Source organism: Prionailurus viverrinus, chromosome B1, assembly GCF_022837055.1.
Source record: "Prionailurus viverrinus isolate Anna chromosome B1, UM_Priviv_1.0, whole genome shotgun sequence".
Taxonomy (NCBI): Eukaryota; Metazoa; Chordata; class Mammalia; order Carnivora; family Felidae; genus Prionailurus; species Prionailurus viverrinus.
The window spans coordinates 255149-381650 of record NC_062564.1 but is presented as its reverse complement, the minus strand read 5'-3'; the positions used below and the strand labels follow the sequence as shown (position 1 = coordinate 381650).

Sequence of the window (126502 nt, the reverse complement as noted above, 5' to 3'; positions counted from 1 at the left end):
CCTGCATTCCATTACGATAAAACTTGTGATTCCTGTCTATGTGTTCATCTTTAATCTGTTGACCTTGTATAAGATGTAAAAAGTGTATAAACCTGTAAAAACTGTTCATTCTCTGGAGCCCTTTCTTCCCTGTGAAGAGTGTGTTTCCCGGGTAGCTGTCCTAACTTGGGCTGGAATAAAACTCTTTCTTCTAGAGATTCTAATTGGTGTGTTCACTTTGCATCCACATTTCTTGTAGTCAGCAGGGTACGGCACTTGATTCCAACCCAGGCCTTTTGTGCCGTTCTAACTTCTCTGCACCTCATGGGCTTATCAAGTGAGTTCTCATGATATCCCAACCTCCTCAATTTAGATTGAGGGTCCTGACTCGTATTCCAGTTGTTGAAGGTGGCCGGTTTAGGTAGGAATAACCTAGAGGGATTGGAGTTGATGGGTTGGTTGTTTTACTTTGTCATTATACTAATTGATGATATAAGGCTTAAGGAAGTTTTCTGGCTAGAAATATGAGTGACTGAATCATTCAGCTCAGAAGAGAAGGGACATTTGCTCCTTCTGGTCAAATGACACTTTGAGGAGCCCAGCAAAGAGAGATACCTGGGAGACCTTGACTGCTGAAGAAGCCCCGGACCCCACAGAGGCAGCCAGTCCCCCAAAGGACTGACAGTATCAGATGAAGCCTCAGAAAGCCATTCAGAGTGCCCGCCCGTCACCCTGCAGGCTGTGCAGGTGAACAGGTTAGGCCAGACCTTCATAGGCCTGGAACATCCCTGGCAGCCTGGGGCCAGCTCCCAGGGTACTGACTGTGCAGGGCCGGGTGGGGCAGGTCGGGGAGCCAGGACCCAGAACAGGGTGATGTCCAGCCAGGCTAGGGGACTGGTGGAACTTTTGGGGGGTTCATGTCAGCATCTGCATTTTTCCAAGCCTTACCTGCACATTTGGGCATATTGGTTTCCCTTAGGGCAGACTTAGAGGACTTGGGTTTGTCCTGCCAGGTCTGGGCCTGCCCATAGGACCAGGGAGCCAGCCAAAGGTGGAACCTGGGAGCCTCGAGTGTTGGGGAAGCCTGGGAACCTATCACGTAGCCTGTCTAAAGGGTGAGTGACTGTGGCCAGTTGAAGGTTGCCGCCTCAGAAAGATTTTCAGTGTGTGGGCTCCCTCTACCTGGGGATTGGACAGATAGACGTGGACTGTTAGTGTTGTGGAAGTTTTTCAGTATCGGCCCCCAAATCTCCCGAATTCATATTTCTGTGTTAGAAAAATGCACACATTTCATTCCAGAATGTATTGCTAAAAATGTGTGGACTGCCTTTTCTGTGCAGGACTATGTGGCTGCAAGGTATTCTTCACTATGACACCTGGGAGACTTGATTCTTGGTAAGCCAGTGACCCCATTAGTAGCCACTGAGTTGAAGTACGGACTGCCTCCGAAGAAGCACTCTGGGGTAGGAGGGCTCTCTGCCCTGGTGGCTGTTGGGGTGGTTCCAGAACGAATCATGGCTCCAGTGGCCTGGAGGGTCTTAACTGGCCCCACTGCCCTCAAGCGGTCGAAGAGGGGCTGTACTGTGCATCCACGAGCACAAAACCCAGCAAAGCCAGCAATGTGAGCCAGCTGTTGAAGTTGGCCCATTAGGAGGAGAAAGCTGCCTCATTTTAATCACTCATCAGAACCACTGAGCATATTTTCCCTGAAGGCACAGGTGGAGGAATCTAGGCAGCTCTGTTCAGGTTGGGGGGTGTGGGATGTTCTCAGGGACCCTACAAACAGACCCCTGGGAGCCATGGGTGTTAGAGGATCCTTGGGCCCAATCAGGCATCCAGTCCGAAAGGGCTCTGTGTGGCCAGTTTCAAGCTGCCACCTTTGAAAGCATTTCAGGGAGTAACCAGTCTGGACCATGGTGGTACGTAGGTTTGGGGCACCAAATTGAGCCCAACAGCCCATGAGGTTACCAGCAGACAAAAGCAAGGTGGTAGTGAGGGGCTTGACTGTGCACCCTCAGGCTGAGCCTGATCATTGGGGACCCACGATGAGAGATGTCTGACAGGGCGTGAAAAGGAGGCCCAGGCCTGAGGGACTGTGTGGAGCCGAAAAGACAAATAGGAGGGAGGGAGAGTCTGGGCCCTGGAGCAGGCTGTGGATTGACCCCTCTGACCTCAAGACAGACCCCAGGGAGCACTGGTTGTGTGAGAAGCCTTGGGACCCACGAAGCCCCCAGTTCCAAAAGGGTCTGTCTGTGCCGGCCTGAAGCTGCTGCCTTTGGAAGAATTTCAAGGAGTAACCCCTCTCCACCCTCGGATGGTGCAGTTTGGGACACAGGCCCAAGCCCAACATTCCCGGAGGGGCTCAGCTGAAAGAGTTGGTAGGGCAGGTAAATGAGGAGGGCTGGCTACACATGCAGAGGCCGCTCAGGCCTGAGGGGAAGCCTGGACCTGAGTTGGGAGACCACAGACCCAGCCCCAGAGCAGGCTTCTAGGGGGCCAGTCTGATCCCAACAGCCCAGCATGGCCCTGACCAGCAGGGTGGCCTTGGAGGCCAGTGATGGGGGCTGAGCACACATGGCCGTTACATGGCTGCCACAGGACCCACATGGCCTGAACCTTAAAGAAACAGCCATAAGCAGAGCCTAGGCCTGGGACCAAGCTCTCAGTGGCTCGTGGCATCTGCGGAATCCAAGCCACATCCTAGACAATCGCATGTGTCACCCCTGAAGCAGAGCTGGAGGAATCTGGGCTGACTTGACAGGGAAGAGGCCAGGTCACGGGTGCCCCTGATACCAGTCTCACTGGAAGCCTTAGCTGACATGGACGTACGTATCTCCTCCCCTGGAGGCCAAGCTATAAGCAATTGCACTGCCTTATCATTACACCAGCTGGCTGGGGTATCCTTCCACAGAAGACCCCTGGGGGCCTTGATTGCTGGTGAAGCTGGGGACTCCATTTGGCAGGCAGACAGGCTACATGGGGACTGACTGCCACCTCTGGAAACTTCTGAGGGTTGGCTCAGTATTGTGACCTCAGGGTTGGGATCCTGCTGCCCAGGAGGCTATGTGGGTGCTTTGGGTGTGGGCAGAGCTCCACAGGCAGAGAGAGATCCGGCTTCCTCAAAACAGGTGAAAGGGTGGCTAGTGTGCGTGATGAGACGTGCAGGTGCAGGCAGCCAGGGACCGGCAGAGGCAAGTGTGTGGAGAGATTGGGTGTTGTGGGTAGGCCGTTGGCTGTCCAAGTCCTCTGCCTGATTCCCAGCTTTGTGCTCCATAGATGAGCATACTCTTCCTCCCAAAGGTAAAGCCAGTGGAGCGTGGACTGCCTTGGCCAGACAGGGCTGGTCTGTCTAGGCCTGGGAACCCGGATTCCTGGTAAGCCCAGAGCCCCATCAGGGAGGCAGCCAGCTGCGTGGGTACTGACTGTTGGCTCAAAAACATTTTGTAGGGGAGGGTATCTTCTGCCCTGGAGGGTGTTCAGGTGGTTTGAGAGCCACTTGAGGCCCCAGAGGCCTCAGGCAGGCCTGTCTGGGGTTGTCTGGGGGACCCACCAAACACAGACCCCTGGAAGCCCTGGGGCCAGCCAAGTGTGCAGTGCAAGAGGAGTCTGGCCAGTTTCAAGCTGCCACATCAGAAAGAATTTGGGAGAGGAAGCTCTCTGGACCCTGGGATGTGCAGGTCTAGGCAAACTGACCAAGCCCAACAGGCCAAGGGGAAATTAGCAGACTTCTGGGTGTCCTTCACAGGTGGGCCTACTGGGCCTCACTATCCTGCCCAGGGGGGATTTGAAGAGACCAGGCAGGTAAGGACCTTTTTTAGGGGCAGGTTTGAGGAGGAGAACATGTTTCTTTTCTGAGAAACGATATCTGTTATTTCAGAGTGAAGTAAATTTTGCCCCCAGAGGTCCACCCTAGGACCCCAGGATGTGACCTCATTCAGGAGTAGGACCTTTGCAGATGTAAGTAGGTAATAGGAGTCATTAGAGTGGCCCTAATCCTTTATGACTTATGTCCTTGTAGGAAGAGGAAAAGCCATTTAAAGACAGTGATGGAAGGGACACAGCCAAAGAATACCTGGAGTCCCCAGAAGCTGGAAGAATCCAGAAGGACCCTCTTCTGGAGCCTCAGCACTTTAACAGCTGGGAGTTGTAGGTGGGCCTCAGTGGAGGGCAGCGCTGTGGTCCCTGACAGTTCCATGTCCATGTACAGCGGCCGTGGAGCAGCTCCCACAGCCTGCTGACCAGCCAACTGGTTTCCTGGGAAACTAGGGTGCTGCATATCTACACTTGGCCATCACAGCCTTCCTCCCAGGGCTCCGGTCTGCACAGGCCTTGGGGCCAAGGGGATCTGGGCTTTCAGCCTCCACACAGGGGCCTCCAGGGGCCCAGTAATAGTGCCAAGTGTTTCTGCCAGGATGATGGAAAGTGCACTTCCATCCGTGTGGAATGGGAGCTGGGAGTTCTCCTTACTAAATTGAAAGCAGAGAGGGTGCATAGTATTCAGCTATAAATAGGAGTAGGGTGGACACATGTGCCCAGTGAGAGAAACCAGACCTAAAAGGCCATGAAACGTCCAGGACAGGCAGGTCCACAGATGGAAAGCACCCTAGTGGTCCCTGGGGGCTGGGGAATGAGAGGTGGCCACCTAAGGGTAGGATAATGGGGATTTGGACTGTGGCGATGGTTGTACCACTCTGTGACTCTACAAAACAACACTGAGGTTTACAGTTTATTTTTAATTTTTTATTATTTTTTTAAGATTTTTTTTAAGTAATCTGTACACCCAGCATGGGGCTCGAACTCACAACCTGAGATCAAGGGTTGCACGCCCTACCAACTGAGCCACCCAGGTGCCCCTGAGGTTTATATTTTAAGTGAGTTGGTTGTATGGTATGTGAATTATATCTCAATAAAGTTGTTGTCAGGCAGCAACAGCTAGGGGATTCCAGCTGCACGTCCAGAATCTGTCACAGGAGTTGAGAATGTGGCAGAACCTGCCCAGACCGCTGAGGGTCCTTACAAAATCCCTGCAACATGAAACACGTGGGGCCACAGCATGTTTAGACCTCAGCCAGCAAGGCTGGATTCTGTGGACTTGCTGTCCTCCCTTACAGACAAGGCATCGCCCCCCAGGAGAAGGTGAGGCGGCTTGAACAGCCCTTCTTTCTTGGGTACATTTCTTCTTTCCCTCCCAGGGATGGTGGCAGCCGAACTTAGAGCAGCCAAGGCAAAAGTGTGATGCACAAAACAACCGAGAAGTTTGACCAGGTGTGGTGGGCTCCACGGAGTCCAGGAGCCCAGGGCCTGAGGTCACAGGAGCTTCCTTCTCAGCATCATTGCCCTGTACCCCCAAGTGTGGGGCATTTGCTGACATACTTGAGGGTTGAAGCAGCCAAGGCATTATGATTTCACTGGTAGAAGCCATCCTACTTCTGGCACTTTGTTTAGGAAGACCACCTTTTAAAAAACAAAGAATAACCTTATATGTTAGAAATTATGTTGTATATGTGGGAAATATAATCATAAAATTGTAATTATGGAGCCATCATCCAGATCAAGAAATAGAGCATAGATGGTAAGTGCCCAGAGGTGCACGGCCCTCTTAAGCTCCTCCCTGCCATGGGATAACTATTGCCCTGAACTTGGTGGTGACAGTATTGTGGTGCTTGTGGCACGCTCCACATATGCACCCATAAATAAGAAACCCAGCTCTGCCTGGTTTCACCTGTGTGTGTGGGAGGTACTAGTGCAGTCTGATTTATCCTTGTCATTGGCTCAGTATTGTGTCTGTGACATTCTTCTACGAAGATACAATCTTTAAAATAACTTTTGTGGGGTACCTGGGTGGCTCAGTCGATTGAGCATCTGACTTCGGCTCAGGTCACGATCTCATGGTCTGTGAGTTTGAGCCCCGCGTTGGGCTCTGTGCCGACAGCTCGGATCCTGGAGCCTCTTTCGGATTCTGTGTCTCCCTCTCTCTCTCTGACCCTCCCCCGTTCACGCTCTGTCTCAAAAATAAATAAATAAAATAAAATAAAATAACTTTTATGAATTTTAATGTGAAGTTAAAATTTATTGCTGTGGAATATTCCATCACAGGCATGTGCTTAATTCATGTCTCTGTTCTGCTTCTGGTTTGTTTTTTTTTACAGAGTGAGTGTGCATGAACTGGGAGAGAGACAGAAGGAAAGAGAATCCCAAGCAGGCTGCACACTCAGCACGGAGCCTGACACGGGGCTTGATGCCACCACCCTGGGATCATGACCTGAGCCGAAATTGAGAGTCAGATGCCCAATGGACTGAGCCCCCCCAGGTACCCCTCCATTGTGTTTCTGATGGCATTCAGATTGGTTCCAGATTTTGTCTCTTTGTACTGAGAATGTCCGTGTTTGTGTGTCCTAGTGTGTGTGTTCTTGTGTTTGTGTATAACTGAAGGTCAGAGTATGTGCATGTTTTACTTTACTATGTAATGCCGAATTGTTTTCTTTTTTAAATTTGCGTTTTAGATAACAATATTGGTTTCAGGAGTAGAATTCAGTGATTCATCACTTACATGTGGCACCCAGTGCTCATCACAAGTGTCCTCCTTTTTTTTTTTTAATTTGTTTAACGTTTATTCATCTTTGAGAGACAACAGAGAGACAGGGTGTGAATGGGGGAGGGGCAGAGAGAGAGGGAGACACAGAGGCTGAAGCAGGCTCCATGTTCTGAGCTGTCAGCACAGAGCCTGACTCCAGCCTCGAACTTACGAACATGAGATCATGACCCAAGCTGAAGTCAGCCACCTAACCGACTGAGCCACCCAGGTGCCCCACAAGTGTCTTCCTTAATGCCCATAACCCATCTCGCCCATCTTCCTCCATCAACCTTCAGTTTGTTCTCTGTCGTTAAAGAGTCTCTTGTGGTTTGTTTCCCTCTGTTCTCTCCCCCACATATGTTCATCTGTTTTATTAAATTCCACATATGAGTAAAATCATGTGGTACTTGTCTTTCTCTGATTGACTCACTTCAGTTAGCATCATACACTTTAGTTCCATCCACGTTGTTGCAGATGGCAAGATTTTGTTCTTTTTGATCACCGAGTAACATTCCATTGTATGTATATATATATATATATATATATATATATATATATATATATATATATATATATATATCACATCTTCTTCATCCATTCATCAGTCAATAGACATTTGGGCTCTTTCCATCTCTTGGCCATTGTTAAGAATACTGCTATAAACATCAGGGTGCATGTATCCCTTTGAGTCTGTAATTTTGTATCCTTTGGGTAAAATACCTAATTGTGCAATTGCCTGATCATAGGGTAGTTCTGTTTTTTTTTTTAATGTGGTAAAATAAACATAACAAAGAATGTACCATTTTAGGGGAGCGTCAGTGGCTCAGTTGGTTAAGCGTCCGACTTAACGGCTCAGGTCATGATCTCATGGTTCATGAGTTCGAGCCCTGTGTTGGGCTCTGTGCTGACAGCTCGTACTCTGTTTCTCTCTCACAAATAAATAGACATTAAAATTTTTTTTAAAAGAATGTGTCATTTTTATCATTTTTAAGTGTACTATTCAGTGGCATGAAACACATTCACATTCTTATGCAACTGTCCCCACCATCATCTCCAGAACTTTTTTCCCGTTTTGTAAAACTGAAACTCTGTCCCTATTAAATAGTCCTCTCATCTCCAGCCACTGGCATCCACCATCTTGTCTCTATGGACCTGTCTACTCGAGGGACCTCCTATGAGTGGAATCATACAATATTTGTTCGTTTTGGGGCTGCCTTCTTTCATTCAGCATCATGTCCTCAAGGCTCATCCATGTTGTAGCAGGTGTCAGAATATCCTTCCTTCTCAACACTGAGTATTCTTGCATTGTCTGGATAGACCACAGTTAGCTGATCCACTCATCTATTGATGGGCAGATGTATTATCTACATTAATTTCTCATATCTTAAAATATTTGAATATCTTCAGAAAGTCCTGTGAATCAGGTCTTTTGCCATTAACTTTTGTCTTTAACTTTTTACTTTTTGATTAAAATTTTTTTTTTTTTTTTTTTTTTTTTTGAGAAAGAGGGAGACACAGGATCTAAAGCAGGCTCTAGGCTCTGAGCTATCAACACAGAGCCCAATGTGGGACTCAAACCCACGAACCATTAGATCATGACCTGAGCCGAAGTCAGATGCTTAACTGACTGAGCCACCCAGGTGCCCCTTAACTTTTTATTTTGAAAACCATCAAACAGGAAAAGGTAGAATTCAAAAACTTCACCTGCATTCAGCAATCAATGCTTTGCCGCATTCACTTTATTCTCTGCATGCATGTGCATGTGTGTTTACCGGAACCACTTGCAAGGTGGCTGCAAACTGCAGTGGGCCCTCATGCGTCACTGGGATTGCTCCTGTGTGACCGTGCTACAGTCATTGCTCTCCGGAACTTGAAATGGCTGGAAGACAACACTCCAGTGAAGAATCTGTGTGGATTGCCATGCCTGTCTCAGGAATGCCCTTTACACTTTCTTTTTGTCCCATTCAGAGTCCAACTAAGGGCCATGTTGCATTTAGCTGTCCTGTGCATGGGTTCACTTTAAGCCACAAGCTTGGTGGGTTGGAGAGCCCAGGCTTGTCGTATGGAAGACACCCCTGCTGTGCTTCTGGTCTCCATGTCCCTGAACTTAGTTCCTTCCTTGGGGTCACTCAGCATGACTCTACTCGGACTGGGCCTCTTTCTACAGACAGTCCTCATCACCAGGTTGGGGTCCTGCTCACCCTCTCCCGACTTTAGAATCAGCAATGGGGGTTTTGCCAGCCCCCCAGCCCATCTCCCTCATGGGAGACCCTGTACTTTCAAAGAGCATGAACCTGGACATGTCTGTTTGGAAGTGTCGTGGAGTGCAGGGCCCACAGCAGGCAAGGTGACACGCATGGCCATGGCAGTAGCCTTGCGGTGGTGTGGCAAGTTCAAACATTTCCAGGTTCTCTGCTCAGAGCGGCTTCTGTGTCATGACCTCTTCACGTCCTTGCCTTCAAAGACGACACAGTGCGTGTCCTGAGTGTCAGCCGTGTATACACAGTAGCCAAACGCCACAGAAGTAGTCTATCAGTGCTCTGTCCCAAGGGCACTGATGTGAAGGTGGACGTGGGCCCCTGCCACAGAGGCAGGGTGTGCATGCTTTTGGCTGCCCCAAGCAATCATAGGCCCCGGCCCCCAGGGTGGATGGACACCAGCACCTGGTGCCCCGTGCTGGGCCAGCCTGGGCCGGTCCCTGCTGAGTGCCCGGTACATGCAGCAGGTGGGAACACTTCACATCACAGCCACCTCTCTGTGCAGGAGCCCGGTCTGTGCTACTGCAAGTTTCTGGCATCCCCCTGGATCCTGACCATCAGGTGGCCAGAGACATTGGTAATACTTGCATCACATTTTGAAATGTTTAAAAATGGGATGGTCCTGTGTATTTTCCTGGTGAGGGTGTGTGTGGGTTGAACCTCAGTGTAGTTTATGTCCTCCTTCCCAGCTCACGGTGAGCTCCCTGCTCATCTAAGAGGAACCATGTGCTCCTTGAGAGAGCAGTGCTAGGCTCACTTACCTGACCACATTCTGCAGACATGGTACATGGAGAGCCCACCGTGTCCTGTCTACACTGGGACATTTAGTTCTGACTATGTTCTGTCTTCACAAGACTTGTAGACCTGATTGTGTTCTCTCTATTCAGTATATTTAGACCTGGCCATGCTCTGTCTACACTGAATATATGTAGACCTGCCCAGCGCTGTCTACACTGGGACATTTAGACGTGTGTGTTCTGTCTACAATGTGTCATGTAGGCCAGTGTTCGGTTTACACTGGGCATTTAGTCCTGATTGTGTTCTCTATGTTGTCTATCCTGGTACCTTTACATTTGACCATGTACTCTGTGCATTAGCCTCTAAACGTCGTTTTGATGATCACGGTTGAAATGACCACAAAGGGTTTCTATAGCGTTTTAAATCCTGCGTGGACATGAGTTAGAACAGAGACTGTTCTAGAGCCCTGAGAAGCTGGCTCCAGCACAACAGCTGCACGTGTCACGGAGGTTGGTGACTCTCTAGGTGACCCTCATATCGTTAATTCCCTAACATCTCACAAGTCCAAACCATTTTAACAGTGAAGGTGTACAGAGTTTTTCCTCACAAGTGCACTGAAAGTTTGGAGATTGAGAACAGGCCTTGGAATTGGTTAGACACATGGTTTAACCTCAGTATGGGGAGTTGCACAACCATGGCCTATGTTCAGATTTTAGTGCTTTGAGGTCTGGGGTGCACAACTGAGACTGCCTTGTTTGGGTAACCTTGCTAAGACCCCAAGTGTGGTCATGGGTCCTGGCGAGGGTGTGAGGTGCATGGGGGTCTTGGCACATGGTGGGGGCTGGGAGGACAGTGAGGTGTGGGGGCCTGGTGCATGGGAGATGGATGCAGGGCATAGGGGTCTCTGTGCACAAGGCAGAGGTGTCCCAAATGCAGCACTGCAAAGATGGGAACTTGCAGGGGTACAGAGGGCTGCACATGGGGATAACAGCATGGGGTATTAGCAGAGCACATGGGGCACAATGTCAGGTGGGCACCTGCTCCACAGACATCCCCTGGGCACCCTGGTTCTGCAAGCTGCCCTGGACCCACCTTCTGGGTTAGCACCTCCAGCTTTGAACTCCCTATGGGGTTCACCTTCCTTTGGGGTCTCCTGCAGACTTTGTGACCACAGGTGCAGTGTCTGGGACATTTGGGGGTCTCCCTGTGTCGGTATGGGTGATGGTCCCAGATGCAGGGTGAATGTGGACATGTGATCACCCCAGCTCAGGGTCTGGGGAACTTGGGGCCCCCTCTGTCAATAAGGATGAATGATCCTACGTGCAGGGTCTGCGAGATATGGGGTCACTCTGGTAAGTGTGGATGTGTGACCTCCCCAGCTCAGGGTCAGGGAGATTTGGGGGTCCTCCTGTGTCAGGATGGTTTAGTGACCATAGGTGCAGTGCCTGAGACATTTGTGAGTCCCTGTGTGACACTACGGATGAGTGTCCCCAGTTGTGGTGTCTGGGAGAGGTTGGGTCACCCTAGTAAGTGTGGACCTGTGACCACCTCAGCTCATGATCTGGGAGATTTGGGAGCCCTCCTGTGTCAGTATGGGTGAGTGAAGTCAGGTGCAGCATTAGGGAGATTTGGGGGGTCTCCCTTGTCATTATGGGTGAGTGATCCCAATTGAAGCATCTGGGAAATTGGGGGTCCCTCTGTGTCAGTTTAGATGAGTGACCCCAGGTGCACATTCTGGGACAAGTGGGGCCACCCTGGTGCCTGTGGATGTGTAACCACTCCAGCTCAGGTTTACTGAGATTTGGGGGTCCACTGTTCTAGCATGAATTAGTGACCGCAGGTGAGGCACTTGGTAGAGTAGAGGTCACCATGGTGTAACTGTGACCACCCTACCTAGGGGTCTGGAAGATTTGGGGGTCTCCCTGTGTCAGTATGGATGAGTGACCCTAGGTGCAGCATCTGGTAGAGGTGGGGTCACCCTGGTGAATATGAACGTGTGTCCACCTGAGCTCATGGTGTGCAAATTCGGGAGGCCCACTTTATCAGCATGTTTGAGTGACACCAGGTGCAGAGTCTGGGAGAGGTGGGATCACCCTGGTGAGTGTGAAGGTGTGACCACCCATTCTCAGGGCCTGGCAGTTTTGGGGGTCCCCCTGTGTAAGTACTAATGAGTGACCCCAGGTGGAGTGTCTGGGAGATACACAGGCCCCTCTGTTTCAGTATGGATGAATGACAGCAGTTACAGGGTCTAGGAAAGATGGGGGTCACCCTGGTGACTGTGGACATGTGACATCCCAGATCAGGGTCTGGAAAATTAAGGCTCCCTGTTTGTTATTATGGTTGAGTGACCCTAGATGTAGGTCTGGGAGGTTTGGGGGTCCCCCCATTTCAGTATGGATGTGATCCTTGGTGCAGATTCTGGGAGAGGTGGGGTCACCTTGGTTAAGTGTGGATGTTTTACCACTCTAGCACAGCTTTTGGGAGTTTTGGGGATCCCCTGTGTAAGTATAAATGATTGGTTGCAGTTGCAGTGTCCTGGAGATGTGGGGTCACCCTGGTGAGTTTAGATGTGTGACCACCCCAGCTCAGAGTTGGGAGATTTGGTGGTCCCCCTGTGTCAGTATGAATGAGTTATCCCAGGTGCAAGGTCTGTGAGAGGTGGGGCACTCTGGTGAGTGTCACTGTGTGACCACCCCAACTCAAGTTCTGTGATATTTTGGGGTCTCCTCTTTCAATATGAATGAGTGACCCCAGGTGCAGTGTCTGGGAAAGATGAAGTCACCGTGGTGAGTGTGGATGTGTGAGCACCCCAAATCAGGATCTTGGAGACTGGGGGGGTCCCCCGAGTCAGTACAAATGTGTTACACCAGGTGCAGGATCTGGGAGACGTTGGGTTACCCTGGTGAGTGCGGACATGTGATCACATCTACTACTCAGGGCCTGTGAGATTTGGGGGTCCTTTTGTGTCAGTATGGATAAGTGACTCCAGTTAAAGTGTCTGGGAGATTTGGGGGTCCCATGTGTAAGGTTGAATGATTTACTCCAGGTACAGGGAATGGGAGAGTTTGGGTCACCCTGGTGAGTGCGGATGTGTGACCACCCCAGCTCAGGGTCTGGCAGATTTGGGGGTCCCCCTTTGTCAGAAAGAGTGAGTGACCCCAGGTGCAAGGTCTGTGATACTTGTGGATATCCCTGTGTCGGTATGGATGAATGACCCCCGTGGCAGAATGGTGGGTTCACCCTTGTGTGTAGACATGTGACTACCCCATCTCAGTGTCTGGGAAATTTGGGAGTCCTTCTGTGCTAGGCTGGATGAGTGACCCCAGATGCCGTGTCTGGGATATTTTGTGGGTCCCTTTGTGTCACGATGGATAAGTGACCCAAGGGGCACAGTCTCAGAGATTTGGGGGTCTCCTGTGTCACTTTGGTTCAGTGGTACAGGGTATAGGGTCTGGGAAATTTGGTGGTCCCCCTGTGTAAGTATGAATGAGTTACCCCAAGTGCAGGCTCTGGGAGAGGTGAGTTCACCCTGGTGAGTGTGGATGTGTGAACCACACCAGCTCAGGGTCTTGGAGATTAGGCTGTACTCATATGTAAATACGTATGAGTACCCCAGGTGCAGAGTCTGGGACATTCTGGCGTACCCCTGTGTCAATATGGATGAGTGACCTCAGCTACTGGGTTGGGGAGAGATGAGGTGACACTGGTGCATGTGGATGCGTGACCACCTTGCTCATAGCCTGGGAGATTTGTGGGTCCTTGTCTGTTAGTATGGATGAGTGATCCCACGTGCAGTGTCTGAGAGATTTGGTGTTCTTTCTGTGTCAGTATGGATGAGTGACCCCAGGTGCAGGGTGTGAGAATTTTGGGGGTCCCCCTATCAGTATGGATGAGTGACCCCAGGTGAAAACTCTGGAAGAGGTGGGTCACCCTGGTGATTGTAGGTGTGTGATAACCCCAGCTCAAGTTCTGGGAGTTTGGGGCATACCTCTTTGTTAGTATGGATGAGTAACTCACTTTAATGATCTGGGAGATTTGGGGGGGTCCCTCTGTAGCAGTATGGATGAGTGACCCCAGGTGCAGGGTCTGGGAGATTGGGCATTCCCCCATGTCATTATGGATGAATGACTACAGTTATAGGTCTGGGAGATTTGGAGGTCCCCCTTTGTCATTATGGATGAGTGACCCCAGGTGGAGTGTCTGCGATATGTGGGGTCATCCTGGTGAGAGAAGATGTATGACCACCCCCTATAATTATGTGGGAGATTCGGGGGTCCTCCTGTGTCAACATGGGTGGGTAACACCATTTGCAGTGTTTGGTAGATTTGGGGGAGCCCTATATCAGTATGAATTTTTACCACAGGTTCAGGATCTGGGAGACATGGAATCACCCTGGTGAGTGTGGACATGTGACCACTGCAGCTCTAGGTCTGGAAATTTGGTGGTCCCCCTTTGTCAGTATGGTTGAGTGACCCCAAGTGCAGGGTCTGGGAGAGGTGGGGTCACTCTGGTGAGTGTGAACATGTGACCATCCCAGATCAAGGTCTTAGAGAAATGGGAGTTATTCTCTGTTAGTGACCCTAGGTGCAAGGGCTTGGAGATTACAGGGTCCTTCTGTGTCATTATGGATGAGTGACCCTAGGTGCAGTTTCTCAGATAGGTGGGGTTAACCTGGTGAGTGTGGGCGTGTGACCATCCCAAGTCAAGCTTTGGGATAGTTGGTGATCCTCTTTTGTCAGTATGGATGAGTGATATCAAGGTGCAGGGTCTGGGAAAGGTGGGGTCACCTTGGCGAGTGTTGATGTATGACCACCTCATTTCAGGGTCAGGGAGATTTGGAGGACCCCTCTGCTGGTATGAATGAAGTGACCTCAGTTGTAGGGTCTAGGAGATGTGGGGTCACCCTGGTGAGTGTGGATGTGTGACCTACACAGTTCAGGGCCTGGGATATTTGTCAGTCTTCCTTTGTCAGTATGGATGAGTGATCTCAGGCACAGTGTCTGGGACATTAAGGGTCCTTCTGTGTCAGTATGAATGAGTGATCCAACTTGAAAATCTGGGAGATGTGGTGTGTGTGGACATGTGACCACCCTGCTCAAGGTCTAGGAGATTTGGGGGTCCTGTTGTGTCAGTATGGATGAGGGACTCCAGGTGAAGGCTCTGGGAGAGGTGGGTCACCCTGGTGAGTGTGGATGTGTGACCACCTCAGTTCTATTCTGGGAGACTTGGGTGGCCCCATTTGTCAGTATGGATGAGTGACCCAGGTTAAGGATATGGGATATTTGGGGGTCCCTCTGTGTCAATATGGATGAGGGACTCCAGGTGCAAGTTTTGGGATTTGGGCTCCCCTGTATCAGTATGGATGAGTGACCACACAGGCAGGTGCTCAGAGATTTGGAGTTCCCTGTGTTAGTAGTGTTGTGTGACTTCATACAAGGGTCGGGAAGAGGTTGGGTCACCCTGGTGAGTGTGGACCTGTGAGGACCACAGCTCAGGGACTGGGAGATTTTGGGGTCACCCTTTGTCAGTATAGGTGTTTGACAACCTCCTAGACTCTGGGAGATTTTGCCCCCCCCCCTTGTCATTATAGATGAGTGATGCCAGGTGCAGGTTCTGGGAGGGGTGGGGTCAGCCTGATGAGTGTGAACATGTGACCACCACCTCTCAGGGTCTGGGAGATCTCAGGGTTCCTCTTTGTCAGTATGGACTACTGGCCCTAGGTGCAGGGTCAGTGAGATTTGGAGGTCCCACTGTGTCAGTATGGATGAATGACCCTATCCAGTGTCTGGGAGAGGTGGGGTCACTGTGGCGAGTGTGGATGAGTAACCACCCCATCTCAGTGTCTGAAAGATCTGGGGGTCCCCTGTATCAATATGAAGAGAGACCCTAGTTGCCATGTCTCTGAGATTTGGTGGTTCCCTTGTGTCAGTATGGATGTGTGAACCCAGTTGCAGGGCCTGGGAGATTAGGGGGTCACCCTGTGTCAATATGGATGAGTGACCCCCGGTGCAGAATCTGGGAGAGGTGGGGTCACTCTGGTGAGTTTGGATGTGTGACCACCCCAGCTCAAGCTTAAGGAGGATTGCAGGTCCTATGAGTAAGTATGGCTGGATGACCCCAGGTGCAGGCACTATGAGAGGAGTATTCACCCTGGTGAGTGTGGACATGTGACCACCCAGGCTCAAGTTCTGGGAGATTTCAGGTTCCCCCATGTCAGTGTAGAGGGATGACCCCAGGTGCAAGGTCTAGGAGGTTTGGACTTCCCCACGTGGAATATGGATGAGTGTCCCCAGGTCTGGGAGAGTTGCAGTCACACCGGTGTGGATGTGCGATCACATGTCATCCAGGCCCCGTGTGCCCTCTGAGGTCATTTTCCACCTCATTGATAAGTGCCAGCTGTGGTTTACTGGAGTGATTTCACAGCTGGGAAGGCCCTGGGGCATGCACGATGCTGTCCAGATGCTGAGATGTGTTCTCAGATGTTTGATAATTGATTAGGTGATCTCACTGTGCACAGTTGTGACTTGGAAGTGACGTGACACATGTCAGCTCTTGTAGGCCCTAGCGCCTTAGCCCATTTTCAGCCACTAGTCACCCTATGTCTCCTGCCTTGAATGACCACTCCAAGGGAGATTCCCTGTGAGCACTGGTGTCCAGCCCTGTGGTCACAGCCATGTACTGCTTGTGGCCATGAAGCTGCTGAAAGCGCTGGTGAGTGTGAGCCAGGACACCTGCATAGGTAGGCTCACAGCCCAACAGCTGTAAGAGATCGAGCATCCCAAAACTCTAGGGCAGATGCAAGTACTACCTGGAGCTTCTAGACCTGTGGAGGTACCAGGTGTAAGAAAGGTGGGTGTGCGTGGAAGGACACACAGGGACACTGTTGGAGGGAGTGTCCATGAGAAGAAGAGGGGAATCAGGATGTCACTGTGTGCAGGGAAGGAAGGGAGGGTCCACCTGATGAGGGGAGAGGATGCAGGTATGAAGAATTACAATGTCAGGGGAGGGAGTGTCCACAGTAAGGTGGAGGGTAAGTTAGGGTGGTATAAAGACCTCACTGGGTACTGGGAGGGAGGGTACCAGGAGATGAGGAGAAGGGACGCAGGTATGAGAACATCACTCTATGGAGGGAATGTCCACCTGAGATGAGGGGAGGGGATGAAGGTAAGAGGATATCCATCTATGGACATCTGAAATGAGGGGAAGTGATGAATATATGAGGATATCACTCTATGGTAGAAGGTCCACCTGAGATGAGGGGAGGGGACACAGGTATGAGGACATCACTCTATGGAGGGAAGATCCACCTGTGATGAGGTGAGGAGACGCAAGTGTGAGGGCATCACTCTGGAGGAAAGGTCCACCTGAGATGAGGGCAAGGGATGCAGTTATGAGGACATCACTCTATGGAGGGGGGTCCACCTGAGAAGAAGGTACACAGAGGTATGAGGACATCGCTGTATGAAGGGGTTGTCGACAGAGATTAGCAGTGTTGACCCAGGCATAAGGACATTACTCTATGGAGGGAGGGCCAACTGAAATGGGGGGAGAGGATGCAAGTATGAGGACATCACACTATGGAGGGAGGATTCACCAATGATTAGGGGAACGAAGGCAGGTATGAGCACAGAACACTATAGAGGATGGTACACCTCTATAGAGATGTAGGGGAGATGAGGCAGTTATGAGGAGTCACACTATGAATGGAGCTGAGTGGAGGGGACTTAGGTATGAGGAATTCACTCAATGGAGGGAGGGTCCACCTGCGACGAGGGGAGAGGAGGCAGGTACGAGGACATCACTATATGGATGGAGGGTCCACTTGAGGGGAGAAGATGCAGTTATAAGGACATCAGTGTATGTACACCTGAGATAAAGGGAAGTTATGCAAGTATGAGGACATCACCCTGTGGAGGGAGCATGATCTGAGATAAGGGGAGGGGAGGCCAGTGTGAAAATATCACTTTATGGAGGGAGGGTCTACTGGCAAAGAGGAGAAGGGATGCAGTTATGATGATATCACTTAATGGATGTAGGGTGCACTTGAGGTGAAGGGAGGGGACCCAGGTGTGAGGACATCACTGTATGGACTAAGGGCCCACCTGCATTGAGAGGAGGGGACACAGGTAGGAGGACTCCACTCTAAGGTGGGAGGTCCCACCTGAGATTAGAGGAAGAGATGCAGATAGGAGAACATCACTCTATGGAGGGAGGGTCGACCTGAGGTGAGGGGAAGGGATGTAGGTATGAGGAGTCACTAAATGGAGCAATGGTCCACCTGAGATGTGGTGAAGGGATGCAGGTATAAGGACTCACTGTGTGGTGGAACGGTTCACCTGAGATTAGGGGAGTAGACCCATGTAGAGGACATCACTCTATTTTTTAAAATTAAAAAAAAAAAGTTTAATTTTTGAGAGAGACAGAGTGTAAGCAGGGGAGAGGCAAAGAGAGAGGGAGACAGAATCCAAAGTAGGCTTTAGGCTCTGAGTTGTTAGCACAGAGCCCAATGTAGGGTTTGAACCCATGAACTGCGAGATCATGACCTAAGCCACACACTTAACTGAGCCACCCAGGCATCCCAGGACACCACTCTTGAGAGAAGGTTCACCTGAGATGAGGGGAGAGGACGCAAGTATGAGGACATCACTCTATGGAACAAGGGTCCACCTGAGATGAGGTCAGGGGACACAGGTAGGAGTAGTCACTCTATGGAGGGCAGATCCACCTGAATGGAGTGGAGGGAAAGAAGGTATGAGGATATCCCTCAGTGGAGGTAGGGTCCACCTGAGATGAGGAGAGGGGACAGGTATGGAGAGTCACTGTGTGGAGGGAGCAGAGGGGAGAGAAGGAGACGCAGGTATGAGAATACAGTCTATCAAGTGAGGGTCCACCTGAGATTAGCAGAGGGCATGCTGGTGTGAGGACATCACACTATGGAGGGTGTGTTCACCTGAGACAAGGGGACACAGGAGGACATCACTCAATGGAGGGTGGGTCCATATGAGGTGAAGTTGGGGTCTGTAGGTATGAGGACATCAGTCTGTGGAAAAGGGGTCCACCTGAATTGAGGGGAAGGGAAGCAGTTATGAGGATGTCACTGTTTGGAGGGATGCCACCTGAGATGAAAGGAGTGGATGCAAGTATGAGGACAACACTCTGGAGGTGTCTACCTGAGATAAAGACTGGGGACACAGGAGTCACTGTGTGGAGGGAGCTTTGGGGAGGGGAGGAGAAAAAGGTATGAGGAAGTCACCCTGTGGAGGGAGGTCCACCTGAGATGAGGTGAGGTGACACTTATATGAGGAGTCACTGTGTGCAGGGAGAGGAGGGGAGGGGACACAGGTATGAGGACATCACTAGAGACAGGCCACTGAGATGAGGGGTGTGGAAGCAGGTATGAGGAAATCACTCTATGGAGGGAGGGTCCACTGAGATGAGGGAAGGGGATGCAGGTTTGAGGACATCACACTACAGAGGGAAGATCCACCCTAGAGGAGTGTAAAGGACATAGATAGGTATGAGTACATCTCTCTATGGAGGGAGGTCCACCTGAGATGAGGGGATGTGACAGGTATGAGTCACTGGGTTGAGGGAGTGGAGGGGAAGGGGCACAGTTATGAGGACATCACTCTATGGGTGAAGGGTACACCTGCGATGACCAAAGGGGACGCAGGTATGAGATCACTCTTTGGAGAGTGGGTCCATATGAGATGGGGGGAGGGTACACAGTTATGAGGAAATTCCTCTAAGGAGGGTTAGGGTTTAGGGTTAGGCTTAGTGTTACGGGTTAGGTCCCAGGAGGCAACCGGGGATGAACCCCCAGCCATGCAGTGGTCTCCCCCAAGGGCTGCAGTAGGGCGCATGTTAGGGTACGGGTCAGGCTTAAGTCCTTGGGTTCAAGGCCCAGCCTATGGTGTAGGCTAAGCTTAGGTTGGACCTCAGGATTCCCACCTTGTGCAGCTCCATCCCTGCTTTGCAAATGGCATGGCGATTTTCCAAATTCCATGGTGAATAATCCTGTACCACTTATAGGCTCCAAATCTGTTCTGTTCTCAGACCTAGGAATTGGGCCCCCATAGGGAAAAAGCTGTGGCTAGGGTTAGGGTTGGGTCCCAGGAGGTTTCAGGGGCTGAACCATGATCACCAGTGCAATGATCTCCCTGGAGGACTGAATTGAGGGAAACTGTTAGGATGCGGGACAGGCATAGGGTTTGGATGCAGTGGACAGCTGATAGCGTGTTCCAGGCTGAGGTTTGGGGCCTGGATCCACTTCTGAAGCTCCGCTCATGCCCTCTAAATATTATGGTCAATTCTGGGTTTCTCACTAAATATTTTGGCACCCTGCATGGGCCCCTGGTGGTCTGTTCTTTTCTCAGACCTAGGAGGTGGGTCCCCTTCGAACCAGAGCCATGGGTAGGGGTAGGTTTGGCAACCAGTAAGTGCCAGGGGCAGAACCACCAACAGTGCAGTGATCTCCCTGGAGGGCTGAGTGAAGGGCACATGTTCAAGTGTGGGTCAGGCTTAGGGTTTGGATTCAGGAGCCAAAAGATGGTGTTGGCCAGGGTTAGGCAAGGTCGCAGGATCCCCTCCTGCAGCACCATCCTGGCCATGGAAATGTCATGGTGAAATTCTGGCTTCCATGCTGACATATTCCGTGTTGGTCATTGGTCCCAAATCCATTCTTTCCCAGACCTCAATGGTGGGCCCCCCATAGGGCCAGAATCCAGGCTAGGGTTCGGGTTAGGTCCTGAGAGGCACCAAGGGCTGAACCACTAACAGCACAGTCCTGGAGGACTGAATTGAGGGTGAGTGTTATGGTGTGGGTCAGGCTTGGGCTTTGGCTTATTGGGCCAGCCAATCGTGTGGGCCAGGCTTCCATCCCTGCCTTGGAAATGTTATCATGTCTGGGTTCCTTGCAGATTAATCCTGTGCCAGTCATGGGCCCCAGATGTGTTCTTTCCTCAGACCTAGCAGGTGGGCCATGTGAGGAAAGGCCTGGGCTAGGATTAGGGTTAGGTCCCTGGAGGTGCCAGGGCATGAAGTAACACCAGTTCAGTGATGTCCCTGGAGGCCTGAGTTGAGGACACCTGTTAGGGTGTAGGACACCCTTAGGATGTGTGGGGAGGGGGTGGCTGGTATGTTCCAGGCTTCAATTTTGGTCTTGGATCCCCTTCAGCAGCTCCATTCTTACCCTGGAAGTGTCATGGCCGACTCCTGGGTTCCTTGCTGAATAATTGTGCACCACTCATAGGTCCCAAAGATTTTTCCCCTGTCATAGGATGTGGGCCCCCTTCGAGAAAGAGCCTGAGCTAGGGTTAGGGTTAGATCCCCAGAGGTGTCAGGGGCAGAGTCACTGGCAGTGCAGTGATCTCCCTGGAGGGTTGGGTGGAGGGCGCATGGTAGGCAGCGATTCAGGCTTAGAGTTTGGGTTCAGGAGCCAGAAGACTGTGTGGGAGAGGGTTAGGTTGCAGCTCAGATTCCCCTCATGCACCTCCATCCTGGCCATGGAAGTGTCATGGAGAAATTCGGGCGTCCATGCTGAAAAACACACTGGTTTTTGGCCCCAAATCCATTCTTTCCTCAGACCTCAATGGTGGGCTGCCTTAAGTCCAGAGCCCTGGGTAGGGTTACAGTTAGGTCCCAGGAGGTGCCAGGTGCTGAAATTGCAGCAGCTCAGAGGTCTCAGAGAGCTGAGTTGAGGGTGCATGTTAGGGTGCAGGTCAGGCTTAGTCTTTAGGTTCAAGTGCCAGCCTATGGAGTGGGCCAAGCTTATGTTTGGCCTCATCATCCCCATTGTGCAGCTTCATTCCTCCTTTGGAAATGGTATGACGACTTTCCATGTTCCATGCTGAATAATCCTGCACCAGTTATAGGCTCCTATGGACATTTGGGCTCTTTCCTGCATTGGAGAATGGATAAAGAAGATGTGGTAGATATACACAATGGAATACTGCTCAGCAATCTAAAAGAATAAAATCTTGCCATGTGGAACAATGTGGATGGAGGCAGAATGTATTATGCTAAGGAAAATAAGTCATTCAGAAAAGATAAATATCATAAGATTTCACTCATATGGGGAATTTAAAAACAAAACAGATGAACATAGGGGAAGGGCAGGAAAAATAAGATACAAAGAAAGGCAGGCAAAACATCATAGACTCTAAAACACAGAGGGTTGCTGGAGTGAAGGTGGGTGGAGGGATGACCTAAATGGTTGATGGGCATTAAAGAGGGCACTTCTTGGGATGAGCAGTGGGTGTTATATGTAAGAGATTAGTCACTGGATTATAGTCCTGAAGCCAAGACTACATTGTATGTCAACAAATTTGAATTCAAATTTTTAAATGTTTTTATTTTTGAGAGATAATAGACACAAGGCGAGCAGGAGTGGGGCAGAAAGAGAGAGAGTGACACAAGATCTGAAGCAGGTTCCAGTCTCTGAACTTTGAGCACAGAGCATGAAACAGGGCTGGAACCCAGGAACAGTAAGATCATGACCTGAGCCAAACTTGGATGTTTAAATGACTGTGCCACCCAGGAGCCCCCCTTAACTTACTTAGGCCACGTGAAGGAAATTTATTATACAAGCTGGTTAAACAGAATTTTGACTGTTTATACAAAAATAAAAACTAGGGGCACCTGGCTGGCCGCGTCAGTTATGCTTCCAACTCTTGATTTCAGCTCAGGTCACAACCTCGCCATCGTGGGATGAAGCCTCAGTTCGGGCTCTGCACTGAGCCTGGAACCTGCTTGAGATTCTCTCTCTCCCTCGCTCTCTGCCTGTCCCTTGTGCACGAAAGCGCTCTCTCTCACACAAAAATAAATACAGCTAAAAATATAAAAGCCACTATCCTTAACGCATGCACATTGAAACGGTGTAAAATTAAGTTCCAAAGAATATTTTCACCATAAAGAGCAGGTAACTGTTGACGCCTCACACCTGAGTATGACACAGTCAATGTGGAAGGTGAAAAACCGTCAAGATGTTGGTACCTATCTTCCTTTCCTTCCGTCTCCCCTTCTCCTAGTCTCCCCACTCCGTGACTACACTAACGCCCTTTCCTTCTGTTCTCACTGGACCCACTGCTTCTTGCTCACTTCACCTGTCCCTTGCTATCCAAGTGTGCTGTCAAGACCAGGGGACCAGCATGCTCTGCAAGCTGCCGCCCCTCATTACCCCCACGCCGTCCATCCTCCCTTCCCCGTGCACACCACCGCGTTGACACCGGTGACCCTTCACACCTCTTCGCCCCGGCCCCGGCCCAGACCCCGCGCGCGCCCACACCTATGTGCACAGGGACCTGTCCCCCCTCTTCACCCCTTCTCCCACCGGGTCTCCCCCACCCACCGACACCCGCATTCACAGGGACCCGTCACCCCTCGTCACTCCCGCCCCCGCCGGGTTCCCCGCCCTCAGGTTCACAGGGGCCCATCACCCCTCCTCACCCCCTCCCCCATCCCTCCTCCCTTTCCAGCGCGCGCCACCACACTCACAGGGACGGTCACCCCTCTATACCCCCTCCCCCGCCCGCTCCCCTCAGTCCCGCTCCCACCCCCGCGTTCATAGGGACACAATCAAGACAGTCCCCCGAGGGGAGCGTTCCCGGCCGGAACGTAAACACACCCTAGCAGGCATAAGCAGCGGCAAGGCATCCGGGACCCTCGCCTCTCCCAGCCCAGGACTCAGGCGGGATGGGGCCGCCAAGCGCGGAGCTCAGCCAGAGGCTACAAGCTCACACTCGCGAGCAGGTGCGGTCTTGCCAGAGAGCGCCTCCGTCGCGGGGTCGCGGGGTCGCGGGGTCGCGGGGTCGCGGGGTCGCGGGGTCGCGGGGTCGCGGGGTCGCGGGGTCGCGGGGTCGCGGGGTCGCGGGGTCGCGGGGTCGCGGGGTCGCGGGGTCGCGGGGCTTGGTGAGCTGGGGGGGCGGGGCCAGTGTGTGCGCTCTCGGCACTTGCTTCCGCTCCGGGCGCGGCGTTTCCGGTCCGTCCCGTCCCGTCCCGCGCGGGGAGTCTCGGGGCGTCCACGCAGGTGTGCCGGGCCGCTTCTGTTCTGCAAGTTAAGTACTTCAGCTACTTTCAAGTCAAAGCATGCAGTTGGGAGGACACGTGATACGGGCTGAGATGTTTCTTTCTCAACCGCTTGGAAAGGGCTTATGTCACAAACTGCTTTTTCTAAGTGTTTGCTGCGAGTGGGTTGAGAGCAGCTGGGTTTGGTAGCCGGGGACCCTGGAGGGCGGGGGCGTCGAGCGGATGAGAGAAGGGGGGCTGTGGTGGCGTGGGACCCTGGAGGGCGGGGGCGTCGAGCGGATGAGAGAAGGGGGGCTGTGGGGGCCGGGGACCCGGGTGGCTGGGGACGTGGAGCAGGAGAAGCAGGGGTTCTTGGTGGCTCGGGACCCCGGTGGACAGCGGCATCCAGCAGGAAGAGCGTAAAGGGCTGTCGGTTGTGGCCTGGGCCACGGGGGCACCAGGGGTAGAACAGGGGGACATTGGTGGCTGCAGCCAGTGGGCGAGGGGATGGAGCAGGTAGAGCGGGGGTGGGGGGGGGGGAAGCCAGCTTGTGAGCACACCCGCCCCTCCCCCCCTCCCCCCCCCCCCCCCAACAACCCTCCCGGCAGCCCAGGCTGAGAGACTGTGGAACCAGACTCCATGTGCACGCAGGAGGCAGAGGCACTGCCCGGGGCTCCTACATGGCCTGGAACTCCTTTCTTCTTTACATTTGCTTTATCCTGTTTAGAATTTGTACAGGTGATGGGGTGCTTGGGTGGCTCAGTTGGTTAAGCTTCAGCCTCTTGATTTCAGCTGATAATCATGATCTCTCCGTTTGTGGGTTCGATACCCTCATGGAGCTCTGTGCTGATAGTGCGGAGTCTGGTTGAGATTCTCTCTCTCTCTCTCTCTCTCTCTCTCTCTCTCTCTCCTTCTCTCTCCCCCGCTCTCTCCCTCTCTCCCTCTCCCCATCCTCCTCTCCTTCTCCCTCTCCCCCTGCCCCACTTGTGTGTGCACACACATAGCTAAAAATACACTTAAAAAAAAGAAAAAATGTATTGAAAACGAACTTGTCCAGATGACTTATGAATTCTAAATGAGGAATGATGATGGCATTCCACAATTTGCTTGAACCGTTCTAAAGTATTTTAATCTTTTCACATCTTTGCTCCCATTATTATAATTTGAAATATATGAGATATTTATGATTTTTTTCTCTATTTCTGAATATTGTGTGTCTCGTATGGAGACGTTTAAAGTATGTATTTTTCAGGAAATAAGTCACTCTGTTGTTAACTAAGGAAACATTAGCTTTTCAGTAGTTCCAGGCATAGTTGTTATGGATGTCTATTCTTTTACATGAGCATTTCAAGGTTTTTTTGTTTTTTGTTTTTAAACTTTTTTCAATGTTTATTCATTTCTGAGGCAGAGAGAGACAGAGCATGAGTGGGGGAAGGGCAGAGAGAGAGGGAGACACGGAATCGGAAGCAGGCTCCAGGCTCCGAGCTGTCAGCACAGAGTCCGACACCCGGCTGGAAGTCACAACCGTGAGATCATGACCTGAGCCGAAGCCGGACGCTTAACCGACTGAGCCACCCAGGCGCCCCTTCAAGTTTTTTTTTTTAATGTTTATTTATTTTTGAAAAAGAGAGAGGCAGAGTGTGAGTGGGGGAGGGGCAGAGAGAGAGAGGGAGACGCAGAATCCAAAGCAGGCTCCAGGCTCTGAGCTGTCAGCACAGAGCCGGATGCGGGGCTCGAACCTATGAGTCGTGAGATCATGACCTGAGCTGAAGTCAGACGCTTAACCGACTGAGCCAACCAGACCCTAAAATGCTTTAACTCCAGTGGTCGTTAAAAGATTCCAGAAGGGAGAGGAATTTCCTGTGCTTTTCCAGGCCCTTTCATTATTGCCCGAAATGAAGAGCCATGCTACTTTGCTTTTGCGAAAAGCTGCGAAACAGTAATGAGGCAGGATTTAGACGACGAGAGCACGGTCTGGCACGAAAAATAAACAGCCCGTGACCCAAGCAACGCGGGGACTGGACCATTGCATGGGTTACAGTGGATTTGGGGCTGGTCCAGCCTTGGGTTTCTTTCCTTTGCCCGTGTTTTTCACGGACGTTTTCTTGCTCTACAGGAGGCAGCCTGCACGTGATGGACAAAATTCCCGTCCAAAGACCAAAGCACCTTTGAGGTAAGTGCTAGACAGGGAGGAAGGAGAAGTTACTTGCTCTTCAGAAGGAAATCCTTGTCATCCAGAGCCATACAACTTTTCTTGATGCTCGTTAGGGATTTTCCAAAGTTAGAAAATATAGACAGCATGCGTGTGCTGCAGTATTTTCACCACCAACTCCAGTGGCTCTCACATTTTGCTGCCCGTAACCATCATGTGGAGACTTCAAACCTCAAGGCCCAGGCCTCAAAACAAACCAACAAACAAACCAACAAGAAATGATTGGTATCTTTAGGGCAGTGGCTAGGGAACAAAAAGTTTTAAAACCCAACAGAGAAAAACTGCCAGTCGGTTTGCACACAGTGCTTTTCACAATTTAATATACGTAAGATCCACTTAGGGATATTGTTTATATGCGTATCTTGATGCATTGGGGCTGAATTGTGCCTAAGGTTTAGTGTTTTTAATAAGACACAGGTCCTACCAAGCTCCTTTTTATTCTCAGATAAATAAACTTTGATGAATGAAAATGATTTACAAAATGATCTCCAATGCTTCAAAGTTAAAATACTTGTACAGTGTATCATATTTGTAAGAATTTTATTGATAGTGAAATAACTTTTAAAAGACACAGTTTCAATGGTGGTTAATAATCAAACTGTACCAGACAGTGGAGTATTCCCCACCATGGTTTCCACTGAAACACTTCAGCAGAGTCAAAAACTCTTGTCTCTGGAGAGGACACTGCTGAAAAGACGCACACCATATAGATGGGTCCTTTTCCCAGATTGTATCAAAATTTAATCATTTGCAGACCACATGCAGGTGAATTTCATAGTATTCTCTTTACATTACACTTTAAAACCTACTCACACAACTTGACTCTTTTTTTTTTTTTTTTTTTTAAATTTTTGGGACAGAGAGAGACAGAGCTTGAACGGGGGAGGGGCAGAGAGAGAGGGAGACACAGAATCGGAAACAGGCTCCAGGCTCCGAGCCATCAGCCCAGAGCCCGATGCGGGGCTCGAACCCACGGACCGCGAGATCGTGACCTGGCTGAAGTCGGACGCTTAACCGACTGCGCCACCCAGGCGCCCCTTGACTCATTTTTAATAAAATTCATTAATTTAAAAATAATTTATATGCCAGTTTAATAAGTTCCGTTTACATACATACAATTTAAGTTTACGTGACTAAACATGCAGTGTCTGTGTGTGTGTCCCCCAAGCATTATCTGCAGTATTCCGCCATTTGCACACATACCGCAGCTGAGGAAGCACTGAACAACCAGAAACAGCTGTTCGTATATCTTCCTCCTGTCAACTCGCTCACAGTCCCCTCAAGTCACTCGCTCCCAGTCCTTCTCAGAGAGGAGACCAGAGGTCTTCACAGAGGACCCTCGAGGGGACAGAGGGACAGTGTCTGCAAACAAGAAACTGAGGGCTCCTGCTTCCCAGGAGGATGGAATGAGAGCCGCCATTGAATCTGGAGCTCCATCAACCATTGTCTTAACCAGTGAAGACCATGCTGAGGGACGGCCAAGAACATGGCTGGGTGGTGAATGAGGAGGAGGCACGGTACAGGTATAGACAGCATTCAAGGGGAGGCCTTGTTGCCTGGAGGCCAGAGGTCAGTGGTCAGGACCTGGGCTGGTGTCTTCCTGGTCAAGTGGGGTGTTGCTTTTGGTCCAAGTCCGTTTGTAGTGGACAGAAACTGGAGAGTCTGGACAGCCTCCAGATCAGGTCTCTGAGTGCTCTCCTGGGTGATCTGGCATGGGATGTGTCTTAGTTTATTTGGGGGCTTTAGGCGCGTCTGGACGGGCATCTGGTCAGATCTCTTGCCGGATGCCTCGAGGCTGAGCTTAAGAGTCCTGGCCCCGTATACATGCAGCAGGATGTGAGTTCAGTGTTGAGGGCATATTATGACACTTGATTTGTGTCTGTTGGGTTAGGACTGGCTCAGGCTATGTGGTTTAGAGGCAGCCAGGGGAACGTCACGGGAGCAAACTTGAGGCCTGTTGTGTGTCAGCATGATGATGAGGGCAAGATCCTGGCCAAAGTGCTTGGATGCTGGCAGAAGGGCATCGGTGACAGCCACTTCCTGTCTTATTTTTTTGTCCCTGAAGTGAGGTGAAGCTCAGTTCAGGTTTTTTGATGGGAGACCCTGTAGGGCGCATGGGTCTCATACCAGGTTTCTTTCCCGGCAGCTGACTTGTGAGAATAGGGCCCAGGGTAGATGTCTTCTTGGTTGCGTAGACAAGCACAGGCCTGTTTGGATGCTGTGGGAGAAGACCCCACACGTACACACAAACGTGTATGTACCTATGTATGTGTGTACGTATGTGTGTACACACACACAGTCGACCCTTGAACAACACAGGTTTGAATTGCATGGGACCACTTACCTGTGGCTTTTTTTCAATACAGTAAAACGTTATAAATGTATTTTCCTTATATTTTCTCAATATCAATTTCTTTTCTCTAGCTTACTTCGTTGTAAAAATACAGTGTGTAACACACATACCCTACAGATACGTGATCACTGACCGATTATGTTATCGGGAAGGCTTCCAGGCAACACTAGGCTATTAGTGGCTCAGTTCTGGGGAAGTCAAAAGTTCTACTCGGATTTCCAACTGGTGGTCTATGTGTTAATTAGCTTGACTGTGGGAATCCATCAGAGTATATATGTATGTATATCAAAGAATCATGTTGTAGATAGATTTTAACATGATATGGGGGAACTTGGCCAGGGTGTGCCCTTTCACTGCGCATTTACGTGGGGATCCTGGGCTTGTGGCCTGGGAAGAAGCGGTGCTCCATGAGAGGGACCCTGCAGAGAAGTGGGCTGGTTATGGGCAGAATGTGTCCTGGTCTTGTCCATGTCTGTAGGCTCTGTAGAGAATATCTGGACTACCTCGTATCAGTAGTCTGGTTTACTCTCCATTTCTGTTCCTTAGCACGTTTGCTACCGGTTTATGAGTATTATTATTAACCATACCAACTTCCCCCTTGTTTATTTTTATATTGTCTCTTTCTGTGTCATTATTTTATCCTCTTTATTATTTTCTTCCTTCTGTATTATTCCAGCGTTTGTATTTTTTTTTTTCTTACTTCCTCAGAAGGAAACCAACATGACGGATCTGAGTCTTGCCTGTATTCAGCCGTGTCCATGTCAGTCTCTAAATGGACGCCTGAGCACTGATTTAGTTGAGTCCTATGTCTTCCCTCTTGTCTCCTCAAATCCTGTGCTGTCGGCCGTGTGTGCCCTCCGGGGCCTCCACCCCATGTGCCCGCAGCCCACATCTGTTCTCCAGGATCGCCACGCCATGTCCTCCTCTGTGTATTTACAACCCGTGTGCCGGTGACCCATGTCTGTCGTCGTGTTTTTCTAATCCCTCTGCCAGCAGTTCTTGACAGTCTCAAAAGTCTGCGTTCCCTGTGCCTGCACCCTCTGCCAGCCCACGTGATGCTTCATCCCTTTTCACAGTCCCATCATGGAACTCATTTCACCGTCTCTTCATCCCCACGGCCCAGGACAGTTCATGTGTTTCTCCTGGCAGGAGCTGAGCTGACCTTGGGGAGAGACATCTGAGTTGCCAGGTGTCAGAGTAGCAGACAAAGCATCAAGTCAAAAATGAAAGAGTTAAGCCTATAATGACTTATTGTGGTGGCACAAGCAAGAGCCTTAGCCGCAGAAGTTCTGACTCCCCCACCCCCCACCCCGTTCTATTCCTCATCACCTGGGATGTTGTACAGATCACGGATCGGGTGAACACAAATGTGGGCTTGGTCTCACTGTTGAGGAAACCCCAAACAAAAGGTGGGGCATTTTCACAGACCCTTGGGCTGGAGGGAGAGTGACAAGTGCTAGGGGCAGGAAAGCACTGGGCACTGTGTCAGAGTTGGACAAGCGTTTTCAGGGTTTTCCCGTCTTCTCCCCCGGGGAGGGGATCTCAGCAGAATCAACTGGAGAGGAGCTCATCCCCAGACGCAGGTGAAGAGAAGCATGTGTGTTGTAGGAGATGTTGTCCTTCCCTGAGGTTTCTTATGCTGAGATCCAAGCACTTGCCAAGCACCAGATTCCTGAGTGGCACCATCATTTAGTTATGAATGGAGAAATGGGATCACACAAAGAACTTTCGGAGAATTGGTCCACAGTGACCACCCGCCATCTGCCCCACCTCCTTGGAGGTTCACGTCAGCCTTCCCTCGGATACGGATTTCTGGATTTCCTGAGTCTAATGAAAAAGGAGAGTCATTCACACAGACACGGGACTCCTTCATGTGCCTTCTTCTCCCAGGAGGCGTGAGGGGGAGTCATAACCACCAGGTCAAACAGAGTCCTCACCCTGTGTGACCTCTCCTTCCTGCCTGTCCTGCACACTCTCCCGAGGACCCAACCCCAGGAGGGCACCCTCAGGCAAGGCAAGTGAGGTGGTCTTGATCGACTCATTGGGGAGACTTCCATGAAGCCTGTCACAATGTACTCCGGAAGCAAAGTCACACAAAGTCCTAACCCCGACGGACACCAGAATCGATGCTATGGCAACACCCTCTGTGGCACACAGAGTTGCATGTGGAAAAGGAAGTATGCTTGTCTCTCAAAAATATGAATTTCTGGGGTGCCTGAGTGGCTCGGTCAGTTAAGCGTCCGACTTCGACTCAGGTCATGATCTCGAGGTTTGTGAGTTTGAGCCCCGTGTAGGGCTGTGTGCAGGCAGCTCAGAGCCTGGAGCCTGCTTCGGATTCTGCGTGTCTCTCCTCTGCCCCTCCCCTGTTCGTGCTCTGTCTCTCTCTGTCTCTCAAAAATAAATGGGAAAGAAAATTAAAAACAACATCTGAATTTCCCATTTGACACAAGAGGAAGCCATTTTCAAGTACAAATTTACTTCCAAAAACCTAGGTTCTCCTCTACTCAATTGGAAGCTTCCCAACTGAGGGTCTGAACTGTTTTTACTTAATGTTTTCTTCTCAGGGCCCCACTCTGAACCCACAAGGATCTTAACTTCCAGTAAACAAGCTAATACTTGAGGCTTTCAGTCCCCACAGTGAAACTGAGCTGGATGCTGTCACTGCTCCTTCATGACTCCACACAAATCAGACTCTGGGGTTCCGTTCCCCAGAGCACTCAGCAGCTCAGTGTTCTCTACGTTAGCTCAAAGTCCAGGGTCCAGCATGGCCAAAATTAGGAGTTACGAGGAGGAAATCCTGGGCCCACTGGACCTTCTGTAAATGTTCATGGTACCCTTTATGCCCCAGAGAATGCCCAGGCTGCAGTGCAAGGCATGGAGACTCAGACCTGCCAGGCTGAGCAACTGCCCAATGTCAGGTCCTCCTGGAAGCCTATGTAATGCCTGTGCTGGCCAGTGACGCCCCCTTCTGGTCAGAGAGCACCGTGCAACACTCTGTCTTGTGACCTCCCCTGTGAGTTGCAAAGCCAGGTGTGTGGACTTCCTCGGGTGTGGGTGGAACACATGGCAGAAGGTCAGCCAGGAGGAGCTGGCCATAGTCGTCCTGGGAGCTCAAAGGATGCTTATGGATGCTATCATGAGATCCAGCTCAAAGTGTGTGTGTGTGTGTGTGTGTGTGTGTGTGTGTGTGTGTGTGTGTGTGTGTGTGAGATGCAGATGTCAATCCAGGAAGAGAAGGTTGGATACCAAAATCACAGGTTGACCTAGAGTGGTTATTTTTCTGAGGCTTTTCCCTTTATGGCTGTGGTGCACATACACTACTATTTGCATTTTACCTAAGATTCTGCCTAATTAAGAATCAAATGAAAAGTAAAAATGGATTTCATTGGTTAAAGTCATTCAGGCTCTAACATCTATTTAGCCCAGTTGAACTCTTTTAATTAAAGAGTGAAGTGGCATCACTCATATGTGAAATAAAAAACAAAACAGAAGAACATAGGGGAAAGGAAAGAAAAAGTAAGATAAAATCAGAGAGGGAGGCAAGCCATCGGAGACTCTTTTTGTGTTTTCTTTTTAATTTTTAATGTTTATTTTTGAGAGAGAGAGAGAGAGAGAGAGAGAGCAGAGGAGGGGAGACACAGAATCTGAGCAGGCTCCAGGCTCTGAGCTGCCAGCACAGAGCCCTATGCGGGGCTCGAACTCATGAACCCCAAGATCATGACCTGAGTCAAAGTCAGACGCTTAACTGATTGAGCCACCCAGGCGCCCCTGGAGACTCTTAACTATAGAGAACAAACTGAGGGTTGCTAGAGGGGAAATGGGTGTGGGGATGGGGTAAGTGGATGATGAGCTTTCTGGAGGGCATTTGTGGGGATTAGCACTAGGTGTTACATGTAACCAGTGAATCACTAAATTCTACTCCCGAAACCAGGACTACACTAATTCTTAACTAACTTGGACTTAAAATTTTAAAATATATTATAAAAAAGAAAAAAGGGTATCTTTTTACCTCTGTCAGCTATGATATTTGAGAATCTAGAATTAAATATGATTTCCTGTACAAAGTTCAACTGCTGACATTAGTTTCTAATAAATGTGACATCTCTATGTTTAACACGGACTGAAAAAAGCAAGTGTTTACCTTTCAATGCCCTTGTCAAATGACCAGATTGCTCCTACGTGGTCCCACTCACATAGGAGGAATTTAAGGATCATGCACTAATTTCCCATTCAACAACGTATTTAGTCATTCTCTCTCCCAAGAAATAGAATCATGACTTAGAACATCCATCCATACCCTGACCTTAAATACCACATCGCTGCCTAGGTGTCCATTTGGGACTGTTTTTCTGAGGTGTTCAACTGAGGACCGAGATTGTAATGGAACCGACCGGAAATCCTCGTGCCTCCTCCCATGTGTAGGAGATTGTCAGATGGGGGGTGGTAGCAAACTCAGCAGGACAAGATACAGCTGCTTGGTGGCTGAGCGATTACAGGTGGGAGAAGGTTCCTTTCCACCATCTTCTCTGCAGGCTCATGGGAGGGTGATTGTTAAGGGAGCCTCATTTAATCAACACGAGCCAATAAGGCTTCACCCACTTATCTCCTGAAAAATAAGCATTTATTTGCTGTTTACCATTTCCAAGCAATCAGCCAATGTTCACGTTGACATGTGTAGACTTTACAGAATACATATTATTTATGCAAGTAAAAACTTTGCACAATTAACCAATTGCTGTTTACTTCTGTTCCTCCCCTTTGACACAAAAACTTCCTGAAAAGTCTGTCTGCCTTCAGTTGGAGCTGTAGTTCATCCAGTTTCTTGGTCGTTTGTCATTTCTCTGTGTGGAAGCACTGAGTTTGTTTCAAACTCCTTCTGTTGGTGCATGTTTGGATATTTCCAAACACATCTTTACCTAGCGTCCACACGTGAATATCTTTGGGCAAACGTACTTTAGAAATAAACAGAGAGTAAGGGATGGGATGATAGGACCGTGAGTATCAGGCATTTTCACAGAGACTCCAGGTGCTCAGCCTTGTTTCCACCCTTCATGCCCGACTGGCCACCTCCTCTGGCCCTTTCAGGCTCCGATAGCCCCCCAGTGCTCCTTGGTGCTGACGGAGGAGAGAAATCCTCCAAATATCCAGTAACAAACCTAAAACTCTCCAAGAACATCATCGTACACAGCCAGCCTTATAGCTCAGTATTCTCCAGGTCAAGTTGAATGCCATATGTCATGAACACAGCTAGATAGATGGGCCCTCCACATGTCCAGATCACACATAATGTCCTACAAGGGGCCGTGAGTGAATGTTTGTGGCTGAGTGTGTATGTGTGCAGGTGTGTGCATTAAAGCCTGCACTCAGAACCCTGGACTGCTTCCCAAGACCTCTGTCCCTTCTTGTTCTTCCTCTTGGTAGCTCTGGCTCTGCCTGTGAGACAAGGGACTTTGCCGATGTTTGTTGCCCTCTGAGGTGGGATGTCCCTGGCTAAGTTGTTGAGCCGGTAGATGTTTTGTTCAGGATGATCCTTTTCCATCTCCTCTCTGTATTTGGACTGGTGAATTAGGACTGCATGGGCGGGAAGAACAAATTCTGTTTTCCTGAGGTTGAATTCAGACTTGGGATGGTGCCTTTCTTGGAAGACTCTCCACTGGTCTAACGTGATTGGTTGCACTGGTGTCTCTTCCACGTGGTCCTCCAAGTCTGGAACTTTGATGCTGGGGTCCGTGTGAGCCCCCCCTCACCCCCCCTTGGGCCACAGCCACGTCTGCATGGTCAGCCTGGAGTGATGTGGTCTCCCCACTGGCTGGTTCACTCCCATGGTCTCTTTCCAATTCACTCGTCTGGGTGTCAAAGAAGACATAGGCATGTTGGCTCAGGGCAGAAGTCACATCACTGGTGTCATCCATTTTGTACCACTGGCCATTCCCAGCTTTGATGTAACAGAAGTGATGTCCGCTGTGACATTTCCTCCCCGGATGCACCTGCGCGGCATAGAGCAGGTAAATTATCAATCCCGCCTTCTGCTCAGACACGCACTGTCGCAGGTCAAGGCGCTCAGGATATTGCACTTGCTTAGCCAGTTTGCTGCCTGTGGAACCTGAGAATTATTTCAATACCAGCATTAGGTCCTTGGGGCAAGTGTACAAAGTTAACGTCTTGGAAGCAGATACCTTGTCTAGGCAAGTACTACAATGATAGGCATTTTCACCATCCAACTCTTCAGGCTTCACCAACTGGAGCAAAGCTTGGCTCACACTGTGAGCTGCCCTGCCATCCAGGTCAGGGTCCAAAGTGCTGGAAACACCAGGGCAGTGGAGACACTGGACCAGTGCCCTCCAAAGATTTGCCAGATGAGGGTGAGGTCCTCAGACAGAGAGGCTCTTGAAGTCTTGTCCTCACGCAAACGCGCTTGCTGCGTTGGATCCAGAGTGAATATCAGACACTCATGGGTATCTTCCTACTTGTGTGTGTGTGTGGAAGGCAGCCAGCAGTTCTGGCGGGGTCGGATCACATCTCCAGGGCGGCAGAAGGCCCGGGTCACGTGAGCCTGCAGAGCACACAGCACGCAGAATGGCTGCCTCCCACAGCTTCGGGAGTGCTCCTGGGACAGCATGTAGCTGGCGAGGGGTGGTGTGTACGTCAGACACTGCAGCGCCGCATTCGCATAGCACGTGTTCCCCAGGTTCTGCAGTCCAGCCCCAACCACAGAAGGTCTCCTCCAACTCACAGGTTTCTTTGCGGGGGGGCAGACCTATTGACATGGGAGCCCAACCGTTAGGCAGGTTGCAGAGTGTCTGCGATGATGGTGATGACTTCTGAGGTAGAGTGGGTCCCCTGTGGACTTCAGCACCACCTATATTTGACCAGCAAGATTTGAGTTTGGGAAAGACATTGAACTGAAACTCTTCTTGGCAGTAGGACAAAACAGCCCTCATGTCTCCAGAAAGAGCTTTCATAGGGTCTCCCATGTGGAGCCTCACGTTGCAGAGCGATGCTTGTCTCAGGAGACCTGTCTCAGAATGATAGCTGTGGCCCTCTCCCCAGCCCTTTTATTGCTCGCCCCACCCACACGACTAGGAACACGTCATCCAATCAGCCACAGGCTCGAGGTGGGACTAAGGGTTTTAGGGTGTGGTCCCTCTTCTGCAGAGAGACCACTCAGCCCAGCCTGTCTCCTTCCCCTGCCTCCCTCAATGGATAGACACACATTTCAGCACTTTCTCCACCTCCCTCATTTCCACTGCTCCCTTTCTGGACAGACTGACTTGAGAGTTTCCAACTTCCCCGTGGAAATCCTTTTTGAGTGTCCACTTTGCTTTCAGAGTGAGTCAAGTGAGTCAAGCACTGATGGATATTATTTTTCCTAGGATGTGGACGATCATTTTGCAAATGGAGCTCGGGTGTCATGTAGGAGGACTTCTTCCCCACCAGCCAGAATGCATGTGGCACCAGCAAATTATTTGGGGATGATTACTCTCCATGACTGTGCTTCTAAACTTCCTGAACTCTCTCCATATGGTCCGTATATACAACTATCATGAAGGTTTTTGTAAACATATTTGTCTATCAAGGTGTGGCCTAGAAATGCTAACAAGAGACATCCTGTGGCTGGTTTCATGCTTTGTAAAATCTTTTTTTTTTTTTTTTTTTTTTTTTTTTTTTTTTTTTAGCTCCCTTCCCAATATGAGTACATATCCTATATCCATCGTTTATTTGCCAAATTTTAACTGGTGCTACTGGGACATTACACTGCAAGGTAGTTTTAGGTTCACTTGTTTCAGGACACGTTTGTTGTGGATTTGTGACATTGATACACAGTTGGAGGTTGGAATTTGGAAATGCAGGGAACAGTGCACCCTCATTTAAGATGTGGCTTTAATGTGTCAGTTTCTCTCACTCAACCAGGTATCAGAACGGCAGGGTCCACCGAAATTGTGTTTTTCCCCCTCTATTGTTTGTTTGTTTTTATTTTTGTACTGTTTATTGAGAGAGAGAGAGAGAGAGAGAGAGAGAGAGAGCCCACGTGGGCAAGCCGAGGAGGGGCAGAGAAGAAAGAGAGAGAATCCCAAGCAAGCTCCATGCTGTTAGTGCAGAGCCCAACGTGGGGTTCAAACTGATAAACTGTGAAAACATGACCTAAGCTGAAATCAAAAGAGTTGGATGCTTAATTGACTGAGCCCTCCAGGCTCCCCTTGTTTGTTTGCTTTTTGACTTCAAGTTTTTATTTAAATTCTAGTTACTTAACGTGTAGGGTGAGATTGGTCTCAGGATTAGAATTTAGTGATTCATCACTTACATACAACAACCAGTGCTCATCACAAGCGCCCTCCATAATTTCCATCACCCATCTAGCCCACCGCCCCCCCCCCCCCCCGCTCACCTGCCCTCCATCAGTTAAGTTTGTTCCCTGTAGTTAAGAGCCTCTTAAGGTTTGCTTCTCTGTGTGTGTGTCTCTCTCTCTGTGTCTCTCTGTCTCTGTCTCTCTCTCTCTCATCCTCTCATCCCTTCCCCTGTGTTCTTCTGTTTGGTTTATTAAATTCGATATATTTTTGAGTGGACAAGAGAATTCTTTCACACATGTTACGATGATCAGGTCCTTTTAGAAAATGAGTAATGCTAGTGCACCATGTAATTTGCAATGACCAAAAAAACAAAAAAAAAAATCATATCTGGAAGTCATAACACTTGGGAAGAGGAGCTACAGCTTAAAAAGAGAAGACACCAAAGTCTGTTTCTCCTCTTTGGTAAATAGAGGCCAAGAAATATAGGAGCACTTTGCCTGGCCCTTGTCACTGACTTGGCTTCAGAGGGAATGTGGCCTGAATAGCATCTTGATTGTGACTTCTCATCTCCAGACTGTGAGAGAATAATGTTCTCTCCTTTGAAGCCACCAAGTTTTTGGTAATTGCTTATACAACCTCTGGAGATCAATAAGATGTCTTAACCGGAATACCCTTCATGATATTTCATTTTTGTAATTGAAAGAGTTCAAATTGACTAAATGGATTTTGGATCTTGAAGACTTAATCAAAAGAAATTAGTTTTGCTTTTTATTTTATCTAAATTGAGGAGAATCTTAGGGAAAATGCCCACAGAGCAGTGGACATTAGCCATAAAGGAAATAGCTTCAGAAATATCCACAAATATAAGTCAACCTGTAGAAATATTGGTATCCAACCTTCTCTTCCTGAGTTGACATCGGCATCACACACACACACACACACACACACACACACACACACACTTAAGTGAACTAAACCTCATGTTCCCAGATGGCAGAACAGCATGGAAGTTCTCGGCTTCTCTCATCCCTGAAATGCAGCTAGGTCAGCACCAAACCATTTTGGGCACATAGGTAATTGATCTGAGGATTAACACAATAATCTGCACAACTTGAGCCACACAACTTGGCGGGTACATGGTGTGAGAGGTGAACTGGGGGAGAGAGAAGCCACGGAGGGTCGGGAGCTGTTTTTGTGGAGAGAGGACAGAGAAGGGGCGGGGGATGGGGGGAATGTAGAGGGAAAGCACTCCACCCAAAAGTAGCTAGAGAGAAAGAGTAGAAACACCCACCAGTGACTGAACAAGAAAAGGAGAAAGGAGAGGGTTTTAATACCATTACGACTCTATAAACAGGGGTGTGCAGAGTCTGAGGTTTCAGAGGTCAGTGCCTGGCCATGCTCTGGTGGGGAGGAGGGGCGAATCCCCAGGAACAGGCAGTTGGCTCCAAGGAGTCTGTGGGCCACAAGGGGAGAAGTAGTTCCCCTGCTTGGAGGGCATGTGGTAGAGGCCATATGGCTTCCCCACAGGCAAAGATCCCAGTGAGCCCTGGAGAACAGCCACATTTGCTGGTATTAGAACAAAAATGCCAGAGTTCAGTAAAACCTGGTGCGGGCTGTGTGTTGTGAATTGCCATAATCTCTGAACCTCTGCTGCTGTGCGATTGCATGAACTTTTTCTGGGGCAAGCAGGCACCTGGCCACAGTCTCTGAACCTCTGCTGCAGCGGAATCACACGAATGTTGTCTGTGGCAAGGTGGCACCTGACCATTGCTCAGCAAGACCCTGCCCCAGAGAGCCAGAGTGGGTCCAAGCTGCAGGGGTCTCAGGAGTTAAGGGTTTGGAAACACAGCCTCATCTGAGGTACAACTCAGGAGGGAGGTCCTGCCTGGCAGGCTGACAGCTTGGACACGGGCAGTATAGAAGCAGGGAGAGGACGGAAGCTGGAAACAGAGAAGGGGTGCTTGACTGAGGGTCGGTGAAAACGTAGAGTTCCTGTGCCAGAAACTAGGAGGCTGGGTGAAGCCATTTACACCTCTCCTGTGCATGTGCATACATGCGCACACGCACCACACGGATCCGCAGCAGTAAGCTAAGCAGCGCCTCCTAGTGGAGAACGGAGCAGTTGCACCGAGCCCCGCCAAACTGCACCAACCAAGCCCTGGAGGACCACCAGAAGTCACTCCTGCTGCTTAGTGTAGGGACTATAGAGTGCTTCGTAGTTTGAGTGAGGAAACTAGGGGAAACGTGAGGTAACTTCATTCGGGTTTTATTCTGTTTACTGGTCCGTCTATTTGTGGGATTTTTTTCCTGCTTTTTTTTTTTAAATTTTTTTTTCAACGTTTTTTATTTATTTTTGGGACAGAGAGAGACAGAGCATGAACGGGGGAGGGGCAGAGAGAGAGGGAGACACAGAATCGGAAACAGGCTCCAGGCTCTGAGCTGTCAGCCCAGAGCCCGACGCGGGGCTCGAACTCACGGACCGCGAGATCGTGACCTGGCTGAAGTTGGACGCTCAACCGACTGCGCCACCCAGGCGCCCCTTCCTGCTTTTGTTTACTTGCTATTTTTTTTCTCCCTTTTCTTTTTCTTGGATAAAGCAAGAGAAAAGCTTCTTTTCATTTTTCTTTAAATTTTTCTTGAAATTCTTTTTACTATGCTTTTTCATTTTTTGGTAATTTTTTCTCTTTCTTCATTTCATTTTATTCTATTTTATATCCTTTTTGTTGTTTTTAAACTTTTTCTTACTTTTTTTTTCTTTCCCTTTTATCTCTATTTTGTCAAGCTTCTTTCAGCAACCAGACCAAACACACCTAGGGTCTAGATTCCTTTACTTGATTTTTTGTGTTGTTTTTAATTTTTAACTTTTCCATTTTATTAATTCTTTTTCTTCCTGCAAAATGACAAACGAAGGAATTCACCCCAAAAGAAAGAGGAAGAAATGACAGCCAGAGGCTTAATCAATACAGACATAAGCAAAATGTCTGAACTAGAATATAGAACCACGATAATAAGAATACTAGCTGGGCTGAAAAAAAGCATAGAATCCTTTTCTGCAGGTATAAAAGAAGTAAAAGCTAGTAAGGACGATATTAAAAATGCTATAACCGTGGGGCACCTGGGTTGCTCAGTGGGCAGCTCAGGTCATGATCCCACGGTTCATGAGTTGGAGCCCCGCGTTGGGCTCTGTGCTGACAGCTCACAGCCTGGAGCATGCTTTGGATTCTGTATGTCCCTCTCTCTCTACCCGCCCCCCACCCCCGCTCATGCTCTGTCTCTCTGTGTCTCTCAATAATAAATAAATTGTTAAAAAAATTTTTTTTACAGGAGTAACACCCAAATCATAGGAGTCCCCGATGATGAAGAGAGAGAATAAGGGGTAGTAGGTTTTTGTGAGCAAATTATAGCAGAAAACATTCCTAATCTGGGGAAAGACCTATCAAAATCCAAGAAGCACAGAAACTCCCATTAGATTCAACAAAAACCGACCATGACCAAGGCGTATCATAGTCAAATTCACATAATATACAGACAAGGAAAGAGTGATGAAAGCAGCAAGGGGAAAAAAGTCCTTAACTGTGGGGAATAAGCTTAGGAATTCCCTGAGCTTACACCAGTGGGTTAACAAGGCATAAAGAAATAGAAAGCCACAGGATGAACGCCTCCGAGATTAGGTAAACAAGATTAGGTAAACAGGGCAAAGGCCCCCAGTATAGGACAAAGGTGTAGGAATAGGAAATCTCAAGATGAAAACATCCAAGATTAGGTAAATAAGATTAGGTGTTCAGGGTGGAAGCGCCCCCTGATCTAGTACAATAGCAGAAAGCTGCTTTCACATGAAGGAAGGAAGGAAGGAAGGAGGGAAGGAGGGAAGGAAGGAGGGAAGGAAGGAAGGAGGGAGGGAAGGAGGGAAGGAAAGCAAGGACAAAAAGAGGAAAACAGGACTTTAGACCACAGAAGGGCAAAATTGCCCAGAGCTGAGCTAATTAGCAAAAGAAAGACGCCTTGTTGGCCCTGAGGTAGCATGCTCTGTCTTTCTTATCCCCTAGGCCAGTTTAGGTAAACAGAGGTGGTGCCTCACGTCTGCTGTAAACAACCTTCTGGCCAGTGCCAGGATTTTGTTTTGTATTGACCCAAACCCCTAACAGCACATATCTTCAAAATCCCCTTTCCCTCACACCCATGAGTTAATGTTCACGATTGCATTGTCCCTTTGTGCACATCCATCATGCTCGTAAGCCTCTGATCCTGACAACAATGGAGCAAGGACCCTTACTCGGGGCTCTTGTCTCCTCCCAGACATTAGCCTCTCTCTCATTGTAATCCTGCATCCGCTCTCTTTCTGGACAAGAGAGAACTCCAGACCCAGAGTCTATGACACTTAACCTCTATGGGAAGACAGATCAGGTTCTCAACAGACCTATTCACAGAAACTTGGCAGGCCAGAAAGGGGTGGCAGGACATATTCAACGTGCGGCATCAGAAAAATATGGAGCCAAGAATCCTTTATCCAGCAAGGCTGTCATCCAAAATAGAAGGGAGATAGAATTTCCCAAACAAAAAATAAAAGAGTTCATGACCACTAAACCAGCCCTGCAAGAAATTTTAAGGGGAACTCTCTGAGGGGAGAAAAGATGAAGCAAAACAAAATAGACCAAAAGTAACAAAGACTGGAAAGGACCAGAGAACATCACCAGAAACTCCAAACTCTACAGGCAACACAATGGCAATAGATTCATATCTTTCAGTAGTCACTAAATGTCAATGAACTAAACGCTCCAATCAGAAGAAATGGGGTATCAGAATGGATAAGAAAACAAGATCCATCTATAGGCTGCTTACAAGAGATCCATTTTATTTTTTTTCAATTTTTTAAATGTTTATTTATTTTTGCCAGAGAGAGAGAGAGAGAGAGAGAGAGACAGAGCATGAGCGGGGGAGGGGCAGAGAGAGCGAGGGAGACACAGAATCCGAAGCAGGCTCCAAGCTCTGAGCTGTCAGCACAGAGCCCGACACAGGGCTCAAACTCACAGACCGCGAGATCATGATCTGAGCCGAATTCGGACGCTCACCTGACTGAGCCACCCAGGTGCCACAGAAGAGATCCATTTTAGACCTAAAGCCACCTTCAGATGGAAAGTAAGGGGATCGAGAGCCATCTATCATGCTAATGGTCGCCAAAGGAACCCAGAGTAGCCGTACTTATAGCAGACAAACTAGATTTTAAAATAAAGACTGTAACAAGACATGAAGAAGGGCATTATATCAAGGTGAAGGTGCCTATCCACCAAGAAGATCTCACAATTGTAAACATTTATACCGCCAGTTTGGGAGCACCCAAGTATATAAATCAAATAATCACAAGCACAATGAAACTCACTGATAATAACGCCATAATAGTAGGGGACTTCAACACCCCACTTACAACAACGGACAGATCATCTAAGCAGAAAATCAACAAGGAAACAATATCTTTGAATGACACATGGGACCGGATGTACTTAACAGATATATGCAGAACATTTCATCCTAAAGCAGCAGAATATACGTTCTTCTCCAGTGCACATGGAACATTCTCCAGAAGACATCACATACTGGGACACAAATCAGCCCTCAACAAGTACAAAGAGATCGGGATCATATGGTATGTATTTTCAGATCACAATGATATGAAACTTGAAATCAACCACAAGAAAACATTTGGAGAGGCCACAAATACTCGGAGATTAATGAACATCCTACTGAAGAATGAATGGGTTAACCAAGAAATTAAAGAGGGGATTAAAAAGTACATGGAAGCCAGGGTGTCTGGGTGGCTCAGTCCATTACGTGACCGTCTCAGGTCCGTGAGTTTGAGCCCTGTGTCGGGCTTGGTGCTGATAGCTCAGAGCCTGGACCCTGCTTGGGATTCTGTCTCCCCCTCTGCCTCTGCCCCTCTCCCACTCGCACTCTCTCTCTCTCAAAAATAAGCAAACATTTTTAAAAAGTACATGGAAGCCAATGAAAATTATAACACGACAGCCCAAAACCTCTGGGATGCAGCAAAGGCAGTCATAAGAGGTAAGTATACAGCAATCCAGGCCTTCCTAAAGAAGGAAGAAAGGTCTCAGCTACACAATCTAATCTGCCACCTTAAAGAGCTGGAAAAAGAACAGCAAACAAAGCCCCAAACCAGCAGAAGATGGGAAAGAATACAGATTAGAGCAGAAATCAATGATATCGAGGAAAAAAAAAAAACGAAAACAGATAAAATAAAACCCAGTAGAACGGATCGATGAAACCAGGAGCTGGTTTTTTGAAAGAATTAACAAATTGACAAACCCGTAGCCAGATCGATCAAAAAGAATAAGGACCCAAATAAATAAAATCTCGAGTGAAAGAGGAGAGATCACAACCAACACTGCAGAAATACAAACAAAAGTAAGAGAATATCATGAGCAGTTATATGCCAGTAAATTGGGCAATCCAGAAGAAGTGGACAAATTCCTAGGAATATCTAAGTGACCAACACTGAAACAGAAAGAAATAGAAAGTTTGCACAGACCCATAACCAGTAATGAAATTGAATTAGTAATCAAAAATCTCCCAGAAATCGAGTCCAGGGCCAGATGGCTTTCCAAGGGAATTCTACCAAACATTTAAAGAAGAGTTAACCCTTATTCTTTTGAAGCTGTTCCAACAAATAGAAATGGAAGGAAAACTTCCAATCTCATTCTACAACACCAGCATTACCTTGTTTCCAAAACCAGACAAAGACCCCACTAAAAAGGAGAACTACAGCCCAATATCCATGATGGACATGGATACAAAAGTTCTCAACAAGATACTAGCCAACCGGATCCAACAGGCATGCAAAGAATTATTCACCAGGATCAAGTGGGATTTATACCTGGGATGAAGGGCTGGTTCAATGTCCACAAATCAATCAATGTGATACATCACATTAATAAAAGAAATAATAAGAACCACATGATCCTCTCAATAGATGCAGAGAAAGCATTTGACAAAGTACAGCATCCTTTCTTGACAAAAAAAAAAAAAGAACCCTCAAGAAAGTAGGGATAGAAGGATCATACCTCAAGATCATAAAAGCCATATACGAAAGGCCCACCGCTAATATTGCCCTCATGGGGGAAAAACTGACAGCTTTCCCCCTAAGGTCAGGAAGGCGACAGAAACGCTTTCTCCCTAAGGTCTCACCACTGTTATTCAACATAGAGTTGGAAGTCCTAGCCTCAGCAATCAGACAACACAAAGAAATAAAAGGCATCCAAATCAGCAAGGAGGAAGTCAAATTTTCACTCTTCACCGACAACAGGATACTCTATGTGGAAAACCCAAAAGACTACACCAAAAACCTGCTACAACGGATCCATGAATTCAGCAAAGTCGCAGGATTTAAAATCTTGGGGAAACAGGTTCTATTTACGTAATGGGTTAGAAAAATGCTTAGGGAGGAAAGCCACCACCACGGGGCGAAAACGCCCGAGGTTAGCTAGTGAGATACTGTAATGGGATCATGAAGGAAACTTGTTATATCACCTGAAGGAAATTACTTTCCATCTGGTGCCAATGTACCTTGATCACAAACTCCACATGCCCCTAGACCCTTTGCTTCTTACTCACACAAGTTAATGATTACTATGTGACTGTTTGCTCTATGTTCACGTGTGTAAGATCTTGTTTTCTTCACGTTCATTACACGGGTAATATCTCGTGAGCTCAATAAATATGGAGAGACGAAACCCCTGTTTGGGGCTCTTGTCTCCTCCTGGACATTAGCCTCTCTTGTATTCACTTCTGTGTCCACTCTTCTGCTGCACAAGAGAGAACTCCAGACTCATAGTCTGTGACAAAAATCAATGCACAGAAATGGGTTGCACTTCTAGACACTAATAATGAAGCAGCAGAAAGAGAAACCAAGGAATCAATCCCATTTACAACTGCACCAAAACCCATAAAATACCTAGGAATAAACCTAACCAAACAGGTGAAAAATCTATACACAGAAAACTATAGAAAGCTTATGAAAGAAATAGAAGACACACACACACACACACACACACACACGCACGCACACACACACACACACAGGAAAAACATTCCATGGACATGGATTGGAAGAACAAACATTGTTAAAATGTCGATACTACCCAAGGCAATCTACACATTCAGTGCAATCCCCATCAAAATAACACCAGCATTCTTCACAGAGCTAGAACAAGCAATTTGTATGGAAGCAGAAAAGACCTAATAGTCAAAAACAATCCTGAAAAAGAAAACCAAACCTGGAGGCATCATAATTCCAGACTTGAAGATGTATTGCAAAGCTGTAATCATTAAGAAAATATGGTACTGGCACAAAAATAGACACTCAGATCAATGGAACAGAATAGAGGACCCTGAAATGGACCCGCAAACGTATGGCCAACTAATCTTTGACAAAGCAGGAAAGAACATCCAATGGAATAAAGATAGTCTCTTCAGCAAATGGTGTTGGGAAAACTGGACAGCGACATGCAGAAGAATGAACCTGGGCCACTTTCTTAACACCATACACAAAAATAAACTCAAAGTGGACACAAGATCTAAACGTAAGACAGGAAGTCATCAAAACCCTAGAGGAGAAAACAGTCAACAGCCTCTTTGACCTTGGCCGCACCGACTTCTTACTCAACTTGACTCCGGAGGCAAAGGAACCAAAAGCAAAAATGAGCTATTGGACCCTCATCAAGATCAAAAGCTTCTGCAAGGCAAAGGAAACAATCCGCAAAACTAGAAGACCACTGACGGAATGAGAGAAGATATTTGCAAATGACATTTCAGATAAAGGGTTCGTATCCAAAATCTATAAAGAACTTATCAAACTCAAGACCCAGAAAACAACTAATCCACTGAAGAGATGGGCAGAGGACATGAATAGGCACTTTTCCAAAGAAGACATCCACATGGGTAACAGACACACGAAAAAATGCTCAACGTCACTCATCATCAAGGAAATACAAATCAAAACCACAAGGAGATGCCACCTCACACCTGTCAGAATGGCTGAAATTAACAACTCACGAAACAACAGGTGCAGGTGCAGGTGCTGGCAGAGAGGTGGAGAAACGGGAACCCTTTTGCATCATTGGAAGGAATGCCAACTGTCAGCTACTGTGGAAAACCCTATGGAGGCTCCTCAAAAAAGTTAAAAAATAGAGCCACCCTACAACCCAGCAGTTGCACTACTAGGTATTTAAACACTACAAAAGTGCTGATTCTAAGGGGAACATGCACCCCAATGTTTATAGCCGCACTGTCAAGAATAGCCAAATTATGGAAAGAGCTCAAAGGTCCATCGACTGATGAGTGGAGAAAAGAGAAGTTGGTGTGTACACACACACACACACACACACACACACACGTGCGCGCGCGCGCGCTGGAATACTACTCGGCAATCAAAAGGAATGAAATCTTGCCATTTGGAACAACGTGGATGGAACTAGAGTGTATTCTGCTAAGCGAAATAAGTCATCAGAGAAACACAAACATCATATAATTTCACTCATATGTGGAATTTATGAAACCAAACAGGTATGCCTAGGGACAGGAAATAAAAGATAAAAACAGAGAGGGAAGCAAACCATAAGAGAATCTTTTTAAAGTTTATTTATTTTTGACAGGGAGAGAGAGACGGAGCATGGGTGGGGGGAGGGGCAGAGAGAGGGAGACACAGAATCTGAAGCAGGCTCCAGGCTCTGCTGACAGCACAGAGCCCGATGCGGGGCTCGAACTGACGGACCGTGAGATCATGACCTGAGCCGAAGTCAGACGCTCAACTGACTGAGCCACCCAGGCGCCTCTAGAGAATCTTAAATAAAGAGAACAAACTGAGGATGAATGGAGGGACGTGGGTGGGGGGTTGGGCTAGATGGGTGACAGGCATTCAGGAGGGCACTTGTGTTGAGCACTGGGTGTTGTATGTAAGTGATGAATCACTAAATTCTGTTCCTGAAACCTGTACTGCACTATACGCTAACTAACTTGAATCTAAATAATCATGTAAAAAAATCATCATCTCTTCTAGTGACAGGCTGTATACTGTTTGGCAAAACTCGTAGCACAGAAAGAAGCTATGAAAATCTGATTTTTCTCAACAGCCATGAATCCCCAAATCACTAAATGGGAATGAGTCCCATATTAGTCCCTCCCATAAACACATGTAGAAGTCTGAGATGAGAGAGAGAGAGAGAGAGAGAGAGAGGGCTTCTCCTCTTTCAGGAGGACAAGGCAGTAACTGGCTCCTACTGTTCATTTAGAAATGACTAATATCCCTCTTTCATATGTGGGAACACTGAGAATCTAATTATCCTGTGCTTTTTGAAGGGTATTACAATGCCTTTCTCAGTTCCCCCACTTTATCTCTTGGGGTTTTGTGTGACTATTTCATAGAAACCTCCACGAGTTCACTAATTTGGTTTTCTATTTATGTTTTTTTAACTTTTTAAAAGTTATTTTGAGGGAGAGAGAGAGAGCATAAGCAGAGGAGGGGCAGAGAAAGGCAGAGAGACAGAGAAAGAGACAGACAGACAGAATCCCGAGCAGGTTCTGCGCCATCAGCCCGAACTGTGAGTCATGACCTGAGCCAAAACCGAGTTGGGCACTTAACTGACTGAGCCACCATGCGCCCCACTGATTTGGTTTTCTATGTAAAGTCTGTTAACCTCCTCCATTAATTTCACTTATAGACCAGAGTTTGCTAAAACCAGAGCCATTGCACTTGTCTCTATTCAAATATATTTTTATTACTTTACTCTATTTAACATAATTATTGTAAATTCCTTTCTTCATGACTCCAATCTAAAAATATGCATGGGGTTTTTGGTCTTGTCTATATTTGTCCTTTACCCCCACCCCCCATCACGTTTCCTTACTTTTTTTCTCGTATACCTGAGATTTTCTTCTTCCTCTTCTCCTCCTCCTCCTCCTGCTCCTTTTTCTCCTTCTTTTTGAAGATTTTACTTTTCAGTAATCTTGATTTCCAACATGGGGCTTGAACTCACAACCCCGAGATCAAGAGTTGCATGCTCCACCGAGTGAGCCGGCAGGGCGCTGCTCTGAGATCTTCTAAAAGGGAGACGCTGGCACTGATGTTGTTTTACATAGAGATGGTGACTATCCCCTTCCTTAGGCAGATAGAATTGGGACACATCACATTTTCCCCATTCGGTAATCGGAATGCACTCTGCCTGTGTTGCCACTTTGATTGGAGTGAATCTGACCTTCATGCCTTCACGTTCATTCTTCTAAAATCACTGCAGATGTCTTCCTGCTGTTGGAACTAATCTCCCAAAACCATGCGATTGTATTACACCACCTTTCTTGCCAGTCCCGACCTAATAGCCTGTGAAGAAAAGCAGCCCCGTTTGGGGGGACTCTTGCTGATTTCAAGCTGCCACGACAGTCTATGTGCCTATCAGCTTGTTTTTATTCCCTGGTGATGTCTTTCTCCCTGAGACTGTCAGTGTTCACACTAAGCAATTTCTTCAGGTGTGGAAATGTCTGGTGATCTCACCTCCACTAACGAAGGCTTTTTTTTACCCGGGTGGAATCTCAGTTCAGGTAATCCTTTCTGGTTCCACGTTTTAGACTTTAACAAATACACCTTTTAAGTGAATATTTAATTTCTACTGTCATTCCACCTCTACTCACACCTTATCTGGAAGCAAAAGCCCCACTATTTTGCATGCACAAAATTCAAACTTATTTCTACCAAGCCCAGAAAGGCTCCATCTTTTTTCCTGGAATTTCATTCTCCCACCCCGCTAATTTTCAATTGCCTCAGCAGAAAATCCAGTGTGGATGTGCCAATCATCTCATTGGATTTCCCTAGTCTCATGGATTGTACCTCAAAAACTCCTGTTTAAACAGGTAACATGACAAATCTTCAAAGATCTGTATATTTTAATCAGGTTTTGATGTTGCTTTTTATGGGTAAGACCAATAAAATCTACTCAGTCATGGCAGAAACTGAACTTCTTTTACTCCAAATATTTTTTATTTCTATTTAATTTTTTTTAACGTTTATTCATTTGTGAGAGACAGAGCACAAGCGGGGGTGGGGCAGAGAGAGAGGGAGACACAGAATTCAAAGCAGGCTGCAGGCTTCAGGCTCTGAGTTGTCAGTGGGGCTCGAACTCATGAACCCTGAGATCCTGACCTGAGCCGAAGTCGGACGCTTAACCGACTTAGTCACCCAGGCACGCCAAGTATTTTATTTTTTTTAATTTATTTTTGGGAGAGAGAGCGAGCGAGCGAGCCTGCACAAGCAGGTGCGGGGTAGAGAGAGGGAGACACACAATCCGAAGCAGATTCCAGGCTCCAAACTGCCAGTGCAGAGCCCAATGTGAGGTTCGAACCCACTGTGAGATCATGACCTGAGCCAAAGTTGGACACTTAACCGACTGAGCCATCCAGGTTACCCCTACTTGAAATATTTTAACGCAAAGAATGCTTCAGTATTTATATGTATACAACATTTATATGCAAGTTTTAAGAGCAATATGAATCTTCTGAGGAAAAATCCTCAGCTGACAGTTTGGACTCATACTGAATCCTTCATGCATTCTCACGGGACCTTGGCTAAATTTTCTGCATTTTTTTCTACCCCCAAAAATTTTTTTGGCTGATATGTTTGTATCAAACACTTAGTATGCAGATCCTCAGGCTCCACCTGCCTCTTACACAATATACCAAGAACGAGCACTGCCAGGCTCTGATGGGCATCAGCACACATTCTGTGCCTTGAGCCTCTCCCCTCTAAGCCCTGGGTTGTCATGTTGATGGCAACATGTGAAACGCCTCAACACCAAAACACACATGCACAGCCAGATTCCCTTTATATGATGACTATATGTGTGTCACCAATTCTGTGTGGTCAGAAAGTATATAGTCATATGATCTGCATACAGTTGTGTGTCCCTGCGTTGTCTGACTGTGGGGGTGTTGGCCATTATTGTGTCTGTTGAGAGTGTGGTCAGGGTGGAAGGTCTACATGTGATTGTCAGAACATGTTATCAGATTGCGTGTGTGTGTCGAGGGCGTTTTGTTCACCGTGGGATCAGTGCATGCCGGAGGTGAAAAGCAAGGTCTGCCTGGAAACAGTTCAAACCCTGGAGCACCAGCGAGTCCACTACAGGCCCACAGGCCACTGGGGAGCCTGGGAGAAGGGAAAGTAGCATCGTGGCATCAGGCCTGTGAGACTTGTTAGGGCCGTGGTGAAGGAAAGGCCAGATCCTGACCAGTGTGAAACTGGAATCCAGGGTCTGAATGGTTCAGAGATGGGGAAATCTGTGTGCACCAGTGATGGGGGCTGTGAGTGGCAGAGTTGTTGAGTTCGAACACACCGTTGCGGGGCAGTCATCAAAACATGTAATGGAGGGGCGCCTGGGTGGCTCAGTCGAGTGAGCATCTGACTCTTGATTTTGGCTTAGGTCATGATCTCAGTTCGTGAGTTTGAGCCTCACATCGGGCTCTGCACTGACAGCGCAGAGCCTGCTTGGATTTTCTCTCTCCCCCTCTTGTCCCTCCCCTGCTCATGCTCTCTCTCCTTCTCCCTCTCCAAAATAAATAAATATTAACATTTTTTTTAACTATTATTTTTCTTCAATCGTTTGGTGGCCTATGATGGCACCTTTTGAGGCAGTGGCAGAGTGATCACACTCATTCTGGAGCTGCGGGTTGGATCCTGAAAACTGGGAGAGCCAGAATAGAGAGTTCCTTCCAAAGTCAGCTCTCCCAGGTCACGCTCTGTAGCGCCTGGCCAAGAAAGGAAGAGAAACATTACTTGTCCCCATTGCCACCCGAAAACAAGAGCTGCAACCAGAGGCAGATGAGTGTTTACTTGGGATTAAAGATTTGCAGTTTGGGGAGCACCGATTCCAGCAGTAACCGGAAAAGTGTCCTATCTGTGGGGTGAAAGCAAGGGCTTTATAGGAGAAAGAGGAAGAGGGGCAATTACATGGCTTGGGTAAAAGAGAAAAAAAAATTACTCATTGCTACTAACAGGCAGTAACTATGACCAATTCTGGAGAATGTCTCATGGAAACTTGCCAAGAGTATGTTGTTCTGCTGCTTTGGGATGAAGTCTGCGGTGTACCTCTGTGAAGTCCATCTCATCTAACGTGTCACTTACGGTAGATGTTATCTGGTTTTTGTCCGAATGATTCGTTCATTGATGAAAGTGTGTATTAACATCCCCCTTCTACTGCATAACTGTCTCTCCCTTGACTTCTGCTCGTATTTGTTTTATATATGTAGGTGCTCCTATGTTGAGCACATAAATATTTACAGATGTTATATCCTGTTGTTGAATGGACCCCCTTATTGTTAGGTAATACCCTTCTTTGTTTCAATAATGGCATTTTAAAATGAAAATTTATACAGGGTTCGGTCACAAACTATCTATATAAGAATCTTTAATTCATCATTACGACCTACATACGTGGTTAACAATATGTAGTCATGACGCATCATCTTGTGTTCTATGTTTTTCAGTTAATATTCAAAGAGACTTTCTAGTTGAATCCAATCATCATAATTACTATTGCTGCATGAAAAATAGGACCCTGACCAACATAATGGCTTTTTCAGCAAAACTTTGCTTCATATGCAGTTCCAAGAACCAAAAAAAAAAAAGTTACAAAATTCTGAATTTAGAATTCCCAGATGATGTCACAATGCTACCCTTCTTACATTTTTATAATAATAGGCTGTTAGGCAGAATTATAAATAAATGTCTAAATTGTGTGTTAAGACTTTCTTGATAAAGGTTTTTCCTAGTCAGGGATTTCTAATGCAAAGTCTAAACTTTCATCTGATTTTAGTAATGCCACATATACAGTGTGAGAAACTACATGTTGACTAAGGAATTAAAAATCACTTAGGCTGCCATTCGTTTACTATAATACAGAGTGTGAAGCTTCACTTGCCTACAATAGATTTTCTACTAGTCAAGTTTTTTCCCATGCATGTAACAATGAATAACTTCTCCAGCATTAATTTTTCGGTTATTCTCCTACAGTGACTCCATCTAGAAAGATTTTCCTGTGTAAATTCCCACTTAAAGGCGATTAGATTAGTATTCATACTGGATTTTCTTGTGCACCCTATGACCAGAGACCAGCTAATGTGTCTTCCTCCTTGATTATAAATATGGGGTTCTTCCAAATGTAATTTACTCATGTTGTGTAAGGAGGAGTTAAAAATGAAGACATTTCTGTAATGAATATGACCATGGAACTTCCCCCACCTGAGTCCTCTGGCTGTTTTCACATTAGTAATGTGGCTGAAGGCACTTCCATGTTAATTCACTAGAATTAGAGTGAATTCCATTATGGTCTCTAAGATCAGAGCTTATATCAAAGACTTTTCCACATAGATGACATGTTTATGGTTTCTCTCTAGTGTGTTTTCTCATGTGTTCTAAACCAAGAGCTTTGAACAAAGGCTTTTTCACACAGATGACAATGATGTCTTCTCACCAGTGTGTTCTCTCATGTTTTCGAAGATTAGAGCCTTGAACAAAGGCTTTTCCACATAGATGACATGTATATGGTTTCTCGCCACTGTGAGTTTTCTCGTGTCTTCTAAGACAAGAGATATGATCAAAGGCTTTTCCACATAGACGACATGTATATGGTTTCTGTCCAGTGTGAGTTTTCTTGTGTTTACTAAGATCAGAGTTTGTAACAAAGGCTTTTCCACACAGATGACATGTATATGGTTCCTCTCCAATGTGAATTCTCTCATGTCTTCTAAGACAAGAGCTTCGAACAAAGGCTTTCCCACATAGATGACATTGATATGGTTTCTCTCCAGTGTGAGTTCTCTCATGTTCTCGAAGATAAGAGTTTTGAACAAAGGATTTTCCACAAAGATGACATGTATATGGTTTCTCACCAGTGTGAGTTTTCTCATGTTTTCTAAGACAAGAGCTTTGAACAAAGGCTTTTCCACACAGATGACATTTATATGGTTTCTCGCCAGTGTGAGTCCTCTCGTGGTCTCGAAGATTAGAGCTTGTAACAAAGGCTTTTCCACATAGATGACATTTATATGGTTTCTCTCCACTGTGAGTTCTCTCATGTTTTCTAAGACAAGAGCTTTGAACAAAGGCTTTTCCACAATGATGACATGTATATGGTTTCTCTCCACTGTGAGTTCTCTCATGTTCTCGAAGATTAGACCTTGTAACGAAGCCTTTTCCACATAGAGGACATGTATATGGTTTCTCTCCAGTGTGTGTTCTCTGATGTTGTTTAAGGGAACTACGAACAAAGGCTTTCCCACATAGATGACATTCATAAGGCTTCTCTCCAGTATGAATTCGCTTGTGTCTAGTTAAAGATGAAAAATACCTGAAGCGCCTCCCACACTGATTACAAACAAATGGATTCTCTCCTGTGTGACTTATTTTGTGAGTATGAAGGTTGGCGTTTCGGGTGAAGTGTTTTCCACATTCATTACACTTATAGGGTTTGTGTCCAGTGTCAGTTAAGATATGTTGCGTAAGTGTGTAGGTGTGAATGAAAACTTCATACCCACTATATACAGAGAGGTCTTCTCCTGCATGACGTTTCGGCTGTTGGGAAAGAGATGAGAGACTGTTATAGGACTTCTCCCAAACATGCATACACCCAGTTCTCTACCTATGAATTCCAGGCTGGCCAGTCAGTGGTAATCTCCAACTAAAACCTTCCCCAGATCACTTACATGCACATGGGGTGTTCATCACTGACATGCACAAACATTTTTACCCTTGGTAGCATCTTTATTGGAGGGCTGAGTGTTTTTGAAGATATCATTATGTGTCATCCCAATAAACCATGGTTATGTAATTATCCATTTCTCAGAACAATTATAGCTTAAATCCAGGCTAATTTCTTCCCCAGATTTAAATTGTCAATCACATTCTGTAAGAAGGTACTTATACTAATTGTTATGTGATTCTACAACTGATGACTTAGGCTCCACCCAGGTCTTTGAACATGAATAGGCAAGGTTCCTCCTCATGACACTTACTATTTTCAAGCAGTTAGGTGGGTCCTTCATGTAGATATCTTGCATAGATATTATTTCTTGCTTGTTATGGCTTTTTTTCATGCCTAAAATAATTGAGGAAAAAAAGAAATAAACCTGAGAAACACCATGAGTAGACTAGGGGAATTAAAGTGTTGACAAGCTCACAAGACCAGGTAAGCACACATGACCAAATAATGTGAAATTGAGGAAAATACTGGTGAATAGACATACATTTAGGAACAGTATCAGTTAGAACAAAACTCAGTGTTTAAGTTAAAGAAAAATAAAATAATGATGGGCTGTTGCAGAGAATATCAAGAGTGGAAATCCTAAAAGAAATCATGACAAAGACCACAATGTGAAATTTTACCTCCAACGAGGACAGGAACATTTGCTTGCCTGAGGTGAAATGTCAGTACAGGTACATGAAGAGAAACTCATGTGGAAGAAATAATGACACAATCTGAGGAATGCTGTCTCACTGGCCACTCACAGTTTCTGAAGCTGTCGTTCACTCAAGGAAATCTGCACTGACATCAATAAGACCCTGCTTACTCACTAGCCTTCTCACACTGAGCGCATGTCTGCAGCTCACCTGGACTCCAGCCTTGGGGAGGTCCTCTTTCTTCCCTCCAGAGCTCCCCTCTTTGCTCCCACGGGGAGATCACATCTGATCTGAAGAAATGACACCCTATATCAATGGAGAATGGTATGTGAATTTGCAGTTCCGTGCCAAGAACAGCGCCTGATATTCTACTGTACAGGCAACCAAGGAAGAACATGAGTGTGGAAGAACAGCCCAGAGAATAACACCTTGAACACTAAAAACATTGATAAAGGCTCTCAGCCTGACACTGCACCCAAACACAGTATGATCTCTGGTTGCTGATGGTCCTGCCCAAGCTGAGAGAGAGCAGAAGGCTTAGTGTTTGCATCCAGAAGGAATTAAATGTTCTCACAAGGGGATTAACACTATTTTCAAAGGAATACAATACACATAAGCTCCACCAGAATATTCTGTGGAGTTTTATGTGGAAAGTGATACAAGATGTTATATTTTCTACCGTGCTCACCATTCCCACACTGCTTAGGACAGAAAAATATTTAGGATGTTTATTTATTCATTCAAAAAATATGCACTGTATTCCCAGCATTGTTCTGGGTCTTGGAGAAACTGCAGTAGATACACACTTGTGGCCAAGAGGTCTGTATTCAAATTATCATGTAACACACATGATGAAAGTAACGAAAGTTACAAATTCCATCTAGTATTCAGAAATGCTACAAAAAAATATCAGTTAGAGCAGACAGCTATATTAGAATATGTGGAAGCTCTCCTGGATACAAGGTTAATAAACAAAAAGATGGATAGATATATGGAAGGATGGATGAATGAACAGATGTGACCGACTCACCCACAGAGACCAGATGACTAATGTTTTCCAGCGTCACATCTCTGTACAGCATTCTCTGGGATGTGTCCATCAGGGCCCACTCTTCCTGGGTAAAGTCTACAGCTACATCTTTGTAGGTCACAGATTCCTAAAATATCAGATATTGTTTCAGTAGGGCCAGGCTGAACAATCCCTAGGGGGCAGCTGTCACATGATAGTGATAGCAGATGGGGGAGCTGTATGTATAGAAAACTGACTCCATTTGTGGTTCAAATCAAATGTTCTACTGTGCCGATCTGCCTCCTGCCCTTCAGACACATTCAAACAGAAATACACACACAATTACTTTATCATAAAGGAATGTCAATAGGAAATAACCTGGAAATTTTCCAGTAAGCTGGCAATTTTGATGTCCTGGGTGGCGATTATAACCTAGGTTAAATAGTAAATAGTGAGAAGCACCTGGCTGGCTCAGTTGGAAGAGCATGTGACTCTTGGCCTCAGGGTTATGAGTTTGCGTCCCATGCTCACTGTAGAGATTACTAAAAAAAGAAAAAAATATATTTGTATGTGTGTATATACATATATACACACATGCAGATATACATACACACACACCCACCTATATATATATATATATGTACTGGGAGTTCCAATGAGGTAATGTGCAGATGCTTCTTTTACAGCAAACACTTCATACGTACAAATGTAGGTATATAAACAATAAAGGTAGACACCTATGAAGCAATGCCCAGCATTCTGCAGGATGAACAACTCTCATGCAGAACTTGAGGTCAGCAAGTCGCACCTCTCATGTTACAAACTCACTTGTTCTTTATAAGGTATCAGGGCAGACAGGTCCTGCGGTCCGGTTAGGGGCTCCTGAGATGGCTCGTCCAAAGGATGGCCCCACAGTGATCTCTCCTGCAGTGAGCTCTCCATTCTTAACAACAATGATGACTGCATCAATAGTCCGTATGGTAATCCTGTTTTTTCTGTTGAAAGGCAATAGAATCCTCTCGATTACTTGTAGCCTCTCCAATCCTTCTAAAATTGCAACAGGATTCTAAATTTGACTCTAGTTTTACCCACATTCTGCCAAATACAGTTAATTTTTTGAAAAATACTCCCTAGGCACTGTTTTCAGATTTCCAATTTTAAAAAGTTTAATTATAACGAGGGAAAATGGGTGAAAAGGGATAAGGGTAGTAAAGAGGATTTAGTCATCTTTGGAAGTTTCCAGATTAGTCAAGTGTATGTTACCAAACCTTTAGTAAGCTTAAAACTGAGGGGAAAAGAAATGATGGCTGATTTCCTCTCTCACACAAAAGTTTCCTGTACTCTCTGGAAAACTGCAGAGCTGACCTGCTCAAAGGCCCGCCTCCTCAGTGGAGCGTAAACTGCTGGTCTTGCTCATCTCTAGCACCTGTCACCACGTGCCAAGGTCACTGCAGCCACTACCATGGCCCACGGGTAAATCACCCCCCAACCAAGCCCATACACTGCATGAGGAAGGAAAACTCTGCATATTTCTTTTCTGCAAGGACATCCTTAAGGAGCGCGAGATGCACTGGTGTAAATGCTGGAAAGGAGACTTCTTCCTGATCCATCCCTGACCAACAAAAAGTATCCGCGCGTCCTGGCAACAATGAACTAGAACCCAGACCCTTGAAAACTGCCTGGATGCACTTAGAAGACTTGGGCCAAGAGAAGCCTTCCCAGCCACAGGCAACAGAGGCATCATTCAGGAGAAGGATCGCATATCCACCCACCTGCAGTTGCATCATCAAGGGTTCGGCCACCACGTCTCTTCCTCCGGATTTCCACTCACAGAGAGTGCAAACCGTATGCAGGAAAAGCTGGGCAAGGGGAGAGAAGCCAAGAGACTCCAGTCTTACCCACAATTCCCAGACCCCTTGGTCATGAATCCCTGATGTGCCTGCATGCAACCCCCCAGCTCCCCCTACAAGAACACGCCACATGCCCTGAGACAATTGTGGGAGCTCTCACTTCTGCTTGGATCAGAAGTGACAAGGCTTTGGCTACCGCTGCTCGTCAATAAGATAGGAATATTCTTTTTTATTTTCATACGAGGGAATGAAAATCATTATTTCTAAGTTAACTGCCAACTTTTTCATAGGGATATTTAATTCCCTCCCTGAACCCCAAACCTAAAAGTGCCCGACTTAGAAAATGTACAAGGCAGAGGTTTTGTTTTATGAGGGAATATATTTGTTCAATCTGACATTGTAGTAAAGTTGTAACTGGAATATTGTCGTATATTAGTCATCACCACAAATGACACCCCAGCATTTCATAAATCGTATATTTAAACATATTGGTAAAGACTGAATTCTTACCAAAATTTTGTTTGCACTTAAATGTATTTCACGGAAAAATGATATTGTATCACAAACAAAAGTAGACATAACTCACCTCCTTACACCTGGAGTCCAAAAAATAAGGAAGACAAATTCAAAGTTTAATAATAGGACTCTCTGCTTGGAAACTTAAGAACATTCACTTAACTAATCCTCAGAATAGATCCTGCTGTTTTCAGTACAGTCACTGTTATGGACCGGATGGCAGTGTCCCCTCCAGCCTCACCCAAGTCCGTATGTCAAAGCCCTAATTCCCCATGTGATGGTACCTGGAGGTGGGGCGTTTTGAGAGGTAATTAGGTTTAGATGAGGTCTTGAGAGGAGGTCCCCGATGAAGGGACTGGAGTAATTCTTAGAGGAACACACCACAGCTCTCTCTCTCTACCAAGTTAGGACCCAGTGAGAAGGCAGGCACATCAAGGATACTGAATCTGCTGACACCTTGGTCTTGGGAGTTCCCAGGCTCCAGAACTGTGAAAAACAAATGTCGGTTGTTTAAGCCACCGATGTGTGGTATTTTATTATTGCAGCCCAGAATGACATGGACACATGACACAGTTTCAGGAAACTTTAGCAAGATGAGGAAAGTACATGGCGAAGGAATGATACAGCTAGGATTTCAGTTGCGTTCTGTTTCCCAAACTCAGATTTCTAAACATGGTCCTCTTAAGTGGTATAGCCCCCTGCCAGGTCTTACCAGGAATGCCCTGTCAGATGAAGAACCGGAGATCCCTCCAGCAATCAGAGCCTCTCCCTTCCCAGCTCATCCACTGACACCACTTAAAGTCTATCAGCCCCTAATTCCATCCCTTTTACTGCCCACCTCAATCCCCATGCACTCTTTTCTGCATGCATGCATGACCAAAAAAAAAAAAAAAAAAAAAAGGAACTTTATTCCAACTGCATACACGGGACCTATCCCAATGCCTGGTTACATGGCTCGTGCTCAATAACATCTGAGACCAAAAAAAAGCATATTTTGTTAGTTCTGCCTTCTTACCTCCCTTATACGTCCATTTCTTCCACCCACTTACCGACCAACACCCTGTGACAGACAACAGTCATGGATTTCTCAAAATCTAAAAATTCGTATAAATAGTTTTCTTCACCCCAACAACTAATGTTCTGACATTGCCTGGGTGTCCAAGGATTCAGTTCATTCTGACACCATCTTCCTGGAGTCAGCATCAGATCCCACAAGTTCAAAGTCTTAGCCCCATGAGACTTCCTCTACTTCAGATGCCAACCATAAATGTAGTGCCCAGACTGCCCACATTTTCTGCCGAGAGCATTGTGGATTCAAGGGTTCCCACAATCCCTCAAATTAGGCTTGGCATGTTCTAGAATGACTCCTAGAATTTAGGAAAACACTTTACTCAGTTTTACTGGTTTATTACAAGGATGAACAGTCAGATGAAGAGGTACACGGGGTGAGGTCCAGAAGGGTCCCCAGGGCAGGATCCATCAGTCCCCATGGAGGTGGGCAGGATTACCCTCCAGCAGATGGAAGCTCTCACCAGCCTGGAGATTGGTCTCCAGTGTTCAAGAGTGTTTCTAGAGCTCAACCTCCAGCAACCACTCCCCTCTCCAGAGGCTGCTGGGTGGGGCTAATATCACTTACAAGCACAAATTTCATTCCTAACACTCTCCAGCTTAACTTCTCCCCTGCTTTCTCACTGGCCTTGCAAGTAGGACCTTTAGACCTGCCATCATCTTCAGAAATCCACTAGCCTGCCTCCCCGTCCAGTCCACCCAACTCACCTGACTGTAGTTTGCTCTCAGCCCCTGGGACACAAATGGTTTGGCTTCTCTCAGCAATTTTACACAAGTTCTGTTAGCAGGGGAGGGGGGAAAGTCTCTAATAGTGCTCCTGCCTACCTCCATGGGGAGTCCTAAGGCTTTGCTCAAATAAGTTTTTAGGAACCTGACTAAAACATCTGTATTTTCTACAAGTTTTCCTAAAAGCTATATCCTTTGAGATTCTGTACACAAAGTTTTCTTGTTTTTTAAAAATTTCTTTAAATGGTCTCTTCTAAATGAGCCCTTAAATAACGCAGGATCTGACCACGTGTCCTTTTTACTCTCTAATAGAGCTCCACTCTCTGTGTGGCACAAGCCTGGTCCACAGTCTCCTACCGCAGACACTCCTTTCTGATGAGCAGAAGCCCTCACTGCCTCAAGGATGGTGCAGTGTGACGAGGCTGGCAAGACAGGAACGTGTCAGAGAACCAGGGAAACGAGAACCTGATTACCTTAAATTCCCGCTGTAAAAATTATGCTCCCTTTTGAGAGTTACTATAGGTTCACTTTTATATTTGATACAAACACATTAAGAAGAAAAAAGGGACAAACTGTTCTTTTGGGAACCAAATGCCTGTGCCTGACATGAAAATACATTGCCTGAGTTTTCTTCACAAGTAATTTATTCTTTTATATATGAAGACAGATCCTAAGACATATATACTGTTTCGTATTATTCAAAAATAGTTGAAACACATCCTATGTATGGGAAAATGAACATTGAAGGTATAATTTATTCATGGAACCTATCCTATTTTGTGCGTGTAGAGCATGGCAGTCGGTAGGATGTCAACTAAACCTGACTTGGAGAAGAGGAAGGGTCTGCTCTAGGATTTCATTTGCTTGCCTGGAGATGAAGAGGAGGGGGCTGCTGAAGGTGGTGGCCTGGGCCCAGAAGAATATAGAACCTCTTCTCCTCCAGGTCTTAACTACAGGCAGGCACACTTTGTTGTATTGTGCTTTACAGATACTGCTTTTTACGAAGGTGTGTGGCAACGCCATGTTGATCGGTGCCATTTTTCCAAGGGCAATTGCTCACATTATCTCTGTGTCACATTTTGGGAATTCTCACAATATTTAAAACATTTTCATTATCATATTTGTTACTGTGGTCTGTGCTCAGTGATCTTTGATGTTACTATTGCAATTGTTTTGGGGTGCCACGAGCTGTGCCCATAGGTGTGGGCTACCTTAATCAGTAAGTGTTGCGTGTATTGTGACTGCTCCACCCACCAGCTGTCCCCCTCCTCCTCTCCTTGGGCCTCTTTGCCATGAGACAGCCGTACACCGGCCTCCTAAGTGTTCAAGGTCTGTCACGTTAAATCAAGAGCTAGAAATGAATGAGCTTCGTGAGAAAGGCACGCTGAAAGCAGAGACAGGCCGAAAGCTAGGTGTCTTGTGCCAAAAGGTCAGCCGAGCTGTGAATGCAAAGGAAGAGTCCTTGAAGGAAATTAAAAGTGCAAGTCCAGTGGACACACGGGTGATAAGAATGTGAGGTGAGGGGAGCCTGGGTGGCTCAGTCGGTGAAGCGTCCGACTTCGGCTCAGGTCACGGTCTCACGGTTCACAGGATCCGGCCCCGTGTCGGGCTCTGTGCCGACAGCTCAGAGTCTGGAGCCTGCTTAGGATTTTGTGTGTGTGTCTCTCTCTCTGCCCCTCCTCTGCTCGTGCTCTGTCTCTATCTCAAAAATAAATACACATTAAAAAAAAGGAAGTGAACTGAAACAGACCTATTGTAGATATGGAGAAGGTTTGTGTGGTCTGTATAGAAGGTCACCATTCCCTTAAGCCAAAGCCCAATCCAGAGCAAGGCCCTGACTCTCTTCAGTTAATTCTCTGAAGGATGAGGGAGGTGAAGAAACTTCAGAAAAACATCTGATGCGAGCAGAGGATGGTTGGTGGGATAAGGAAAAGCAGTCGTCTCCATAACATAAAACTGCAAGGTGAGGCAGTGAGTGCTGATACAGAAGCTGCAGCCAGTTATCCAGAGGATCTGGCTGAGACAATTCATGCTGGTGGCTGCACCGACCAACAGCTTTTAAGTTGGAAAATCTACTGGAAGCCTTCTGTCGGAAGAAGATGCCATCCAGGACTTTCATAGCCAGAGAAAAGTCAGTGGCTGGCTTCAAACTGCAAAGGACAGACTGACTCTCTTGTTAGGAGCTAAGGCGGCTGGTGACTAAGTTGAAGCCAACGCCCATGTACCATCCTGAAAATCCTGGGGCCCTTAAGAATTATACTAAGTCTACCCTGGCTGAACTCCATCAACAGACAACAAAGGCTGGATGATAGCGCATCTCATTACAATGTGGTTTGCTGAGTATTTTAAGCCCACTGTTGAGACCTACTGCTCAGAAAAAAATCCTTTCCAAAATGTCACTGCTCATTGACAATGCACCTGGTCACCCAAGAGCTCTGATGGAAATGGACACGAAGATTACTGTAGTTTTCATGCCTGCTAACACGACATCCATTCTGCAGAATGGCAGGGGCACTGGGGTCAGACATATGGATTCAAGACCCAGAATGTTGATAAATTATACAGGAATAAAAACTTACAAAGATCTCTATAAGAAAAAAAATCCAAAAACAGATAGAAGAGTTTCCCCTCTTTAACTTGTAGGCACACTTTTTTTTTTTTTTAATGTGTATTTATTTGTGAAAGAGAGAGAAAGAGAGAGGGTGGGCAGGGAGAGAGGGAGACACAGAATTGGAAGAGGCTCCAGGCTCTGAGCGGTCAGCACACAGCCCAACATGGGGTTTGAACCCACAGATGTGAGATCATGACCTGAGCTGAAGTCAGACACTTAACTGACTTAGCCACCCAGCCAACTGGGCCCTGAGGCACAGTTGTAAATATGGCATAGTTGAATAAATCCTGAAGATATTTGTTGTTAGAAAACAAAAGTTGTTTTAAAAACATGTGTTCAGAGAATGTGGTTCTGAGAAAGTAGAGAAATGATAGTGGCAATCATTCATGAGGAGATCAGAGGAAGAGTCATACAGAGAAAAACAGACAAGTGCAAATGCCCGAGGTGGGACAAGCCAAACAGGACTGTGAATTAGCAAGTGGGTGTTGGCACTGGGATAGAGAGTCATAGTAACACCCCTTGGGTGACAGGTAAAAGGTAAGTTTTAATATTTATTAAGTATCATTTGTTTTGTGCTGTTTTCATCACTGGCAAAAAGTATTAGAATCAGCTTGTTTAATTTTTAGGAAACAAAAGACAATATGGAAGCTTGTTTTGAAAGGAAAATGGATAGAAGCATTAATATACAATTACTGAGACAGAGCTCCTTATATGCCTGGTTGGCATTTATCCCAATACAATGATCCCTGAGGCAGAGTGGAGAAGGCAGGCACTAATCTTAAAGTTAAAAGACTGAGATACTTAATTTGGGTCTGATAGTTGGCTTCCTAGTGCTGGTTCCTTCTATCCCTTTTATTATCATTATTATTATTATTATTAATATTACTATTTAATGGTTTGTTTATTTTGAGAGAGAGAGAGTGGGACCTGGGTAAGGGCAGAGACAGAATCCAAAGCAGGCTCCAGGGTCCAAGCTGTCAGCACAGAGCCCAACATGGGGCTCATACTCACGAACCAGGAGATCTTGACCTGAGCTAAAGTGGCATGCTCAATTGACTGAGCCACCCAGGAGCCCGTGGTTCCTTCTGCCCTTTAACTTAGCAGTGCAAGATAATTAGTGTTTATCAGACAGAACATGAGGAGCGTTCAATCTGGAAAACAATAAGAGAATATCAAATACCTAGGCTCTGCCCTGTTGATATATAATTCCCAAAGATTCCCCAGGATATCCTAGTTCTTATGTTGCAATGTTTTATTCATCTTTGATACGTACAGGGCTTCTAATGGAAAAGGCAAGCTTCCTTGATGGAAGCTCAATATGACTGAGAGACAGCTGCTATGTCCAGGTGTCAGGAAGAGGCAGAGTGGCTCAAGGTTTCAATACAGGAGTGGTGGGTCATTTGAAGTTCTGATTTTTGTCTCAGTTATGCAGTCGAGTGTTAACATTCAGTCACAGGACAATGGTCATTCAGGTGAGAGAGGAGATGCTATCTTCAACCTATCAGGTTCAGTCATCCTTTTGAGTCTTTACAGATCACCAATGTGATCTGTCATGTGTTGAGTCAGCTGACATCACTCATCATTGTTCTCCATGCCATTAAAGCCTCAATAATCCCCAGGCCTGACCAGCTACTACATTTCAGCAAACGCTACCAGTGGTTTGTGTGTGTATGCTCTGTAGCCATGTGTTCAGAGCTCTTTCTTCAGAGAGTTTTGATAACATGCAGATTCACACATGAAAAAGCCAATGCAGAAGTCAAAATTCACATAGTTATGTGAAATAATTTTTTAAAAAGGTTGTAACATTTATTTTTGAGAGACAGAGTGAGAGTGGGGGAGGAGCAGAGAGAGAGGGAGACAGAATTGGAAGCAGGCTCCAGGCTCTGAGCTGTCAGCAGAGCCCGTTGCCGGACTTGAACTTGTGAACCACGAGATCATGACCTGATCCAAAGTCACACACTCAACCAACTGAGCTACCCAGGTGCCCCGTGAAATAATTTGTAACCTTAATGAAAAGTGGTTTAAGAATATTTCCATTATAATAAACAATACTTATTCATGTAGGGTGGAATTTTCTCCTGGAAAAAAAAGGACACAAGATAACAGAGACTCAAAGACACTGTGTATACAGTTTGCTTTACTCAAGATACCTACCTTATGGGCTCAGCTTCTCATAGGGATATGTGTTCCACATAGACGCAAGAAAACTCACTCCATGTAATGTGGAGACTCTCAAGTACATATGTAAACACCTAAACATTGAAGATTTGACGGAGAAGGTGGTCTGCAGGCTGGATGGGTCACAGACAGAATTCTATCACTGGACTCCTAGGTAAGCAGAGAGGGATAAAGAAAAGCAAACAGAGAGTCCAACTGTCAAGGCCACTTAGCCACCAATGGTGTAAAGTCCTGGCTGCTTAATCAGAGTCCACTTCCCAGCAGGTCTGAGTGGAGTAAGCTGAGCTCAGGGGAATGGAGATTTGGAGACTTGGAGGAGCACTGGGTCCCCTTTTTTAAGGAACTCCATAGTGGTTACTGTTCTGTTACCTAAAAGAAATATATCTTCCAAATTCTGAATTGAGTTCAAATACTAATATTAAATCAACTTAAAATTGTTTTGAGGAAGAGGGCACCTGGGTGGCTCAGTTGGTTAAGCATCTGACTTCGGGTCAGGTCATGATCTCATGTTTCCTGAGGTTAAGCCCCACGTTGGGCTCTCTGATGTCAGCATGGAGCCTGCTTCGCATCCTGTCTGTCTTTCTCTCTGTCCCTCCCCTGTGGCTCACTCTCAAAAATAAACATTAAAACAATTAAAAAAAAAGTTTTAAGAAAGCCAGAAGAGTGTCTTCTCTTGTAAATAATCTTTGAGAAGTTATGCAGCATGAGTGGTTGGAATCAGGTATTGCCAAATTCCAACCAGGATCACATTTTCCAAAGGAAATATAAAAAAGAGATGTTAACGCTTTTATGTTAAGCTTTCATGTTAAAGTTTATGAAGTGTACATTGGGACATGTGGGGGGCTCAGTGGTTTGAGCATCCAAGTCCTGATTTCTTGGCTCAGATCATGATCTCACAGTTCATGATGAGTTCGAGACCCACATTGGGTTCTGTGCTGACATAGCAGAGCCTGCGTGGGATTCTGTTTCCCTCTCTCTGCTCATGCTCTCTCTCAAATAAATAAATAAAAACTTTAAAAAGGTATAAATGAAGCTACTGAAATTTGAAAATCTAATTTCCTTACTGATTTTTAATGCTTATGGTGTGAAACCTAGTAATAGGAAACCTCCCTAAAATGGAGTGGCAGATGTGGCAGGGAAAACTTTCACACCCGAGAACACACAGTCAATTGCAGGCCCAACAGGAAGAGGGACTGGACCCTTTGGGGACTTGGCCTTGCACGTGGATACTACTCAACAAGTCCAGCAGGATGAAGAGACATTTTCCTCAGCCCCCAGAACAACAGTTCAGCCAGTGAGAAGCCACCACACTTCAAACTCTGTTTACTCCAATGGACTTTTTGTTCACAGCAACCTTCCCAAATTACCCTTTTTCTCCTTAAAAAAGCAAGCCTCCCCTTGGTTCCCATGCTTCCCTACAGTTTTTCTAAAGCCTGTTTGTCCAGGATTGCAATTCTCTTTTATTCATTCCCAAATAACCCCATCAGTTGCTGCTAAAATAACAGGCAGTTCTACTTTTTTTTTTTTTTTTTTTTTTTTTTTTAAGACAGAGGGAGAAAGAGAGCGACAGAGGGAGAAAGAGAGAAAGAGAGCGAGCATTCGCTCTCGCGCAGGGGAGGGTAGAGGGGCACAGGGAGAGAGAGAATCCAAGCAATCTCCACGCTCATCGTGGAGCCTGATCTGGGGCTAAATCCCATGACCCTAGTAGCATCAAGGCCTGAGCTGAAATCCAGGGGTCTGACACTCACTGACTGAGCCACCCAGGTGCCCCGTGACAGTTTTGTTTTTAAGGTTAACAATGGCAAACAAGAAACATCCCTCAGATATCCAATGTCCTCACATACTGAAAAATTGCTTTTTCATTAATTGAAAGCAAAATACGCTTCCTAAATGGTACCAATTATACAAGCCTCATTCATTATCCCAACGACTTAAAACATTAAAATAAAAACCGTGATTAGAATATCTATACACCTCGGGGCGCCTGGGTGGTTCAGAGGCTTGAGCATCAGACTCTTGACTTTGACTTAGGTCATCATCCCAGGGTCTGGCATCCAGAGCTGCATAGTTGGGCGCTGGATGTGCAGCCTCCTTGGGATTCTGTCCCTCCCTCTGCCCCTCCCCCGCTTGCACTCTCTAAATACAACAAAAAGAAAAGAATATCGCATACTTCTCAAAAAAAAAATCTTCAGATAATTCTGGAAGTCGCCCAAGAAAACGTGAAGCTGCAATACAACGAAGACTTAACGACCCAAGGCGATTCCCGGTGGCAACCACGCTTCTCCCCAAGTCCAGTACACTCAGCCTCCCGCTGAGCATCCTCTGCTCTGGGCCACGTCCAGCCTATCCCGCCGGATCTCCGCCACTAGCATAGACCCTGCCTGCCCTGCTCGGTCCATTATCCCGCGCCAAGTGAGGCCGCCGCGGCCGCCGAGGTCCCGCGAGACCCGCGCTCGCAGCCCGGTGTGTCCAGCCAACAGGGGATACACACACACTTGTCACCCTAACGGGGACACATCGGCGCGTTCAGTGCAAGAGGCTCCAGGGCTCGGAGTCTCACCTGGAACTGCTCGAAACAGTCATGGCAGTTAGGGAAATACCAGCCAGCTCCCTCGGACTGGAAACACCCCCAAACCGAGAGGAGCAACCCACCTACTGGCGCGTGGGATGGGAGGGGCGGGTCCGGAGGGTTGGGCGGAGCGGGGGATGACCCCTCCCCAACAGCCCGGACGTTCCTCGCCTTCCAAGACCCCGCCCCAATGGGGCCACGTCCAGCACTGGCCTCGCCCCTCAGATGACGTGCCTTTCCCGCTCTTCGCACACCTTCCCTAAGCCCCGCCCCATGCTGGACACGTTTTACGCTGGCCCGGCCCCTTGGCAAACGCTTCTTCCCCGCTCTTTCTCCCTAGGCCCCGCCCCACGCTGGCTACGTCCTACACCCGCCGCCCAGTTCCCCTACGGTACCCTCCCTGCTTACCTTCCCTGCGACCCGCCCAACGCTGGCCACGTTGGTGGCCGGCGTCTCCCGGCTGCTGACGCCCCGTCCCCGCTCAACTTCACAAGGCCGCGCCCCACGCTGGACAGGTCCTAGACACGCCCCGCCCCTCCGCTGACGCCCGGGTTCCTCTAACCCTCCCTTAGGCCCCTCCTCGCTCTGCCCACCTCTTGCATTGGCTCCGCCCCTCCGCTTAGGTCCCCTTCTGGGCTCTGTTCAACCTCCTTAGTCCCCGCCTCACGCTGCTCACGTCCTCGCCGGCCCTACCCCTCGGCTTTTGTCCCGTTCCCGCTCACCCTCCCTTATGCCCCGCCCCACGTTCGTCACGTCCTACAGCAGCCCCGCCCCTCAGTGGACGTCTCCGTCCCCTCCCTCTGCTCACCTCCTTAGGCCCTGTCCCGCGCTAGCCACGCCCCAAGATGGCCCCTTCCTTTAGCTGACGCCCATCCTTGTCTTTGCCCACCTTCCTAAGTCACGCCCCACGCTGGTTACGCCCTGACCGGCCCGCCCCTCCGCTGACGTCTCCTCCTGGTCTCTGCTCACCCTCCCTAGTCCCCGCCCACGCCATGTCCTCCCTCCGACCAGGGTTCTTGCTCTTCACGTTCCACCCACGCCCTGCTACCCCCGGGGCCGCCGCCTCCGCCCCTGGCCCTGATATTGGACTGACCCCATTCCTCTCCCAGAACCACCTCCGAGCCATTCTCATCCTCCTGCAGTGAAGCCCTGCCGTCGCCAGGCCTTCCATTCGCGGTCACCTTGTGGGCGAGGCCCCTGGGCCCCGGGCTGGGGGAGGGGACCACCCCGTTGTGTGACACCTCGTGCTGTTCTGTCCCCAAACCTGTTCCCCCGGCCGTACCTGCCAGAGTGTGCCTACCTTCCCGATATCCCACTGGAAAGTGAGCTGCTAGGACGTAGACGGCATCCGTTCCGTCGCCGAGTGCCGAGTGGGCGGCGACTTGAGGGAAGAAAGCCCGGGAGGGAGACGCCGGGCGACCGCGAAGGGAGAGTGAGTAAAATGAGCAGCCTAGAGGATGCCACGTGGGGGGTCCTGTGCACTGGGGGAAACGGTCCTAGTGGACGGGAGTGCCCGGGCTCGACCCAGCGGGAACAGCGGAGGGCTGGCAGAGGGGCGGGGGGTGGGGGGTGGGGGGTGGGTAGCAGGGGGCACATCCCAAATGCATTCCCTTTTAACCGTATTGTGTGAGGGTCATGCTAGAGGTCTCCGTGCTTTCCCAGCCTTCGTGACATTTTGAAAATATTGTTGGGTCCTAAGCAATTTTACAGCAATTTCATGTGCACTCCGTGAGGATATTGATCATTTGTTATATTAACAGAACTAGTCTAACAGCTCCCATCGTTCTTGTCATCTTTTGACTGAGCTGGCTGTGAGCTAAGGTTTCCAACTGTATTTTCAAGTTCCCTGTGTCCTTTTTGTACAAATGTTCAGGGATGGTACAAGTTGTTCCCGGCCCCTCCCCGCCCCCCAGGACTTATAAAATTTATTGTCGTTTTTCAGTGTGCGCATCACCTTCTCAGCGCCTTCTAGTCCTGCAGCAGCCTTTCCAGGCAGGCCTAGAAAGCTTCCCTTGAGATTCCCATTTGGGGCAGTGGCATTTCCCGTGCTCCTGAAGTAACCTAGGAAGTTCTGGATAGGAATTCAGTAGCATAGACACCATCTCCAACCTTTCCAGGCAGACACTAGTGGCTCTTGGGTCCTCATGGCCACTTAGAATATTTCCAGAGTCAGGCAGAGCATAGGTGAAGTTCGCGGGGGTCCACGGTAACCACAGAAAGGGGTTCCTGGCATGACTTAGACTTTTTTCTTTTTTTTTTTTTCCGGTGGCTCTGAAGGGTCAAAATGCCCTGGCTGCTGTTTTCCCTGTTCCCGTGGCCCACTGGAAAAAGAAGCTGAAATACAGGATGTAGGTTGTCTAATGGACCTGGAACGACGGAGTAAGTGAAAGGGAGTGAGTGAATATCCTATTTTGGTATTCAGTTTTTGCTATGGTACTATACATACAATATCCATTTTTTTCTTCAGATGTGTTTTACATATGGTACGACTGCAGTGAGCTTGTTTCAGTATTTTTAGAATGGAAATACAAATATGAAATTTATGAGGCTTCTTTTCAAGAAGTAATATCTATGAAGTGTGTACTATGTGTGAGATATGATAGACCAATAGGCCAACAGTCAGGACAAAGTTTTTATGTTACACATAATGTGTCATGTGTCGTGGAAACCTTATTAGATAATATTTATACCTTATTTAGCATCATTCATTAGAAACAGTTACTTAGGGGCAGCAAGAACTCACTTTCATAGAGCTCGTGGTTTTTGTCATCACTAGGTCAAGTGATGCATGGAAACTATCAAACTTAATGTAAAAAAAGTACTCATGGGTTTTATTTCCTTATGATGTGGTTTCCAAATGGCACATTATATGTTTACTACAAGTTTTGTTTATATCAAGAAGGATGTTTTAGAATGATGATCATACTTATTTCTTATGTAATCCAACTCATATCCTAGTGAGAGGGAAAGCCGGTAACAGCAGATAATAAAAAAAGGGCCAGCTCAATGTCTGAGCCTGGATAGTCCCCTTGTATGCTTTTGGCTTCTGCAGTCTTGCTTGTCTCTTGCATCAGCCAGCAGCCAGGAATCAGAAGCTTGACTATACTAGTCCCGTCCAGTCTGGAAGCAGATATGTCTAAAAGATCAGTAGGACCCAAGCCGGGTACTCAGCCTTTGGAGGTGGTACCACTGGGCCAGCACCGGTGTGAAATAAACAGTCTCCTCTGATTCCCTGAGTGCATGTCACTTGTCTCTTCCTGGGTGGCGAGTATTTGCTGTAACATTTTTGGTGCATTGGCCAGGAAGCCGACAGCCATACTGGCCCCTTCAGTCACCATTGTGGGAAGCCAGCGGAGAGGCCACTCATCGTGGACCCCTGTGATGGAAAGGAAGGCACACTGCTGGGGATTTCACTGGACCCCAACCCCTGCCGGGCCTGACAATAGTTGGCCATCACTTCGCTTGAATGGAATCCTGGAGGTATCAGAAAATTCTGCCAGGATGGGACATGGATTGGGTAAATGTCCCCAGGGACCCAGGACCACATTCAGCCCCGCCCTAGAGGCAGAGGGGGAGCTTGATCACCTCCCAGGCCACACACTTGCCACATAGGACAGGGAAGTCCTGGGTGTAAGTCTGCGATCTGTCTGAAGGTATGTGTGAGTGCCTGTGCTCCACGGTCTCAACTACGGAGCCTGAGTGGGTCCTACACTGCAATTCCATGATGACCTCATACGACTCAAGGCAGAATCAGGTCCGCAGAGGCCTGATCCGAGTCAGGGGTTTATATTGACCTGCCTGCCAATGCTAAGAAGTGTCTAAATCCCCGTGAGGGGAGCGGCCAGGTAGATGAAGCAACCTCTTCCCTCGTGTATGTCCTGTGACACCATACATTGGGAGTTACCCATCTAGGATACCAGGACAGATGGGGAGAAAATTTCAAAACCAACTGTTTTGGAGTGTATGATTAAGAATTTGTTTTCTTATCATTTTACTTGATTTATTTTTTAAATTTACATCCAAATTAGTATATAGTGCAACAATGATTTTAGGAGTAGATTCCTTAATGCCCCTTACCCATTTAGCTCATTCCCCTTCCCACAACCCCTCCAGTAACCCTCTGTTTGCTCTCTCTTTTTAAAAGTCTCTTATGTTTTGTGTCCCTCCCTGTTTTTATGTTATTTTTGCTTCCCTTTTCTTATGTTCATCTTGTTTTGTATCTTAAAGTTCTCATGAGTGAAGTCATATATATGTGTTTCTCTGACTAATTTCGCTTAGCATAACACCCTCTAGTTCCATCCATGTAGTAGCAAATGGCAAGATTTCATTCTTTTTGATTGCTGAGTAATACTTCATTGTATATATATACCACATCTTCTTTGTCCATTCATCCATCAATGGACATTTGGGCTCTTTCCATACTTTTGCTATTGTCGATAGTGCTGCTATAAACATTGGGGTGCATGTGCCCCTTCGAAACAGCATACCTGTATCCCTTGGATAAATACCTAGTAGTGCAATTGCTAGGTCATAGGGTAGTTCTATTTTTAATTTTTTGAGGAACCTCCATACTGTTTTCCAGAGTGGCTGCACCAGTTTGCATTCCTACCAGCAGTGCAAAAGAGATCCTCTTTCTCCGCATCCTCACCAACATCTGTTGTTGCCTGAGTTGTTAATGTTAGTCATTCTGACAGGTGTAAGGTGGTATCTCCTTGTGGTTTTGATTTGTATTTCCCTGATGATGAGTGATGTTGAGCATTTTTCATGTGTCAGTTGGCCATTTGGATGTCTTCTTTGGAGAAATGTCTATTCATGTCTTTTGCCCATTTCTTCCCGGATTATTTGTTTTTTTGGGTGTTGAGTTTGATAAGTTCTTTATAGATTTTGGATACTAACCCTTTATCTGATATGTCGTTTGCAAATATCTTCTCCCATTCCATTGGTTGCCTTTTAGTTTTGCTGATTGTTTCCTTCACTGTGCAGAAGACTTTTATTTTGATGAGGTCCCAATAGTTCACTTTTCCTTTTGTTTCCCTTGCCTTTGGAGACATGTTGAGTAAGAAGTTGCTGCAGCCAAGGTCAAAGAGATTTTTTTGCCTGCTTTCTCCTTGAGGATTTTGATGGCTTCCTGTCTTACGTTTAGGTCTTTCATCCATTTTGAGTTTATTTTTGTGTATGGTGTAAGAAAGTGGTCCAGGTTCATTCTTCTGCATGTCGCTGTCCAGTTTTCCCTTCACCACTTGCTGAAGAGACTGTCTTTATTCCATTGGCTATTCTTTCCTGCTTTGTCAAAGATTAGTTGGCTATATATTTATGGGTCCATTTCAGGGTTCTCTATTCTGTTCCATTGATCTGAGTGTCTGTTTTTGTGCCAGTGGCTAAGAATTTTTAAAAGGTGGGGAACACCTGAGTGGCTCAGTCAGTTAAGCATCCGACTTCGGCTCAGGTCATGATGTCACGGTTCATGAATTCGAGCCCTGCATCGGGCTTTGTGCTGACAGCTCAGAGCCTGGAGCCTGCTTCAGATTCTGTCTCTTCCTTTCTCTTTGCTCTTCCCCTGCTTGTGCTCTCTTTCTCTCTCTCTCTCTCAAAAATGAACATGAAAAAAAAAAAAAGAATTTTTAAAAGGGATTTTCAGGGGACTATGGGGTCAGATTGACCCCTGGGAATTATGCACCTTCTCTGAATTAGAATGGCCTACGTTTGGTGTAGGCTGGCCTGCTGAGGACACCCTAGATGTCCCCACAGTCCGAGCTGTTTTTAAAGTAATTACTGGAGACCCCGGCCACCTGGATCAATTCTCATACATTGATCAGTGGTTGGAAATAGCCTAAGCCCAAGGAGGGTCCAGTTCTGCCTTAATAGTAATGGACAATGTAAAGTCTTGTGGCACAGCCTAAGAAGACCTCACAGCAGAAAAAACCACCCCCATCCTCCAAAAAAATTCAGAAGAAGTCCTTCCATTTCCACCACCAAATGCCCCAAGCGGCCCATCAATGGAGGGAGGGGACCCTTACCTGCCTGACAGTCCACCCCTGTCAGTCACACCTTCGCTAGCAGCCAGTCTGCCCTAACCAGGGACACTTGAACCGGTAGGAAGGTGCCTTAGATCTGCAGCTCAAGGTACAAGGCCCTCAAGGTCAGTGCAGATGCCATTGTGGGAGACTAGGGGTCTCCAGAGAATAGGCCCCAGTGGGACCTTACAAGAGGGGGATTGGTTTTCTACTGCCAACTGTTCTCCACTACTGACCTCCTCAACTGGAAACACCACACCCGCCCTACTCTGCGCAGCTGCAGGCAATGATATATCTCTTAGAATCCATATTCCAGACTCACCGCCCTGCCTGGGTCGATTGTACGCAGCTTCTGTTCACCCTTTTCAATGCAGAAGAGCACTGATGAATTCTCACCAAAGTCAGAAAATGTATACAGACTCAGGCACCAGATGGGCAACTAGACATTGATGCTTGGACACGGGAGCCTATATGCCCAAAGAGGAGCCCCGCTAGGACCCCAACACAGGAGCGGGAAGGGCCAGGTTAGAAAGATACCAACTCCCCTTCCTCCAAGGGGTAAAAAAAGCAGGGGCCAAAAAGCCACCGATATTGCAAAGGTATCTGAAGTCCTACAAAAGCCAGAAGAGAGCCCAGGTGACTTCTATGAAAGATTATGTGAAGCCTTTAGAGTTTACACTCCATTCGACCCAGAAGCCCTGGAAAACCAGCACATGGGCAATGCTGCCTTTGTGGGACACACCCAAAGTGACATTAGACAGAAGCTCCAAAAATTGGAAGAATTCACTGGACAGAACGTGATGAAACTATTGGAAATCGCCAACAAGGTTTTTGTAAATTGGAATTGAGCTGCCAGAAAGGAGACAGACTGAAGAATGAAACAAAAGGCAGTTCTCCTGGCTGGGGCCTTGGAGCGACTGTCCCCTCCAGAAGGGCCCCCATGGAAACCACGTGGGATTCAAGAACAAAAAAGAAGGGTTCCAGGACAGGATCAGTGTTCCTACTGCAAAGAATTTAGACACTGGAAAAAATGAGTGCCCCAATCTCCAAATGAGAAAACCAAAAACTTCTGCTCCACCCAACTGCTACCAACCAGAACCACCTGAGGCTGACCTGATAGGACTGGCAGGTGTGGACTCTGATTAGGAAAGACTGGGCTCTATCCAACTGGGCCCTCATGAGCCCACGGTCAAAATGAAGGTAGGGGGCCAGGCAATAGACTTAATAGTCAACACTGGGGCCGAACACTCTGTGGTGACACACAAGGTGGCACCTCTATCAGGTCGAGAAGTCATCATTGCAGGAGCCACTGGGATGCAAACCCAAAGGCCATTTTGTGTTCCCAGACAATGCCAGCTGGTGGGGCTTACCAAGTAGTTAATGAATTCCTATATTTACCTGACTGCTCGGACTCACTGTTAGGTAGAGACCTCCTAGCCAAGCTGGGTGCAGAAATAGCCTTCACTTCGGATGGACAGATAAAATTGCGCCTAAATAAAAAGGCCCAACCCATGATTTTGTCCCTGACAATACCACGGGAAGAGGAATGGAGATTATATACTTCCCCTCCCGGTGAGCCAACTGTGGTCCCCAAGCTAGAAGCTGAATTCCCTTCAGCTTGGGCAGAAGGAAACCCCCCTGGTCTGGGAAAAAACCACCCCCCAATATTAATTGACCTAAAGCCTGGGGCTCAACCTGTTAAAATATGCCAATATATGGTCCCATGAGAGGCATGCCTGGGGATCCAGATACACTTGGACAGACTACTCAAATGGGGACTTCTAAAACGATGCAAGTCCCCATGGAATACTCCTTGCTGCCTGTGAAAAACCCTGGGACAGATGATTACTGCCCTTACAGGACCTAAGAGCCATTAATGAAGCAGTCATCATGCAGCATTCAGCATTGCCTAACCTATACACTCTACTAGGACTCATACTCTCTGAAGCAAGATGGTTCACATGTCTGGATTTAAAGGATGCCTTCTTCTGTCTCCAGCTAGTGCCTAATAGCCAACCCTTATTTGCCTTTGAATGGGAAAACCCTACCACAGGGGCCAGACTGCCGCAAGAACAATTCACTTGGACAATTCACTTGGACCAGACTGCCGCAAGAATTCAAAAATTCACCAACCTTATTCAATGAGGTGCTGGCATCTGACTTAGCCAGTTTTCTGGGACAGGACCTAAGATGTGTCCTTCTCCAATATGTGGATGATTTCCTGCTGGCCAGTCCCATGCAGACCCAATGCTGGGAGGGAACCAGAGCCCTACTCAGGCTACTAGCAGAGGTGGGATACTGGGTGTCAAAGAAAGAGGCACAGATTTGCCAAGGAAGTTAAATACTGGGCTTCAGAATTACCCAAGACAAACAGATGCTGGGAGCCAAAGGGAAACTGGCAGTTTGTGCCATTTCAGTTTCCACTACCCACCGGCAGATCTGAGAGTTTCTGGGAGTAGCAGGATTCTGACAGATATGGATCGCAGCGTTCTTGGAGTTGGCCACACCTCTTTATAAGGCACTAAAGGAGGAAGAAAGGGCACCCCTTTTCTGGGGTGCTAACCGAGAAAAGGCATTTGAAACCATAAAGACAAAACTCACAGAGGCACTGGCCTTGGGACTCCCAGATGTATCATGAGATTTCAACCTGTTCATACATGAGAGCAATGGGGTGGCCCTGGAGGTTCTTACCCAGGAATTTGGACCTTGGCAAAGACCAGTGGCATACCTTTTAAAGCAATTTGACTCAGTTGCGGCAGGATGGCCCCCTGAGGGCCCTGGCAATCACCACACTTTTAATCAAGGAAGCAGACAAACTCACGTTGGGGCAAAACCTAAACATTAGGGTTCCCCCATTCTGTTATTACCTTGATGGATGCCAGAGGGCAACACTGGCTAACTCATGCTCAGATGACACAATATCAGGACTACTATGTGAAAACCCATGAATAAGATTGGAAGGCATAAAAACCCTAAATCCTACTGCTTTCTTGCCTGCAGGGGTGTGGCCCCCAGAGCATGATTGTGTAGGGGTACTTGATGAAGTCTGTTCTAGTCTGACCTATCAGACAAGCCCTTACAAAATCCAGACCTCATGCTGTACACTGATAGCAGCAGCTTCATGAATGATGGCAAGAGATATGCTGGTTATGCAGTAGTCTCTGATTTTGATGTCATAGAAGCAAAGGTCCTTCCACATGCATGGTCAGCCCAAAGAGCAGAACTGTGGGCCCTAATGAGAGCGCTAGAACTCAGTAAAGACAAAAGAGCCAACATATACACTGACTCGTGCTTTGCCTTCACCACTGTACATATACATGGGGCTCTATATAAGGAGAGAGGACTTTTGACTGCAGGGGGAAAAGAAAAAATCGAGAAGAAATCCTAAAACTATTAAGGGCAGTCTGGGAACTGAGGGGGGTAACAGTCATCCACTGCAAGGGGCACCAAAGAGGAAAAGACTCAGTGTTGGAAGGTAACCGATGGGCAGACACCGCAGCTAAACAAACAGCAGAACAAACAACATCCTCAAAAATCATGCTGGCTCTGGAACTGCCAACTTCCCCAAGGTACACAACCCAAGAAACAAAATGGGCACAACAGGAAAAGGGAAGCAGACAAAAGAAGGATGGTGGGTACTTCCAGATCAAAGAGTCTATATACTGGAACAGCTAGCCCACCAGGTGATTCTCCCAACAGCATGAGCTCACCCACCTAGGAAAAACTGCCCTTGAAACCTTAGTAAGTTGTTACTATGTAATTGCTTGGTTCCCATCCCTCTGTGCCTTGATCTTTTAATGCTGCCTCCTCTGTGCTCAAAATAATGCCAAATAAGGCGCCCTTGGCCCATGGGGATCTAAATACTATGGTTAGGCACCTTTCGAAGATTTGGAGGTAGGCTTTACCAAAGTAAGACCCAGTGGAGGATACAAATTTCTTCTGGTATTCATCTGCACGTTTTTTGGCTAGGTTGAGGCCTACCCCACACACACCAAAAAGGCAAGAGAAGTAACTAAGGCTCTGCCAAGGGATATCATCCCCAGACATGGAATGCCATTAACCATAGACTCAGACAGTGGCCTGGCTTTTGTGGCTGAGGTGGTGCAAAAAGTAGTCAAAACCGTAGGCATCCAATGGAACTTACACGCAGCCTACCAACCCCAGAGTTCAGGGAAGGTGGAACCTATGAACTGGACCCTTAAGTCAGCCATGGCAAAACTATGTCAGGAAACTAACTTGTCCTGGCCAGATATACTACCCCTACCTCTTCTCCAAGTATGCTGCACACCTCAGACAAAAATAGGATTATCCCCATTTGAGATCCTATATGGAAGGTCCCCTCCACTAGTCAAATTCAGGGGAGACCTGACACAGCTAGGGAATTTGGAAATACAAAAACAACTACAAGGATTAGGGAAAACTATATTTGAGATACATAGATGGGTGACAGGATACCCATTTCTCTAGGAATAATTGTACACCCCCACAAACCTGGGATCAGGTTCGGATAAAAGATTGGAAAAAGGAACCACTCAAACCTACCTGGAAGGGACCCTATTTAGTTGTGCTAACCACACCCAGCCCTCAAGGTTGCAGGACTAACCATCTGGATCCACCATTCTCAAGTAAAGGCAGGCCATCTGTCACCTGACAACCACTTGGAATGGAAAGTAACTGCTAACCAGAATAATCCTCTACAGATCACCCTTAAGAAAAGAGCAGATGATACGCAGCCTGCAGCCAACACGTAAGAACTCTGTAACCAGAAGCTTGAGGAAATCACCAAATGACTTAAATGAACTATAGCAAATTGTTCTCGAATTTCAATGTCATCCCCTACCTATTTCTCTTTCCATACTTGTTATACTCTTTGCTGTATGGCTTACCCAAGTTTCTTCTGCAGATTTGCATCTCAGTCACAAACTCTTGTTAGCCTCCTTCTACTTACTAATGTCAGGATCTCTTATGCTCCTTAGATTTATATGATCTGAGTTGTGATTGACGTCCTTCACTGCATGTTGTTCTCTGTCTTTATTACCTGTCTCCTACCCCAGGATGGAATTGCCCTATCTCCTGTCCTTGTTGCACATATTCCTGTTCCTAACCTTCTCAAAAGGAGTCTTCTCACTCACGCCATGCAAATGCATGATTTATCATTTCCCCCTTGTCCCTCAAGGCCTGAGGAGCCACTCTGTGCTCCCCACCGCTGGACCCCATCTACTGTCTTCATGAGGGACAAACTTATGTTACAGGTGCACAAGGTTGCACTGCCTGCTACCCCATTCGGCCTCCTAAAGAGACCATTCCTCCCTCTGTGCCCTTCCTGACTCTTGCTCCAACCCCTCCCCTTGTACCAATTCCTTCCCCTGCTCCTCTGGTCCACATAGGTAAAACAACACTACCACCATGCCCCTGTGCCAGCCACCGTGTACACCTGCATGCTGAAAAGATGTTTCGATACCAGGAGAGTCACTCCTTGTACCAGAAATGGGACAACTTATTGGACAGGAAAAATGAAAATAAAACCTTATTGGGGGACCTGCCCTGATGTTCCTCATGCCTGTTGTGTCACTTCTGACCTAACCCTTCAACCTCTGGCGTAACATAAATCAGGTAGACCACCTGTCTTAGATCCCTGTCTGGACCAAGTGTTAAATGCAATCCATCACCTCCTCAATGATATCAATCTCAGCCTGGCCAGAGCCTGCTGGCTCTGCTTGTCCACAGGACACCCGCTATGCAGCTACTCTGATAACACAGGCAACTGTAAGTGTTACCTGTTAACTGAAGATCCAGACCCCCACATGGTGAGACCTGTACTAACTGGAGTCTAACTGTCCCAAATGGCTCCCAGGTGCCTGGCAAACACAATGGGAACAGAGTCAGTTGGCAATCTGACCATTGGCCAGTGCAATCAAACTCTTGACAGTCAGGAACTCACTCATTTTCCCACAACCCATCCCTGGTGTCAACCCCTCCCAGGGCTTCTCTTTGTATGTGGGACAGATGCCTACCTATGTCTACTGGTCGATTGGGTGGGCATCTGTACATGGCCTTCCTCACTCCTCAGAAAAACATTTTTCCCAACAATCGGTCTCTTATAGTACCCTTGGCAGCATATACTCAATCAAAAAGAGCCATTCAAGTCATCCCCCTGCTGATTGCTTTAGGAATAACGGCAGGGATGGGCACTGGAATAGGAGAAATAGTCTCCTCAACCACTTATTGTCATAAATTATCTAAGGACCTAACAGATGACATAGAATGGATTATCAAATCTCGGGTGGTTTTACAAGACCAAATAAACTCCCTAGCAGCGGTAGTCTTGAAGAACAGAAGAGGGCTGGACCTGCTAACTGCCGAAAGGGGAGGATTATGTCTCTTCCTAAATGAAGAATGTTGCTTCTGTGTCAACCAATCAGGGGTAGTTGGAGATACGGTCCAGCAGCTACGGGAGTGAATCAACAAACGGAGGCAGGAATTAGCAGACTCATGGAACTCTTGGAGCAACATATGGAATTAGGCATCCTGGCTCCTCACTTTAGCTGGTCTTCTCCTAATGCTTTTCATAGCCCTCCTGTTTGATCCTTGTATTCTTAATATGCTAACCAGGTTTGTTTCCTCTCGCCTAGAAGCTGTCAAACTCCAGATGATGGTTTAGTTGGACCATTCTAGCTGTCACTACTCTCCTTCAGATGGCAAAGAATCCTAGCTGTCACATTCCTCTCTTCGACATCCCTGCCCAGCAGGAAGAAGCCAGAATGGTCTTCGCTCCTCCTCCTGTGGCAGCAAAGGGTTTCCTGCCCCCACAAAATGATTTTCTCTAAGTCTGCTACAGCAGCTTGAGAATCAAGAGGCGGGAATGAGAAGGAAAGCTGGTAAGAGCATATTCAAAAAAAAAAAAATGGCCAGCTAGATGTCTTGCATGCTTTTGTCTTCCAGGAACCAGAATCTTCACTATCCTAGTCCCGCCCAACCCGGAAGCACATATCTATAAAGGATCAGTAAAACATGAGCTGGGTGCTCAGCTTTTGAAGGTGACTCGGTGGGGCCAGCACTGGTGCAAAAGTCTTTTCTGATTCCCCGAGTGCACGCTGCTTGTCTCTTCCTGGGTGCCGAGTGTTTGCTGTAACACTAGGAGCGAAATTCATTTTACTTCTCTCTTATAAAAATATTAGATTACTATTTGTATGTGTTGATTTTTCCAAAATGCTGAAAATAGAAATTCACTAAATAGGATAGGGCATGAAAATTCATCTGAAAACAATCTGTCATTCAGAGACAATTCTTATTTTGGTTCATATAAATGTGTTCATGCATGTGTTTTCCAGGGAAGCTGGACTTAGGATCCATTTCTGCCTGTCTCCAAAGCCCTGCCTATACCAAACATCAGGCCACAGCCCTGTCTCCATGCTGACTGCCTTTCTGCACTTCCTGCCAGCCACCCTCATGTCTGGACTTCTGGGTTTGTGTTATCTGGGGCTGTTGATGGACCACGAGGAGGTCCTTGGGTATCCTCTCTGTTTCCCAGCTACTAGAGGATGACTTGCGACAGCATCCCAGATTCTGGCACATACTTAGAAAATTCTGCACAGGCACCAGCAGGTAGACACCAATGTGGAAATGAATTCTTTCCAACCCAATGGCCAAGAAAGATTTTTTTTTTAATTTTTAATGTTCATTTTTGAGCGTGAGAGACAGAGCATGAGTGTGGAAGGGGCACAGAGAGAGAGACAGAATCCGAAGCAGGTCCAGGCTCTGAGCTGTCAGCACAGAGCCTGATGTGGGGCTTGAACCCACAAACCACAAGATCATGACCTGAGCCAAAGTCAGATGCTTAATGGACTGAGCCACCCAGGTGCCCCAAATAAAGAAAGAATTCTTAAGACATTTTTGGTACAAAAAAAAAGTGGTTTTATTAAAGCACAGGAACAGGACCCGTGGGCAGAAAGCATTGCACTGAGATTATGAAGACTGACTACTAGAAGGTTTTCCATTCTATAGAGGGGAGGGTGACCTTAGGGCTCCAGGAAATTGAGTCTATAGGTTCCTTGAGGTCTATTATTATTTTTTTAAAGATAAAAACTTTTTTTAACGTTTATTTATTTTTGAGACAGAGCATGAATGGGGAAGGGCAGAGAGAGAGGGAGACACAGAATCGGAAGCAGGCTCCAGGCTCTGAGCCATCAGCCCAGAGCCTGACATGGGGCTCGAACTCACGGACTGTGAGATCGTGACCTGAGCTGAAGTCGGCCGCTTAACCGACTGAGCCACCCAGGCGCCCCTTGAGGTCTATTATTAACATGGTGTTTTTCTTGTAAATCATTAAGACAGTTACAATCTGGCTGCCTGGGTGGCTCAGTTGGTTGAGCGTCTGGCTCTTGATTTTGGCTCACGTCATGGTGCCAGGGTCATGAGATGGAGCCATGTGTCAGGATCCTGGCTGAGTGTAGAGCCTGCTTAAGATTCTGTCTCTCTCTGCCCCTCTGCCTTGCTCACACTGTCTCTTAAAAAAAAAAAAAAAAAAAAAAAAAAAGGACAGTTACAAACTCTAGTGGTTTCATGTCCAGCATGACTGTAATTTATGTGACTTGATCTGGGGTCTGGGAAGGAATTCTTGAGATGTTTCTGGTGCAAGAAAAAGGTGTTTTTATTAAAGCACAAGGACGACTCTTGGGCAGAAAGAGCTGCACTGGGGTTGTGATTGGTTATATGCTTTTAAGTGGAGGAATGTACAAATCAGTTTCCAAAGGGATATTCACACGTTAAAGATGACATAGGATCCAGGAGCCCTGGCTATTATTGTCAAGATAAGGTGTTTTTTTTGCCTCTAGCAAAGCATTAAGATTGGAAGTTCCTGGAGGAATGTCATACTCTGCAGATCTCAAGTATTTGTCAATGGGCTGCAAGTTATAAGGAGATTTAATGTTATCTGCATTTCCTTTTGCCTTTGTTTTCCACATCAGCCAACCGTTTCTTTTCTCCCTGCCTATGTTCTCAGGCAGTCACCAGTACCTGAGGAATGTTTTACCCATCCCACCTTAACTGGGGGATGTTTGGAGGGTATCTGCTCAGTGTAACTCACACATTCTGTACAATGTAGTCTCCCAAGTCTCCCAGAGTCTAGATTAGAAAAATGAATGCAGGGTGCAACAGAAATTCATGTTCAATTTAGACACCCCATTTTTTTCCCTTCAGCTGTACAGTTTCTTGCAAGGTAAGAAATGCAAAGCCATGTGAAGATATGGATTGTCATGTGTTTTTGTTTTGAGCAATGTAAACTTACTTTCCTAAAATATTTTACATGAGGGAAAGTTAAACGGAAAATATCAGCCATCATGTTGAATAAAATATGAGATGGGACTAAATAACATTTTACAGAGACCTGGTTTACTCTTTACTAGAAAAACACACTTCTACACTGTAGAGGATGATGACATGCAGGGGGTTTTCCTTGTTCACCTTTTACCTGGTAGTAAACCTGTATTACATCATTTTGCTTTTAAAAAATGGATATGGTCTAGGTTAGGTAATTATCAATTGGCAACATGATATTTATATAAAATATCTGCTCTTGGCCAGATACAATAATGGACAATTATGACAACCATAGATAAAGGGAGAAGTTATGTCCCCTTCCCAAAATCACTGTGCCAAATCTGTGTTCAGCTCACAATTTCAAGTATTTAAAACTTCCATTTCTATAAATATAAATAGAATAACCTTTAAAAGTAGGGTACACGGTATACATTTTTTTTCTAACTCAGCAAACACATGGAATATTCTCATTTCTGTTCTATAGACTACCTATAAACACATAGATACATATGTTACAGCAAATGCTCAGCGCCCAGGAAGAGACAAGTGGCACACCCTCGGGGAATCAAAAACTGTATTTATCACCGGTGCTGGCCCAGCAGAGTCACCTCCAAAGGCTGAGCATCTGGCTTAGTATGGGTTTTACAGATCTTTCATGCCTATGTGCTTCCGGGTTGAATGGGACTACTAGTCAAGCTTCTGGTTCCTGGTTTCTGGCTGATGGAAGAGGCAAGCAAGATTACAGAAGCCAAAAGCATTCAAGGGGAGTATCCAACCTTGGACATCGGGCTGGCCCTTTTTACTTGTGTTTACCAGCTTTCCTTCTCACACAGGGCACCGAGATTGAATGCTACTAGAACAATTTCCTCATAAATTACCATTTTACCAAGTACTAATATACATAATCTCAGAAGAGGAAGTGCACACTGCTGAAATCAAAACCGTTTTTTAAATGCAAATTATCAGTGTGATACATTATTTTGAACAAAGGAGAAACTGGCAATATATGAAGTTGTGTGCTGTTAGAAGGCCTGTCCCCCTGCTTAAAACAAATGAGAGAAAGTGACTTTGGAAGCCTGTTAGATGTATGTGAAACTTTAAAAGAACTTAGAAATACACTTTCTGAATTTGGAAAAAAAGGTAAGGTACTGGAATACTTCCGTTTGGGGTGTAAATAAAATTTTGGAATTTCAAATGTTAGTACATCTGTTTTTTCAGCTACTTTATATAGAGTTATAAGGAAATGAAACATTAAAAGCCAGTAGAAGCATGTACATAGGGGCCCCATTTCCCCTTGGTGTGCTAAAAAACCTGCATTCAACCCTGTCAATTTGAAGGTCTAATTGGCTTTGTTAAACGGCTTGTGGGTGGGGGGACATTGCATCCGGCAAGGAGAGGCTCCTCTGAGTGAAATAGGAAAAGGTTTTTAAAGGCCAAAGGAGGGGATTAAAAAGAAAAAGTGTACTAGCAAGGAATGCGTGTTCATGCAAAGTTGCCTCTGGGTGGAGGCTGGGGTCCATCTGACCTGCTCAGACTGCCCCGGAAGTTCCACTTTGGCCTCGCAGACTCCCGCGGTGGCTGTCCTTTGAGCGCCCGTGCCGAGTGCCCCTAAACTGCGAAGGCGGAGAGTGGCCCACGCGGGGACACTCAGGAGCGAGGCTCTGCGTTCCCTGCCTGAGAGGAGCCTCCAGGAGGCGGGGCGCAGCTCCTCCCCAGCCCATAGCCGTCAGTGCGCGTGTCTCCCCCGTCCTCCCCACCCCCCCCAACCATGGTGGAAAGCTCACGCGCCCCTCTCCCCCCAGAAAGGGCAGGTTTGCGCGCCACCTGCTGGCCGCCGGGAGCAGCGCAGGGGCTCAGAGCCTCCCGTTTAGTGTTGTCTGGCACCCCAGCTGGGGTGGGACATCAAAGCCAAGAACCTAGAAGGGTTAAAGGAAAATTATTTTTCTTCGGGGCACCTGGGTGGGCACAGTCCATTGAGCATCTGAATTCGCCTCAGGTCCTGATCTCATGGTTAATGGGTACAGGCCCCAAAATGGGCTTTGTGAGGACATGGCAGAGCCGGCTAGGATTCTCTCCCTCCCTCAAAAATAAATATTAAAAGATTTTAACAATTATTTTCCTTCAATAGTTTGGTGGTCTATGGTGGCACCTTTTGAGGCAGTGGCAGAGTGAGCACACTCACTCTGGAGCTGCGGGTGGGATCCTGAAAACTGGGAGAACCAGAATAGAGTAAGACTTCCTTCCAAAGTCATCTCTCCCAGATAGTGCCTGGCCAAGAAAGGAAAAGAAACATTACTTGTCCCCTCTGCCAACCTGAAAACGAGCTACAATGAAAGGCAGGTAAGTGTTTATTTGGGATTAAAGAATTGCAGTTTGGGGAGCACCAATTCCAGCAGTAACCAGAAAAGTGTCCCATCTGTGGGGTGAAAGCAAGGGGTTTTCAGGAGAGGAAGAGGGGCAATTACATGGCTTGGACAAAATAGGAAGAAAATACGCACTGGTACTAACAGGCAGTAACTATGACCAATTCTGGAGAATATCTCATGGGCACTTGCAAAGAATGTTTTTTTGCTGCTTTTGGATGAAGTATGTGTGTGCAGTGTACCTCTCTGAAGTCCATCTCATCTAACATCATACGGTTGATGTTTTCTGATTTTGTCTGAATGTTTCATCCATTGTTGGAAGGGTGTATTAACGCCCCCCTTCTATTACATAACTCTCTCTCCCTTAACATCTGTTCATATTTGTTTTATACATGTAGGTGCTCCTATGTTGAGTGAATAAATATTTACACACTATATCCTATTGTTGAATGGACCCCTTATTGTAAGGTAATACCCTTCTTTGTCTCAATAATGGCATTTTATTCTTTTTAATCTTTACATTTATTTATTTTTGAGAGACAGTGGGGGAGGGGCAGAGAAAGAATGAGACAGAATCTCAAGTAGGCTCCAGGCTCTGAGCTGTCAACACAGAGCCCAAACGTGGGGCTCAAATTCATCTGTGAGATCATGACCTGAATCAAAGTCGAATGCTTAACCGACTGAGCCACCCAGATGTCCCTCAATAATGGCATTTTAAAATGAAAATTTATACAGAATTCAGTCACAAGTTATCTATGTAACAATCTTTAGTTCATCACTACGACCCACATACATGGTTAACAATATGTAGTCATGACGCATCATCTTGTGTTGTTTTTCAGTTAATATTCAAAGACACTTTCTAGTTGAATCCAATCATCATAACTACTATTGATGCATGAAAAATAGGCCCTGACCAACACAATGGATTTTTCAGCAACAACTTTGCTTCATATGCAGTTCCAAGAACTATTCTAAAAAAAAAAAGTTACAAAATTCTGAATTTAGAATTCCCAGATGATGTCACAATCCTACCTTTCTTATATTTTTATAATAGGCCATTAGGCAAAATTATAAATTAATATCTAAATTGTGTGTTAAGACTTTCTTGATAAAGGTTTTTCCTAGTCAGGGATTTCTAATGCAAAGTCTAACCTTTTATCTGATTTTAGCAATGCTATATGTACAGTGTGAGAAACTACATGTTGACTAAGGAATTAAAAATCACTTTAGACTGCCATTCGTTCACTATCATACAGAGTGTGAAACTTCACATGCCTACAATGGTTTTTCTACTAGTCAAGTTTTTTTCCATGCATGTAACAATGAATAACTTCTCCAGCATTAATTTTTGTTATTCTCCTACAGTGACCTCTTCCTGTAAAGATTTTCTTGTGTCATTTCCCATTTAAGGAGATTAGACTGATATTCACTGGATTTTCTTGTGCACCCTATGACCAGAGGCCAGCTAATGTCTCTTCCCCTTTGATTGTAAATATAGGGTTCCTCCAAATGCAGTTCACTCATGTTGTGTAAGGAGAAGTTAAAAATGAAGGCATTTCCATAATGAATATGACCATGGAACTTCCCCCACCTGAGTCCTCTGGTTGGTTTCACATTAGCGCTGTGGCTGAAGGCACTTCCATGTTCATTCACTAGAATTAGAGTGAGTTCCCTCATGGTCTCTAAGATCAGAGTTTGTAACAAAGGCTTTTCCACATAGAAGACATGTATATGGTTTCTCTGCAGTGTGAGTTCCCTCATGGTCTCTCAGATCAGAGCTTGTAACAAATGCTTTTCCACATAGATGACATGCATATGGTTTCTCTCCAATGTGAATTCTTTCATGTTCTAGAAGATCGGACCTTGTCACAAAGCCTTTTCCACATAGATGACATATATATGGTTTCTTGCCAGTGTGAGTTTTCTCGTGTTTTCTAAGATGAGAGCTTGTAACAAAGGCTTTTCCACACTGATGACATGTATATGGTTTCTCTCCAGTGTGAGTTTTCTCGTGTCTTTTAAGACAAGACCGTCGAACAAAGGCTTTTCCACATAGAAGACATTTATATGGTTTCTCGCCGGTGTGAGTTCTCTCATGTTCTCGAAGGTAAGAGTTTTGAAGAAAGGCTTTTCCACATAGATGACAGGCATATGGTTTCTCCCCAGTGTGTATTCTTTCATGTTCTCGAAGACTGGACCTTATAACGAAGCCTTTTCCACATAGACGACATGTAAATGGTTTCTCACCAGTGTGAGTTTTCTCATGTTTTCTAAGATTAGAGCTTGTAACAAATGCTTTTCCACATAGATGACATGTATATGGTTCCTCACCAGTGTGCGTTCTCTCATGTTCTCGAAGATAAGAGCTTTGAACAAAGTCTTTTCCACATAGATGACATGTATATGGTTTTTCTCCACTGTGAGTTCTCTCATGTTCTCGAAGATTACAGCTTTGAAGAAAGGCTTTCCCACACAGGTGACATTTATACGGTTTCTCTCCAGTGTGAATTCTCTCGTGTTGTCGAAGATTCGATCTTGTAACAAAGCCTTTTCCACATAGGTGACATGTATATGGTTTCTCCCCAGTGTGAGTTTTCTCATGTTTTCTAAGACAAGAGCTTTGAACAAAGGCTTTTCCACATAGATGACATATATATGGTTTCTCACCGGTGTGAGTTCTCTCATGTTCCCGAAGATTAGAGCTTTGAGTAAAGGCTTTTCCACAAAGATGACATGTATATGGTTTCTCTCCAGTGTGAGTTTTCTCATGTTTTCTAAGATTAGAGCTTGTAACAAATGCTTTTCCACACTGATGACATGTATATGGTTTCTCATCAGGGAGAGTTTTCTCGTGTTTTCTAAGACAAGAGCATTCAACACAGGCTTTTCCACATAGATGACATGTATAGGATTCCCCTCCAGTGTGAGTTTTCTCATGTTTTCTGAGATCAGAGCTCGTAACAAAGGCTTCTCCACACTGATGACACGTACATGGTTTCTCACCAGGCTGAGTTTCCTCGTGTTTTCTAACACAAGAGCTTTGAACAAAAGATTTTCCAAACAGATAACCTGTATATGATTCCCCTCCAGTGTGAGTTTTCTCGTGTTTTCCAAGATCAGAGCTTGTAACAAAGGCTTTTCCACACTGATGACATTTATATGGTTTCTCTCCAGTGTGAGTTTTCTCGTGTTTTCTAAGACAAGAACTTTGAACAAAGGATTTTCCACAGAGATGACATTTATATGGTTTCTCTCCAGTATGAGTTCTCTCATGTTTTCTAAGACAAGAGCTTTGAACAAAAGCTTTTCCACATAGATGACATTTGTATGGTTTCTCTCCACTGTGAGTTCTCTCATGTTCTCGAAGATTAGACCTTGTAACGAAGCCTTTTCCGCATAGAGGACATGTGTATGGTTTCTCTCCAGTGTGAATTCTCTGATGTTGTTTAAGGGAACTACGAACAAAGGCTTTTCCACATAGATGACATTCATAAGGCTTCTCTCCAGTATGAATTCGCTTATGTCTAGTTAAAGATGAAAAATACCTGAAGCGCCTCCCACACTGATTACAAGCAAATGGATTCTCTCCTGTGTGACTTATTTTGTGAGTATGAAGGTTGGCGTTTCGGGTGAAGTGTTTTCCACATTCATTGCATCTATAGAGTTTCTGTCTAGTGTGAGTTAAGACATGTTGCGTCAATGTGTAGGTGTGAATGAAAACTTCATACCCACTATATACAGAGAGGTCTTCTCCTGCATGACGTTTCGGCTGTTGGGAAAGAGATGAGAGACTGTTATAGGACTTCTCCCAAACATGCATACACCCAGTTCTCTACCTATGAATTCCAGGCTGGCCATTCAGTGGTAATCTCCAACTAAAACCTTCCCCAGATCACTTACATGCACATGGGGTGTTCATCACTGACATGCACAAACATTTTTACCCTTGGTAGCATCTTTATTGGAGGGCTGAGTGTTTTTGAAGATATCATTATGTGTCATGCCAATAAACCATGGTTATGCAATTATCCATTTCTCAGAACAATTATAGCTTAAATCCAGGCTAATTTCTTCCCCAGATTTAAATTGTCAATCACATTCTGTGAGAAGGTACTTATACTAATTGTTATGTGATTCTACAACTGATGACATAGGCTCCACCCAGGCCTTGAACATGAATAGGCAAGGTTCCTCCTCATGACACTTACTATTGTCCAGCAGTTAGGTGGGTCCTTCATGTAGATATCTTGCATAGATATTATTTCTTGCTTGTTATGGCTTTTTTTCATGCCTAAAATAATTGAGGAAAAAAAGAAATAAACCTGAGAAACACCTTGAGTAGACTAGGGGAATTAAAGTGTTGACAAGCTCACAAGACCAGGCAAGCACACATGACCAAATAATGTGAAGTTGAGGAAAATACTGGTGAATAGACATACATTTTAGAATAGTATCAATTAGAACAAAACTCAATGTTTAAGTTAAAGAAAAATAAAATAATGATGGGCTGTTGCAGAGAATATCAGAGTGGAAATCCTAAAAGAAAGACTAGAAATCAGGACACAGACCACAGTGTGAAATTTCACCTCCAACAAGGACAGGAACATTGCTTGCCTGAGGTGAAATGTAAGTACAGGTACATGAAGAGAAACTCATATGGAAGAAATAATGACACAGTCTGAGGAATGTTGTCTCATTGGCCACTCACAGTTTCTGAAGCTGTCGTTCACTCAAGGAAATCTGCACTGACATCAATAAGACCCTGCTTACTCACTAGCCTTCTCACACTGAGCGCATGTTTGCAGCTCACCTGGACTCCAGCCTTGGGGAGGTCCTCTTTCTTCCCTCCAGAGCTCCCCTCTTTGCTCCCACGGGGAGATCACATCTGATCTGAAGAAATGACACCCTATATCAATGGAGAATGGTATGTGAATTTTCAGTTCTGTGCCAAGAACAGCGCCTGATGTTCTACTGTACAGGCAACCAAGGAAGAACATGAGCGTGGAAGAACAGCCCAGAGAATAACACCTTGAACACTAAAAACATTGATAAATGTTCTGAGCCTGACACTGCACCCAAGGACAGTAAGATCTCTGATTGCTGATGGTCCTGCCCAAGCTGAGAGAGAGCAGAAGGCTTAGTGTTTGCATCCAGAAGGAATTAAATGTTCTCACAAGGGGATTAACACTATTTTCAAAGGAATACAATACACATAAGCTCCACCAGAATATTCTGTGGAGTTTTATGTGGAAAGTGATACAAGATATTACATTTTCTACCGTGCTCACCCTTCATCATAGTGCCCAGGACAGAAAATATTCAGGATATTTATTTATTCATTCAAAAAATATTCATTGTATTCCCAGCATTGTTCTGGGTCTTGGAGAAACTGCAGTAGATACACACTTGTGGCCAAGAAGACTGTATTCAAATTATCATGTAACATACATGATGAAAGTAAAGAAAGTTACAAATTCCATCTAGTATTCAGAAATGCTACAAAAGAATATGAATTAGGGCAGACAGCTATATTAGAATATGTGGAAGCTCTCCTGGATACAAGGTTAATAAACAAAAAGATGGATGGATGGAAGAATGAATAGATGGCGACAGACTCACCCACAGAGACCAGATGACTAATGTTCTCCAGCATCACATCTCTGTACAGCGTTCTCTGGGATGTGTCCATCAGGGCCCACTCTTCCTGGGTAAAGTCTACAGCTATATCTTTGAGGGTCACAGATTCCTAAAATATCAGATATTGTTTCAGTAGGGCCAGGCTGAACAATCCCTAGGGGACAGCTGTCAACATGATAGTGATAGCAGAGTGAGGAACTGTATGTATAGAAACCTCAAACTCCATTTGTGATTCATATCAAATATTCTCCCATGCTGATCTGCTTTCTGCCTTTCAGACACATTAAAAAAACACACAATTACTTCATCATAAAGGAATCTCAATAGGAAATAACCTGGCAACATTCTAATAAGCTGGCAATTTTGACTTTCTCGGTGGTAATTATAACCTAGGTTAAATAGTACTATTGAGAAGTGCCTGGCTGGCTCAGTTGGAAGAGCATGTGACTCTTGGCCTCAGGGTCATGAGTTTAAGCCCCATGCTCGCTGTAGAAATTACTAAAAAAAGAAATATATATATATATATATACATATATATATGAATAGTGGTACTGAGAGTTCCAATGAGCTAATGTGCAGATGCTTCTTTTACAGCAAACACTTCATACGTACAAGTGTAGGTATATAAACATTAAAGGTAGACACCTATGAAGCAATGCCCAGCATTCTGCAGGATGAACAACTCTCATGCAGAACTTGAGGTCAGCAAGTCGCACCTCTCATGTTACAAACTCACTTGTTCTTTATAAGGTATCAGGGCAGACAGGTCCTGCGGTCCGGTTAGGGGCTCCTGAGATGGCTCGTCCAAAGGATGGCCCCACAGTGATCTCTCCTGCAGTGAGCTCTCCATTCTTAACAACAATGATGACTGCATCAACAGTCCGTATGGTAATCCTGTTTTTTCTGTTGAAAGGCAATAGAATCCTCTCGATTACTTGTAGCCTCTCCAATCCTTCTAAAATTGCAACAGGATTCTAAATTTGACTCTAGTTTTACCCACATTCTGCCAAATACAGAGTTAATTTTTTGAAAAATACTCCCTAGGCACTGTTTTCAGATTTCCAATTTTAAAAAGTTTAATTATAACGAGGGAAAATGGGTGAAAAGGGATAAGGGTAGTAAAGAGGATTTAGTCATCTTTGGAAGTTTCCAGATTAGTCAAGTGTATGTTACCAAACCTTTAGTAAGCTTAAAACTGAGGGGAAAAGAAATGATGGCTGATTTCCTCTCTCACACAAAAGTTTCCTGTACTCTCTGGAAAACTGCAGAGCTGACCTGCTCAAAGGCCCGCCTCCTCAGTGGAGCGTAAACTGCTGGTCTTGCTCATCTCTAGCACCTGTCACCACGTGCCAAGGTCACTGCAGCCACTACCATGGCCCACGGGTAAATCACCCCCCAACCAAGCCCATACACTGCATGAGGAAGGAAAACTCTGCATATTTCTTTTCTGCAAGGACATCCTTAAGGAGCGCGAGATGCACTGGTGTAAATGCTGGAAAGGAGACTTCTTCCTGATCCATCCCTGACCAACAAAAAGTATCCGCGCGTCCTGGCAACAATGAACTAGAACCCAGACCCTTGAAAACTGCCTGGATGCACTTAGAAGACTTGGGCCAAGAGAAGCCTTCCCAGCCACAGGCAACAGAGGCATCATTCAGGAGAAGGATCGCATATCCACCCACCTGCAGTTGCATCATCAAGGGTTCGGCCACCACGTCTCTTCCTCCGGATTTCCACTCACAGAGAGTGCAAACCGTATGCAGGAAAAGCTGGGCAAGGGGAGAGAAGCCAAGAGACTCCAGTCTTACCCACAATTCTCAGACCCCCTGGTCATGAATCCCTGATGTGCCTGCATGCGACCCCCCAGCTCCCCCTACAAGAACTCGCCACATGCCCTGAGACAATTGCGGGAGCTCTCACTTCTGCTTGGATCAGAAGTGACAAGGCTTTGGCTACCGCTGCTCGTCAATAAGATAGGAATATTCTTTTTTATTTTCATACGAGGGAATGAAAATCATTATTTCTAAGTTAACTGCCAACTTTTTCATAGGGATATTTAATTCCCTCCCTGAACCCCAAACCTAAAAGTGCCCGACTTAGAAAATGTACAAGGCAGAGGTTTTGTTTTATGAGGGAATATATTTGTTCAATCTGACATTGTAGTAAAGTTGTAACTGGAATATTGTCGTATATTAGTCATCACCACAAATGACACCCCAGCATTTCATAAATCGTATATTTAAACATATTGGTAAAGACTGAATTCTTACCAAAATTTTGTTTGTACTTAAATGTATTTCACGGAAAAATGATATTGTATCACAAACAAAAGTAGACATAACTCACCTCCTTACACCTGGAGTCCAAAAAATAAGGAAGACAAATTCAAAGTTTAATAATAGGACTCTCTGCTTGGAAACTTAAGAACATTCACTTAACTAATCCTCAGAATAGATCCTGCTGTTTTCAGTACAGTCACTGTTATGGACCGGATGGCAGTGTCCCCTCCAGCCTCACCCAAGTCCGTATGTCAAAGCCCTAATTCCCCATGTGATGGTACCTGGAGGTGGGGCGTTTTGAGAGGTAATTAGGTTTAGATGAGGTCTTGAGAGGAGGTCCCCGATGAAGGGACTGGAGTAATTCTTAGAGGAACACACCACAGCTCTCTCTCTCTACCAAGTTAGGACCCAGTGAGAAGGCAGGCACATCAAGGATACTGAATCTGCTGACACCTTGGTCTTGGGAGTTCCCAGGCTCCAGAACTGTGAAAAACAAATGTCGGTTGTTTAAGCCACCGATGTGTGGTATTTTATTATTGCAGCCCAGAATGACATGGACACATGACACAGTTTCAGGAAACTTTAGCAAGATGAGGAAAGTACATGGCGAAGGAATGATACAGCTAGGATTTCAGTTGCGTTCTGTTTCCCAAACTCAGATTTCTAAACATGGTCCTCTTAAGTGGTATAGCCCCCTGCCAGGTCTTACCAGGAATGCCCTGTCAGATGAAGAACCGGAGATCCCTCCAGCAATCAGAGCCTCTCCCTTTCCAGCTCATCCACTGACACCACTTAAAGTCTATCAGCCCCTAATTCCATCCCTTTTACTGCCCACCTCAATCCCCAGGCACTCTTTTCTGCATGCATGCATGACCAAAAAAAAAAAAAAAAAAAAAAGGAACTTTATTCCAACTGCATACACGGGACCTATCCCAATGCCTGGTTACATGGCTCGTGCTCAATAACATCTGAGACCAAAAAAAAGCATATTTTGTTAGTTCTGCCTTCTTACCTCCCTTATACGTCCATTTCTTCCACCCACTTACCGACCAACACCCTGTGACAGACAACAGTCATGGATTTCTCAAAATCTAAAAATTCGTATAAATAGTTTTCTTCACCCCAACAACTAATGTTCTGACATTGCCTGGGTGTCCAAGGATTCAGTTCATTCTGACACCATCTTCCTGGAGTCAGCATCAGATCCCACAAGTTCAAAGTCTTAGCCCCATGAGACTTCCTCTACTTCAGATGCCAACCATAAATGTAGTGCCCAGACTGCCCACATTTTCTGCCGAGAGCATTGTGGATTCAAGGGTTCCCACAATCCCTCAAATTAGGCTTGGCATGTTCTAGAATGACTCCTAGAATTTAGGAAAACACTTTACTCAGTTTTACTGGTTTATTACAAGGATGAACAGTCAGATGAAGAGGTACACGGGGTGAGGTCCAGAAGGGTCCCCAGGGCAGGATCCATCAGTCCCCATGGAGGTGGGCAGGATTACCCTCCAGCAGATGGAAGCTCTCACCAGCCTGGAGATTGGTCTCCAGTGTTCAAGAGTGTTTCTAGAGCTCAACCTCCAGCAACCACTCCCCTCTCCAGAGGCTGCTGGGTGGGGCTAATATCACTTACAAGCACAAATTTCATTCCTAACACTCTCCAGCTTAACTTCTTCCCTGCTTTCTCACTGGCCTTGCAAGTAGGACCTTTAGACCTGCCATCATCTTCAGAAATCCACTAGCCTGCCTCCCCGTCCAGTCCACCCAACTCACCTGACTGTAGTTTGCTCTCAGCCCCTGGGACACAAATGGTTTGGCTTCTCTCAGCAATTTTACACAAGTTCTGTTAGCAGGGGAGGGGGGAAAGTCTCTAATAGTGCTCCTGCCTACCTCCATGGGGAGTCCTAAGGCTTTGCTCAAATAAGTTTTTAGGAACCTGACTAAAACATCTGTATTTTCTACAAGTTTTCCTAAAAGCTATATCCTTTGAGATTCTGTACACAAAGTTTTCTTGTTTTTTAAAAATTTCTTTAAATGGTCTCTTCTAAATGAGCCCTTAAATAACGCAGGATCTGACCACGTGTCCTTTTTACTCTCTAATAGAGCTCCACTCTCTGTGTGGCACAAGCCTGGTCCACAGTCTCCTACCGCAGACACTCCTTTCTGATGAGCAGAAGCCCTCACTGCCTCAAGGATGGTGCAGTGTGACGAGGCTGGCAAGACAGGAACGTGTCAGAGAACCAGGGAAACGAGAACCTGATTACCTTAAATTCCCGCTGTAAAAATTATGCTCCCTTTTGAGAGTTACTATAGGTTCACTTTTATATTTGATACAAACACATTAAGAAGAAAAAAGGGACAAACTGTTCTTTTGGGAACCAAATGCCTGTGCCTGACATGAAAATACATTGCCTGAGTTTTCTTCACAAGTAATTTATTCTTTTATATATGAAGACAGATCCTAAGACATATATACTGTTTCGTATTATTCAAAAATAGTTGAAACACATCCTATGTATGGGAAAATGAACATTGAAGGTATAATTTATTCATGGAACCTATCCTATTTTGTGCGTGTAGAGCATGGCAGTCGGTAGGATGTCAACTAAACCTGACTTGGAGAAGAGGAAGGGTCTGCTCTAGGATTTCATTTGCTTGCCTGGAGATGAAGAGGAGGGGGCTGCTGAAGGTGGTGGCCTGGGCCCAGAAGAATATAGAACCTCTTCTCCTCCAGGTCTTAACTACAGGCAGGCACACTTTGTTGTATTGTGCTTTACAGATACTGCTTTTTACGAAGGTGTGTGGCAACGCCATGTTGATCGGTGCCATTTTTCCAAGGGCAATTGCTCACATTATCTCTGTGTCACATTTTGGGAATTCTCACAATATTTAAAACATTTTCATTATCATATTTGTTACTGTGGTCTGTGCTCAGTGATCTTTGATGTTACTATTGCAATTGTTTTGGGGTGCCACGAGCTGTGCCCATAGGTGTGGGCTACCTTAATCAGTAAGTGTTGCGTGTATTGTGACTGCTCCACCCACCAGCTGTCCCCCTCCTCCTCTCCTTGGGCCTCTTTGCCATGAGACAGCCGTACACCGGCCTCCTAAGTGTTCAAGGTCTGTCACGTTAAATCAAGAGCTAGAAATGAATGAGCTTCGTGAGAAAGGCACGCTGAAAGCAGAGACAGGCCGAAAGCTAGGTGTCTTGTGCCAAAAGGTCAGCCGAGCTGTGAATGCAAAGGAAGAGTCCTTGAAGGAAATTAAAAGTGCAAGTCCAGTGGACACACGGGTGATAAGAATGTGAGGTGAGGGGAGCCTGGGTGGCTCAGTCGGTGAAGCGTCCGACTTCGGCTCAGGTCACGGTCTCACGGTTCACAGGATCCGGCCCCGTGTCGGGCTCTGTGCCGACAGCTCAGAGTCTGGAGCCTGCTTAGGATTTTGTGTGTGTGTCTCTCTCTCTGCCCCTCCTCTGCTCGTGCTCTGTCTCTATCTCAAAAATAAATACACATTAAAAAAAAGGAAGTGAACTGAAACAGACCTATTGTAGATATGGAGAAGGTTTGTGTGGTCTGTATAGAAGGTCACCATTCCCTTAAGCCAAAGCCCAATCCAGAGCAAGGCCCTGACTCTCTTCAGTTAATTCTCTGAAGGATGAGGGAGGTGAAGAAACTTCAGAAAAACATCTGATGCGAGCAGAGGATGGTTGGTGGGATAAGGAAAAGCAGTCGTCTCCATAACATAAAACTGCAAGGTGAGGCAGTGAGTGCTGATACAGAAGCTGCAGCCAGTTATCCAGAGGATCTGGCTGAGACAATTCATGCTGGTGGCTGCACCGACCAACAGCTTTTAAGTTGGAAAATCTACTGGAAGCCTTCTGTCGGAAGAAGATGCCATCCAGGACTTTCATAGCCAGAGAAAAGTCAGTGGCTGGCTTCAAACTGCAAAGGACAGACTGACTCTCTTGTTAGGAGCTAAGGCGGCTGGTGACTAAGTTGAAGCCAACGCCCATGTACCATCCTGAAAATCCTGGGGCCCTTAAGAATTATACTAAGTCTACCCTGGCTGAACTCCATCAACAGACAACAAAGGCTGGATGATAGCGCATCTCATTACAATGTGGTTTGCTGAGTATTTTAAGCCCACTGTTGAGACCTACTGCTCAGAAAAAAATCCTTTCCAAAATGTCACTGCTCATTGACAATGCACCTGGTCACCCAAGAGCTCTGATGGAAATGGACACGAAGATTACTGTAGTTTTCATGCCTGCTAACACGACATCCATTCTGCAGAATGGCAGGGGCACTGGGGTCAGACATATGGATTCAAGACCCAGAATGTTGATAAATTATACAGGAATAAAAACTTACAAAGATCTCTATAAGAAAAAAAATCCAAAAACAGATAGAAGAGTTTCCCCTCTTTAACTTGTAGGCACACTTTTTTTTTTTTTTAATGTGTATTTATTTGTGAAAGAGAGAGAAAGAGAGAGGGTGGGCAGGGAGAGAGGGAGACACAGAATTGGAAGAGGCTCCAGGCTCTGAGCGGTCAGCACACAGCCCAACATGGGGTTTGAACCCACAGATGTGAGATCATGACCTGAGCTGAAGTCAGACACTTAACTGACTTAGCCACCCAGCCAACTGGGCCCTGAGGCACAGTTGTAAATATGGCATAGTTGAATAAATCCTGAAGATATTTGTTGTTAGAAAACAAAAGTTGTTTTAAAAACATGTGTTCAGAGAATGTGGTTCTGAGAAAGTAGAGAAATGATAGTGGCAATCATTCATGAGGAGATCAGAGGAAGAGTCATACAGAGAAAAACAGACAAGTGCAAATGCCCGAGGTGGGACAAGCCAAATAGGACTGTGAATTAGCAAGTGGGTGTAGGCACTGGGATAGAGAGTCATAGTAACAACCCTTGGGTGACAGCTAAAGGCTAAATTTTAATATTTATTAAATATCATTTGTTTTGTGCTGTTTTCATCGCCGGCAAAAAGTATTAGAATCAGTTTGTAATTTTTAGGAAACAAAAGACAATATGGAAGCTTTTTTGAAAGGAAAATGGATAGAAGCAGTAATATACAATTACTGAGACAGAGCTCCTTATATTTATCCCAGTACAATGATACCTGATGCAGAGTGGAGAAGGCAGACACAGACCTCAAAGGAATAAGATAGAGATACTTAATTTGGGTCTGAAATAGTTGGCTTCCTAGTGCTGGTTCCTTCTATCCTTTTTAGTATTATTGTTATTTAATCTTTCATGTATGTACTTATTTTGAGAGAGAGAGTGGGACTGGGGCACGGACAGAGAGAGAGAGAGGGGATATACAGAACCTGAAACAGGCTCCAGGGTCCAAGCTGTCAGCACAGAGACTGACGTGGGGTTTGAACCCATGAACGGTGAGATCATGACAGGAGCCAAAGTTAGATGCTCAATCGACTGAGCCGCCTAGGAGCTCCTGGTTCCTACTACCCTTTAACTTAGGAGCACAAGAAAATTACTTTATCAGACAGAACATAAGCAGTCTTTATTCCAGAAAATAAGAGAATATCAAATCCCTAGGCTCTGCCCTGTTGATACATAATTCCAAAGGTTTCCCAGGGTATCCTAGTCCTTATGTTGTAAATTTTTATGCATCTCTGATTTCTAACAAGCTTAGAAAATGCAAGATTCCTTGATGGAAGCTCAAGATGATTGAGAGACAGCTGTTATGTCTAGGTGCTAGGAAGGTCTTTGCGGAGTAAGGTGAGCTCAGGGGAATGGAGATTCGGAGACTTGGAGTACTGGGACCTCTTCTTTATAGGAACTCCATAGTGGTTACTGCTCTGTTGCCTAACAGATACATATCTTCCAATTTCTGAGGTGATTTGAGTTCAAATATTAAATCAACTCAAAGTTTTGAGAAAGAGGGTACCTGGCTAACTCAGTTGGTTAAGCATGCTTTGGGTCAGGTCATGATCTCAGGTTTCATGAGTTTGAGCCCCATTTTGGCCTCTCTGCTGTCAGCATGGAGCCCACTTTGGACCTGTGTCTCCCTCTCTCTGTTCCTCCCCTGTGGCTCACTCTCTCTCAAAAATAAATAAACATTAAAAAGAAAAACCATTAAAAAAAAAGTTGTAAGAAAGCCAGAAGCATGTCTTCTCTTGTAAATAATCCTTGAGAAGTTATGCAGCATGAGTGGCTGGAATCAGGTAGTGCCAAATTCCAACCGGGATTAGATTTTCCAAAGGAAATATAAAAAAGAGATGTTAACTTACGTTTTCATGTTAAAGTTTATTAAGGGTATATTGGGGCACCTGGGGGTTCAGTGGGTTGAGTGTCTGACTCCTGATTTTGGTTCAGGTCATGATCTCACAGTTCAGGAGTTCGAGCACCATATCTGGGCCTGTGCTGACAGTGAGGAGTCTGCCTGGGATTTTCTGTCTCCCTCTCTCTCCGTCCCTTCCCTGTTCATGCTCTCAAAATAAATAAATAAAACTTTAACAAAGGTATAAATAAAGCCACTGAAATTTGACAGCTAATTTTTAATGTGTATGGTGTGAAACCTAGTAATAGGAAACCTCCCTAAAATGGAGTGGGGAGATGTGGCAGGGAAAACTTTCACACCCTAGAACACACAGTCAATTGCAGACCTAACAGGAAGAGGGACTGCACCCTTTGGGGACTTGGCCTTGCACGTGGATACTACTCAACAACTTCAGCAGGAGGAAGAGACCTTTCCTCAGCCCCCAGAACAACAGTTCAGCCAGTGAGAAGCCACCACACTTCAAACTCTCAGTTCACTCCAGTGGACTTTTAGCTCACAGCAACCTTCCCAAATTACCCCTTTTCTCCTTAAAAAAGCAAGCCTTCCCTTGGTTCCCATGCTTCCCTACAGTTTTTCTAAAGCTTGTTGTCCCGGATTGCTATTCTCTTTTACACATTCCCAAATAACCCCATCGTCTGTTGTTGCTAAAATAACAGGCAGTTCTACTTTTTTTTTTTTTTTTTAAAAGAGAGAGAGAGAATGTGCTTTCACACAGGGGAGGGAAGAGGGGCACAGGGAGAGACAGCAACCAAGCAGTCTCCATGCTCAGCTTGGTGTCCGGTTTGGGCCCCCCTGGCAGTTTTGTTTTTAAGGTTAACAATGGTAAACAAGAAACATCCCTATCAAATGTTCCCAGATATTGAAAAATTAATTTTTCATCAATTAAAAGCAAAATCCACATATTCCCAAATGGTATCCATTTTACAAACCTCATTCATTATCCCAACTTGACATAAAACATTAAGAAATAGAAAACAAAAGCAGTAATCATAATATCCCACACTTGGGGCACCTGGGTGGTTCAGTCGGTTGAGTCCGACTTCGCTCAGGTCTTGATCTCACGATCTGTGGGTTCGAGCTGCAAGGGGCTTTCGGGGCCAGGGGCTTGCTTCTAATTCTGTGTCTTCTCTCTGCCCCTCCCCCGCTAGCACTCTTTCTCCGTCTCTCAAAAAATGAATAAGCATAAAAAAAATTAAGGGCAAAAAAAACCCCCACAAAAAACAATATCCCACACTTATCGGGGGCGTGGGTGGCTCAGACGGTTGAGCATCAGACTCTCGATTTTCACTCAGATCGTCCCAGGGTCTGGGATCCAGCGCTGTATTGGCTTGGCTCAGGGTTGCAGCCTGCATTGGATTCTGTCCCTCCCTCTGCCCCTCCGCCGCTAGCACTCTCTCTAAATACAATAAAAGAAAAGAAATAAAAGAATATCCCATGCTTCTCAAAAAAAAAAAAAATCTTCAGATAGCTCTGGGAGTCGCCCCAGGAAAACGTAAAGCTGCAACACCGAGGACCTAACGACACAAAGCGATTTTCGGTGGCACCCACGCTTCTCCCCCAAGTCCCAGACACTCAGCCTCCCTCTGAACACCCCCTGCTCTGGGCCACGTCCCGCCGATCCCTCCGGCTCTCCGCCACCAGCACAGATCCCGCCTGCCCTGCCCGGTCAACTAACCCGCGCGCAAAGGGCAGCCGCTGCGGTCCCGCGAGATCCTCAACCCCAGCCCGGCGTGTCCAGCCAAAGGGGCTGTGCACACACCTGTCACCCTAACCGGGGCACATCGGCGCGTTCAGTGCAAAAGGCCCAGGGCTCTGAGTCTCACCTGGAATTCCCTGAAACAGTCAGGGCAGCTAGGGAAGAAGCAGCCAGCTCCCCAGACACCAAGCACCCCCAAACCCACTAGAGCGGCCAGTCCGCTGGCGCGTGGGACGCAAGGAGGAGCGGGACCGGAAAGGCGGGGGCGGAAGGGGGAGTGGCCCGTGCCGCAAACCGCCCGCCCCCGCTCGTCCTCCTAGGCCCCACCCACCGTGGCGACGTCCAGTCTGGCTCCCCCCCTCAGGTGACAAGTCGTTCCCGGTCTACACTCACCTTCCCTCGACCCACCGGTCGTTGATTCCAAGTCTGGGCGCTCTGCTCACCTTCCTTAGACTCCGCCTCACGGTGACCACGTATTACGCCCGTCCCGCCCCTCGCCTGACACTCACTCCCCGCTCACCCTCCCTGGGCCGCGCCACATGGCTGGCCACGTCCTACACCGGCCCTGCCCCTCCGCTTTTGTGCCGTTCCCGCTCACCCTCCCTAGGCCCCTCCCCACGTTCGCGACGTCCTATACCAACCCCGCTCCTCAGCGGACGTCCCCAGCCCCAAAATCCGCTCACCCTCCCTAGGCCCAGTCCCGCGCTAGCCACGCCCCAAGCCGGCCCTGTCCCTCAGCTGACGTTCCGTCCTCGTCTCTGCTCACCTTCCCTAAGCCGCGCCCCACACTGGTTACACCTCCCACGGCTCCGCCCCTCCGCTGACGCCCCATTTCCCCCTAAACCTCCCTTAGGCCCCTCCTCGCTCTGCCCACCTCTTGCATTGGCTCCGCCCCTCCGCTTAGGTCCCCTTCTGGGCTCTGTTCAACCTCCTTAGTCCCCGCCTCACGCTGCTCACGTCCTCGCCGGCCCTACCCCTCGGCTTTTGTCCCGTTCCCGCTCACCCTCCCTATGCCCCGCCCCACGTTCGTCACGTCCTACAGCAGCCCCGCCCCTCAGTGGACGTCTCCGTCCCCTCCCTCTGCTCACCTCCTTAGGCCCTGTCCCGCGCTAGCCACGCCCCAAGATGGCCCCTTCCTTTAGCTGACGCCCATCCTTGTCTTTGCCCACCTTCCTAAGTCACGCCCCACGCTGGTTACGCCCTGACCGGCCCGCCCCTCCGCTGACGTCTCCTCCTGGTCTCTGCTCACCCTCCCTAGTCCCCGCCCACGCCATGTCCTCCCTCCGACCAGGGTTCTTGCTCTTCACGTTCCACCCACGCCCTGCTACCCCCGGGGCCGCCGCCTCCGCCCCTGGCCCTGATATTGGACTGACCCCATTGCTCTCCCAGAACCACCTCCGAGCCATTCTCATCCTCCTGCAGTGAGGCCCTGCCGTCGCCAGGCCTTCCATTCGCGGTCACCTTGTGGGCGAGGCCCCTGGGCCCCGGGCTGGGGGAGGGGACCACCCCGTTGTGTGACACCTCGTGCTGTTCTGTTCCCAAACCTGTTCCCCCGGCCGTACCTGCCAGAGTGTGCCTACATTCCCGATATCCCACTGGAAAGTGAGCTGCTAGGACGTAGACGGCATCCGTTCCGTCGCCGAGTGCCGAGTGGGCGGCGACTTGAGGGAAGAAAGCCCGGGAGGGAGACGCCGGGCGACCGCGAAGGGAGAGTGAGTAAAATGAGCAGCCTAGAGGATGCCACGTGGGGGGTCCTGTGCACTGGGGGAAACGGTCCTAGTGGACGGGAGTGCCCGGGCTCGACCCAGCGGGAACAGCGGAGGGCTGGCAGAGGGGCGGGGGGTGGGGGGGTGGGTAGCAGGGGGCACATCCCAAATGCATTCCCTTTTAACCGTATTGTGTGAGGGTCATGCTAGAGGTCTCCGTGCTTTCCCAGCCTTCGTGACATTTTGAAAATATTGTTGGGTCCTAAGCAATTTCATGTGCACTCCGTGAGGATATTGATCATTTGTTATATTAACAGAACTAGTCTAACAGCTCCCATCGTTCTTGTCATCTTTTGACTGAGCTGGCTGTGAGCTAAAGTTTCCAACTGTATTTTCAAGTTCCCTGTGTCCTTTTTGTACAAATGTTCAGGGATGGTACAAGTTGTTCCCGGCCCCTCCCCGCCCCCCAGGACTTATAAAATTTATTGTCGTTTTTGAGTGTGCGCATCACCTTCTCAGCGGCTTCTAGTCCTGCAGCAGCCTTTCCAGGCAGGCCTAGAAAGCTTCCCTTGAGATTCCCATTTGGGGCAGTAGCATTTCCCGTGCTCCTGAAGTAACCTAGGAAGTTCTGGATAGGAATTCAGTAGCATAGACACCATCTCCAACCTTTCCAGGCAGACACTAGTGGCTCTTGGGTCCTCATGGCCACTTAGAATATTTCCAGAGTCAGGCAGAGCATAGGTGAAGTTCGCGGGGGTCCACGGTAACCACAGAAAGGGGTTCCTGGCATGACTTAGACTTTTTTCTTTTTTTTTTTTTCCGGTGGCTCTGAAGGGTCAAAATGCCCTGGCTGCTGTTTTCCCTGTTCCCGTGGCCCACTGGAAAAAGAAGCTGAAATACAGGATGTAGGTTGTCTAATGGACCTGGAACGACGGAGTAAGTGAAAGGGAGTGAGTGAATATCCTATTTTGGTATTCAGTTTTTGCTATGGTACTATACATACAATATCCATTTTTTTCTTCAGATGTGTTTTACATATGGTACGACTGCAGTGAGCTTGTTTCAGTATTTTTAGAATGGAAATACAAATATGAAATTTATGAGGCTTCTTTTCAAGAAGTAATATCTATGAAGTGTGTACTATGTGTGAGATATGATAGACCAATAGGCCAACAGTCAGGACAAAGTTTTTATGTTACACATAATGTGTCATGTGTCGTGGAAACCTTATTAGATAATATTTATACCTTATTTAGCATCATTCATTAGAAACAGTTACTTAGGGGCAGCAAGAACTCACTTTCATAGAGCTCGTGGTTTTTGTCATCACTAGGTCAAGTGATGCATGGAAACTATCAAACTTAATGTAAAAAAAGTACTCATGGGTTTTATTTCCTTATGATGTGGTTTCCACATGGCACATTATATGTTTAGCATAAGGTCCTAGAATAGATTGTCATCCTTATTTCTTATATAATCCAATTCATATCCTAGGAGCAATATTCATTTTTCTTCTCTCTTCTAAAAATACCAGATTACTATTTATATGTGTTCATTTTTCCAAAATGCTGACATTGGAAGTTCACAGAATAGGATAGGGCATGAAAATTCGTCTGAAAACAATCTGTCATTCAGAGACAATTGTTATTTTGGTTTGTGCATGTGTTTTCCAGGGAAGCTGGACTTAGGATCCATTTCTGCCTGTCTCCAAAGCCCTGCCTATACCAAACATCAGGCCACAGCCCTGTCTCCGTGCTGACTGCCTTTCTGCACTTCCTGCCAGCCACCCTCATGTCTGGGCTTCTGGGTTTGTGTTCTTTGTCTGGGGCTGTTGATGGACCACCAGGAGGTCCCTGGGTATCCTGTCAGTGTTTCCCAGCCACTAGAGGATGACTTGGGATGGCATCCCAGGTTCTGATACGTACTTAGAAAATTCTGCACAGGCAGCAGCAGGTAGACACCGATGTTGAAATGAATTGTTTCTAAGCTGACGGCCAAGAAGGAATTCTTGAAAAGGTTTTGGTGCAAAAAAAAAAAAAAGGTGGTTTTGTTAAAGCATGGGAACAGGACCTGTAGGCAGAAAGCACTGCACTGAGATTATGAAGACTGACTACTAGAAGGTTTTCCATCCTGTAGAGGGGAGGGTGACCTTAAGGCTCCAGGAAATTGAGCCTATAGGTTCCTGGAGGTCCATTGTTAAACATGGTGTTTTTCTTGTAAATCATTAAGACAGTTAGAAACTGGGCGCCTTGGTGGCTCAGTTGTTTGAGTGCCTGGCTCTTGATTTTGGCTCAGGTCATGATGCCAGGGTCATGGGATTGATCCCTGCCTTGGGGTGCTGGCTGAGCATGGAGCCTGCTTAAGATTCTCTCTCCCTCTGACCCTGTCCCCTGCTCACTCTCTCTTTCTTAAAAAACAAACAAACAAAAAAGACAGTTACAAACTCTAGTGGAAGTTTCATACCCAACATGACTGTAAATGATGTTATCTGCATTTCCTTTTGCTTTTGTTTTCCACATCAACTAACTTTCTTTTCTCCCTGCCTCTGTTCTCAGGCAGTCACCAGTACCTGAGGAATAGTCTACACATCTCACCCTAACTGGGGGATGTTTGTAGCGTGTCTGCTCAAGTGTAACTCCTCTCGCATTCTGTACAACGCAGTTTCCCAGAGTCTAGATTAGAAAAGTGAACACAGTGGGGCGCCTGGGTGGCTCAGTTGATTAAGTGTCTAACTTCAGCCTAGGTCATGATCTTGCTGTTCCCGAGTTTGAGCCCCATGTCCAGTTCTGTGCTGACAGCTCAGAGTCTGGAGCCTATTTCAGATTCTGTGTCTTCCTCTCTCTCTGCCCCTCCCCAACTCATGTTCAGTTTCTCTCTCTCAAAAGTAAATAAACATTAAAAAAATGAATGCAGGTGCAACAGAAATTAGCATTAAGCTTTTTACCCCCCTCTTTTTTTTTTTTGTTTTTTGTTTTTTGCTTCAGCTATACAGTTTCTTGCAAGGTAAGAAAGAAATGCAAAGCCGTGTCAGGACATAGGTTGTCATGTGTTTTTGTCTTGAGCAATGTAAAGTTAAATTGCTTACCTAAGATATTTTACATGAGGGAAAGTTACACATAGAATATCAGCCATCATGTTAAATAAAATATGAGATAGGACTAAATAACATTTTACAGAGACCTGGTTTACTCTTTAGAAGAAAAACACACTTCTATAATGTAGAGAATAATGACATGCAGGAGGTTTTCCTAGCTGTTCACCTTTTACCTTGCACTGAACCTGTATTACATCATTTTGCTTTAAAAAAATGGAAATGGACTAGGTTAGGTAATTATTAATTGGCAACATGATACTGATATAAAACTGCTTTTGGCCAGAGATACGATAATGGTCAATTTTGGCAACCTAGATAAAGGGAGAAGTTATTATGTCCCCTTCCCAAAATCATTGTGCCAATCTGTGTTCAGCTCACGATCTCAAGTATTTAAAACTTCCGTTTCTATAAATATAAATAGAATAACCTTTTAAAATAGGGTACAAAGTATAAATCCATCTTTTTCTAATTCAGCAAGCACATGGGATATTCTCACTTCTTTTCAGAAAACTACCTGTAGACACACAGATAGACACGGGGCACCAAGTTTGAATGCTACCGGAACAATTTCCTCACAAATTAACATTTTACCAAATACTAATATACATAATGTCAAAAGAGGAAGTGCACACTGCTGAAATCAAAACCGTTTTTAAAACGCAAATTATCAGTGTGATACATTATTTTGAACAAAGGAGAAACTGGCAATATATGAAGTTGTGTGCTGTTAGAAGGCCTGTCCCCCTGCTTAAAACAAATGAGAGAAAGTGACTTTGGAAGCCTGTTAGATGTATGTGAAACTTTAAAAGAACTTAGAAATACACTTTCTGAATTTGGAAAAAAGGTAAGGTACTGGAATACTTCCGTTTGGGGTATAAATAAAATTTTGGAATTTCAAATATGTTAGTACATCTGTTTTTTTCAGCTACTTTATAGAGTTATAAGGAAATAAAACATTAAAAGCCAGTGGAAGCATGTACGTAGGGGCCCCATTTCCCCTTGGTGTGCTAAAAAAACTGCATTCAACCCTGTCAATTTGAAGGTCTAATTGGCTTTGTTAAACGGTTTGTGGGTGGCGGCACATCGCATCAGGCAAGGAGAGGGGGCTTCTCTGAGCGAAACAGGAAAAGGTTTTTAAAGGCCAAAGGAGGGGATTAAAAAGAAAAAGTGTACTAGCAAGGAATGCGTGTTCAGGCAAAGTTGCCTCTGGGTGGAGGCTGGTGTCCATCTGGACCTGCTCCGACTGCCCGGGAAGTTCCACTTTGGCCTCGCAGACTCCCGCGGTGGCTGTCCTTTGAGCGCCCGCGCCGAGTCCCCCTAAAGCGGCACTGCGAAGGCGGAGAGTGGCCCACGCGGGGACACTCAGGAGCGAGGCTCTGCGTTCCCTGCCTGAGAGGAGCCTCCAGGAGGCGGGGCGCAGCTCCTCCCCAGCCCATAGCCGTCAGTGCGCCTGTCCCCAGTGGTCGCTCTCCAGGGTCCCCCAGCTGGCGCAAAGTGCACGCGCCCCCTGCTGGCCGCAGGGAGCAGCGCAGGGGCTCAGAGCTTCCCGTTTAGTGTTTCCTGGCACCCCTCCTGGTCTTCGTGGGTGTGGATGTTAATGAAATGCACCCGCCGCTCCTGGCTTTGACTGCAATGCACTCAGAGACCAGGAATCAAAGCATAAAGTCAGCTTATTAAGGCCAACTGCTTTCCCACCCACTAATAATTAACGGTTGGAATTTGAACATTCAAAAATGCCATTTTTAATAGATAGGCATTTGGCAACCTTCAAATTGAAGTTCCTTTGGCATGAACCTAACAACGTATGTAAAAATCTGCATTCAGAAACATCATAACCCTGCTGAAAGGTCGCAAATAAAACGGAAATGCGGAGATGTTAGTTTTTCATGATCCACAGACTCAATATTCTTTTTTTTTTTTTTTAATTTTTTTTCAACGTTTTTATTTTAGGGACAGAGAGAGACAGAGCATGAACGGGGGAGGGGCAGAGAGAGAGGGAGACACAGAATTGGAAACAGGCTCCAGGCTCCGAGCCATCAGCCCAGAGCCTGACGCGGGGCTCGAACTCACGGACTGCAAGATCATGACCTGGCTGAAGTTGGACGCTTAACCGACTGCGCCACCCAGGCGCCCCAGACTCAATATTCTTAAAATGACAATTCTTCCTAATTTGATGTACAGATTCAGCTAAGTCCCAATCAAAATGTGAGCAAAGGGATGTGCTAGAATACACAACATAGGACTGAGGAACAAAGCTAAAGAACTCACACACCCACATTCCAAGACTTACATAAGTATAAATAATGAAGTGAGTGATCTTGGCGAGGAACTAGATGCAGATGATGAAGTTTTGGGGTGATGGTGGGGTGGTCCAGAGCCGATGGTCAAGAAAGAATTCCTGAAGATGTCTTTGGTGTAAAAAGGCGATTTTGTTAAAGCATGGGGACAGGACCCATGGGCAGGAAGAGCTGTTTGGGGTCGTGAGGAGTAACTCATTCTATACCCTCAGGTTGGGAGGGGGGCAGGGATAGAGTAAGTCTCTAAGGTATATTGGAAGCAAGGTTTCCAGGGCCTTGAGGGGCTAGCTGTTGCTAGGGAAATGCCATTTGTTACCGTTTAATAAAACCCCAGTCATGGACCCTTCAGATGTATATGGGGGGCCATACGCTTGGAGTATGATTGCCAGCATATATCTTGGGGGACTTGAGATAAAGAAAATAGACTTACAGGAGCCTCGAGGTTGGGATAATGTTAAGCTAAGGTTCTCTTTTGCCCCCAGCAAAGTGTTGTCATGGAGGCAGCTGAGCCCCTAGAGGGAGGTCACTCTGCCAGTTCCAAGGACTTGTCAATGGGCTGTAGGCAGTTAGGGAATTTAATTTTTCATTTGCCTTAGTTTCCCACATCACTATGGCAAGCTCCTAAACCGTTTTCCTTTGTTCTTGGGTAGGCAGGAGCGTCCTTGGAATACCACGTATTCCGTGTGTGTGTGTGTGTGTGTGTGTGTGTGTGTGCCCCAGCATGTATTTTGCCCACAGCTTGCCCCAAGCTCCCTCATCACAGAGCAAACAGGAACAATGGGAGCCCCCCCAAAAGACCCATATGGGAAAAAGTGAACATTTTATACCAGCCTTACAAACTACACAAAAATGTATTCAAAGTTGTCAATAGACTTAAATTTAAAATGCAAAACTGAAAATTCTGGAGGAAACCACAGAAGGAAAGCTACATGACCTTGGGTTTGGTGATATTTTTATTTACAACAGCAAAAACCAAGCCATGTAAGAAAAAAATTAATTACACGGATTTTAATAAAATAAAAAATGTCTACTCTGTACATGTCAGTCTAAATTTGTCAAAACTCATACAGTATACAATGCCAAGAGTGAATTCTAATGTAAACCGTGAACTGTGGGTGATAATGATGTGTCACTGTTCATGGACCCAACAGATGTACCATCTGGTTGATAACAGGGGAGGCTGTGCATGAGTGAGGCAGGGGGTGTATGGGAAATCTCTGCACCTTTCTCAAGGCGGGGGTCCTGGAGGGGGCTGGGAGTGGGCTGCAGGGCGACCCAGAAAGGGGCTGAAGGGACTGGAAGCAGTATGTGGAGACCAAGAGTGGCACGTGGCGGGTCAGGGTCTGGAGAGGGGCATTGGGGACCAGTACCTGGACTGGGCTTAGGGTGAGGGTTTAGGGTGAGGGTGAGGGTTTATGGTGAGAGTGAGGGTTTAGTGTTTGGGTTAGGAATTAGGGCTCAAGTTAGGCCGGGTTCGGATTCAGGGTGTGGGTTAGTGTTAAAGTTAGGGGCTAGGGTTAGGGGTTAGGGTTAGTGTTAGGGGCTAGGTGTTAGGGTTAGTGTCAGGTTTAGGGTTTGGGATTAGTGTAGGCTTAGGGTTAGGATCAGCGTCAGGGTCAGGGTCAGGATCAGGGTTAGGGTTAGGGTTAAGACCCAGAAGGCCCCAGGGGCTGGACCCACAGCAGTGAAGTTGTCTCTCTGACGGGCTTAGTGGGTGCACAAAGCAGCGTACTGGTCAAGATAATTGTGTGGGTTCCAAGGTCAGACAGTTGTATGTGTCACTTTTCGGGTAGCCCTTAGGAATCCTCTCTTGCAACTGCAGCCAGGCTTAGGAAATGATGTGGTGATGTTCCAAGTTCTATGCGGAATGATCCTGCACTGCTTCTGGACCCCAGGCATGTGGTGTTGTCTGACTTTGGTATTGGATCCCAATGGAGAGAGAGCCTTAGCTAGGGTTAGGATTCAGTCCAGGGACTTCGCCGTGCCCGACGCGACTCCAGTCTTGATCTTCCTCGAGGGCTGAAGTGAGGGCCCATATGACGGTGCGGGTCAAGTTAGAGTTAGGGTTAGAGATAGGGTTAGGGTTCGGTTGAGGGTTATGGTCAGGGTTTCGTTTCGGGTTAGCGTCAGGTCCCAGTAGGCTCCAGGCACTGAATCCACAATAGTGCAGTTGTCTCCCCGAAAAGCTGAGTGGAGTGCACAATGGAGTGTGCCAATCAGGATTAGTCTTTGGGTTCCAAGGCCAGACAATTGTATGGACGCTCTTCGGTTAGGCCTCAGAAATCCTCCTTTGTAGCTGCAGTCGCGATTTGGAAATGACGTGGTGATGTTCCATGTTCAATGCAGAGTATTTCTGCACCGATTCTCAAACCCGTGTGCGTGCTGTTGTCGGTCTTTGGAATTGTGTCGTCATGGGGAGAGAGCCTTAGCTAGGGGTAGGGTAATCCAGGGACATTGCCAGGGCTGACGCAATCCACTCTCCTGATCTCCCTCGAGGACTGAATTTAGGGACCATTGGAGGGTGCAGGTCAAGGTAGGGTTATGGTTAGAGATAGGGTTAGTTTTAGTTTGAGGGTTATGTTTAGGTTTGCGGTTAGGGTTAGCGTTAGGGTTAGGTCCCAGCAATCTCCAGGCACTGGCCCACAGCAGAGCAGTTGTCTCCCTGAAGGGCTGAGTGGAGTCCACAAGGGAGGGTGCTGGTCAGGATTAGTCTTTGAATTTCAATGTCAAAGTACTGTATGGGCCACTCTTTGGGTAGGCTTCCGGAATCCTCTCTTGCAACTGTAACCAGGCCTTGGAAATGACATGGTGATGTTCCACATTCTATGCCGAGTGATCCTGCACTGCTTCTGGACCCCAGGCACGTGGTGTTGTCAGACTTTGGAATGGGTCCCCATGGGGAGAGAGCCTTAGCTAATGTTAGGGTTCGTTCCAGGGACGTCACCAAGGCTGAAGCAACGACAGTCTTGTGATATCCCTCGAGGGCTGAAGTGAGGTCCCATGTGAGGGTGTGGGTCCAGTGGAGGGTTTGGTTTAGAGATAGGATTAGGTTTCACTTGAGGGTTATTTTTAGAGTTATGGTTATGGTTAGGGTTAGGTCCTAGGAGGCTCCAGGTGCTGAACCCACAGCAATGCAGTTGTCTCCCCAGAGGGCTGATTGGAGTGCACTAGAGAGGGTGCCAGTCAGGCTTAGTGTTTGGGGTCTAAGGTGAGACAACTCTATGGGCCACTCTTCGGGTGGGCCTCAGGAAAGCTCTCCTGCAGCTACATCCTGGACCTGGAAATATCATGCTGATGTTCCACGTTCTATGTTGAGTGATCTGCACCGCTTCTGGACCCCAGGCACGTGGTGTTGTCAGACTTGGTATTGGGTCTCTATGGGGAGAGAGCCTTAGCTCGGGTTAGGGTTCGGTCCAGGGACGTCACCAGGGCCGAAGTGACTCCAGTCTTATGATCTCCCTCAAGGGCTGAAGTGAGGGCCCATGCTACGGTGTGGGTCAAGTGTAGGGTTAGGGTTGGAGATAGGGTTAGGTTTCGGTTGAGGGTTCTAGTTAGGGGTAGGGTTAGGGTTAGGTCCAAGGAGGCTCCAGGTGCTGAACCCATAGCAGTGCAGTGGTCTCCCCAAAGGACTGTGTTGAGGGCATAAGGGATGGTGCCGGCCAGGATTAGTCTTTGGCTTCCATGGGCACACAATTCAATGGGTCACTGGTCAGGTAGCCTCAGGAATCCTCTTGGGCATCTGTAGCTGGGCCTGGGAAACGACATGGTGAGGTTGCATGTTGTATGCCAAGTGATCCTGCATCGCTTCTGGACCCCAGGGCCGTGGTGTTGTCAGACTTTGGTATTGGTTCCCCATAGGGAGAGAGCCTTAGCTAGGGTTAGGGTTCGGTCCAGGGCTGTCTCCAGGGGTGTAGCAACTCCAGTCTTGTGATCTCCCTCGAAGGCTGAAGTGAGGGCCCATGCGATGGTGCGGGTCAAGTGTAGGGTTAGGGTTCAAGATAGGGTTAGGTTTAGGTTGAGGGTTCTTTTTAGGGTTAGGGTTAGGGTTAGGGTTTTGGTTAGGTAGGTCGCAGGAAGTTCAAGGCACTGAAGCAACAATAGTGCAGGTGTCTCCATGAAGCGCTGAGTGGAGTGTACATGGAGGGTGCTTGTCAGGATTAGTGTTTGGGTTACAAGGCCTGAAAACTGTATGGGCAACTCATTGGGTAGATCTCAGGAATCCTTTTCTGGAGCTGCAGCTAGGCTTTCCAAATGACATGTCCAGCATTCCAGGCCAAGTGATCCTGCTCAGCTAATCGGCCCCATGTGTGTGGTTTTGTCAGACTTTGGAATTGGGTCTCCATTGGGAGAGATCGTTAGCTTGGTTTAGGGTTAGTGTCCAGTGCGTCACCAGGGGTGAAGCGACCTCAGTCTCGTGATCTCCTTTAAGGGCTGAATTCAGGGCGCATGAGAGGCTGTGGTCATCTGTAGGGTTAGGCTTATAGATCGGGTTAGGGTTTGGTTGAAGGTTATGTTTAGTGTTAGGGTTAGATTCAAGGGGGCTCCAGGCGCTGAACACACAGCAGTGCAGTTGTCTCCCCAATTGGTGTGGAGTGCTCATGGGGGGTGCCGGTCAGAATTGTTCTTTCTCTTCCAAAGGAAGAAAAGAGTATGGGCCACTAGTAGGGTAGGCCTCAGGAATCCTCTTGTGCAGCTGCAGCGGACTTTGGAAGTGACATGGTTATTTTCCAGGTTCTATGCTGAGTGATCCTGCACCGCTTCTGGACCTCATGTGTGTTTTGTTGGCCAATTTTGGAATGGGGTCCCTATGGGAAAAGAGCCTTAGCTCGGGTTAGTGTTCGGTCCAGGGACGTCGCCAGGGCCAAAGTGACTCCAGTCTCCTTATCTCTCTCAAGGGCTGAAGTGAGGGCCCAGGAAAGGGTGCGGCTCAAGTGTAGGGTTAGGGTTAGAGATAGGGTTAGGTTTTGGGTGAGGGTTATGGTTAGGTTTATAGTTAGTTTTAGTTCCCAGGAGGTTCCAGCGCTGAACCCACAGGAGTGCAATTGTCTTCCCGAAGGGCTGAGTGGAGTGGACAAGGGAGGGTGCCGGTCAGGATTAGTCTTTGTGTTTCAAGGCAGACAAGTGCATGGGCCACTCGTTCGATAGGCCTCAGGAATCTCTCGTGCAGCTACAGCCAGGCCTTGGAAATGACATGGTGATGTTCCACGTTCTATCCCGAGTGATCCTGCACCGCTTCTTGACCCCATGTGAGTGCTGTTGTCAGACTTTGGAACTGGGCCCCAGTGGGGAGAGAGGCTTAGCTAGGGGAGGGTTCGGTCCAAGGATGTGACGGGGCCGAAGCGACACCATTCTCATGAATTCCATGGAGGGCTCAAATGTGGGCACATGCACGGGTGTGGGTCTGGTGTAGAGTTAGTGTGAGTTATAGGGTTAGGTTTAGGTTTAGTGTTAGGGTTAGGGTTCTGGTTAGGGTTAGGATTAGGTCCCAGGACGTTCTAGGCACTGAACCTACAGCAGTGCCGTTGTCTCCCTCCCAATGCTGACTGGAGTACAAAAGGGAGTTTCCTGGTCAGGATTAGTCTTTGCATTCCAAGGCCAGACATCTATAGCTGGCACTCTTCGGTAGGCTGCAGGAATCCTCTTGTGCATCAGGAGCCGTGATTTGGAAATGATATGGTGATGTTCCATGTTCCATGTTTCATGCTGAATATTTCTGCACCTATTCTCGAACCCTTGTGCGTGCTGTTGTCAGACATTGGAATTGGGTCCCATGCAGAGACAGCCTTAGCTACAGTTAGGATTTGGGTCAGGGAAATCTCCAGAGCTGAAGTGACACCAGTCCTGTGATCTCCCAGGATTGATGAAGTGAGGGCTCATGCGCGGTGTGTGTCAGGTGTAGGGTGAGGGTTAAAGATGAGGTGAGGTTTAGGTTCATGTCTATACTCTGGGTCACCGTTAAGATTAGGGTTTGGTCACAGGAGGCTCCTGGCGCTATACCTCCGGTAGGGCAGTGGTCTCCCTGCAGGGCTGAGTTGAGGGGTCTAGGGAGAGTCCCAGTCAGGCTGAGTTTTGGGTGCCAGGGCCACTCCTCGGTTAGTCCTCAAGAAGTCCCCTGTGAATCTCCTTCTGGTCTTTGGAAATGACATGGTGATGTTCCATGGCGAGTAATCCTCCTCCGCTTCTGGGCCCCATGTCCATCGTGTCCTCAGACTTCAGAATTGGGTCCCCATTGGGAGAGAGCTTTAGCCAAGGTTATGGTTTGGTCCAAGGACGTTGCCAGGGCTGAAGCGACACCAGTGCCGTGATCACCTTGGAGGTCTGAATGAGGGTCCATGCCCGAGTGCGGGTCAGGTGTAGGGTTAGGTTTAGAGTTGGGGTGAGGTTTAGGTTGAGCGGTATGTTGAGTGTCACAGTTAAGGTTAGGGTTAGGTCCCAGGAAGCTCCAAGTGCTGAAACTTCGGCACGGTAGTGGTCTCCCCAGAGGATTGAGTGTAGGCCTCATCGGAGCGGGCTGTTCAGGCTTAGCCTTTTCATGCCAGGGCCAGCCTCATGTATGTGCCATCTTCATTTGGGACTCATCAACCACCTTGTGAAGCTCCATGCAGACCTTGGAAATGTCATGATGATGTTCCCCGCTCCGTGCCAAGTAATCCTGCACTGCTTTGGGTCCTTTGTGGTGTTCTCAGAGATAGGAATTGGGTCCCCATCCAGAGAGAGTATTAACTAGGGTTAATGCTCTGTCCTGGGACTTCACCAGTGCCAAAGTGACACCATTCCTGTGTGTCGTGGGCATTGGGTTAGGGTTTGGGATTGGGTTTAGTGTTAGGGGTTAGAGTTATGGTTAGGGTTGGTGTTAGGGGTTATCCCATAAATATCCTATTTATGGTTACGATTAGGTGTTAGGTTTAGGTGTTGTGATTTTGGTTAGTGATAGGGTTAGGGATAGGGCAAGGAGTAGGTCATGCTTGCACCCCCACTTGGAGTGGGACGGTGTTCATGCGTGGACATTGCCTTCTATCTGCGAGGGAGTGCATTCTTGCTATTGTCCCAGTCTCTCTGCACCGGAGGTCGTTCTCACCTCTCCCAATCCCAGCTTTGTTCTGGAGTATTTCACACCGTCACCCCGCCCTCTCTTGGTATGGTAGGATTTCATGTACTGCCCCATCCCTTTTTGGTGCATAGGGTGGGTTCACACATGCCACCCTCCAAGCCTTCTGCATGTGATGGCATCACCCATGTCCTCGCCAATCCTTAGATTGGGATTAGTGATGCCAGTATTAAAACTGATGTTTCTCGAATGGTTCTTTTCACTTTCACAGCTGAAGAAGCAAGCATCTATTAAGGTAAGGGTTATGGTTAAGATTAATAATAGGTGTCAGTGTAAGGTTTAGGTCATGATCGCAATCCCCCCTTAGTGTGCAAGCGCTTCATGAATGTGCCCCATCTGCTCCACTTTATCTGCGATGTAGCAGTGATATTCCTTTTAATTCAGATGTTTTCTTTGACACCTGGGTGGCTCATTGAGTTAAGCGTCCCATTTCGTCTCAGGTCGTGGTCTTTAGGTTGCTGGTTTTGAGCCCTGGGTGGCCTCTGTACTGATGGCTCTGAATCTGGAGCCTGCTTCAGATACTGTTTGTCTGTCTCTCTCTCTCTGCCCATGCCCCACTTGTGTTCTTTATCTCTTTCAAAAATTAATGTACCTAAAAGCATTTTCTTTTTTTAAATTTTTTTAATGTTTATTTTATTATTTTTGAGACAGAGAGAGACAGAGCATGAACAGGGGAGGGGCAGAGAGAGAGGGAGACACAGAATCGGAAGCAGGCTCCAGGCTCTGAGCCATCAGCCCAGAGCCTGACGCGGGGCTCGAACTCACGGACTGCGAGATCGTGACCTGAGCCGAAGTCAGACGCTTAACCGACTGAGCCACCCAGGCACCCCCCATAAAAGCATTTTCAATCAGATATTTCCTGGATGCCTCTTTTCACTTTCATTCCTGAAGAAGCAGGCGTCTGTCTCGTCCATTGTTCTTTTGTTATCTTTGGCATAGCTGAAGGCATATACATTTCCCCAGCCAGCATCGGGGATGCGCAGCATTTCTTCTTCACCCTCACCACACAACTCCCGCTCCGGAGGCAGTGCCTTTCTACATGCGCACAAACCCCCTCAGCGAGGGAGCGCATTCATGCATGCTTCCTGCCCCCAACTGCAGGAGGCTGTACACGCATGCACACAGCCCCCCTCAATGAGGAAGGCATTTGCACATGCGCCCCCCTCCCCTGGGTGTGGCAGGAGGTTCACGCATGTGCAGAACGCCCACCTCCGTAAGGGAGGTCCTTTGCACATGCGCCCTGCCCCGCTTAGCACAGGAGGTGGTTCAGGCTTCCACCTGGCCCCCTGTCAGCATGTGAGTCAGTCACCCATGCACAGTGCCAGCCCTCAGGGAGGAAGTAGTGATGTCACTATTAAATGTGATGTTTCATGAATGGTTCTTTTCACTTTCATAGCTGAAGAAACAGGAGTCTCTTAAGGTAATGTTTAGAGTTACCATTACCATCAGGGGTAGGGTTAGGGTTTGATCAAGCTTCCTCTCCCCCTGGGCAAGGATTTCCAAGCATTAGCATGTCCCCCTTTGGCATGGGAGCGTATTCACCCATGCACTGGACCCCACTTTGGTACAGGAGGGTGTTGACCTATGCGCCCTGCCCCCATATCGCGGGAGGCTATTCACACATGGGCACTGCAGTCCCTAGGGACAGAAGGGTGTTCATACGTGTGCACAAACCCTCTCATTGTGCGATGGTGTTTGTGCATGCACCCAGCCCTCTCTGCAAGGGAGATGGTTCTCATATGCACCCTGCTCCTGCGTCAATACAGGGTGTTCACACATGCGAACAAGCCCCGCTCTATGAGGGGTGTGCTTTCACGCACGCGCCCCACAACTTTGTGGCGAGGGAGGGCATTGACGTATACTCCTCGCTCCCCTCGCTAGGATGGTGTTCACGCATGTGCAAAGCCTCCCCTCCTGGCGGAAGTGTGGTCAGGCATGCCTACAACCCCTGCTCTGTGAGGTAGACCATTTGTACAGGCGCACAACCTTCCCTCAGTGAGGGAGAGTTCGCGCTTGGCCCCACTCACCTTGGCGGGAAAGGGTGTTCACGCATGCACAGAATCCCCATTGGCAATGGAGGGCATTCAAACATGCACCTCACCCCACTTGACACCAGGGGTCTGACGCTTGCAGCCTTTCTGTGCCCCTTCAACGGCCATGTAGATATGTCACGCCTGTGCCCCTTCCTGGGCCATGTAGGGGTGAGCCACCTGTGCCCTTCATGGGCTATGTAGGCATGAGCCACCTGCAACCTTTCATGGGCCCTGTAGGAGTGTGCCGCCAGCACCCCTTCATGGCCAGTATAATATTTGTACTGTCTGTGGTTTCAGGGACCCACCTGGGGTCTCCAGACATATCCCCATGGAAAATGGGGAGCTTCTGTAGTTGTGTTCCTCTGCATTACATCTCTCCACAAGACCCTTGTCTCCAGATAAATGTTACAGGATCAGGAACCACTTTCCTTTGCACTTTCTTCTCAGTGGAGACATCTTACCTTTTCTTAGCACGGCTGCTTTGCCCTCTCCACCATCCCCTGGAAGTTCCCTTACCCTTGCAGTGCTCTTCACTCACTGCTTTTGGGTGTGCTATCTGCCTCCTGTCGCAGTCCTGAACCAATGGTAATTTGTACCATGAGTGGCTGCAGAAAACCGCCTGGAACAGGGACTCTGGGACTGGACTGCTTTTCCAGTAGAAGACATACAAGTAGCTTCCTTGATGGCAGGAGTGGATACTGGTCATTGGTGGTAAGAGGTGATTTCACATTTGCTCACATTACCACTAAAGCTGGTGCGGGGTGATGGAGGACAGCACGCTGGAGGATCGCGGGTGGAGTTGTCACTGTGGCCATGGGGGACAGCTACAGAGCCTGCCCGGGGTCAGTTTTGGGTGTCTGGGGTATATGCAGGAAATAAGATAAGTTGAAAGCAAGGGAAAAACATCAGAAAACGTATGGCCTCATGAGGTGAGTATCTTGTGTTTGTTGCCAGGAGAAGCAGCTCCCCCTGTCTGAGGACAATAGTCTTACCCCACCCCCAGGACCCCTAGAGAAAAGGTTTCAATGGCTTCACCTAAGACAATACTGTCATCACCGAGAGCAGTGATCTTCAGGCTCCATGTCTACCATCCGTGTTTACTTCCTGGAAATAGCGGGATTCCAGTGTACTCCAAACGAAGGGGTGGGATCAGGTCCATGCATGGTCAGGTGCCAATGCAGGGAAATTTCAGGGTATTACCACTTTGCACTGGTAGGAGATGGGGGGACAAGTATGGGAGTGGGTTCAAAGAGTATTACACAAAAGAGGGTGACATACGATAGGCCAGACATGGATACACGGTTCTTCCTGCAGGAAATGTAATTTAATGTGTTGCCTGGAGAACTGGGAATGGTCATAATAATGACTCAATGGCTGCCTGCAGTCAACTAGGTTGAAATGCCAGAGCTTCCCTGACTTTCTCAGGGAAAGAAGACTCCAAAGTCCGAGGGAGATGGGAATGGGGACCTATTGTGTGCACACCTGCTCTGTTACCACAAACATGGTGGCTTATGAGACCAAAATCATGTTCTCTCACAGCTCTGGAGGCCAGGAACCCAAAATTCCTTCACTGAGACTAAGGTGTCAGCAGGGCTGTACTCCCTCCGGAGACCCCAGGGCTCCAGGGGACAGTGTATCCCTTCAATCTGGTAGTTCCCGGTGGCCACCAACCTCCCTTGGCTTGGGACCACATCACCCCAGTCTGTCTTCATGGACACAGTGCCTCCTCTATTGTCAAGTCTCCCTTTGCCTCTCTAAGAATGCTCATGATTCCATCTAGGGCTCACTCAGACAACCCAGGACTCAAGATCCTTAACTAGGTCCCATCGATGGGAGTTAGATTCCAGCTATTAGGATTTGCTTTATTTGAGGGCCATTGCCCAGCCTAGTACAACGTGTCCTTCCATAGGGAGACAGCCAAACCCTGTTATCCCCATGTGGTGGGGTGCTCACAGGTGATCAGTGCCAGGGCACACACTGCTGACAAACACTGCAGCAGGACTGAGTCTCCAGAGAATTATGCCCAGAGGGGAAAAGCGAATCCTAAAAAGGTCACATGCTTTTTTATTCCATTTGTATAATATTCTTGACGCGACAAAAATCATAAAAATGGAGAGCAGATCAGGGATTGCCAGGTATCACAGAGGTGATGGGTGCAGAAAGGAGGTGGGAATGTCTGCTGTAAGAAGACAACTTGGTACAGCCTTTAATTTAAAGTCTAGTTTGTCTGATATAAGTATGGCTACTCCAGCTTTTTTTGGCTTCCAGTAGCATGATAAATAGTTCTCCATCCCCTCACTCTCAATCTGAAGGTGTCCTCAGGTCTAAAATGAGTCTTTTGTAGACAGCAAATAGATGGGTCTTGTTTTTTTTATCCATTCTGATACCCTATGGCTTTTGGTTGGTGCATTTAGTCCATTTACGTTCAGTGTTATTATAGAAAGATACAGGTTTAGAGTCATTGTGATATCTGTAGGTTTCATGCTTGTAGCGATGTCTCTGGTACTTTGCCTCACAGGATCCCCCTTAGGATCTCTTGTAGGGCTGGTTTAGTGGTGATGAATTCCTTCAATTTTTGTTTGTTTGGGAAGACCTTTATCTCTCCTATCCAATGACAGACTTGCTGGATAAAGGATTCTCGGCTGCATATTTTTTCTGTTCATCACATTGAAGATCTCCTGCCAATCCTTTCTGACATGCCAAGTTTCAGAACAGAGATCAGTCACGAGTCTTATAGGTCTCCCTTTATATGTTAGGGCACATTTATCCCTTGCTGCTTTCAGAATTTTCTTTTATCCTTGTATTTTGCCAGTTTCACTATGATATGTCGTGCAGAAGATCGATTCAAGTTACGTCTGAAGAGAGTTCTCTGTGCCTCTTGGATTTCAATGCCTTTTTCCTTCCCCAGTTCAGGGAAGTTCTCAGCTATTATTTCTTCAAGTACACCTTCAGCACCTTTCCCTCTCTCTTCCTCCTCTGGGATACCAATTATGCATATATTATTTCTTTTTTAGTGCATCACTTAGTTCTCTAATTTTCCCCTCATACTCCTGGATTTTTTTTATCTCTCTTTTTCTCAGATTCCTCTTTTTCCATAACTTTATCTTCTAGTTCACCTATTCTCTGCCTCTTCAATCTGAGCCATGGTAGTTTCCATTTTATTCTGCATATCATTTATAGCATTTTTCAGCTCCTCCTGACTATTCCTTGGTCCCTTGATCTCTGTAGCAATAGATTCTCTGCTGTCCTCTATACTGTTTTCAAGCCCAATGATTAATTTTATGACTATTATTCTAAATTCACTTTCTGTTATATTATTTAAATCCTTTTTGATCAGTTCATTAGCTGTTGTTATTTCCTGGAGATTCTTTTGAGGGGAATTCTTCCGTTTGGTCATTTTGGATAGTCCCTGGAGTGGTGCGGACCTCCAGGGCACTTCCCCTGTGCTGTGGTGTATAACTGGAGTTGGTGGGCGGGGCCACAGTCAGACCTGATGTCTGCCCCCAGCCCACCGCTGGGGCCACAGTCAGACTGGTGTGTGCCTTCTCTTCCCCTCTCCCAGGGGCGGGATTCACTGTGGGGTGGCATGGCCCGTCTGGGCTACTTGCACGCTGCCAGGCTTGTAGTGCTGGGGATCTGGCATATTAGCTGGGGTGGGTAGGCAAGGTGCACAGGGGAAGGAGGGGCAGGCTTAGCTCGCTTCTCCTTCCATGATCCACTTCAGGAGGGGCCCTGTGGCAGTGGGAGGGAGTCAGACCCGCTGCCGGAGGGGTGGCTCTGCAGAAGCACAGCGTTGGGTGTTTGCACAGAGTGAGCAAGTTCCCTGGAAGGAACTGGTTCCATTTGGGATTTTGGCTGGGGGGTGGGCGAGGGAGATGGCGCTGGTGAGCGCCTTTGTTCCCCGCCAAACTGAGCTCTGTGGTCCCAGGACTCAGCAACTCTCCCTCCCGTTGTCCTCCAGCCTTCCTGCTTTCGGAGCACAGCTGTTAACTTATGACCTCCCAGATGCTAAGTCCCGCTTGCTGTCAGAACACACTCCGTCTGGCCCCTCCGCTTTTGCAAGCCAGACTCGGGGGCTCTGCTTGGCCGGCAGGCTGCCCCACCACCCCGGCTCCCTCCCGCCAGTCCGTGCAGCGCACCGCCTCTCCGCCCTTCCTACCCTGTTCCGTGGGCCTCTCATCTGCCCTTGGCTCTGGAGACTCCATTCTGCTAGTCTTCTGGCAGTTTTCTGGGTTATTTAGGCAGGTGTAGGTGGAATCTAAGTGATCAGCAGAATGCGCGGTGAGCCCAGCGTCCTCCTACGCCACCATCTTCCCTAGACTCCTGTAAGAAGACAACTTGGGAGTCCCTATGGAGGGCTTGATGCTCTGTTTCTCATGTGCATCAGTATTGAAACACTGGCCATGATCCCGTTCTACAGGCAGAGAGAACATAGGGCATCTTTATTGTGTTTCCTAATCACACACAGTCCCAACAATCTCACAGCCGCCCACTTTGCTACATCTATCCCCACGGCTCTGGCTGGGACCCGTTGTCACAGTTGTCCCGCTGTCCCGTTGTCACAGTTGAGTCGTGTTCCTAAGGGAGGAAGCCATCTCTTGCTAACACACCTCCCACACTGCTTCCCTCTCTCCTGCACACCGGGGGTTTCCTCGGGACCCGGCCATCCTGTGCACCTGCAGCTGTTTCTCCCAGCCCTCAGGGAGCAATAACTTCCTATCCAGCACCACCTGTTTTGTCTTCCTATGCCTAGCATTGCATGTGCTAGCGCCTGCAGACCTTCCCTTGTTGTCTCTGTCAGCTGAGTCTGAGTGGGCTTCCTCTACCACTCATCCCTAATTCTCATCTCATTAATGAACGACACTCACATCGCTGAAGCTCACAGTGAAGTCTCAACCCCCCAGTGTGTCGACTACGTGGCAACATTTTACGGACACATTTGATTACTCCCTTTATTTGAACATTACTTCCTTCCTCCTCCCACCGTCTGGGCCGCTCCTCACCAGTGTCTGTGTTGGCTGGTTCTCATCTTCTTCCCGCTCCCCATCTGCTTTCCGCCTGTCCTTACTCCGGGGTGATCTCAGCCAGCCTCAGGCTCCTATATACCTGCAGCTGGGGCCTCCAAGCCTTTATGCCCTGCTTCCAGCTCTTCATGTCTCCAGACGCCTGACTCCAACCATTCTACCACACAGGTGCTATCCTCCCCAGACTCTGCTACCTCCCTGAAGGCATCTCCTCTTTCCTTCCCATTGTTTACTGGGCTGCAGTCACACTGACCCCTCACTGCTCCCTGAGCATGTCAGGCACATATTCCTGCTTCAGGTCTTTGCACTCACTTTTCCTCTCTCTGTCCGGAATGTTCTCCCACATGCCAACATGACATACTCCCTCATTTCCATCATATCTTTGCTCTGACATCACCTGCTCAGTGGAGTCTCTGCTATCTCTCTATCTAAAGCTGAAAACTGCTCCTTCTCCGACCTGAAGACCCGATATCCCTTCCCCGCATTCTTTTTCTTCCCGGCCCTTGGCATCATCTGTTTTTCTTACTTGCTTGCTGTCTGTCACCTGCTTCGGTCCCTGCCAGAATGTTGGCTCCATGGGGTCCAAAGACCAAACTAGCTTTGTTTAGGGCTGTTTCCTTAGGGCCCTAGAACAGTGCCTAACTCCTACAAAGGCTGAAACACCATTCGCTGAGTAAATGTTGGGATTTCGTATTAATTTGCTGGGTCCGCCATCACAAATTACCACAGACTGGGTGGCTTAAGCAACAGAAATTGATTTATTTATTTTCTCACACTTTAGATCAAGGTGTGGCAGGGTGGGTCTCCTCTCCCCGTGACTGGTGGATGACCTCATTCCCACTGTCTTTATGTGGTCTTCCTTCTGTGTGTGTAGGTGCCCACTCTCTTTTTATAGGACACCAGTTATCAGAGTAGGGTTCCACCCCCCAAATCAGCTCATTCGACCTCCACTTTATCTTTCAAGATCTGGTATCCACTTATGGTCACATGGGTAGTTAGGACTTCAACGTATGGATTTTGGGGGTAAATCCATTCCATAACAGGTTTCTGTCTGTTGTACCTAGTCACTACCTACATGGGTTTTTTTTCCTGTATGCCCTTGTCCCCATTATTTGCTCACACAGGGCTAATTCCAGTTTGCCCTTAGCCCAAGTTATAAATCTGTTTATTTATTTGTATAGGCTTGCATCTTCCCTCTACCTCTATACTCCAAGTTCCTGGCTGGCACTGGAATTACATCCTTAGAAGGCGCATCATAACCACCAGGTGAGGTGAATATGATTACTCTCATTTCTAAAATCAACAATCTGAAGCTCCAAAGAGAGTAGGTCATATTTCTGAGATCATAGTACTAGTAAGTGCTGTGTTTTTGATAATTCATTCTAATGGGCTCCAAAGCCCACTTTCTTTCATCTACCACACTGTCCCCAAGATGAACAGGGAAAAGCCATACTTCAGCCTGATATATTGTAGGTAATGGTACATGTAAAGCTGGTGTCACATTTCAGAAAATGGGGTTAAGTTTAGAATCTGAGTAATTATACCCACAGTTTGAATTTGAATCTCACATCCTTTTATTTTTTACTGCTGCAATTTCTGTTATCTTTAATGATTATCTAAATGTATTCTTCCCTTGGTAAAATTTAGCCACTAAGAGTACTAAGAGAGTTTGTTTCCTTTGTAAGAGGTCAGAATTATACAATGAATTTATAATGTCAAGGCAATAGCTTTTATTTTATCCTAAAATACAGAGGAAAAGGTCATTGCCCTTGTTGTAAGAGTTTACCATGTGTTACTGATAACATGCCTGAGCTCTATTGGTGAAAAACCGTTGTGGACTTTGAAAGTCAGTTATTTATAATTAAGAGAGTATTGTTCTCTCTTTGGGTGCAGCTGATTGTTTAAAATAGAACTTAGGATTTTTCTGCATAGATTTTATATTTCAGAATGAGCTTTGTTTTAAAAGGTATGTTATATTTGCATTCATGCAAGTTGTGCAATCATTAAATTGACAGGAAAGCAGCTGTTAATATTTGTCCTTTGGACATGTAGATGGAAATACTATAGGTCATGGTGTGACTCCTTACACGTGTTGAGCTCTGGTTTCATTTGGCATTTCCAAACCATTGCCCTGAGCTTATTGATGTTGACCAAGTGGCCATGTAATGGTTGTTTTCAATTCATATCAGGGGTATAGGGATGATTCTTATTTTGTGTATGACGAAGTTGCTGGTTTTCTGCTTCTATGTCTGTGTAGCTCCTACAAAATAGAAGACTAGGGCATCTTATCGAAATTAATTTTGTTCAAAGTAAATGCACCTTGTGAATGAGCTGAAGGTTTAGATAATAGTCACTACTTTTGGAGTCTGATATTAATTTGCGAATTCAAAATTTGCATTTTTACACAATAGGGGCATCTGTGTGGCAGTTGGTTAAGCGTCTGACTTCGGCTCAGGTCATGATCTCACTGCTCATGACTTGGAGCTCTGTGTTGGGCTCTGTGCTGGCGGCTGGGAGCCTGGAGCCTGAAGCCTGATTCAGATCTGTGTCTCCCTCTCTCTTCCCCTCCCTGGCTCATGCTCTTTCTTTCTCTCTCTGTCTCTTAAATAAAAATTGAAACATGGAAAATGGGTGTAGAATAAATCTGTAGACAGTAACATCCTTATAATGACTGCTGATTAAAACAAAGAAATAGCCTGAAACTCCAAGCATAAATTACTTTTGTTTCCCTAGGAAACCATCATATATCAGGTTGACCATTAAGCTTAATAAAATCATTAATCTTTTAGTAACTTGGAAAAGATAAGCATACTATCTTACCTAGTAAGTTTTGGCATATATCATTGTGGTAGACCTATTTTCTTTAATGATCAAAAAATTAATTTGAGGTCTCTTTTATTTGGGTATTCAGGATTAAGATAAGTAACCCGAGGCAAATGAATTAAGGCCATTTTAGAACTGAGCTGGAGTTAAAAATCCAGAAACTGGAGTCATGATAAAGATAGTTTGAACATTCCATTTCGTCAATAAAAAAAAATTACAGCTCCTGGATGACAATCATCATGTTGGAGGAGAGTTTCTGGGGTTTCCTCCACAAATGGTACATGATTTTGAGTCAAGGATACAGCCTCACTGACTGTACTTTTACTAACATAATGGTTCAGATACCAACAACGTTGTCTGTTGGAATTGTCTTTTGCAAAACTGATATCCTTTCAGTTTTTGACATGATTAATTTACTAAAAAGAAAAAAAATGTTTCCCTCTTTCTGAACCATAATCCCATTTGTATTTAGAGTTATCATTAAAAATAGTATTTGTAAAAATGATTAATAAATTGGAAGTCAACATAAATTTGCTTGTGCAGTTATCAAATGGAAAACTGTTCCCAAAGCAGTTATTTTATGTTTTATAGGAAAACTAATCTTTCATATCCTTATTGCATTTATGTTATATCCTCTTCACTTTTGTTTCATGCTATTTGTGTGTGTGTGTATGTGTGTGTGTGTGTGTGTGTTTGTGTGCGTATGCGTGTGACTAAGTGAAACGTGCAATATTTGGTCATTTAAAAAGTTTCACTAGTTTAGGCAAAGCCAGCCAGAAACAAATGCAATACATTATGTCCAAAGTAATCATGCAGATTTTCCATCATGAGAAATAGTTGATTTATCTCCAATGAATCTTCTTTCCTCTTTTCTTTTCTTTTTAACAAGCCAAGTCATAGGAGAATATTTACCTTCTGCTAACTTTGAGGCAGGGCAAGAGCAGATTTGTGTCAGAGCACATTGTCCATATTTATGAGAAACTAGGGAAATTAAGAAAGCTACTTAGTTACAAGGTTAGTGGGGACGCATGACTGACTCAGAGTTTTCAAAAAATATTCTGTTGGGAAGTCTTTTATTTACTGGGTTAGTTTTTTTTAATTTTTCCTTTATTTATTTTTTAAATTTGCATCCAATTTAGTTAGCATAATGTGCAAGAATTATCTCAGGAGTAGATTCCTTAATGTCCCTTATCCATTTAGCACATTACCCCTTCCACAATCCCTCCAGTAACCCTCTTTTTATTCTCCACATTTAAGAGTTTCTTATGTTTTTCCCCTCCCTGTGTTCATATTATTTTTGCTTCCCTTCTCTTATGTTCATCTGTTTTGTATCTTAAAGTCCTGATATGAGTGAAGTCCTATGATATTTGTCTTTCTCTGACTAATTTTGCTTAGCATAATACCCTCTAGTTCAATCCACGTAATTTCAAATGGCAAGATTTTATTTTTTTGGATTGCTGAGTAATACTCCATTGTGTATGCATATATACATAAATATATATGTACACACACACATATATACGTACATATATACATACACTTATATATACCATGTATATATGCATGTATACATACATATATACATATACCATGTATATATGCATATATATATATATGTATATATGTATATATATGTATGTATGTATATATACCACATCTTCTTTGTCCATTCATCCATTGATGGACATTTGGGCTTTTTCCATACTTGAGCTATTGTTGATAGTGCTGCTATAAACTTTGGGGTTCATGTGTCCCTTCAAAATAGCATATCTGTATCCCTTGGATAAATACCTAGTAGTGCAACTTCTGGGTTGTAGGGTAGTCCTCTTTAATTTTTTGAGGAACCTACCTACTGTTTTCGAGTGGCTGCACCAGTTTGTGTTCCCACCAGCAGTGCAAGAGTTCCTCTTTCTCCGCCTCCTTGCCAACATTTGTTGTTGCCTGAGTTGTTAATGTTAGTCATTCTCACAGGGGTGAGGGGGTATCTCATTGTGGTTTTGATTTGTATTTCTCTGATGATGAGTGATGTTGAGCATTTTTTGATGTGTCGGTTGGCCATCTTGATGTTTTCCTTGGAGAACTGCTCGTGTCGTTGTCCATTTCTTCACTGGATTACTTGTTTTTTGTGTGTTTAGTTGGATAAGTTCTTTATAGATTTTGGGTACTAATCCTTTATCTGATGTGTCGTTTGCAAATTTCTTCTCCAATTCTGTTGGTTGTCTTTTAGTTTTGCTGATTGTTTCCTTTGCTGTGCAGAAGCTTTTTATTTTGACGAGGTCCTAATAGTTCATTTTTGCTTTTGTTTCCCTTGCCTCTGGAGACGTGTTGAGTAAGAAGTTGTAGAGGCCAACATCAAAAAGGTTTTTGCCTGCTTTCTCCTCGAGGATTTTGATGACTTCCTATATTACATTTAG

General features: G+C 46.6%; 2 protein-coding genes, 3 long non-coding RNA genes and 1 pseudogene across 33 annotated transcripts; 3 read left to right on the top strand and 3 right to left on the bottom strand.

The window, feature by feature from the left end:
• Positions 1 to 6234: 6234 nt before the first annotated feature.
• Positions 6235 to 30415, top strand: LOC125163252 (uncharacterized). Of its 2 annotated transcripts, none has more exons than XR_007151361.1 (3): positions 6235 to 6289; positions 25670 to 25726; positions 26934 to 30415. It is a non-coding gene; the product is annotated as an uncharacterized LOC125163252 (long non-coding RNA). The 2 variants fall into 2 exon arrangements; XR_007151360.1 differs by lacking the exon at positions 6235 to 6289 and adding an exon at positions 23163 to 23298.
• A 3053-nt stretch (positions 30416 to 33468) lies between these two features.
• Positions 33469 to 35059, bottom strand: LOC125163763 (ubiquitin carboxyl-terminal hydrolase 17-like protein 6; annotated as a pseudogene).
• Positions 35060 to 50832: 15773 nt separating this feature from the next.
• LOC125163248 (zinc finger protein 501-like) lies at positions 50833 to 100483 on the bottom strand. Of its 17 annotated transcripts, none has more exons than XM_047854757.1 (8): positions 67662 to 67737; positions 63787 to 63960; positions 56634 to 57713; positions 55690 to 55856; positions 54883 to 55009; positions 54063 to 54158; positions 53468 to 53550; positions 50833 to 53027 (listed from the first exon to the last, which is right to left on the bottom strand). In XM_047854757.1, exons 4-8 carry the CDS (start codon positions 55825 to 55827, stop codon positions 51924 to 51926), a joined length of 1548 nt encoding a protein of 515 aa, XP_047710713.1. In that variant the 5' UTR covers positions 55828 to 55856; positions 56634 to 57713; positions 63787 to 63960; positions 67662 to 67737; the 3' UTR covers positions 50833 to 51923. The 17 variants fall into 17 exon arrangements, with proteins under 17 accessions (XP_047710713.1, XP_047710709.1, XP_047710711.1 ...); XM_047854753.1 differs by having other exon boundaries at positions 67680 to 67737; XM_047854755.1 differs by lacking the exon at positions 67662 to 67737 and adding an exon at positions 66973 to 67079.
• On the top strand, positions 67674 to 80123 carry LOC125163250 (uncharacterized). Its single transcript, XR_007151358.1, has 3 exons — positions 67674 to 67811; positions 68657 to 68758; positions 79725 to 80123. It is a non-coding gene; the product is annotated as an uncharacterized LOC125163250 (long non-coding RNA).
• On the bottom strand, positions 83490 to 101638 carry LOC125163245 (zinc finger protein 14-like). 12 transcript variants are annotated; one of them, XM_047854738.1, is made up of 9 exons: positions 100397 to 100497; positions 92275 to 92476; positions 92061 to 92070; positions 91397 to 91483; positions 90451 to 90617; positions 89697 to 89823; positions 88888 to 88983; positions 88286 to 88368; positions 83491 to 87846 (listed from the first exon to the last, which is right to left on the bottom strand). In XM_047854738.1, exons 5-9 carry the CDS (start codon positions 90586 to 90588, stop codon positions 85723 to 85725), a joined length of 2568 nt encoding a protein of 855 aa, XP_047710694.1. In that variant the 5' UTR covers positions 90589 to 90617; positions 91397 to 91483; positions 92061 to 92070; positions 92275 to 92476; positions 100397 to 100497; the 3' UTR covers positions 83491 to 85722. The 12 variants fall into 12 exon arrangements, with proteins under 12 accessions (XP_047710698.1, XP_047710694.1, XP_047710688.1 ...); XM_047854732.1 differs by lacking the exon at positions 92061 to 92070; XM_047854739.1 differs by lacking the exons at positions 91397 to 91483; positions 92061 to 92070.
• Positions 101279 to 106703, top strand: LOC125163249 (uncharacterized). The gene is made up of 3 exons (XR_007151357.1): positions 101279 to 101715; positions 102544 to 102645; positions 103383 to 106703. It is a non-coding gene; the product is annotated as an uncharacterized LOC125163249 (long non-coding RNA).
• Positions 106704 to 126502: the final 19799 nt, after the last annotated feature.

Coding starts and splice junctions, on each gene's coding strand:
- LOC125163248 (XM_047854765.1), bottom strand. CDS start 55,827: ATGCAGTCATCATTGTTGTTAAGAATGGAGAGCTCACTGCAGGAGAGA. Junction 54,159..54,882: donor TAGTCATCTGGTCTCTGTGG/GTGAGTCGGTCA, acceptor CCATTGATATAG/GGTGTCATTTCTTCAGATCA. Junction 53,551..54,062: donor TCCCCAAGGCTGGAGTCCAG/GTGAGCTGCAGA, acceptor CAATTATTTTAG/GCATGAAAAAAAGCCATAAC.
- LOC125163245 (XM_047854740.1), bottom strand. CDS start 90,588: ATGCAGTCATCATTGTTGTTAAGAATGGAGAGCTCACTGCAGGAGAGA. Junction 89,824..90,450: donor TGATACCTTATAAAGAACAA/GTGAGTTTGTAA, acceptor CTGATATTTTAG/GAATCTGTGACCCTCAAAGA. Junction 87,847..88,285: donor CACCTAACTGCTGGACAATA/GTAAGTGTCATG, acceptor CTTTCCCAACAG/CCGAAACGTCATGCAGGAGA.